The sequence below is a fragment of the Chaetodon trifascialis genome, chromosome 22, assembly GCF_039877785.1.
Source record: "Chaetodon trifascialis isolate fChaTrf1 chromosome 22, fChaTrf1.hap1, whole genome shotgun sequence".
NCBI lineage: Eukaryota > Metazoa > Chordata > Actinopteri > Chaetodontiformes > Chaetodontidae > Chaetodon > Chaetodon trifascialis.
In genome coordinates, this window is record NC_092077.1 from 16,306,356 (window position 1) to 16,450,534 (window position 144,179).

At 43.6% G+C, this 144,179-nt stretch overlaps 2 protein-coding genes across 4 annotated transcripts; one reads left to right on the forward strand and one right to left on the reverse strand.

Annotated features, from left to right (window-relative positions):
• Positions 1-25,244: 25,244 nt before the first annotated feature.
• chrm2a (cholinergic receptor, muscarinic 2a) lies at positions 25,245-96,397 on the forward strand. 3 transcript variants are annotated; one of them, XM_070991741.1, is made up of 3 exons: positions 25,245-25,357; positions 52,470-52,619; positions 89,847-96,397. In XM_070991741.1, exon 3 carries the CDS (start codon positions 89,888-89,890, stop codon positions 91,394-91,396), a length of 1,509 nt encoding a protein of 502 aa, XP_070847842.1. In that variant the 5' UTR covers positions 25,245-25,357; positions 52,470-52,619; positions 89,847-89,887; the 3' UTR covers positions 91,397-96,397. The 3 variants fall into 3 exon arrangements, with proteins under 3 accessions (XP_070847842.1, XP_070847843.1, XP_070847844.1); XM_070991742.1 differs by lacking the exon at positions 25,245-25,357 and adding an exon at positions 26,630-26,771 and having other exon boundaries at positions 89,847-92,857; XM_070991743.1 differs by lacking the exon at positions 25,245-25,357 and adding an exon at positions 26,741-26,975 and having other exon boundaries at positions 89,847-92,857.
• Positions 96,398-99,191: 2,794 nt separating this feature from the next.
• On the reverse strand, positions 99,192-139,079 carry ptn (pleiotrophin). Its single transcript, XM_070991744.1, has 5 exons — positions 138,805-139,079; positions 112,330-112,424; positions 111,072-111,245; positions 107,785-107,946; positions 99,192-100,036 (listed from the first exon to the last, which is right to left on the reverse strand). Exons 1-5 carry the CDS (start codon positions 138,972-138,974, stop codon positions 99,981-99,983), a joined length of 657 nt encoding a protein of 218 aa, XP_070847845.1. The 5' UTR covers positions 138,975-139,079; the 3' UTR covers positions 99,192-99,980.
• Positions 139,080-144,179: the final 5,100 nt, after the last annotated feature.

The window sequence follows — 144,179 nt, forward strand, 5'->3', positions numbered from 1 at the left end:
GACAGATCTGCCTCATACAGTGTAGACAGACAAGACTCCAAGCAAAGGTCTGATGGCATCAGTCACCAGGACCTGAAAAAAAACCTAAACCTCCTCCCTGGAATTTTCACCTGACCAAGGTCATCATCAGGACTGCAGCCACTCGAGGGCTTTGCCACTTCAATGTAAACATGTCATTTTGGCTGCTGAAGTGACTGATGCTCTCGGTCTTCTTGGGAGGACAGACTCCATGGTGATATTCATCCAGGACGAGTCCAGAGATGAATGCACCGCTGCCAGCTTGATGTGAAGGAAATGAACATCTGTTTGCCACAAATAGCCACAGGACTGACCGATAAAACACTTCAAAATAAAGAATAGGCCATTTCTCAGGACGTAAAAAGAATAAGTGTAAACAGTATTTGAGTCCCCGAAATGCCGGAATATACATCCACAAAAATATTGGAATGTGTGCAGAGAAACAGCGAGAGAGGGTGACATGACCTTGTGTCCAGTAATAACAGGAAAACAAGAAAACGACCATGCTTTCAGACGAAAACCTCACAGCCCTTTTTTTTGCTCAATGTGGGAGCAGACAGAAAACCATGGATGTATGCTGAGAGAATTGGATCGCATCCTCAAAAGCCCTTTGAACCTCTCCGCTTGCGCATACACACAGTTTTAAAAGAAAACAAAACAGAGCCCGGGGCATTGCAGAGAAATACTTCTGAATTGGCAGGGAGTGGAGATGAGACTGGCAAGAAGGGGAAAACACACAGCTATTCGGTTTGTCATTGCTCTTCACTGTTCCACTCAGAGACCATTGATCTCAGGAACACATGGCGCTCTGGCCGAAGCACCAGCGACTGGAAACTCGTTCCTTGGGGAGCTGAATAAGATATGCGGTTGCTGCTTTCGCGGTCCAGTGTTGTTCAGATCAGCCATATTGCTGCATGACACAACAAGCGATGGCATATATATAACAGGAGTTTTAACCAATGCTGGTCAAGTCTGCACAATCCAACCTTTCTTGGAATAGATGTGCAGAAATCAAGAGTTAACACCAACAGGGCCAGAACGGTGTCAGTTTTATGGTCTGTTCGCCTAATAAATGGCCCTCGGCGCCTGTTCCCTTTGTGCTGCTGTTGTTTTCACAGCTGATACAGTCCTAAAGAACAGTCAAAGCTCCAATGAGTGCAGCTTGACAGGATACTTGCCAGGCTCGTCTCCACTTCCTGCCAAGAGTTGCTCAACTTCTCTTACCATCTTATCACTTTCATTATGCAATTGTCTTTCTGTCTGTTACTATTTTTGATTATACAGTACTTTGGTCAACTGTTTTTTAAGTGTACTTTCTTAATACATTCGGACAACTTCCAGTATAGTAGAACGTAGAGGTTGGGGGTGATTAAAACGTACAAGAATGAGGACAAAATGGCATTTGAAAAATATGTCCAATGAGGAACCAATGGGCTACAGTTTGGAAAAAGGAAATCAGAAATGTGTGCTGCAACATCGGTAAGACACATGCAGTACAATGTGCTTGGGGGTGGACTACGCCCTCTCACCTCCATCCAATGGGCCAGCACGTCGTTGTTCCTGTCACCTCTCTGTCCTCTTGGTATTTAGTCACAACGGGGCCTTTAATTCATTGCCTATTACCTTTCGATGCGGCGAATGAAAATGCATGCATTAAGTCAATGATGTGAGCCCCTGACAATTACACCAGAACCGTTCTCCCTTTCTTTGCCGTAGCCATAATTTCCCAAAGCGCCTGGTGCGCCTTGTGCTTTGTTTGTCATTATTTCTGACATTTCTCTTCCATCGCATTCATTTGTCAAAGGCAAGTGGCGACATCTTTCAGAGCTCTGCTTCAATCCCATTGTTTTTGTCATCTTTATCTGCGCTAGACAGCTTCCTTAATGAACCCATTGTCATATATTTGTGCTGCGTAAACAAATCGTCCCGTTTACCGCCATGATTTTACAACAAATGAGGCTCTCAGCTAAACTTCAAGCAGGAAGACACTCCCCTTGGCTGCTTCTGCCACCGCTCTGCCGTATATACTCGACAACATCTGTCACGTCTTTGCTGTTACAGCAGTTTTTTGCAGCACATAGGCCCTCAAATGTTGCTGCACCGCCCCCATGTAAGTGCCAGGAGACGGGCAAAAGCTTCCTCAAGAAGCTCCCTGTTATGCCTGTTAAATACCTTTTCACGTTCCTGTCACTTCAAATCTTGGGCGTCTTTTCTGACTCAACTCTTTCTCATGAATAATACAAACATCAGTTGTGAGTCATGAATATATCCTTTAAGGTTGTAGTCGCTCAGGTTCACACAAACAAGCTAGCAAATTTAATTATGCCTTATTATGAGCTAGCTTTATTAGCTTTCATGAATATTTTATTGCCGTTTTCTATTAATGAACACCGGAGACATCTAAGTAATTTGAAACAGCTGGTTGAAAGAAAAGCTAAGGTGTTTAACACTCATGAGGGTCCCCAGCATCCTGTGCGACTGTGTCTGTTATAATAAATCAATTAAATTAACGTCGAGCGAGGCTGCTGGCTGTCAGCTGAAACTCACACGTTTCCCATGGAGAACAGCCCTGACAACAGGAACACAACTTGTTTGCGTGCACTGAAACTCGTCTTTGAAGAAGCCAAAGAGAGGATGTGGATGCCCAGACAAACTGACGTCCATTATATCAAGTTTAAAGACTCTCAGCAGCACAGCCACTAAACCTGCTAGCATGGTTAAGAAAACAAATCAAATGGAACGCCTCAAAGGGAAGTTTGCTGTGATATGAAGCAATTTTGTGTGAGAGTGAACATGGAACCAGACTTGACAAACTTCAACTGCAGACAAACACAAACAAGCTTTTGGGGAAAGCCAATCTTCACACAGCTGCCACTTACCAGGTTCAAAGCATTATAGCATTCGAACTGTTTTTGTGAACACTGTAAATGACAACACTGTACACTGTACTGCAAACAAACTCTATTATTGTACAGCTAGACTTGTGCAGCCATAGATCAGGGTTGCATCATCTGCTATTCCTACTCAACTTCTATGATATGTATGTAGAGCTCAATTCTGCAGCCACATAGCGAATAGTCTTGTAAATATTCAATTAGTACAGCAACAACAAAGTCCTCTCAGTGCTCGGTCTTCTTGAATCATCTCACCACTATCTGAGTGGCCCATGTTTATAGACAGTGAGGTTCAATAAATATGCAAAAAGCATAATGAAGACATTTCTTTAGACAAATAATCTTAAAAAATGCAATATTTGAAATGCCCCTCTGCACAAACACATTAAAAACGAAGTGAGATAGCGCTTCCTCCTCGTTCAAACCCTTAGGATGCTTAGTTTTTAAGTGATGTGTCCAATAAGCTTTGCACAAGCCTTTTTATTCCCGTCTCCTCTCTTCCTCAGCAGTGCAGCTCAGTAACCATAAAACACAGTGTACACACTTCATGGCCATTAGCCATTATAATGTCGAGCTACAGTATGGGAGACTTCTCATCCCCTAATGTCGCTTTTATGTTGAACATTTTTCAGTTTTCTGCAAAACAAAACCGCAGAAATACCTGCAGCAGATGCAAATATTTCTATGTATGATTCTACCTTCCATTTGGACTTTTTACTTATTTTATATGTGGGTGTAAGAAGTGATTACTCTTAATCATTGCACTGCAGTCCCACTACATTGCCCATTCCCCTCAGAGACTAATCATGCATGATTAGCTGATGGGTTTTGAGACTGGCGTCACAATGAATACATTTCTAAATTTAACTCCAAAAGCGCAGTTTGAAATGTCACTGTACACTGTGCTCGCATCATTGTCGCTTGGATTAAACACGACGCAACAAGGACATTCAAGTCTCTTAGTTTTAACACCCATTGTAAGGAATATCTTGCCTGTTTGTTTAATCTTTCCATATATTGCGTACAAGAGAGCTGGGAATTCCCTGAAGGTGCTGTAAAGCTGAATGCTTTGGTCATTTACTGTGTGCAGGACGCAGGCTGCGGACAGACAGGATTTTATAGGATATGGTCACATTTTATGGTTCGTATCTGTTTGCAATATAATGAAATGAAGGTCAGTTTGATTTAAAAGCTCAAACAATCATTTTATTAGCGTGCAGGGTCATTCAGCCCCAATGGAAGAGCTGCTAATTTTGTCCCTTGGTGCTAATTAGATGCTGTTTGCTTGGACTATTTCAGGTGGAGACATCCCCCCGTTTAACCTTGACGCGCTCCTTGTGGTCCACATCTGCACTGTGCTCCAGTACTGATCCCACTGAGGCAGCATCTGTATAATCTGACTGCTCAGCCTGCACTCCCTATTCAGCAGGTCTAGGTGCTGTTGGTGGGTAGGTTACAAGTGACCCCAGGGCATGGCTTCACAGATCAATGTAAGCCGCCTCTGATTCTCGTGTCTTCGTAATTTGCCGACCAGGTGAGCAGGAGAAGTGATCCAAAAGATTATCAAGTTTTTACACGATTCGATATCGATTGTCTGCACGGGGCCGTCTGGTATGGACATGTGTGCACGAGGGTCCTTACATTCCCCAGCTGTGCACTTCAGAGGAACATCAGTCTTTTAACTGGAGCTCTGCAGCATGAATTGACATTCAGAGACCATAAAAAGGAACATCTACTTCATCACAGATTGGCCTTTAATTCAGCTCAATTTATTAAAACAGCAAATATATGAACACAGTTTTACTCTCTCTGCCTCTCTCACACATGTTCACATCTGCAACATATTAATGGCTGGTTGTAGAGAAATGCACAGCTTGTCAGAGGTTCAGCACTTCAATCGATAAAAGACATCCAGACTTAAGGCACAGCAGACATCGTTTGTGGTCATTTTTTTGTCTTTTTGCACCTCTTTATAGTCATGTTGCTTTTATTTGTGAGAATTTTATGTTTCTTTTTGTTTTTTTTTTTGCATCTCTTTGTGGTCATTTGTGTCCCTTTTTGGTCATTTTGCATCTCAGAGGCCCCTGTGACCAGCAGGTCTGTTCAATAACTCATCCATGACTAGTAGCAATCACGAGACAGTATTTCTTAAGTGGACCAGAATGTTTTCTGCCTTCTTCTGCACGTTTTTTGTGATGAAAACATGTTGCAGTCTCTGTGTGAAATCACATTGTATTAGCAACGCTCAGACTAATTACCATTTTGAAAGAACTATGATTGATTACTCTCGAATTTGCGATGTGTCAAAAACCTGAATGAGTTTATGCTTTTTTTGCTCGTTACCATTGTAACAAATGTCGTAGAGAAATTGAATTTTGATTAATAACGTGTATCTGCACTTTCAATACCTCAGCTGCCTTAAGCTTTGTGGCACATCTTTTCAGCTTTAAGAAGCAGCCAGTCAAGTGCAATCAATAAAACACGTTGCTCATACTGAACAACAAATGAATTTCATGTATCTCCTTTAACTGGACACAATAAATCTAGAATTTTATTGTGTCTTTTGCTCTTCTGTTGTCCTTATTCTCTAATAATAAAAGATTTCTTTTCATGCACGGAACACAAATTACACACCATTAATCATCAGCTCAATCCTCGCACCTTAATCGCTGCCTCTGCTGTTTGCCTGCGTCAGTGATAGCAGCTGTCGCAACATGACAATATGCATGACTGGATTCCCATCAGTCCTCCCTGTACATCCATGCTGCTGGAGAGGAACGACAATGCACACCCCCAACTCTGTTTAAAGAAAACACAGGAGGTGGAGTGGCACCGCCAATCAGAGCAACACGTCCTCATACCTGCGACTGAACAGATTGATTGCCAGTGAATCCCAAAATGACATATATGAACGTTGGCGAGAACCAGCGGTACTGCACCTTCGGCCTCACGTGCTTAATGATGTCTGCTTTGGTTTAGGTCGAATCAGACCTTTGTTGTACAGAATTTCCATCGGCACGAGTTGCAGGTTTTAGCAACAGAACTGCTTTAGGAAAAGATCAGGGTTTGAGTTAAAAAATTACTACAACTATGACGTACATTACGTGACTTAAATACGTCACATAAGTTGAAAAGCCATGATCTTCTCAGTTTCACACGGGGTATGAACCTACAACGTTACCTACCTTCTTTCTTTGCTCCTGTCAGAATAACTGCAGCCACTAGAGGCCGCCACCTAACACTAAAGGTGAACGTGGGTCATAACCTACTTGCGAAGCTAACTTATGCAGCTGTTCCTCTGGTTTCCCTGGCTAAATCAAGTAGGTGGTTCAATCCCCGGACTCTCCAGCCTGCATGCTGAAGTGTCTTTCGGCAAGAAACCAAACCACAAGTTGCTCCCAATGGCTGCGAGTGTGAATGGGCGAGCATGTAATGACCGTCGGTTGTTTTTGGATAGAAAGAGCTGTATCGCTCCCGATCAGCAGGTAGCACGTTGCACGGCAGCGTCAGCCGTCAGTGTATTAATGTGAGTCGTTGCTAGACTAGAAAAGTGCTGTATAAATTGCAGCCCGTTTGGCAAAAGTTACTCGCAATTACCCGCTGCGATGTACAGACTCCAGGAGAAAGCATAATGAAGCATGTAGTGTTAAAACCATTAAAATACATGGATGTAAAAATTCAGCGTCAAACACTGAGGAGAACAACTCATATGGCATTTAATTTAATAACAGATACTCATTTAGTCTTTTATGAAATTCATTTACTGTATATGTGCTGAGGCGGTGTTCCGCTGTCGACCTCGGAGAGAAACACTGGCAGGTGGAAATATAAATTATAAACATTGACTGGGATCAGTTTTTTTCCCTCAGCTCGGTGAGAAAAAATGTGAGTTAAAACACTAAAATCGACTCCTCTTCTGGATTTATTCCCCGCCGCAGAAGTTTTGCTGTTGGGGATTCAGTGATAGCTGCTTGATATGCACATGTGTGTTTCCTCTGATTTTTTTTTCTTTTCCTTTCATTGTCCTTCACGCTCAATGGCTGCAGGACAATGAGGCCATCATGGCAAATGCTGAAATGCATTAATGTGATATTATCCACCCTTATGACGGACGGTGACCCGCAGGGAAACTCCGGCCTGATATGAAAATATTGCCCAGCACGCAATGTCTCCAAGTAATTGAATCATGTCTTGCATTGTGTACTCAGCCTTTGTACTGTGCTGTGTGAAAATTCGTTTAATGGTTTGGAACAATGTTAATGCATTTAGAGCATTGGGTACGAGACGGCTGGTGACCCGGAGGATGCTTCTGTTGGCGGAGGCGAGCGTTTCAGGGACTGTGATGGTCCCAGGCCAGTGAGAGCGGTTAAACAGCATTTACTAAATGCCAGTGTGTGCATGTGCATACAGTATGTGTGGATAAACAAACTGCTATAAGAGAATGGAAGCACAGGTGATGCATGCAGAGTAGATTCACTGTGTTTATGTGTTCTGAGTTGTTATTATTTACTGAAAGACAGGGACTGGGAAAAAACCTCAAATATACAGGGGTTAACTCTGTACACTGCAACACTAATGAGAAATATTGCGTATTTCAGGTATTTCTGTGCAACAAACATCAACCTGATTCCAGCTGGGCAACTCAAAGCAGAAGCTCTTTCAGTATTTCAGTATTTTATCCTCAAAATGTCTTCAGAAACACTGAATGTGTATGCTCTCTCCACGTCAGTAGCGCGGTCTGTAAGGACTCGGCTTGGGAAGGAGGTCGGCCAGTTCAAGTCCAGCACAAACCACAGTTCAGAGCTGCTGAGCACAGCGCTGAACCCCTAACGGCTTGTCTGCCACTCTGACTCCAACTAATGCATGTATACGCAGCAGACCTGCATCCTGTGTGTGTGCATGTACAGATATAGTTGTTTTTATTGTCTCTTTGTTCTTTTTTCTACACCTCATTTTCATTCTTGCAATTATTGCTGTCTGCAACTGCTTCATTTCCCCGGTGCGGGATCAATAAAGTGGAATCTGATCTTATTACTGCAGAAGTGAACAGCTGTGCACGTTCTCTATGTGAGGTTTGCGTTTTTCCAGGGTGAGATTTCCCTGGCTTGTATTAATAAAGTACTACTACAGCTAAAGAGCTACTACTAATACCTCATGGGGTAATGTTCACACACAAATTGAACTTCAGACTATAACAATTTGTTCACCAGCCACTGTAAACACTTTCCCTCCACATCTATAACAGAATTTTTCATTTTCCTACAAGCGCACATACCATTCACTACAGTAATGATATATTTTAGTGCAGTGTACTTGGGTGGCTGCCCTGTTCTGTTTTTGCATAAGAAGCAGTAATCTCTGGAACTGATGCATGAGAAGTCTGGAAAGTGAGGACCAAAGGAATTTTAATCAGGCAGAAAACATGCTGCTGTTTAGCTTTTATACAACCCAGCAGAACTATTGATGTAAGAACTCTGAATCTTGCTCGTAATTACTCCCTGCACTCTTATCGCCACAAACTACAAGAGAGAATAAGGGAGGAAAAGTGCGAGTGGAGAAGGAGAACAGATTCAGCAGACCGTGTTCATTCCCTCGGTCGGCAGCACTACAGTCGACTGCGGCTCAGACGTGGGGCGCTCAGAAATATTGAGGTCGCAGGCCGTGCAATTTTTGATAAGCAGGGCTATGAAAATGTGTCGCTGATGAATTAACAGCGACGACGCCACTTCCCCTCTTTGCTATGGCTGTTTGAACCTGCACAAGCTAGCATGTAGCTTCCCCGTTAGCCAACATAGCTTTCACAAGCAACGATCTACAACGTTGTGCCAAGCACATTTCGTCTAAGTTTTTTCAATTTTCCAACCCTCCCTTCATTATTTTTGTGCTGCCAGTCAGACCCAGGCCAGGCTGCAATCCCACAATGCTTAGGGAGGTGATGTGCTAGTGTCCCATACAAAGTAAATAGGGGTGAACTTCAGTAGGTGTTTACCCTGACATGGTTTTCACACATTCACACTCAGTACTCTCTGATGAAAAAATTAAAATAATGAAACTATAATGACCCCTTAATGTTAAAAAATAATACATTCACTAAAAAATTCAAGCATGTAGCTCGGCTTTGCAGCATTGCAACCATTTTTTATTTGGTAGAATAACTCTGACAGATTTTTACTTTTGTGCTTTAACTTTTCAATTAAGAAATTCTGCTGTTGAACCATCACTTTACACTCTTTCATGCCAGCCATGGCCAAGGTCAAGCACCTGATTTTGGTCTGTCACCAGCGGCGTCATCCTATCAACGCTGACACATAATCCTTTTTTTTAGATACTGAATGAACACAGACTGTGATGAAGCAAATCAAATTCCAGTTGAAGTCAATTAGAATTCAGGCAGAATTAAGCGAGTGAACTCGAGCTCATCCTTGGCTGGGTTCAAGGGAGATTAAGTTTAACACATCTTGATGCAAACCGTGTCCGGATTTGGACCACCAGCTTGAAAGCCCCTGAAGGAAAACCTGTGTTGTTTAATGTAAGAGCATCAACCTCAGCTGGTGAAGGCACAGTGTTCCAGAAACTGCCTTTGATAGGTATGTTTCAGTACAATTTTAATTGGTGTGTAGGATTGTGCTCTTTAAAGCAAGGTATGTCTAAGTATAGAGACGCATGATTGCAGATGGGACCGCAGCATTGCCAAAGGCTCTGTGGAGAACCTAATAGTCTCTGTGGATCACAACAATTTTCCTTCCTAACTTGTTAAATGAGACCTGAGAGGTATGATGAGTGGGTGCGTGCAGGAGAAAGTGAGAGTTCCACACGTTGAAATTAGATAAGACTGAGTGTTGACTCCTTTTGTCAAGCAAGGCTTTGCATTAACTCCACAAAATGACCGCTTCTCTTTGGTTTTCATTGGTTTGGCAGCAGAAATAACGAAACAAACACACCAAAGACGGAAAGTGTGAAAAGCAGAAAAATGGTATCTGGACACTTGTTAGTGGAAATCAGTGCTTATTGAAGAAATATGGAGCAAGATGAGCGTTTTCACGCCTTAGCACCTTATCTCACAGAGGGATGTAAAATCCACTGGTTGGACCAAATGTGTTGAATTATCTTACAATATAATTTCTTTTAACAAAAATAGTGAAAATAGTGATGTTAATGATAATAATGCTTCTTTCAGGGTTAGGAGAAAGAATATGAGATTAAAAAAAAAACATGCAGTGGGATGATGGTAAAGCTTTGTGTAAAAGAGAGAAAGACAGTCATCAGGCATATTAGTTTTTGACCAAGAGACAGGCTTTCCTTTTTAAGCCGATTGACTCGAGCAGCATGCAAAGGACATGCTAATAACACTCAGGTGGAAACACTGCAGGCTCCCTGGACTGAATTCAAGTGTAATTTCACACATTGTGAGGAATAACATGCTGCTCAATGAGTCAGCTGGAGGGTGGAATACGAACGGTGCCGGGTCTGTGCATTGACATGCTGCTTTACAAAGCACGAAATAAATCAGCGAACGCCTTATAATTGTCTCAGACCGAGAATTTTCCCTTTAAAATATGCGTTTCCTTCGACAAAGGAGAGGCTATTTTTGAAAACGCCAGTAAAGCTGGCATTTTACCAAGTGTTGAGAGGCTGAGTGGCTCATTTGAAATTTGTTGATCTACAGTAAACAAACATGGGCACACACACACGCATAGAGTGGCACAGCATGCAAACAGACCCAGCATGCAAACAGACACAACAATGACCCTGTTACCCTTTTTTGACATGGTTAGCTGAAAACCGTTTGGCAGCACTGGCATGCAAATAAAGCACAGACAAAAATACTTTAAACGGTATTAATAATCAATCAAATAATTCCTCTTATTTTCACCATGGACCCTGTATTCCTAGTTTTGCCATCTTGGCCGCAGATTATAATCGCATTATTTACTTCACTTAACTGTAGACTCCAGTACGCACACAAACAGCAAGGAATCTGAAAAATGATTAGTCAACATCCTGATTCTTATCATTTCCTTCAACTGTGTCTTTTCTGATGCTAAAACAATAGCCGCAGTGCTCTGATGCCGCAGATGTTCAGCAAATACGAACCACCAACTGGGACCTCCTAAATGTCACAATTATCTGTTGAACTCCATTCCAACATAATTAGCTATTCCTAAGAAAAGAAGGGGCACATTGTTTCTGCTGCAGCTCGTTTGTGGTGTAAATCAGTCTTTTTCTCGTGGTTAAACCTGCACTAATCAATATTTTTATATTAGCGAGGAGATAAATGAGTATGTGTAATATGAAAGGGATCACACGTAGTGACAACCACACAAATTAACTTAATTGACCTCTGCAGTTTTTCTCAGCTCAGCTTAGCGTGTTAGCATCTTTTAGCTCGTTGCATTGATTTTGCGACCTGCAGCTTGACTGTTTTCATTCAGTCTCACGGCTCTCGTTAATCTCGTTTCTAACCACAGCAGGCAGCTGGTTTTAGCACTGATAAACCCACTCTGTACGACCTGCAAAGCACCAAATGGCTAACAGAAGAGATTAGCAATAAGCTAGTGGAGCATTTAGCAGCTAAAGAGTCAAATAATTCCCTCGGGAGTTGTTGGGCACCTAACAGAAGAGTGAATATTGGACGTAAATTCACCAGATGGCTACAGGCAGGAACCCAAACGATTGCTAATGTTGCTATGCGTCCAGTGGATGTGTAAACACGCTACTGTTTGCTAACACGCTAGCCACAACAACTTTATAATGTGATAATATGTCAGAGTTGTTTACAGTTTGGCCCAAAGTGGCCAAAAAATACAAGTACCAGCAAAATAACACAAAGTCATGATGGTAGAAAGTAAGAAAACAAGGCCTAAGTAATAATAATAATAATAAAAATAATAAATAAACTTCTGGACGCGAAAAAGACGCCTTGGACAAACTAAGCTTTAAGCATGAACAATTTAATTAAAAGAAGTGCTTTACTAGCCGAGCGCAGAGGGTTTATTTCTCAGCTCAACCATGACTGCAAGTATTTTTTATTTTTTTTTGTAATTCAGTACAAAACAATAAACACTGGGAAAGAAGTTGAATTGAGAAATAATTAATGCTGATATGGGAATGCACCACAGCAAACAGCTGCAAACACTTCCCCCTTTTTAAATGAATTATATATGCTGATCAACATGGCAGAAAGCATGCGTTCAGGGGATGATATTGACTTGTTTGGCTCTTTCAGAAACGTCCACTCTTCTGTGGCGTGAACTTGATCGATCTGTGTTACCTGGTAAAGTGTCTCGAGCATCGACTGGCTTGACTTTTCTTTCTTTTTTTTTTACTGTGGGCAGTTTGCAGAGTAAGCACAAAGTCAGTGTGTCTCGTTATCGCTCTCACTGGTCCCAGAGCAAACAAAACTCTTGTATAAGTTTACAGCCATTTTAAACAGTGATATATGGGCTGCCTCCACTTCCCGCTTGAAGAGCCATCGCACAAGCTCATTAAGAGCCAGTGTTCCCGTTTTTATGACAACAAAACTTGTTACTGTTTCCCGCCTTGCATTGCTTGCATATGCTTCAATGTAAAGATGCTTGATGAAGGTGCGCTTGAGTGAAGTGGGGGAAGAAGAAAGAGGAAAAGTGGAAGAGGGCGCAACAAAGGAGGAGGAGGAGGAGGAAGAACAAGGAAAAGAAGACACTGATGACAGAAAGAGAAAAGGAAGCGAGGAAGCAAAAGTGGAGGAAACGTACCCAGAGACAACAGGCGCTACCAATTAACTTGCTACGAGAGTTACGACTTTCTCTTGAGCTCTCACATTGGCTTCAACCTTTTGACCGCTCATCTATAACTTAGAGACCATTAAGTGCCGCACAAAAGTAAGCCTCTCATTATAATTGCTTTAAATATTCATGGCTTCTTCACAATCAACACTAACTTTCTCAAAACGGTTGGTCGGACGTGCAGCTGCTCTCTATCGCACCAGATCTATTAACTAGGTAGCTTTTAGCACCTGGCCCGTTCGCTAAAGTGGAGTGCAGCCATTAGTGAGCTTAAAACTATAATCCACCCAAATGCTGCCGTTGTGGGCTTGAAAGGGAGCTCCTTCATACAGAGCAGCAGCTATAGTCAGCTTGAATCCATTATAATGCACTCCAGCAGAAGTTTTCTTTCTCAGAAGACAAAGAATAAATAAGTGATGGCCGAGTTCCATTTAGCTGCTTTGGCTTCACGGTCCAAGTTCTCTCTAAAGTAAGGATGCAAAGTCCACATTAAATGATGAGCTGAAACTCGTTAGTTTGATTTCAAAGCTCCCAAATTCCCATAAAACCAGGTGTTTTTAAAGTCTTGTTTGGTTCATCTCAAAGCTGTCTCTAGTCTCAACGCACCTCGAAGGCCTCGATGACTGAGAGTCTTCACAGACAAAAGTTTTTCGACAGTTTTGGCCATAATGCCAACAAAGAAGACTCAGAATTAATTACTTTTTCCTTTCCAGCATCTGTCATCCACAACAGCTTGCCCGCATGACGTCTTTCTCTTTGAGCTGATTAACTCCCTTTAGGGCTCTGTGAAGGCGGCAGGTATGTTTTCCATCTGCAGTGTCTAATTTAAGTGGCGCGCAAAGTGTGATTACTCACACCACATCCACCGCGGACGGACGATTAGGTCTTGGGCAATCAGCACCAGGCTGTCGACCACAAACTTTTGCACACTTTGGTTGTGTTACATCTCGGTATTCTTACTACACATCTTCTCAGTTTATAGGATGACGAGTGACAATCATCAGAGGTGTTTGTGCGTCTCACATGTCCCGAGGACATCATCACCTTGCAGTTCACTCATGAAGAGGACAGAGTAGTTTTTATGGTCCAGAAATGTCACCTCTCGTCAATCCTCTCTTCAGATGCATCGATTTCTTTCCATTTCCTCTGACATGTAAGGTATCGCATTTTAAGCTGCAGTAAAAGTTTTTTATTGAACACATAGTTCAGTCTTCCTGATTTGCATCCAGACAAGTGGAGTTCAGGGTGTCTGAAGGATCAGAAGAGAGTAAAAAAGGTGATTTCTTACTTAAGATTTCAATAATATAACCTAACATATTCAGATCATCACTACAGCACTTTTTCCAGCTCCCAGCCATCGCCGGTGTCATCCAACTCCTTTCTCCCTCCAATCTGCCAAAAATACAAGTTGATTTTTCTCTCGGAGCCACAGTCGGTGTTTTGGCTGTTCGCCAGGCAGCACTCCACGCTTCTGCCTCTCCTCTTTTCCTTTCCCAGGGACTTCTGATGAGCTGTGAAAGAGCATCGATGGACTCCGACAGTGCACCTTCCACGTCTCGGGGAGATTGTAATCATGGGCACGACGTGTCCCCCCCCCCAACACACACACACACACACACACACACACACACACAAACTCGTACATCCAAGGCAAACTTATTCATAGACATAACAAATAGGATTCAGTGTCTGTGGCCAAATGAGAAATCAGAAGTCATCTGTCTGAGCAAAACCCTCAGCAGTTTTGGGAAAAAACCAAAGATTAGAGCTGGCTGTTCAGGGCAGTCCATTCTCTTTCTGTTGTTACAGAATATGTATTTTCCGAGTTATTCTTAGCAGCCGATCCTGTGAGGTTTCGTGGTCTCCTCATTATGTGTAAACCCGCTCAGAGATCCAGGAGAGAAGATGGGACTGCTGACCCCGCTGACTATCAATCCCTCCTGGCAGTGACAATAAAACCCAGTTAAAATCCAACCATAAATATAAAACATAGAGCTCGACCATCTCCGAGATTCCTAATTAATTGTCCCTTTAGATTTGGTCAGTGATACTTAATGTTACTGCTCAAATTTACATTATAATTAGTCTAAAATAAAAGGCAATCGAATCTCTCGTTCATCCTCTGATGGTTTCTTATTACCCTCATCAACGGCAAGTGATTTAAACTCAATGCACCGGCACTTCGTAGCAGCCATTTTTTCCTATTACACTGTCCATATTGTTAAACTTCGCCCGTGGCCGTAAAGCCAGCACACTGAAGCAACACGTAACGAGGATGGCAATGAATGAGCAGATGAATACAGTGTTATGTTTTTCATAATCACCACCTGGAAAGATTATGAGCCACTGCTATAGGTACAGGATTGATTAGAGGATATGACAATGCAGCAAATTATCAAAATTATTAACAAAGGTGGCAACACCTGCTGCAACTAAGAATTATTTCGTTGCCTCGTTAAAATCAGTTAACTAGTTGCTTATCAGCATGCATATAAATAGCATATTGGATCATTATTAGTTATTATACAGCACTTCTTATACCCTTACTCTGCATGAGTTTCCCTCAAAAACCTCCAAATCACTGCTTTAATAAGAAGAAACTGGGTGTACATGGATTAGTAACCTTACACTTAATAACTCTGACCTCCAGATATGCTACTAACATCCACTCTAACTAGCTAACAGTGAATATGTGTGCCTTAATATAAAGTGTGGCCAAAACACTTTTCCCTGAATCTATGGTGCAGAGGTTAAGTGGTGCTTGTAGAGGTGTAAATGGCGTATACCCACCTCTGGGCCGGGGGGATTTGCTGTATACCTGCCTAAAAATAACCACAGATAAAGAGATCGGTGTACAGCTGCAGAGCAAAGCTGCAGCTTGGCCGACAAAGCTGAATGTGATTATGTTTCCATCTTTGGGAGCACCAATTAGTCGTATGTTGATGTGATTTTGGGTTTACAGAGACTGGGTGCATAAAGCTGTGGGGTCACACGTAGGTATCACTTCATTTTAACGGGTCACAAGTAAAGTGGTGGCCAAAAAGCTAGAGAAGGGTTGGCGGCTCAATCAACAAACTTTCATTCCCCTCCTGCAAAGAGCTGCTCAGTGTCCATCCGATGAGACTGCGCAGACGAACGTGAGCTGATTACCTGACGGATGCTTTCTTCAAAGCATCATCACGGATCCACCATCACCGCAGGCGTCCATGATCAGTGCTGGAAATCAGCGAAGGCTAAGTGCTTCCCTCCTTTTTCCACCGGGTTTCTACAACATTCACCAGCAACGCTTTCCAATTTCCTTTGCACTGTCTTGCTCCACTTGGCATAATCAATTTCAATTTCTTATTATTTAGAGACAAAGGGAGCCACGCTCAGCTGAGAATCTTTGATCTAGCACCAGTTTACTCCACAGTCCATAATTTGCACCACTGAAGTAGACCACCTTCTCATCCTCCTCCAACCTTCCTCACTCTGCACTTCATTTCGCGCGCTTACCTCAGCTGATGGAGCTCATCGAGGGTCAGATTTGATTACGGGAATGAGTGGACTTGTGCCAAGAGAAATCCTGTTTTGTGCACGCGGCTATACAGTCTGGCCATTTTCACGATATACTGCACACTTCCAATTTCCAGCTTGTTGTTGTCCACACAATATGAGGCCACAGTGTATGGAAGCAAATGAAAAAAAGCATTTGCATTTTTATGACTCGCGCTATCTGTCTGCCATTTCCCATGAAATTTCACTCTGAATTTTGCATTGTAACTTAATGACACACCAGGAGCAAATACAAGTGTTTATGCAGCCGCTCAGACAGAAATATAACAGGAGTTTTTATTTTGTCCAGAAAAGTTCCTAAGAGATCTTTATTCAGTTAATAATTCAGTGACAGAAACTTTTCCAAAATAGCTCCAGCTGCTGCTCGCACACAAAAGTTTTCAAGTCATTTTCCATTCTGATGGCTGTACAGCACTGTCACACAGCGTTTGCTTTTGCTCTAATCATCTCTTACTGATAATTAGACAATGTTCTTGGCACTAGCTCACATCACACACACACACACACACACACACACACACACACACACACACACACACACACACACACACACACACACACACACACACACACACACACACACACACACACACACACACACACACACACAGCTCCTTGTGGGCCTTGCTTCTTCTGCGAATTACACTTCTTGGGGGCAGTTGTTGTGTTTTTCAGTTGTCTGAAATAGCGCAGCCTTATCTGAGCAGGAGACAATTTAAAAGTTAAGGACAGAAGGCGACAGGAAAGAATAAAACTCAGAGAAGAAAACACACAGATTTAACTTTTAAATATCCCCCGTCTGCTTGCAAAGGCAGGGTTTCCATTATGGGCACAACAGCTGCCAGAATCAGACAGATTTTAAACATGTAATCTGAGTATTTGTCTCACAGCTCCGTGTAGCAAAAGGCCAAATTGCCTCTTACGGAGGATTTTTATATCAAAACAACTGTCTCGGTGAGTCATTGCAGCACAGAGCTTTTGCCGTAGGTGAGGCATTTAGAGGAAGATCCTGTGCACAAACACAAAAGCAGTGTCCTCTTATATTCCCTTCAATGCCGTCACAGGTGGAAGCAACATTTAAAAAGCAGCGGAGTATCTCCAACAGGGCAGAGCCGGAGTAAAGCCAAAACAACAGCCTGTGAAGCAAAGACAAGTGCTGCTTTTTCCTCTTTCCTTTATTGTCACGGTAAGGTGTGGGTTGGACAACCTCCAGGTAAAGGATGACTGGCCACATCCAATTGTATGACGCAGCCTTTGGAGCTCAAAGGTTACAAACAAAAGTACTGAATACTCTGATGATCAATGCCCATTTTTGTTGGTAATTTTTTCAGCAAAACCTGGCATCCAAAGATAGTCGGACAAAATATCGTTAGCGTTACAGTGCTGGTAATTTGACTATGGACCTTTACAGAGGTGTGCCTATTCAACAAACAATGCCAGTATTTTATTCTGGCTGAGTTTTGCTTGAAACGAACACATTGTTAAAGTGAAGGGACCCTGTCTGCAATAACAAACGCTTCCTTAAAGTTCAGGAATGATTGACGTCATCGTTCAAAGAAACCAACGCTGACTCTTGGTGGGAAACAGGAAGTGAACCGCCGTCTGACTTTGTCACTTTAGAATAACTTGACTTCCCTCTTTGCTCCCGTCATAATGTCTACAGCTGCTACAGGGCTTTGCTATTTGTACCTAAATGTGGTTTTGAAGCATTTGCTGAAATGGACGATTCTCTAGTTCCCCTCCTGTGGTACAACTCTTTCCCTGGGGAGGAAACAACTTGCATGCTTTAATATTAAGTTCACCAAATATAGAGATTTTTGGAACATTTCAGCACAGCAGCTTCTACATTTCTGTAGTCTTTGGAAAACTCTCTCACTCCAACACCTGCCTGAGGCTCAGTATGCAAGCCTCTGTCCAGCTTCCTCTGCTGTAACGTGTCCTCCTGTATGACACAATACTCTCGTCTCATGTCTCCATGACTGTCGTATCCCCACTTTGCTAACTTCATATCAAAATACAGAGATGTGGTTTAGGTAGAGTGACCGGAAGTCACAAAAAATGCAGCACAGTCCTGAATAACAAGCAGTTGTCCCAAAGCCCAAATTCTGCTCATTGTGAAACAGCGTCACATTGTTGGTTAGTAAAGATTCCCGTGGTTGGATTCATGCAAACCATTGCAATTGCAGGCACAATCAACGCCACCATCAAACAAACAAAGCATTTCAAAATTGAGGCGACTCACCGATGAAGTCTCAGGAATCGATCAGTCAGTTGCTGTATTGGCAAAGCTCCAGAGATCCACTCCGGTCAAATATTTAATCCAAAATGTGACAACAAAGAAAAATGTGCTAATCTTCCAGTCACAATGTGCAATGCAGGTGATATGTTTGTTTCAAAATGGCTGCTGCACTTTGACCTTTCAGGTGACGCAGTTCACCAATTAGGATCTTTCAGATCCTGCCCACAGCCAATGGCAGCCTGCATTGAAAAGAAACACCTCCTGCTCTTCTTTCATGTCAAGATTGAGCCAATTGCAGCCTATTGTGCAGATGATGGCACTTTGTTCGGCCAATTAAATTCCAAAAATGAGGATATGCTGCTCCGGTGGGTAATGAATAGCCAAATCAAGGATGTCAGTGCAAATAAGGGAAATACACAGGGCTTGTAATTACACAGTAAATGGTCTGAATATAAAGATAGACTATAAGTACAGATAATCTGAATGTAAACATAGATATTTATCCAGGTAAATAGAGTAAATGGCCTATTTTTTGGAGAATGCCATTGTGTTTTCCAGCTAATAAGGCCCAAGCACAGAAATAAAAACCTGCTATTTCAGTGTGTTCACACTTCTCTTACTCAATGCCAGTATATATATATATATATATATATATATATATATATATATATATATATATATATATATATATATATATATATATATATATATATATATATATATATATATATAAGAAAGCTCTGGGAGGGATATTTCAAAACCTGGATGAGTAAGACCAAAATCATTGCATTCACATGGGGCCATAACTCACAAATTCTCTTTTACTTTTGACTTTTTTATCACCTCATTAGCAACGGTCCAGCACACATATGGACACCAAGGGCTCTGCCTTGCTCAGTGTCTTTAGCTCCTGACTGGTGGACTCCTAAAGGCTTTCACAACTTTCCAGACTTAGAATAGAGATTTTAGGAAACTTAATGTAAAGGCAATGAGCTCCTTTTTCCCTATTTGTGTTATGTGGAAAAACGGGAAAAAACTGAGTGAATTGAATCCTTTAATTTAATATAATGATACTAAATAATAATAATGAAAATGCACATGGCAGATTTAATTTTTCCTCTGAGGGCTGCGCCACTTCACTGGAGGGAGATCTGGGTCCCTGAGGCATGACACAGAGCGCCAAATCCTGCTGGTCTGCACGATTTCAACAAAGCGCTACTGCACATCTGAACTCTGGCACAGCAATCATCTCTATTTCAATTATCCCACTTATCTAAATAACAAAAAAACATTTCAGGCAAATGAACACGTCGCTCATCTAAAGCTTTCACACAATAAGAGGTTGTGGGGTTTATTCTTGAGTGTCACCATTAATGACATATTCATGTATGCTACACCCCTAGCAGAGGTTTTGATGCTTTGTCCACCAAGCCACTAATGCCATCACTTCACTTAATTACCCTCAATTAAGACACTATAAAAGAATTGCAAAGAATTGCTAATGAACTCATTTGGAGACGTGGAAACATTCAAAAGGAGATCCTGGATTGAGGGCAATTAACCCCAGGCATTAGATAAGCCTCTTCACTCCCTTATCCCTTCTCTTTATATGGAGAGAAAATGTGAGCTCACAGCAAAAATCCACTCGAAAATACCAGACAGCTCAATCAATATTTGCAGATTAATATCTGCTCTGTTGACCATGAATAGGGGCACAACCTTGCGGATTAGGCATTCTCATGCTTTCACATGTTTCTACGTGAGATTGATGGGGGATGTCAACCGGAAACTGTGTCCATTTATAAAAAAAAATCTGCCTTGTTTTCTTCTTCGCATCTTCCATTAGGTACACGTGACATGACTCGGTTTGACTCAGCGAGTGGCCTCAGTCGAAGGGCTGTGCGTGGCTACACGTTTAAGCTAAACTGTTCAATATCAAACAAAACCAGAGGAGGCAAAGCTAAAGTGATCAAAGCTGCATTTGTCGATTTTAAACCACTCGAAGGCAGAAAAACTAAATGACGACCCAAAAAACGCTCAAACATATGCTCGCCTGGAAAACTTTGTTGTGGCTAACGTGTTAGCAGCCGTCGCTTGACACATCCAACAAACATTGATCAACATTAACATTAATTTTGCAAGTCAATACTCAACCTGCACCAAATATCTTGCTCTTTAGCTGCTTAGGTGCCAGATGTTTTACTTTCTTCACAAGCTACATGCTAATTTCATCACCCGGTGCTTGGCTGGCAGTTCACTTTGGGCTTATCAGATCTTTTTTTTTTGCTGGAATAACTGCCTGCTGTGGCCGTAAAATGAAATTTGTGGACGAGAAAACAGAAAGAAAACTATTAGCTGAAAGAAGCTAAAAAAGCTGTAGAGTCAGATGATGATTCTTGGTGGGTACGAGTGACACCTTTCACGTTATTTAGAGTCATTTCTTGCAGAAACGTCTGTTTGAAGGAAAGCTAAAGTTGGCAAAAAGGGGTTTGGGGAAAAAAAGGAAGCTCAGTAAGATGTAAAGCGTCACCACAGAGAACAGAACATGAGACAGATTAATGCAGAGGCAAACATGTCAGTTTCTCCATTCAGGGTGTGTCCGTCGGAGAGCTGGATAATGCTGAAGCTGTGGATTTGCCATGCTAATGCTACTGCCAAACACAAAGACTAATAGCTGAACAAAACATCGAGAGCAGCAGCAGGTCGCCAGACGAGTGAAACGTACTTCAAAGCGCTGATGCGCGCAGAACAGTGCCTTCACTCGTTACTGTGCCAAACTGTAAACAGGAGAACAAGGAAAATCAGCATGCAGGCAGGAATGACCGAGCAGCAGCGTCAAATCTTTTGAAAACAACACTCATGACAGGAAAGAGGAAGACATTATCATTCCTTACTGATTTGTGAGAGCAGCTCATTAGCCTGCATATGAAATTATTGTCTGTTTTGCCTGTTCCCTTGCAGGTAAATCGCCTTTTCCCCGTCCTCTTTATTGATTTGTGCATATTGTATTTCTTCTGCCGCCTCCTTTCTCTTCTGTGTCTGTCTTTTGTTCTGGTGGGCCCCCAGAGGATTGTGGGACCGGCTTGTCAGCAACTTGCCAAACCTGATTAAGATAAACTGGTCCTGCCTGAGATCATTTACTGTACCTGATATCACAACACATTCCAGATTTTGGGTCACGGACTCGCTGCTGGAATGGTTCGCTGATTCTGTCTCTTTGTGATAGAATAATGAAGAGATATATGTTACGCAGCTCCCTGCGACGCCAAATTGTTGTTTGAGGTTAAGTGTGAAGGCAGCTGTGGTGAACAGTACTTAATCAACGAGCAGGATGTTCTGAGACGTTGCTCGTGATCATTTGGGAATATCAGAAGCCTGTAACATAAAGAGGGATTTATGGTTAGTGAGGTAACTCCATGGCTCGGGTTTAACTTCTCCACATATTTTCAATTTTGACCTGCACCAGCCTTCAATCTCTCAAATTTTCCAGGACCATCCTCACCTTCTTGTTTCTTATATTTTATTAAGTGATTAAAGGATGAACCTTAATACATCTGCTCCTCCCCAGCTCGGAGAACTCCAGACTTTACGGTGGAGCGTTGCTTTACGACGCCGAGAGGATTATTTGACCCGTCTGTTTAATAATGTGGCTCATCAGCTTCTCTCAACAGCAAGTTAAAGTCTCTCGACAGCTGTTCACATTGATTGACACGCCAATGATCAATAAGCACTCTGTAAACTCAAACAGGTCCCCCTGACTGCAGAGAGCACTTGATAGTCCACAAACTTACGGTAGAAAGAGACACCACTTAGCCGCTAACACGAGCTGAATCAATGGATGCACTTAAGGTCTGCAAACCTGTTGTATGTTTACCTTTTTCAATAAATTGAGCTTTTTATTATAAATTGCAAACATTATTCACACAGTAAACCTGCAAAAAAGCGACAAATAAAGACATTTTGAGAAAAGAATTGCATGTTTTTTGTAAACCTGCCCTCTGAATTAAAGCGACGTTCAACAAGCAAACAAAAAGTCACAAGTGTCTGACATTAATTTTAGATATTAAAGCATTAAATAAAGTATTGAAGACAAGAGGGTAACCACAACTTCTACTGTTTTTAAGCTCTGTGTTTAATATGTCGTTCTGATGCATTTAAGGCGTCATGTTAAATACTTTAAATTGCCTCTTGCTTTTCCTCGCCATGGTGCACAGAAAACAGTCAAGTACGTATGCAGAGACTCTGGATCATACATGAAGAGATGAACTTACTCATCTACAGCGACAGATGAGCTTTTTCACCCTGAAATGAGACCAGAAACTAAATACACTCAAGAGCGCATCTGCTGCAGGTCGCAGCAGAACCAGTCTTGACAGCTTTTTGAAGCCATGAAAAAATACATTAACACTCAATTTTATATAATGCACTTTGATGTATTTGCCATTTACAGGATGGTGCATGAGATGACTCTTTGTTCAGCATCTCTCTCTTACTTTGGTCAAAGTGAATCCATTAAAAATCTGGGATCTTCCTCAACTAATTGCGACGCACTCAAGCCAGCCTTTGAGGCTCGTCTGTTTATCAGCATCACACAGGTGCACATGCAGCACATGATCCGCCCGTGGCCATTTAGGTGCCTGTTTACGGTGAAAAGACACGCACTCATACGAGCAACGAGCAGCATGTGTGCACACTGTGAGTCACGTGTTGCGAATAGGAACAACTGTAGCATGTGGTGGGTGTTTTCACTGTCACCCAACGTGTTTGTTGGCTCTGGCCGTCAGATGGGATTCAGCAATGAGAACAGACAATCCTCATTGTAGCACTAATGACACATCGCCCTACCTGGAGCATTTACACGGGTCATTAGTGGGTTCTCTCAAAGTTAAAATATGTAAAACTGTGTCTGACATTAGCTTCTGTAGCTTTAGATTTATTTTCTTCAGCAAATCTTCCCGCTTTGTATGCAACCTCGACGCATTTCAGCATACCAATTTATACTCCTCAGCTGCTACATGAGCCACACTGTTAAATAATTCAAGTACATTATGTATGTGTTTCCCAAACCACTGCCACTTGATACATTTTAATTGACAGCTAAGGTTCAGGATGGCACCGTTCAAACTGTGCCTAATGGCTTTTTTTTCCCAATTTGAAGACTAAAGTCTTTACAGTGATGGGATGAAATCTGGAGTGATGGCGTTGTGAGAGTGAGGAGAGGCGGAGGAGGAAGCTGCAGCAGCTGATTTTTTTTTTTTCTTCTTTCTTTAAGAGAGCATATTCATTAAAAAAAGCTGGTGTTACCTGTCCATCAGCGATGAGAGGACCTGGAGGAAGAGGGCTGATGGGGTCTGAAAGCAGCTTTAACTTCCTGTGGGCAGACAGCTGACCTGTGAAGAGGCACACACACACACACACACACACACACACACACACACACACACACACACACACACACACACACACACACACACACACACACTCACACACCTACACACTCACACAGAGAGAGAGAGAGCAGGTCTTCTGAGATAATTTCCCCAGTAGATGTCAGTAAAACATTCCCCTTCCTCTGTTTATTTTTCTGAACAATCTTGGCTCTGCATGCGGGTTTTAAAAAAGCAAATAGTAAATAATGTCAAATCACAGTAAGCTTTTAATACCAGCAGCCCTGTTCCCAAATGCAACGCTGCAATAAATCAGACAGGAATCCTCCTTTCAAACAGGATTTAAATCAATTCTCAATAAGTGCCAGTCAGTTATGATGAAAGGAGTCATTCGGCTTCAGCAGCTGTCTGCAGAGAGAGGAGGGAGAGCAGCCCGGGCCGCGCAATGTACACAACCTGACGAAGAGCAGGGCCGCTCGGCCATCAGACAGTCACCAGGCGCCCTGCGGCACCGAGTTCATGTGCAGCGCAACAAGGGGACAAAGCGAGCAGATGCAAGCTCTTCTGTCTACTTTTAACTGTTCCCATTTGGAGTCAGATTCTAGAAATGCATCCGACTGAGTAGAATAGTTCAGTCTTACTCAAAGATGTTCAGAAACTGATGAGTCTCCCTCCCGCTGGCGGGTTCCCCCTCTGACGAACTGGAAATGTTACGATTTAAGGTTTTGGTTTGGCGCGTTTGCAGCGCCAGGAGATGGTGTTGCAGAGTTTTGTCCCCTTCAAATAATAACACACATCCCATCTTTCAGAAGTGAAATCTGCAAACTCTGTAAGTATGCGCTCTCCTCGGTGCTGAAAGTCTGCGTAAAGCTGCGGTAATTTCTGCCATTTCTTTTTTTCTGAATGGAAGCTGTACCACCAGCCCGACTTTCCCAAATCCGTAGGCATAATCTTGTTCTGCTACCAACAAGTAAAAGAAACTGAATCTGGTCGCATTCAAGTTGCCTCCAAATACATTTAATAAATGTGAAAGAGTATCAGTGGCGAGTCCTACAAGGCTAAATGAGCTGATTTCCTTTGGAAATTGGTGGCATACGTCTGAGCTGCTGGCGTGAGCTTTAATTGGTGTATTGACGAATAATGCAATTTAAAGCTTTGGGCGATTTTTGTGTTTTTAAATCACGTGCTGCTGCACTTGTGGTAAACGCTCAGCCTGCTTTCCCCGAATCTAAAAGGCAAATAACGACTGTCATTATTGTCAAAGAAATGCCAGCCTACTTCTTCCAGCTCTCCCTCCCTCCCTCTACGCACACACACATACACACACACACACACACAAACACACGCCTCCCCCCCGCGTCCCACCTCTCCACTTTCCCCCGTGCAGCCGAGGCGCTTTTCGTCTCCAAAGCCTGTCTCCAGAAGCATGTCCTCAGACATGCAGCCGCGGTGCGATGAAGCGGACCAAAAGACGCCACCAGCATGACCGCGTAAAAGCAGGTAAGCTGGCATCTGAATAATCTTTGCACTGTACGAACTGGTTTTCTTTTCTGATAAAAACCAAAGGAATCGAGCAGGTTTACCTGACTCTCAGACCAGGAGGTACACCGCTCGTTCCTAGTGAGCGAGCGGGCGGCAGCTTTCCTTTCGCGGTCTTGCTCAAGGACACCCCGACAGCGGGGAATTGAACCTTTTCAGATACGGGACTGTCTCCTTTGTATCCGCCGCGTTGCTGCACACACGTCAACACCTGTGATCACGATCCATCAGCGCGTAAAAGACGCCGAAATGTGGAATCTCAGCCATTAGTGGTATTCTCAATGATTTTTCCTCAAAATTTCAGAGATTGTAAAGTTGCTTTTGTCAGCCAGAGTGACAAAGGTGTCTTACATTAGTATTTAACTCAACAGAGCGATGTAAAACATTCGAGGCCATGTAATCGGTTGAAAAATCGGGAATTAAATAGGCCTGCCAATATCTGCTGCTGGGGAAGCTTTGCATGAGGACACCGAAATGTTTGGCGCTTGATCCACAGCTGGCTGTGCCGTATGGCGCGTCGTGGACGGAGAGCAGAACTTTATTTGTGCTTTATTTCGTGCATCCACACCTGAAGCTGCTTCAGTATCGCATCGCGCTGTTGCATGGTTCAGTGGCATCAGTCTTATTTTTCAGCCAGACTCATCCAACCCTCCCAGCAGCTACAGCACATTGCGCGCTGTTCCATCAAATATCCGGTGCCGTTAACCCCCATTTTTCACGATTTTTTTTGCCACAGTTTTTCTTTAGTCGATTTTACTCACTATATTTTCATTGTTTATCCAAAGAAATACCAAACGGTTCTCCAGTAATGTGCGCTCATGGCACTCTAACGCGCTTTGGATAAACGCGTCCTTGTCGTTTCCTTCTTGTCTTCACGCAACAACTGGTTCCTCCACTATTGTCCCCCCTTTGATAATTCATACATGCTAAAAACCCTGATGTCTAATCATCGACACACGGCACAGATGCAGATCTGCGTGAGTGTCTTTGCCCAGGAGCAGCCTGCTCTCTTGTCTCCTCCATTCGATCAACCGTTTTTGATTTCAGCGAGTTTGACCACAACAGAGCGATGAAAACGATATTTTTTTCTGCTGCCATGTGATTCAAATGTCTTTATACCAACAAATAGCAAAGTGGTGCGATTATATATGCGCTGAGATCTGCAAACCTGCTTAAAGAACGAGAGGCGAGCACGCGTCGCAGCCACAGCCTACGTGCGTAAAAGCGCAACGCGAGAAACCGAACAGACTTGAGACGGCAGGTTTGTGTGACTCTGGCTCTCACAGTTGAGCTGCTTCACGCTCAGAGTGGATCTCCAAAATCATGCTTTGAATGACGTGCGGTGAGCTTGGACTCAGGACGCGGTATCCAAAAGGTAAAGCTGTGATTACTCACGCTGCGTTTCTGTTTTTTCCACCACTCGAATTTAGGCGGCACATGCTGGTTTTTTCGGAATCGGGATGACAGTTCGAGTAACAACAGCTTAGTCGCGTCAGTGTGAATGAAAAGGGGGAACCAAAAAAAAACGTGGATGGATAAACCAGAGCAGTGGGACGAGGTCTGCTTGTGATGGATGGAGGTAGGTTGTAGTTCTGGAGCATCTGACTTCACTCTGGCAGTAACGAGCGAGCGAAGTCTGCGTTAGAGGAGCTGGGAAAACTGAAAAATGAGAATTCCCTGCGAAGGAAAATGTGTTTACTCGTTATTTCGAGTCTCTGCTTCTGAACAAGGAGGGAAAAAACGATTCCTCGGCTATCGATTCGCTGCAACAGACAATTTGTGGTCTGTACGAGTCCCTCGTCACTGTGAATTCGAGGACTTAATAAAAAGACAGAGTACGTTTAGTTTGTGATTATTGTTACTGAATGTATTATTTAATCAGGTGCCATTATATTGACAGCAGGGTCCTTGATAACAGTGCAGATGCAGCTCACCTGTAGCACCAAGCTGCGCAGAGATTTGCTGCTCATTTGTCGCTTTGCTGTGCAGTGCGTGAGTGAGTGCTGTGGCTTGACCTTGATTAAGTCTCTGCTGGTGATTGGTTTTGTTTGAAGAGATGGCAGCTGAACAAAAAGTAGCAGTGTCGCCTTCAGTGTCTTGATTGCTTGTTCCTGGGCGTGCAGGACAATGCTGGTTTTGTTCTTGCCCATTCAGGCAGATCTCCAGTTCGGAATGTGATCTGGTGCCAGAAGGAGGAGTGATTTGCGTTCTGCCACAGTCTGGAATCCATTAGAAAGTTTCCATCACTTCCGCCATGCACTGTTTTTGAACTGCACTGGAACAGGTGATATTTCTATGTGCAGAATGCACTGAAAAATAATTTGGGCGCTTTTTCTGAAGATTTTTTGGTGGATACTTGATCACGACTGGGTGCCATCTGTTCCAACACTTGAACCAAAGGCATTAAAGAAACAGTTGTGACAACTTACTGTACTATGCTGACATAGAAAAGTTAGTCCAGTCAGTACAGCCACTAAAAACCCTTCAGGTTTCAGAATTCACATGGTGCAATCAGAGCCTCTGAAAGCACAGCCAGAAAGATGAGCCATTTGTTTGGATTTGATTAAATCCTTCACATGACTGAGAGCAAAATAATTTGACATTTTGTTCTTATTGCATTATAATCCTATTGTTTATTGTAGAAAATGTGATTATCATGAGCAGCTGGTGAAACAGTCCATTCTCCTTTAGTAATGCTGTTGTAACTACTTAAAGCTGTTTGCACATCTTCTCCAGCGTTCTCAGTATTATCATATAGTTTTAAACATCCTCAGTTTTCTTTGAATGATTTCAAGGACTGAGGCACATTTGAGTGCAAACTGTTTCCGTCCGCTGAAAACATCTTAAACAAGCTTGTAAAATTGGGCATTCTGCTGGTCTTACAATGTGTTTCGTCACTGCAGAAGTTGGCAGAAGTTCCTCAGACTTGTTGCGCCCCATTTCCACTTATCACCCAGTCTGACACCCTGATGCTGATGGATGAGGTTTGGATGCACCGTGACTGCACAGTTATTTGACGGGTTTTTCAATTTCTGCCAGCCCTCCGAGGTTTACCAAGGTCAGACGTGTGGCTTTTTTTGTTTTTTTTCTTCAACGTTCTTCCCAAAATCTATTGATGTTACATTAGAGATGCAGATATTATAGATTGTGCATATGTTTTACTTGAAGTGTCAGCAAATGATGGTGTGCATTGATTCCTACATCATGCTTGGCCAGCGATTCTGCATTCATGCCTGTTGGCATGTTGGTTAATGCAGAAGGGAGGAAAGTGACGCATGTAAGGAGCATATTCATCAAACTCTGTGATAGAATTTCCAGGATTTAAGAAGCAACTGTAAAAAAAATGGTGCTTGTTGTCTCTGGAACATATATGTGTTGGCTGTTTTCTTTCACAGTGACACATGAAAATATACCTCTGTCTCACTCACATGGAGGACAGAGAGAGGAGGAGAGACTGAAGGAGGAGGCTCATGCCAACGCTTCTACCTACCATGAATGCACATTGCACACATATTCTCAAATCTGTGTTTTTGGCAGCGGTGGAGACAGTGTTAGAGGCGAGGTTGCTTTTGTAAAAAGTTAAATTTAGCCGGTGGGGTGCCTCATTCCATGGACATAAGCTTCTCGGTTGTAGAGCGGCTGCACAGTGCACATTAGTGAATCTGTGTAGCTGGCGCCCACAGAAAGGAATGTCTAATTATCACGCTTTCAACCGCAGTAGGCTCCTCTATTTGCACTGAGCTCCTGCTCTAATCGCTTTCTTTTTCTGCCATTACACACTTATTTATTTTATTTTTACGCAATTAAAATGTTATTTTTGCTCCGTGCGGATGAGGAGGTCCACGCAGCGTCGGCCGGGTGTCGAAGGAAGCCCTCATTGAGCAGAAACAGAAGACTGGCTTCAGCTAACGCGTGGAAATTTTATGGAAGAGATGAAAAGAGATTCTGTGAAGGGGTTTTACATAACAGCGAACAAGCAGCGTACCAGTGTGTGTGTGGATGAAGGTTGTGTCAGTGAAAAGACTGACAGGATGAGGATGAATTTGACTCATACGTATGTCTAAATATGGCTTCATGAGCTTAAATATCCGTGTAGTAAGCTGTGTTCACATTCATGCAGATTCCCACACGCTGATGCTGTATCTCCAGCCAGGGACAAATGGCTAGTGTACCCTTTAACTGTGCTTCTTATCAGATGCTGAGTGATTGCAGAGCTGTACAATATGAAGTGCCACTAAACCACCGCACGAAGTGGCATTGATTGGAAAGGATGGGAGGAGGGAGATTCCTCCTTAAGGTCATTATCTAGCAGACAGAGAGAGTTAGACGAAACAAACCGGCGTAATTGCATTTGTAACAAAAGACTCGGAATCAATGGACTAAGCACTACTTACAGCATTGTGTCAGCATATTTCATCAACATACAAATGGATTCAGTGACCCTGTAATTGCTCATAAAGTCTCTTCTATGAAATCAGCTCAGCAGCTCCCTGAAGTGTGCAGCCTGCGTGGACCCACAATTTTTGTGTGACTCAGAATACATCTGACAACCCGAATGCTGATCCACACAGCACACGCTGCAAGACTTTGACGTGTATCAGACATGAGAGCGATGTGTTTGCAGACATTACGGCAGCGTGGAGCTATGATCTACTGTCAGTCTGCAGATCAAAATAAAATAAAAAAAACCTCAGGTAATATGCGAGTGAGGAAAACATGTTTTATTTTCAGCCCTAGTGAAGATGGTGGAAGCGGTGTGATGATACTGTCACTCATGGTTCAGGGTGCCTGATTACTTTAAACCTGCATTAATGGGTTTTTTTGGCCACTTGGGGGCAGCAGAAACAACACTGCTGCTGCTGTGACGTTAACAAGCAGTTGCTTGCACACACAGAACACATGGAGCGACATTATCATTCATTTGGAGTTTAATCCGCCAACTCCTGAGGACGCATATCTGTTATTTGATCAACAAACTGTCCACTTTGCTCACGAGCTAGTCGCTAACTTTAGCCTTGTTTGTGATAAGCTGGACCGACGCAGACCTGTGCACTTTGCTGAGTGCATTGCATGATGGTTAGTGATTTTGTCCGCCTTGCTCTGGATGCGTCTCGCTGGGCAAAGACGTGCGCAGTTGCGACACCTAGGCGGCGTATTAGCTCCTCACGCACTGCAGAAGCGAAATGTTTGATGGAAACGTCTCACAGATTTGTGAAATCAAGCAGTGACAAATGCATTTTATGAGTACGTTTCTTTGTGCATCCTCCATAAATGCAAACTGGTCAAAACCACTGACCGACACTGTTTGGATACCTAATAATTAGATATGCCTTTTACGTGCAGTATTCGACCTCCTGTATTGATTTATTTTAGAATGAACAGACACTTGAGTCACATTCATTTGTAGTGCAGCGTTATTTCCAGCAACTCTCATGCACCCTTGAGGTTAAACCAAATCATTACAATCAATCATTACAAATGGTCTGGGAATTGTAATTGCTGTTTGTACTACAATTGCTGGATATAATTATGTATACGTCCATGCTGTAGACATCATATAGCCTATAATAAAGTGCCGGCTGAAGAACTCCGTCCCACACCCATAGGAACAATCGCCTCCATCTAACAACACAGCAGGTCAGTGCTTAGATCATGCAGACACACAGAGGAAGATAATTAGCATAAATAATCGTTCAGCAGTGTGGGGTGTTCTGTCGTTGTTGCCATCTCTGCTGCTGCTGTATATTATCTCTACCCTTGGCTTTATTCTCATGCTTTCATTATTCACTGTATATCTGCGCTTCTATCTTTGCTTTCGATGTCTTGATTCATGTAGCTTTAGATGTTAGGAGAAAAGAGATCAAAACAGTGAAGATGTGGGCTGCAAAACCAAAACAGTGAGCTAAAAGATGCTAAATTGCCGTGTAGCACTGAGGGGAGCTGCAGAGTCAAGTGGTTACTATTTGTGGGTTCATCAGTTCGAGGCACACCATCCATGTTTGATCAATTTTTAATGTGAAAAACACTGATGGTAGCAGCTTTAAAGGGGAATAAAAACAACGAATGCACGTTTTGATCCATACTTCATACATTTTACAACATTCAAGTAGCCGAACCTCTTAAATGTACATCTTCTACAGGCAGATGGTTACATACGTGTAAACTGGAGAATAAAAATGTCTGGAGAGTCTTCGGGCCGAGTTCGGACTTTCTGAGGACATTCTTATCCAAACACCCCAGTCGGCCGTAAACCTTTGTTTAAACGTCTACACGCAAACTGTTTAGGTTTCTGGAGTAGGGCAGGGACAGTGTTTTAAAGGCGATCGTTGAGACTTCTGTTAACAGATGACAGTTAATTGTACTCCGTATGCAAACAAACAGCATCTTCTGAAAGGTGTTAAACTTAGTTGATACTGCACATCATTTTAGCTCTGTGATGCATTATTGTGTTGTGATGTTGAGCCCAGATATGCTGTATTACTTCACTTCTCGTGTATGTTTCAACAGGAACGACGCATAGTAATTAGAAATTGTTTGCATAATGAATACACCGGAGATCTGAATAAAATCAGGAAATAACTCTTTAGGTGGGCAAAGTGCGCCTGCTTTTAACTAAAGCAGGTCACCATGGTGATGCTCAACTGCAATCAGAAACAGGAAGATTAAGATTTGTTTATTTGATAAACGCAGTGAAAAGCAAAGAACATTGGCATTTAACCCAGGCTTTCAAAACACCGTAAAAAGCCGCTTCCTCTCCTTTGCCGTCCAGAAGGACACTTTGTTTTTAAACAGCCTGGCTGCAAATTGGCCTCGCTAATGCTAACTCTCACCCTCGCGTTGTTTGTCTCCGTTTCACGCCGGCGTGATGGAACCATACATTCCAGCCATTGTGAAACTCTGAACAATAGTTCGGTCGCGACGGCGGCAGCAGCAGTTGTAGCGCTACCCTCAAAATCTCTGGAGATCCCTCTGAATGTGCTCTGCCTCCAAAAGCCTCAGGTGTTCCTCAGTCTTGCCGCTCATCCAGCAATAATGTCGAGCGGCCTTTCCCTGCTCTTAATTACTCTAAGCCTCAGCACCAGATAATTCCAGCCGGCTACTTCAAGCTCTGGCTCTGCCATTATCGTTGGCTCCATAAAACATTCAGTGTGCCCGTCTGCTCTCATTGGACCTTGGCAGGGAGGGGTAATTGCAATTGCCAGCAGGCCTAATTCCTCTATGATGGGAGATTGTAAGACATGAGACCAAAACAAAAAAGTAGATCGAGCTCCTCCTCTGACCTGTGCGTAGTGGGGGCGCGTACACAGAAAAGCTAACATTTCACACAGAGTTTGGTGATGTGGAAAGAAAGGGAGCACGAATGACATTTTGGGGTGATTACTTTTCCTCTCTAATTGTTCTGCTGCAACTTTAGCAGCAGGGGGAAACAGCTCAGGCTGGTGACACAAGTTCTTGTAAACGGCGCCAGCATGACAGGGCGCCTTAATATCTCACTGTGCTGCTGCAGATGCTGCTGGTGTGGGCGTTTTTGAAGTAGCCCTGTGTGACTTTTTCTTCTCGTGCGCCAGGAGCACTAACAAGCAATTAGCCAACAGGAGGAGCAATTGGTATTTCAGCGGACAAAATCCAAGCTTACAAAGTCTAAGACTGCTCTTTTTTTTGTTTTTGACACGAGGCTTTGCTTGTTCCGGGAAGCAAGAGCCACAGCAGATATCAAAATGGCTTAAAATAGTTTAGACAGACAAACAAGGCCGAGGGGAACGTCTGACCATTTTTAAAAAGGAGGCAGAAAATGGACATGCATGCACAACCTTGAATATCCACTTGAGTGTTCTGCAGATTTAGCACAGATTACGCTACAGTATGGTTGATGCATTAGAAGTAGCAAAGCGTTAATCCGTCCACTTTTCAGTGCACATCAAGCTGCTGGCAGCTGACTTTTATTTGAAGAGGCAATAAAAGTCCAACTGTACTCCTGGAGGTATTGCTGTCCTAATTACAGGCCTGCCTGAAGCTGATGAACAGGAATAATGGCCAAATGGAGGCACCATGTACTTGACATCAATAATGAATCACTGCCTCCTTGTGACTGTGATTCTGTTGTTCTGCCTGGACACAGTTTATTGGTCTGTTCTACTGGTCTCTACACTACTTTGGTCCAGACTGAAATATCTCAACAAATACTTAATTGGTTGACATGAAATTTTCTCCAGACATTCATGGAGCCCAGACGATGGTTCCTAATGACCTTTATGATCCCTTGACTTCTCCTCTAGCGCCACCATGAGGTTGACATTCACAGTTTTTAATGACTTCGCGACTGTTCGGTGGTTTTCCACAAAATGATTAGCAAGTCTTAGCATGCTAACAAGGTAAACAAAGATGGTGAACGTGGTAAACATTATATTTGCTAAACAACTGCATGTTAGCATTGAAATTATGGTCAAGCTACCGTGCTAGCATTAGCATTTAGCTCAAAGGACCTGAGTACAGCCTGTGCATGGCTTCATGGAGCAGCTAGCATGACTGTAGACTCTAAACAAGACTGTTAGCCACTATGAGCAGCTACTTTTTCAGCTTGTAGTATGACAACTTCAAACTGAACCATATTCAGGATCCCATTATTCAGCATTAACGCCTGTCTTACTTAAAGCCTGAAGATATAATGGTTGCAGCAAAAAAAAAAAAGCAATTTCAGAAGCACATGGCAGGTTTTCTTAAGTTTGGATTTGGCTTAAGGGCTGCGCATGATGATCATCGACTCCCACAAACCAAAAACAAAGTACGAATGTGCATTTTGAATAACATTCATCCATCAGTTTACAGACGCTCGTACAAGAAGATAAATCTGAGCTTTATTGCTTTCTGTAATTACAGCTCTAATGATTATTCTCTGCTAGCCAGACGTGTCCCTGGGCTTTCCTAAGAATCTGAAAAATTTGCTCCCCCATGACCACCACGAGTCCACTCACCTGAAACTGCCAGTTAAAATGGAACAGCCGAATCACCCTCAGCTCATTTCACAATGAAAGCTATCTCTCCATGGGGCCAGTGGCAGCACATTCAGTTCCTTTCCATTCCAATAAAAGGAAGGCTATTTAAAACCACAAGAACTCTGACTTTCCTCTCTGCCAGAGTTTTGATCGCGATCATTAATTTAAGGAAACATTTTCTGAAACGGCTTAAGGGTTCAGACATTTCATCTACGCACGGGTGACAAGAGAAAAATGTGTCCAGGTAGTCTACAAACTGCGTCACATAATTACCATCTTCACTTCTCCGGCCAGAGAAGGAATTAGAGCTGCCTCCGAGACAGACGACTCGACGCGAGGCTGAACACTGTGTACACACTCGACAGATAAACGCAGGCTCTGACCCTGGATATTGTGGATCAGATCAAAAGGTAAACATTTTTCCTCTGCACACTGGAGAGACACTACAGCACTAGCAGAGGCGGCGAGGTGGTGGGAGAGTGGCTGCTGTATAACCCATTCTGAGCCACTACTATTAAGTCCAGTGACAATCATCGTATGTTATTGGATTGCGGTTTGCTCTCAGGTTATTTCTGCGCTTTTGCAAGTGACGACCTGTTTATTGCCTCAGGTATAAGTGAGTTCTGTGTTTTTTTCAATGCTCCGAGGGACTGTAAACCGTGGTTTTATTTTATGCGGTCAGCCGGTTGAATTTATTGACTCTGTCTACATTGTCTTTTAAAAGTAAACGTGAGACGAAACCCAGATATTGCTAGTAAATACCACTGTCTGGTTTGATGGCATTTGGGGGAACAAACTTCAGGGGAAATCGCTGGAGTATGCAGACGTACAGTATCACTCTAAGTTGCACAGGAAATAGGGTCATGAGATACTTTCACAGGATAAACATGACAGGGTTATTTAAGAGACAACACATAGCCTGAGATTACATGTACACTTGATAAGTGCACCATGACAGACTCTGAGACCTGTCTCGCTTCCTCCCTTCGGGCTTCAGTGTGGGAAGCCGGTGGACTTTATCCAAAGCTTTGTACAGATTCATGGTCCGGTCTGACATTCACCACAAAGATCCCTGAAGGTCTGTGTAACCTGTTCCAGGTGAATGATTTGACATTTGAAAGAAATGCCAGCAAGAACTGACGTGGGCATTTCCAGGTTATCTTCTTGGCATGCATGAGTGTTGTGGAACTCGCAGGGCTTCTTCTTCTACTTCTTTGCATTCTGCAGCAGATTCTGCAGTGGACACACGGTCGACTTCTGCGCATTTCCCAAACAGTATTTCGAACCTCTCCGGCCTCCCGTTGAGCCTGCTCGCCGTGTCAGCGCGAGGACCCATCTGAAATGCTGTTATTTGACTTGACAGGAACAGGACTGCCGACAGAGTCCAGAGACTCCACTGTGTCAGTGGAACACAAACAGACTGTGGGATAGATTCACTGTGTGAGGCGCTGGCTGCACCTATGTTCACACTCTCTGATGGCCCTTTTTGACAGCCCTCTCACAAACAAAGCAGACATAGCAGAGAACAGACATGTCTGATCATGTGAATAAACTTAAAGGCACAGTGAAAGAACTTTTCCAAGAGCACAAAAGCAGTATATTTGATGCTTGACCTCATCAGCTTCATTGATTTTTGTAAACATCTGCTTATTCTGAATTTGATGCAGCAACACATGTCACGAGTTGTGACAGGAGCAGCAAAAGACTGGGAAAGATGTGGAATGCTCCAAAAACTGTTTGGAACACTCCACAGGTGAACAGGCTCATTGGTAACAGGTGATAGTATCATGATTGGGTAAGACAGGGGCATCCTGGAGGCTCAGGCGTTCACAAGCGAGGATGGAGCGAGGTTTGTGAACATGGTTGTATGAAGGATATGAATACGTGGACTCAGGAACACTTCGTAAAACTGCTGTTGGCGCCGTCATCGTGGAATCTCAGCATCTTGATTGAATGACTCAGGAGAAATCAGGACTGTCGTGGTCCCCTTCAGCTTCAAATCCCTGTGATTCTCCAGAGACCGAGCGCGAGCTAAGTCGTGTCCATTTACGAGCCATTAAACCAAATCTCTGAGCAATCTGATCAAATCCCTCTTGAAATCAAAGCCCAGGCAGACGTCGCTTTACAAAAACAAAAGGTGCTCGAACTGCCATTAAAACACACTGTTCAACTGGGCAGCCTGACAGCTCAAGCCATTGCTATGCAGGTACATCTCCACAGCTGTCTGTACTTTGTCTGTCAGTCAGGAGACGAGCACAAGAGACAAGGTCATCCCACTTCTCTCGGATTTTACACAGTTTTCCAGTCCAATCAATACGGCCCTACATAGCTAAATCAGAGAGGTCTCATTCCCCAGTCGCCTGATAATTGGAAGCTGTTAGCATGGAGGACAGGACAGGAGTATCAATTGACTCCTCACTTTTTGTGGAGTGAGACTGATGCTGACTCACTTTGTGCTGAAAGCTAAAGCTCGAGTGTTGGATTTTGTGAGGGAAAACAGCACTTCCTCATTCTCCACTTTGGTTAGTCACAGATTTTAATATCCTTGAATTTTTAGCAGGGAAATCATCAGTCTTAAGCCTTCGGTGCCTCTAGAGTTGGCAACCTACTTTGCCAAGATGCATGATTTAAAAACACTTTACTCTTAAAGGAGGAGCAGCGAACAATTCATTTCACATCAGGCCAAATACATTAGTAGTCCAACGTCTTTGGGCATCGTACACCTTAGCATTCAGCAGCATTGAGACAAACTCTCAGGCTGTCTACTTGTAAAACATTGTAGACACCCTCAAGTTAAAAAGTCTAAGGAAAAGTGGCTCGTGCATGTGAACTGAGAAATGTCTGAGTTGTTGTTTTGCTGTGAGATCTAAATGGAAAGCGGGTCTTGATCACTTTAACTAGGCACCTGTAGCATCTGGCACTGCCTTTGACTTTTCGTCACACTCTGCAGGCCTGATTCGATCAGAAATGTTCCCCCTTTGCAGACGACTCTTCAAACCGTGAGCCTCGGTGATCAGAGCTACTTTGAAGATTCTTTTTTCTTTTGGTAATTTCTCTGGAAGACAACCTTTCACTCCTCAAAGTAATAATAACTGAACTTTTTAGGTCGTGAGTCAACACAGCCTCCAGCAATCAGTTGCCGGGGATCTTATTTTGTATTTAAATAGCCATTTATTGCCAATCTCTCGAATCCTAATGAGACTCTTACTGTAATTAGTGCTTTATTAGAGGAAGGTATGCTAGAAAGGTCAACCAGTTTGCTTCATACACACACAGTGACAACAATCAATGTGAGGAAAATACAAAGTGTGTTTGCTACAGCTGCCTAATTGGAGTGATTAAGGTGAAGTCCACTTTCTATTTGATCCAGGTAATTTCCAATAAGGGACAAGTTAAGGTCAAATAAAAGCAGAAATGTCAGAATTTTTAACATTTGGTTGGGATTACAGTCTGTTATCAGAAAGACTAAAATATGGGCTTTTTCAGTGGCTCAACACTAATGCATATAACCCTCTCTTTCCCTCTCCCTCTTCATGTTTCCTGTCATTTCCCGTCGGTAGCTTTTGCATTAAACAGCAGAAGTGCCATAAATTAAAGAAACATCATGAAAGACTACAATGTGACTTTGACACTTTGTTCCAGTGCGGCGCTTTAACACTTAAAGCTCCTCATGAGCTCTGCTTTGCATCTCAATTGAGTGAAACAAGAAAGTTCTTTGTCTTTGGATGGATTTTCTTATTAGAAAACACTTTTTTTGTAGATAAAGGAACACAAACCTCGTATCGGTGCGATCCTATCTTTAAATTACACTTCTGTCAGAGTGTGATTGCGTGTTCGGCGTAATTATGGCCACGTCGAACGACCTCTGAGCAGAAGACGCCGAGCCTGAATCATCTCGTCCTTGGGGTAACTTCACCTTCTCTATGGTACTACAAGACTGGCAAAGGAGAGCATTCACCTGATGAGAAGACCCCACGTATGGACACAGCCAGCACAGTACAGCCCATGATGGTCGTACTTGTTAATTGCTCTGGGTCATTAGGTGTCCAGGTCCACCTCCAGGTCTAGTTTCATATGTTTCTGCTTCTCAGATCGAGACATTCGCTCCCTGCAGAGAGGCGCCATCATACAAGTTAAATGACGATAATGATTCCTGCAGCCCAACAGATTCATTACGGCGACCATCTTGTCAGGTATCACATTCCTGGAATTAATCCAAAGGGAACTAAATCCTCGTTCCTCCTCTCGGAGATAATTGCAAATCACAGTGTCACTTTTCACGGTGCTGCAACAGTCCCTTGAGTGCAGCTCGTCCAATTATCTGTTGGCTGGTGATTTATTTGGTCACTTCTTTCCTCCTTCCTTCCCCATGCTAGCATCCTTCATTCACACTCCCTCATTCCCTCTCCCCACTTCATCATTGTGCTTATCCTATATCCTCGCTCCTCATCTTTCCATCTTTCCCCCTCTTCGCCCTGTGTTTGGTCTCTCTCTCTCCAGAGCGGTAATGGTCTGGTTCGCCATGCCGGGGCTCAATAATGAAGCTGCTGCCCTAGAAAAGCCATGTTAATGTTGACTCTGGGATCAGATTCTGCTCCGAGACGTGCAGCAGTGACAAATGAATGTGCAAGCCTGAGCCAGCCGTGCCCAATAAATGGCACATATAGATCCGTGGCTCTGACTGGGAACTGGGAGCGGAGATGCTTTGCAGACAGATTATGGATATGAGAAAATAGAATTTCAAATTCGCCCATCAGGGGATGTTCAGATGAGCTGTTAACATGTGCTCGTGGTAAATATCTAACCGGTTTAAACGTTTTGGGGCATGTCCAAGTGCAGTAGTACAGTGTGTTAATAAACAGGAAAGTAGAACTGTGGCTCCCCAACGTATTGGTTCATCCATCTGGTTGTCAACAGCATTGACAAGCTGTCTGGCTGCTCGCGCTCTGCCACGCTGACCTCCCTTAACCTCCTCGGTCCGATCTGACAGCCAGAGATGTGCTCTGTTCATGGAGAGGTGTGTGCATCTGTCTGTCTGCCACTGTGCTTAGCTGCATTTACATCTGAGGACCGCTGTGCCAGTGACCCCGGCTGACGTACATAGGCAAGGCGAGAGGAGTTTCCTCAGTCCGCCGTCCCCACGTATCTCCTGTCAGTCTCTGTCTGTCCAGAGCCTGTAGAGCAGCCATGCATGCCTCCGCTCCATCACAAAGATGGTCTCTGTCTGCTGTGCCCACTCACACTCCCATAGCTTGATGTGTAATCTATTTAAGTGCTGCAAACTATATGTCTGTTTGAAATATTTCTCTAGAGGCAAACCCAAATGTCTGGAAAACAATTCAAAATACAATTCAAAATACTGTCATCTCTCCAGTAAATTTCCGATTTGGGAATGTCCAAAGTTCATTTCCCATCCGAAAAACCGAATGCATTAATTTGCATTTGCTTTCTAGGATGCCCCTTTCATACCCAATCATGATATCATCACCTGTTACTATCACCTGTACTGTTTCCATTTGATTACATGTCAGAAAGGATTAGCAAGTTGTCACAGTCTGTACTGTGGATTTCTGAGAGGACATATGATAGATCTATAAAGATCTAGTATTAGTTTCCTTTGGGCTCAGTGGGTCAACGCCTGAGGCCCTGTATCACCCGGAGTTTGAGAACTTTTGCGTTAGAAGGAGGGAAAACAACCACTAGCCAAAAAACTCTCCAGGAGCCATTTCGTAAAAGCAATTTGTGAGAACTGCTAACATGCAGATTGTAAACGGTGGCCATTTCTGATCGCTCCTCACAAACTGCAGATGAATTTGTGTGTCCGACTGGGCTCTCGCACACTCGTGCTCAAAATGTTTGTTTTTTCATCCATGAAAATGTCAGAATGAGCAAGAGGAAATTATCTCATGTTGGAAATTTGGAGAAATGCATCCCAGATTAGTTGACACCATCTGGATTTCTCAATTGACTATACAGTTGGAGTATTTCGGAGGCAGCATCTAGCAGCCATTAATAACACTTTATCTGAAGGCTCCTCTGCAGTTGCTTCAATATTCAGCTATAGGGGTTTCTGCCTGGAGCTTTTTGCCTCTCTCAATGCTTTACTATCTGCCAAAGATGATAAAAGGCCGTGCTGTGTGTCGTTTACTAGCTTCTGGTTTGGGGGTTTTCTGCGCATTGAAGTTTAAAACCTTGAAATATTTCTGCCAGACAAACAACGGCCTTAAAAAGTGCTTCACTCCAGCTTCATGTGATTATCACAGCAGAGGAGGCTGCTGTAATTGATGTAATTCTTTGCATCTTTTATTCTGTGACAAAACGGCAAAACAGCTGATGAAAATTAGGTTAAACATCTGGAGCCTGTTTCACAAAAGAGCCCGTGTCCTTTGATACGTGCGCTCATGCTACACTTGGATGCGAGTGCATTTGCCTTGACACAGTATTACCAGATTCGTGCCCATCAAACGTGAGAAATTGCCAAGCTCGCTCAGCGCTGCGTTCAGCGGCTCCACAGAATGACACCAGGCATCCATCTTGGAAAAAGGAGGAGCTGATTTTCTCCGCTTTTTACGACACCAGTGTGGTTTTTGTTTGCAGCAGTTGCAGGGCAATGGCTCATGAAACTCAGAAATGAGGTGCAGCGCGTTCCCCGGCACTCACAGCTGGGAAAGCTGCATCCGTCATGCAAAGATCATCCCCACCCGCTCTCTTTGAAGTGATGGCTTGGATGTGTTGAGGCAACATGGCTTCATCCACACAACTTCGTCCACAGAGAGACACCAGTATGCTTCTGCTGTGGAGACGGCATATTGAAAAATGCATCAAACTCCCTGTGCATGAGGGATGTGAAATGTTATGAGACCAGGTGTAACGCGGCCAAGTCAATCAATTCCCAATTAAGCCCCGTCATCCATAATTCTTTTTAGCATGTAAGTGGCTTTTTAATCTTTTCATACAGGAGGTGTGCTTAACCCATGCACCCTCTGGAAAAAATGTCAATGAGTGCGTGAGGTATTAATTAAAAGACGCAACGTACCTGATGAATAAAGTTCTCCCTGTGAAAAATGTAGTTAATTTGTTTTAATTTAATTAAAGCGTTCAAATCAGGAGTTCAACCGACGTCCAACCCACTCATTTACAGTTCAGAAACTCCAGAGATTTATCGTGTCCTCTCGCTTGGCCACATGAATAATTTATCACTCAATTTCTCAAATAATACTCAACTCTTACTGGTATCACCCTCTGCTGTGTGGAGAGGGAGGGTCGTAAAACCAAAATGCTCTTCATAAATAATTTTATGTTGTCTTTATGGTCTCTGAATTGTTTGGCTTTGATTGTTTGGACTGGAGACTGCAGAGAGAGAGACAGTGAAGCATTACTCAACTCTAGGGAGATAAGGAGGCCTGGTTTTCCAAGTAAAGGCTGTCAGTTTGCTCAGGACAGAGAATGTGATTGAGCATGTCTGGTGGCTGCTTACACCACAGTCTTGCCACCTCACTCATGCGGCGATTGATTAAGCTGTCCCAACTGGATTTTCATTGGCCCAGTGCCCATCCTGGGGCAAAAATACACCTGCCTAGCCTGTCAGCTACTAAAGTTATGACATCATGAGGCCCCTCATAAGGCACCTCTATTGTTTTGAAATGAAGGCACATCAATTTCATGGGCTCCACTGCCCAGCGGATGATTTGTGAGTGCTATTATCCCTTGAAATCGCTCCGGAAAATGGCTGCAGTGTGAAGACAGGAATTGGTGTAGGGGAGTTCGGGGATGGGGGGGGGTGGTTGGTTGCATGGAAATAGTTGCATATGCATCCAGTAAGAGCAAGAACAAGGTCAGCGTGTGGAGAAAAACAAAAATGTCATGTTTCCATGAAGAAAATGAGTTTATTAATATAATTTTAGAGTTGCTTTTGGAAATGTCAAATCTCACCATAAACAACACTTAACAGACGGCGAAGAAGAAGAGGAAGAAGAGGAAATAGAAAGAGTGAGAGCAAGAACGGGGGGGAGTGACCAATAACCTAGTTACAAAATCAGCATGCAAGCACTTCATCTTTTTTTTTCTCGCAGCAGCAATGAGAACAGGACTGACTGCCACCCAGCTGACAGCCGAAGTTTTCATTTCCAAGCTTGACTAATTCATTATAAAGCCATTTGAGTGCCAGAACCCCGCGTTTGTTATAACCCGAATCTGAGAAATATAAACTGCTGACTGTCTGAAACTTCAAACTTGACCATAGTGGAGGCAAATGCAGAATCCATCTATTAGGAATTCACTTCACTACCCCCTTAGCACGAGCGGTTCAATTTGTCTGAAGCTTCCACCTACTTAGCAACGAAATAAGCAGATTGCTGATAAGAAATGCTCATTAATCTGGTCCGTGCAGCAACTGGACAAACGCGCCTTGTGGCTTTTCAAGAGTTCGCTCTCCTTTTTTAAGAACTCGAAGTCGTGCGAGAACAAAAACGTGGACGTGTTTGGAGGCAAGCAACGCGGTGTGCTTTCACCAGACCGGCCGCCTGAACACAATACGTGGTCAGATGTTAAAGTTATCAGCGGAGTGCAGAAGTGGAGGAGCCTCGTCACCGCTCTGCTTTCCACACCTGCACCGAAGGATTTCAATTCTCTGGCAAAACCCTCTATGACAGCACAGAGCCATTCTGCTGGGCCGAGATAAAACATAACACTAAAAAAAAAAAAAGTTAAATAATCAATTCCAATGAAAAACGCCTGGGTATTAATCTAGAGCAGACTGCAGATGGTACCTCCCACAGGATTGCAACATGATTTGCAGAGGGATTTGGGAGATGATTTGCACCCTGTGAAAAAGTTATATGCCAGTATTTTCTAAAGTGCAAACATTTTATCATGTTTGAATGAATATGTGCAGCCTCGAGGCTTTGTTCATAATTATAAAGTAAAATTGTGAGGAAATTGGAGAAATTATTCTTTTATTTCAGCTACCATCACTGTGCTGTTGCCATGTGTGGTCATCATCCTGCTTCAGCATCACGATTAAAGAAAGACTCTAGAGGGGAAGGAAAGGTGACATCAGATGGTTTGGATTTTTAGGCGATCACTAAATTCAGATTAGGCGATAAGAGTCATTCTCGACTGACCGGGAGACATGATGACATGATGTTGGAATGACATGTTGGTTTCATTTCCTTACACAACATGCTCATTAACAATAGCAATTCTGCCCTAAAAAGCAAAAGAAGTAGCACAAATGATGTAAAATCTGAGCTGAGGCTGTGGTATGACTATTTGACATTTGCTTTATCGTATCAAAAGTCTAAAAGTTTTGACAACGAGGCAGCTAAAGCAGGAGAGCTACATCCTGTCAAAGCTAGCTTGTGAAATAGCCATAGCTAGCCTTAGCAAAAGCTAAATGTACTTTCCCAGCTGTTATTTGTGCTTGAAAAATATACAATTTTGATGAGCTGACATCCTGGCAATTCAGTTTATTACCTGATATGAGCACATGTGGTTAAATCCAATCAAGATGGCGGGAAAAGAAACAGCTAAACTCATGCTAAAGCTAATTGGCTTCATAGTGCCATCTTAGCTTTTGACTCAAGAGGAATTCATGTAATCTTGGGTGGTTAAACTACTGACAAAGCTCATATTTAAAAGTATTAAATGGTAGATTTTTCTCATTGATTTAACTGTAAATACTAACAGAATAACAGACACGGAGATGCATTTAATCCCTGTGAAATAAATACTTCAGCTTCTTTCACTGCTTCTGTAGTTACTGCTGTTTGCCTTGACAGGGCAGATTAATGTCAACTGTAATTTTCAGTCCCGGCACCCTTTATCTGTCAGGTCGGGCCATTATTTGGCTCACATTGTGCAGCCTGAATTTGACAAAACGTGGATTTTCCTTTATTCCCAGCACTTTCGGTGGACATGAAGCTGTTCTTACTGTACACTTGTAAACACCAAGTGTTTTACCCCATGGGAGGACGCAGTAAACTGTGGACAAGAAACTAGACAACATGTGGTCTGTGATGGCTCCCCGTGCTTCGTTTCATTTGAATGAGCAAAATAACAGATATTATCGTTTACACCAGCCTAATGGTACATGCAAATTTTGAAAATACAAGATTATTTCCAGTACTAACACTGACACAATACACTGCCATCTGATGAGGGATTTATAAGCTTGATTTGAAAAGCTGCTGAAATCCTGTCAAGTTCCTGCTTCCTCAAAAATGTTACTCCTAATCCTCCAATAGGATTATAGTGATCAAGAGTAGTGTAAATGTACCTTTCAGCAGTCCTGAAGCCCATGCAATGTCCCACAGAGTGAAAGCCAGTATGTGCGAGAAGGACGTCAACTTTGCAAAAGAAATGACGCTGAAAGACGTTTGAGAGGGAGAGAGAGCAAATAATTTCCACTAATGTCTGCTTAACCTGAATTTCTGTGAATGTTCTTTTCAGAAATATTCGCTGCTGTTTGACTTCTTGAAAAAGGAATAAATAATTCATGTCTGCAAAACACCATCCATTGTGAATTTAATTACAATCCAAGCAGAGAGTGTTGTGCTACTTCAGCTCTATCCTTTACATTCCTGTGAGAGGGAGCCAGTGAAGTCTCTAACAAAGCTGCCGTGTGATTCTGTCAATCCCACCTCTTGACTTGAACTTTCGGCGCAGTCCCAGACATGATTAAAAGCCCCGGTGGCATTGTATGAAAGCTCCAGTCCATTGCCATCAAGATTACTGTTAAATCAAAGCTCGGTGGAATTTCATCTAATCTCCTTGTGAGGGATTCTTTGGAGCATCTCATTGACCATAATGTGCAAAGCTAACCTTTATACTGTATGATCCGATGATTGTTTACTCCAGTCTCATCCTCTCTCTGAAGCCTAGCCCTGAACTTTTAGCCCAGATCTTTTTCATCTTTGCATTATGTTCTGAGCTCAGCAAAGAAATGGATTTTCAATGAGGAGATCAGTGTAAAGGCACACTTTAAAAATGCGTTCGTTTTAAGAGCTAATAGAATTAATTTCTATAAATATGGAAGTGGTGCTTTTGTCAAAGGGGTCATACAGCTTATCATTTATGCTTGGCAATAAGTTAAAGAGACAGATGTCTGAAGTTTGAACATTTTAAATCTTTTTTCCATTAATTTTTAATTTCCAATCATTTTTCCGTCTGCAGACTTTGATTTCATCTCGCACGTTAAGGTATAACAAACAAAGTCACGTTATATTTGTTCTTCCTTTTCTGAATGAACAATTTGTTCAACTCAGAAAACGGAGCAACATTTAGAGAAGAAAAACAAAACGTGATGCTGTTGGCAGCAACATCAGAGAGGCTCTTCAGTGATTCCCTTGTCGGGGTAAAAGTCTGGTTTGCAGCCTGGTGAAAAAGATCAGCAGCTCCACCTGCAGTGAAGCCTGAAACTCATTAAAATATCATTATGTCCTGACGATATCTGGACAGAGATCATGCTGTGCCATTCAGTGAAATTAATAAACACGGCAGAGATGAACTGTACAATTGAATTCATGAGAACATTGCATTCAGTGGAAGATGTATTTGCACCCCTTACTAAAAGTAAATGCTGATGTGTATACATAGCGATAAAGTGCATCTTATCTGTCTCGACTTTGAGTCATCATGACAACAGGTGTAGTTTCTGAGGAAAGCTGAGTTTGTCCATTCTGTGTTATAATGTCCCAGAATGTGACATCACTGGCTGATTTATTGGTCCAGCCGAATGATCACTCCGGCCCCAGTAGAGCAGAAGCACAGAGTAGAAAAAACACAAGGTTAAATGCTTCAAAATTATACTTAAGTGCAGTAGTTGAGTAAATGCACTACAGATTACAGCATGACTGGCACAGATGACTTGTCACTGAATCAAGATCGACATTGTGATGATAAAATCCTTTGTGCACTCGCTGCCAAAAAGCATCCTTTGGTGGTTCCCCTAATTAATGCAGTTAGCTCTGAGTGGTGCTGTGCTGGGATGCACTGCAGAGAGAGAGAGAGGGCTGGAGGAAGGCGGGCGGCCGTGCAAACAGCTAAGTAAACTCTCCGGTCTAATAACTGGATCCTTTTTGCCCTGAGGTTAAACAGATCCACTAATCACTCTCTTTGTTTGGCCTGGGTTTTGCATTCATCTAGGCAGCACCTGGAGCAACGGACGTCTGTGCATTAGCGGTTCGGCTGTTTCCGCGTACCTTAAGCTTAAACAGCTACAGGTGCAGAAACATCCGCCCACTGACAATATGAGCGATGTCTGCATTAGTCAACGCACAGATTTAATACATGCTGGCAGTTGTCCACGTATATTTAGTGACTTGTTATTTGGATTTGTTGATCGATCAGAGCAGTCAGTTAAATGGAAAACGTTTACCAGGCGACCGTGCGCATAGATCCATCATGAACATTAGAAGCATATTTCCCAGATATTCTGAGGAGATGCAGTCAGTGGAAGATTGATGAATTGGCTCGTAAGTAGGCTGACAGCCAGCATTTCAGACAGTTACATAATCAAGGCTTTTTATCCAGACACATGCCCCCCTGCTGGGATGCTGGATGAGAGTAGATAATGAAGAGCCGGTGTAGATGTCCACTGAGATCTATGACCAGGTTCAGACATGGAGAAGCAACTCCTCCCTCCTCCCCGTAATAATGCTGATGTTGCAATAAAGCAGCAGCCCACACTTGAAGGAGGGCCCTGGCAGCTGCAGTCCAGGGACACCGAGTACTAGGAAATTGCATTACAGACGTTCCCTTTGGAGTATTTAAAAATGGAAACACTGGAAGGCTTGTTTTATTGCTTTTGCTTTCGATGAGGTCTCTCCAAAGCGCTTCCGACAGTTCATAGCAGTGTGAACATGTTTTTGTAATAAGATGGTTAAAACAGCACTCTTAGGGGGATCTCGGCCAGATGCAGAAGTCATCAGACATAAAACAACAGGGGTATTCTGAGGTGAAGTTGTGATAAGTTCAAATGTGATTTGGACGGTTTCATCTCTGTGGATATCAAATCAAGCGCAGTGAGCACCTTGTCTCATTTTCCATAACCCCCATGTCACATCTTTCTTCTCTCTACACTTCTCTACTTAATGGAATTTGACTCTGTTGCTATGCAGAGGTAACCCCCCGTGAACCACAGTCTTAATAAAAGCGAGACCATTCACAGAACCTTAAAATGGCTGAAACTACTTCTGTAAGTCTGCAGTATCAATGTGCCATATGCTCGGTGACTACTACTGAAGGTCCTCTGTGACATCACGCAGATACTTTTGCATTAGGACTGCACAAATAATTTTCATTATCAGCTGATAGAAAATCTTGTAAAACGCATCTATCAAAGTAGTATAAACTAAGCTCTAAAAAAATGTAGCTCTATGTATTTACAGCGCAGTGATAAATCACTTCAAGCTTAATACATGAAATAAACATTATTCACACCAAACTTACAAACTACAGAGTTTACCTGGGTAATATATCTGCGACCAAATCAAAATTGTCAAACTCAAATTGTTTTTTTCTCTCGAGATTTTTTACGCATCAAGACTTAAAAGAACTCTGTGGAGGTTTTGACCACCAGTAGTGCAATACAACATGTTTTGCTACTGGCCCAGTCGGCAAGTAAGTCAAGAATAAACTGGCCTGGCTAGTGAGCAAGCAATGGAGTCAACCAGCCCAAGTTCAACTAGCGGCGGATCAGCAGAGCCAACTTCTTGGTTGAGCTCTCCAACTACCACATGGTTGCAGTCGGACATCATTTTCCGCACTCTCTTCTCCTTCGGGTTTGATCAGGATGGCAGCCTGCTCGATACCTGCAGCCAGTACTTCAACCGAGGCTCCGACAAGAAGAAAGCTGGACTGAAACTGGACCTCATATACTTCCAGCGACACATCTGGTGGAATAAGAGCATTGATGTTTGGTCCAAGGACCAAAATTCAGGCTGGACATCAATGAGAGACTGAAGCAGGAGGACTACCAGGGGATGATGCAGGTGGGCTGGTTAGTTTGTTTGTTGTTTGCCCTGCTCACTGAAACCCTCTGAGTGAACCAGGCTAAGCTAGTGAGTTCAAGTGAACAGGACTGTTCAACCCTTAATTAGCATTCAGGGTTGAACAGTGAACATGGCCAACTGTGGGAGAGCTCAGCTGAAGTAAAGCTGTTTGACTTGCACTTTACTCAGAAATTCATTTATTGATGGCGAACCAATTGAGACGAGATCTCTAGATCCCTGGACTGAAGAGCTCAGAGTCGAGAACTGCCGACCTTACCCCTCTCCTGCTGTGTTAATAGGGTGAAAACATCATAAACTGCACAAGGCCAACACCACTCTTATGTTCACTCCCAGCACCACTTGCACAACCCCAAATCCCAGACTCTGACTTTACCTTTTTTGGCTTGAGAAAGACGCTTTCTTCATTCCTCTTCAAATGCATTCCCTGCGCCTACGGAAGGACTGAGTCATAACCATTGCTTGTCCAAGTGAATGGACTCACGATGGGGCTCATTATCTTGTTATGCACGGACTCCAACTCATTGGTCGACATAAACGACATAAAAAATGCAAGAAATGAAAGGCAGAAGAAGTGAGACGGAGGACAAGCAGGCGAAGGGTTAAAGACGTCGACATGGTATTGACGCTTCAGCCAAGTTTGACTTCTGTCAGTATTTTCCCGGCCTTTGCCTGAACCCTGTTTAATCCTGTGTTTTCCTGTGCCTCAGGTTCATCGTCCCTCTGAGCTCTGCTTGCCTGCTTTGCCCAGCATTTGCCTCGCAGCCAACTACTCAGCTCACACTGCTTGTTCCACAGCTCCACCATATTCCTGGCTCAGCGCACCAAACCTCGATCTCGACCAGTTGTCAATAAATCTGCATTTGTGCTTTTGCAAGCTGTGTGTCAGAGCCTGCTTTTGGGTTCAAGATTACTTTAAACACCACAAGAATAGCTGTGTATCCAAGACCCATTGAGGACTTTAATCAAACATCACGAAGATCAAGCTCCTCTACATTTCAGAGGCAAATATTATACTTCCTACTCTCCGACATGAATCTGACAGCTTTTCATAAATAACCTTCCTGCCACACATTGTTTTCAAGCAACTGTTTCCAGTAATTATTATTGGTAATTACGATGCAATGAATGCTCCTTTTAAACTCTATGTTGTTTGAGGATTCACCTCCATTTCAAGCCCACCTGGTACTCGCCTGACTTTTTGCTGACCCCAGGCCATCAGGCCGTCCTTATTGTTGGACCCTGGTGTGGGTCCTCGGCTTGTTTATTTGTCCTCAGAATGCATATATTTATATATCTGCATATATATATTTACAGGTATGTTCCACTGATGTGTTAGTGTGTTGGTGGTGTAATGTGCAAAAACTGCAGCAATAAACACAATGACGATGCAAACAATGGACAATTGAGTATATGAAGGAAGAAAGGTAGAAAAACTTTGGTAACAAGAGGCAAAAGTATGTTTTGTTGTGCGCTTGCTGCTGATTGTTCCTGCAAACTCCTCTCCACCTATCCAGAAGCATATTGATTTCACACATGCTACGTCCATATTTCAGGCTTGTTATTACTCACTGATGCTAATGAACAATCAATTTAAAGATCCTTTACCAAATGCATCTTACAGCCTCCGTCCCCCACAGGTTGCCAGTCTTCTGAACATTAACTGAAATTGACTGTCAGCAGCTGCCATCAAAAGAACTTTTACAAGCAGCATCATCAATGAGAGCTGGAACAACAACCACTATTTCACCATTTCGGCTGAACGCTGCATAAATCAGGGAGATAAGTCTCAAGATCAGACAGCCCATCCTGGTGTGCACTAACACATATCTCACAAATGTGTTTTCAGTAGTGTAATCAGATGTAAATGTGATTTAGTTGGCAGCCCGGCCAGCTCTAAGGCATCAAATTTAATATGTATCTTGAAGGTACCTGATTATGGGTGTGAAAACAGAGGGATGAAGAACAAAATGCAATTGTTCACACAATAATGGGGATAAATTAGTCCAGTTTGGAGATCCCACTGGAGATACAGTGAAGTACCCACTAAGAGCTAAAACACTAACCAGGAAGTGACAGATCATTCCTATATCTTGACGGGGCTGAGACACATTTCAGGTTTTTTTGAGTCCACATGAGCAGTTCAACAGGCGTTTACTGCTCCTCAGTGGTGGCAGTCTTCTGTGCAGGTCGGTCACCTTATTGAATAGGAGTCCCCCCTCCCCAGAGGTAATTCTTAGAAGATTTAGGTGATAAAAACAGTGTGGATAGAAACCGCCGCCTGGCGCAGGCTGAGCACGGGGAAGACATACTGTTCTTTATGACCTTGATGGACGTTTTCACCCTCAAGCCTGCTGCCTGGAGCGGCAGAGAAACTCATCTTAGGTTATGTCACTGTACAGCCAATCAGCGTGCGGCATACTGTATCTGATCTCTATTACTGCCCATTTATTCAGAATACTCAGATTTACTCATGGGGGAATTAACTGCCTGTCGGCGAAGGAGATTGCAATCCACATCCAAGGCTGCCTATTAGATATTTTAAAGTCTTATCGTCATCTGACAATTTTATGAATAATTTTCATCACCTCATAATGCAGCAGAATTGCTAGGAGCCTTCAAATCCTCTTCCAACATGATTACAGAACATTGAAGTACACTTATGTTTATGCAGTGTCTGATCAGACTAACGGCTTTTCCTATTAGCATAATAAATGAATTAGAGCACCAGAGACAAAGATCATTAGGCAGATTTTCACCACAGGGAAATCATTTGGACAATGTATTGTCTAACAATGTGAGACAACAGCGATGCATCACGAGGCCTCAACATGTTTCACCCTGCAGCTTTGCCCAAATCCTTCACTCATTAAAGCCCTGCTGGTGTTTGCATTCAGCCCAAACAACCTTCACTTCTTCAAGGCAGCTGTTTTGTTTCAGACGCGTAAGCTCTGCCATTTCTCCGCTGGCTCGTGTGATTAGTCATAACAGTGAATGGCATGGCCGCGGTGGCTAATGTGTCCATGCCGTGACATGCTGTAAACACAAGTTGTTATCATGACACGGCATCTCTTCAGCAGCTTTAGTGTACTAAACACTGCAGCCTCAGGGTTTATCCCTGTATCAGCTGCTCCTGTCTTTCCCTCAACTCCTTCAGCTCAAGTTATTCCTCTGCCTGCAGTTCAAAAGCAGGTGTGACATTATTTCCTTCTTGCTCTTCATATGCTAAAGACATAAACAGCAGCTTGTTAAGAGTTGCCTTTAATAAGTGTGAAAAGCTTAGGTAAAGACATTTCTAAACCGCTGCGGTTCCTGCAAGGGGCTCGGCCTGGATTTTACATTTAAACATGAGGTGTTCCTGTTAGCGGCTCATCTGGAAATATGAGTGATAGTGTTGCAGCACTCTGGGATAATGGTCTCAGAGGGCTGTGGCTTCCATGCAGGGTGCGTACATTCAGTGAACTCAGGCCACAGTTATTTACATTGGAGGCGGTCAGAGGCACCATCATTTTCTTTGATTGTCATGCAGGACGTGTACATTATGTATATTGGGAGTTACAGGTCCGTGGGGAACAAGGACTGTATAATTTATGTAGTGAGGGCTGAAGCTTAAACCCCAGTCCAGCTCCATGATGTTGTTCTACCCTTTAAACGGCATCACAGGCGGTGCAGATTCACAAAGGAAACACACTGGTATTGGGTGATTCCATCATGCATCATTTAAACTACAATCTAAATCCATGTATGTCCTGTTATTGCTTTATATGTATCAAAAAAGTATGATTTTTGAGTATTTTTGCATCAGAATCCATGTCTTTTCTCTGAAAACAAAGACGTAAGCATGGTTTTATACATTCATTCAATTAAAAATACTTGTACTCTAAATATACCTCTTCCTTAACCACAATATAATTAGATATTTTGGAAATCATTTTAAGCCGTCGGCGTTCAACCAGTAATAGCGTTGCCACTGGATGCAATAAGAAATTGTGAAGAACATGCAGTGAATGTTGTGTCGGCAAAGGGTAACACTGTTTTCCCATCGCTCATCCCTATTTTCTCTTTCAACAGTGGCCATGGCTGTTCACCATGAAGCTGGAGCCAGACGCACCCATCGCTCCCTTCTGTCTAAAAAAGCCTCTGTGGTGCTACATTGAACACAAACACTCTGAATATGCCATCCAAGTGCGAGAAAGCCCAACGGACTGCGTAACGCCCGCTGTAAGTACTAACGCACTCTGACTCTGTAGTGATAACTTTTGAGTGTTTACTCACACCGAGTCAAACCCCAGAAGTGAAAAACTCATCCTGCAGCTCTGATTTATGAATGAGTCATTTTCTCCAAATTACTGCCCCTCTGCTCAAATACTGTAGGGAGGTATCACACCCACAGTCTGTACACATGGATTTCACTTATTTTTTTCATGCTATCTGAGGAGTTAGGTCTGTCTTGATATGTGATTTGACTTTACTGTGGGTCAGCGCTCTCTATGCATTTGAGTCAAATTTATGCACACAGAAATGACATATTTACATATTGCATACCTCCCCTGAAGCCAAATCACTTCACCAAACCGCAGGTAGCATTAACGATTCCAAATGTATTCATCATGCATATGAAATACAGCAGTCATTATGCATACAGGTAACGAGATACCTGTAATTCTGTGCACTGAAGTCCTAAGATTTATGGTAATGGTTGCATCCCTGCATCATTATTACAGTCTGCGTTTGTGACATTTTGCTACCTTCAGTAGTGCTACAAGAGCTTGTCCTACATCGATAGACACAAAAGACCATCAAATAAAGAGCAGAGTTGTGAATCCTCACCTCCTGAATGTTCACACTGCGCTGCAGACCTTGAACACAGAAACAATGTAGTTCTCAGACCTAGGAGACTGTAGAGGACCAGGCGCGTGGGGTTAACCACATAAGGAAGGTTCAGATACCTCAGGTAAGTAGTCATTCGTGCTAAAGCATTCTAAACAGAGGGAAGATTTTTGAGCTCTGACAGCAGACTGAAACGGCTGTTAAATGGACTGCCATGAAATTTGGTGAAAATAACCGTCTCAGAGAATGAATCCTAAAGACTTTCATTCAGCACCATCATCAGGTCAAAGCAGTTTGTCCAGTTCACCTGCTTAGCATCATAATGTTAGCATTGTCATTGCGAGCGTGTTAGCATTTAGCTCAAAGCTCCACTGTGCTTTAGTACAGCTTTAATTATATAATCTATTACAACTTTAATATAACCAACTAAACTTTATAGCGCTGCAATTACAATATAGTTTATTGCATTGTTTTCAAGCCAAGCCGTTGAGAAGTACATCAGTATGCACTTCAGCAAGTTGTCGCATATCTTGTCTTATTGCTGTTCATTTTAGAAGTTAGGTAGCGCAGATATCATGATTTGCAACAGTGGCACTGCACAGCGGTTGCCTCTTTGCTGAGCTGATAACGACACTTCGGGTCACCAGAGAATCAGATTCCAGAGCAAAAAGGTGGCGATTCAGTTGGTGTCACTGTTGATTTTGCACGCTGCGCTTGAAGATCGGGTGGTGGCAGGACTCACTCCATCGGCCTCCCAGTTCAAACATCTTTACAGATTTGGAGTTTGTCTTCTGAAGCTTCAAACAGCATCAGATCAGGTGTCTCTGTCATGCCAGACAACCCCTGCTCTCAAAAGGGACGTCATGTATAGCAATGTGCCAGCACTTGATATCAACAACCTCACTTCTCTCTGAGTGTGAGGGTGTGTGGGCATTATCAGCAGACATGGCATCCACGCACGCACACACACTGTTTGATGCTGTTCCACCAACAACGCAGTCAAGAGCTCTCCCTCTTCATCATAGCGATGCTGTCCAGAACCATATCTCAAATGGAGCCGCAGCTCTTTCATTTCACTGAGATTGAGACTGTGTGTAGATGAGTGTGTGTATGTGTGTGCGTGTGTGTGTGTGCATTTGTCTCTCTAACTGCATATCTGTGTCTCTCATTTGCATGAGTTTGTGTCTCTTTATGTGCGTGTCTTGTGTCTAACTGACTGTATATTCATCTTTCTACTTTTTTCCGAGTGTGTGTTTGTACGTAGAACACCCCCAAAGGGCTGCCAGGTCACTTCCATGTCATCCCAGCCAAATCCCTGGCACAGATTAACAGGAGAGGGCAGCCCCAGCCTTTGAGGGCAAGAGTAGTGGGAGCAGTCGCACCAATTAGAAACCGGCAACCCGACCACCCAGCCCTGCGCTCACCCCGGCTGGCTCGAGTTAACAGAGCCGGCACACATGCTCAGACAGATAGGCGTGCACGGGGATGCGCTCGACACATACCCACTCACAACTTGGTAGCTAATACATATGCAACACCCCACCAAACATCATCCATTAGCTGCAACAGGGGCCTGAGCGTGCTGCTGGAAGTGTCAAATATGCATGAGGGAGAGGAGGTCTCTGTCTCATAATCCTCCAGGCAATTAATACAATCGTTTCCAGGACCAAGCACCCAGATGCACATATCAAACCACTCTCTGGGCTTGTTGAATTTTTTTGTTGACTAATTTACAGGTACATTGACCAGAGGCTTGCTTTTATGGATTGGAGCCGTCTAGAAGCCGACAGCAGGCCATACATTGAGAATTGTCCAAAGTGATGTATGGGGCTGTGGGGGCGACCTGCTCTCAGTGGAAAACACCGCTGGAAAAACTGCTTAAAGATAAAGAAAAAGGCTTTCTGTTCTAATTACATCACGGCACTAATTGAGCAGCGATGTGGCGTTTGATTTAACACAGATTCACAGATTGAACATTTACACCACGCGAGCATGTGTTGACTTGACCGTCATGGAGAATTGCATTTTTTCTTGATATATCTGTGTTTTCACTGCATTTCTGCTCCCGCGGAGTGTCGTCTTCAGTATACTATAAAGCATTTAATTCAGCCTCGCTTTTTGTTGTTGCTTCTGCAGATGTTTTTAGCCTCCAGTCAGATATTGATTGAAATGTTCAGCCCAGTGTGAGGAGAGGGGGGCTGGTATTCAGAGGCATCGGGGTTTGGTGGTGGAAGCAGTATTGATTGCACTTAAAGTGACAAGATTGAGGAGGCCCACTTTGACACGTTATCCCCACTGCCGCCAACAGACAAAGTGCGGGCCAGAGGAGCAGCATGGATTGATTTCTGTGATCATGAATGGCCTGAGACCTGTGAATCAGTCGTGCAAGCCATGCTGCTTGAAAATAAGTCAACAATTTTTCATAGGGCTGTGGTAATGTATGGACTGACAGCCTGTTTGATTTAGGAGGACAAGCAAATACTATGATAATGAATAGGCTCGTGCACATTCTGACAAGCTGAAAAGTCCTCACAGCTCTGGCAATAATAACCCAGCGTGTAAAGCAGACTGGTAGTATATTTGAGGAGGCAGGTATTGCGGTGCAGCCGGTTTGGGCATCTATGGGATTTTGTTGTGCATAATTCACTGGTGAGGCATGAAGCTGATATAGCCTCTCCCCCTCTTATGACCATCCATCAGGTGAAATTGCTTTCTTCTAACATTAGGCTGTCAACGAGAAATAACAAATGTAGCCATGCAGAGCAACACATGATTACAGGGTAATAATGCCCCGAGGTCAGAGCAATGTGACCTCATTCAGAGCCGTTTGTTGAAGAGAGCAAGTGAAGTGCTCGTCGTGCTGGAAGATGAGTCACCGGGGAGCGGCTCGAGCTCATCCGAGGCGGCTGCTGTCGGGTGGCCCGCGTGTCTGTGATGTCTGCTGTTTAATCATCGCAACTACACGTTTCGTATAATTGAAATCGTATCATTTTGACTGTGACGCTCTTCAAGAAAGATTCACTGGGAGGCTCGGAGGAAGACCCAAAAGCATGCGGGGAGCGTGATGGAAAGCGTTTACATCACCTGTGTTTCTGGTGGGCTCTTTGATCACTGCCTCAGAACATCTCTCGCCACTGGTGGAGAGCTTCGGAGCCCCACACTTGCTCTGATTGATATTGTGTAAATCCATCACGATAATCTTCCAGGAAATTGCACAGGCGTTTCCAGAGGTCTAATCGAGACTCGGGCGTGCTCACAGACTTGAGTGGGAGTGAGGATGAGGACGAAAATAAAGGACAGGCAAAGACAGATGGAGAAAGACCTGCACGGCTCAAGATGGATATTTTTGAAAAGTCTGAAAATGTTGGTGGACACGGTCGGCTGGAGCATGGTGTGTTTGAGGAAAGCACAAAATTAATAAGTGAAGAAGAAGACAGTGGCTGAATGGAGAGGAAAAAAATGTTTGACATGCTCCAGTGATCTCCGTTTCTTCCATCCCAGTGTTCCCCTTCCTCCGTGTCGCCTGCAGGTCTCTGGTTCCATGTGCTGCATAACCAATTACCCATGAAAATGAGAGAGAGAAAGCCGGGCGCAAGTGATTAACAGACACTACACACCGAGCACCTCCTGGATGCAGAAGCAGAAACGTGGATGCACGCGGAAAGACAAATGTTCTTTAATATATCGTGAAAGAATTTCCCTGATGAAACTCAGTGCTGCATCTGTATTAGCGCCGTATTAGAGCATTTAATCAAAATGCCGCATTTTTGCCCTCATGTTGTGCCAAGGGAGAGGATACCAGAGCAAACTGGGTGACTAGTTCATTGGATTTTTCTTTTTTCCTTCTTTACTCAACGTACAGAGTGCCGTAACAGGAGGCTCCACACAAGCAAACGCTGCATATCACCACAGCCAGCGTTAGCGCATGTGGTTGTTGGGGTTTCTGTAGCTGAATTCTGCGGTGTAGAAGGTATTGTTCATCGCAGGGAAGGACTCAAAGGATGTTTTAATGAATGGCGCTTGGGGAATGCATTGTCATAGCAGAGGGAGGGATGCAGGCTTTGTTTCTGATGTAGAGATCTGTGTGCTGACAGCATGGCTAACGCTATTTCAGTGCGGTGAAGTGTAGTTATTTCACACCTGATGTAGAGTTTTTTTATGCGTTTCATGCTCTTTGCACAAAAAGAAAGTCCTTCATCCTGACGACCAGAGCTCAGCTTATTGCCACCGTTGCCTGCGAGACTGAAACAAGCGGCTGAGAGGCATGTTCCTTATATGATAAGTTAGATGTGACAGCGACTCTGCTCAGCCTTGGGAAGCTTAGTGTGCACGTGCCTGTGAACAAATAATGCAAAGATCAAATTCCATCTCGGCTACATTTATTTGTTATCTGTGTTTTTCTCTAAGCTCCTAATCAAAACGCAGGAGGGGAAATTACGTGCATATATGCATCTTTAATATCGGGAGTATGAATTTCTCTGACATGGTAACATATTTTAATCATCTGAGGATTTCAGTGGTTCAAATGAGTGGGTTTTCCAGCCGGGTGGGATTAGCGACGCTCGGCTAAATGTGTGTAGAGTCGCTAAACTGTGTGTAGGACTGCAAATGTGCAAATGCTCCTATGCTTGTTTGAAGCCACCTGTGTGTGATGAGCATCTTTCCTTTCTTGGGTTTAATTAGGTTGGAAATGTCAACGTATGAACCCTTCTCTTCCGCCTTGTGAAGCGTGCGTCCAGTGTTCGCTTCGGCAGATGAGAGATCGCTGTTCGTCTTTTGTCACATGTTGACTCGTGGACAATTGGAGAATGTGAATGATTCAGAGGCAGGGCCAAGAATAGCTGCCGGAGGCGCCTTTCCCTTCCTGACCTCCATTCTTCCCAATCTGCATCATGACAGAAGAGGGAGATATGGGTCCTGGCAACCACCAATTAAGGCCACATATCCTTCACATGAGGGGTACTGCTTAATCAAAGCTCTGAGAATAATGAGCTAAAGTAAACAGTAATTACTGGAGCAGGTCATTGATTACGGTTCTGTCTCTGACTGGCCCTGTGGGATTTCCAGGCAAGGGAACGTCAACAAATATCCAGCAGATAGCAACATGCGACCTTATGGCTACCAATAAAACCCATTCATCTCGCTGAATTTGCATCAAGTATAATTCATCCGCACATTACCGAATCCAACTGTATGATGACGACTCCTCCCAACTAAACACACACTCACATGTTATTATTCAGCGTGTGATGATAAATCCAGCCATTGTGCCCCTACCTGCAGCGTGAATTATGCATGTCATATAGATTTGCCCTCTCTATGAAAAGGTGGAGAAAGGCCTGAGCGTGCAAGCTGCCATCACATTAGGGAGAGATGAGCATGGATTTGAGGATAGCTGATTCGTGGAAATTACTTCAATCTAGGACTTAGTTTCAGTATAATCCAAGAGTGAGAGGTCAATAACAGTGGGTTAATGATACGGGTCAGCAGCACAGACAATAATTGTCTTCTTTTGAATGTTATTAGGTTGTATGAGACTCTCCACAACAGAAAAATGCAGCATTTGATGCATCAAGAGTAACCTCCTGGGTTGTGGGAATGGATGTCCTGTCTAACCTGTTTACAGACGACATGTATAAGAAGTGTGGACTGGACTACTTGTGGTAATAAATACCATCTGCACATGCTAGTTTTAGCAAGCTAGCGATACATACACTGACCACTCTAAGGAGGGAGCGTACTTTGTGTTATAGTTTTGTATTTGTTTCTGTCAGAAGTCAGACTCTTTTTTAGCAGAAACTGCAGTTAATACAGTAATTTCCCATCAAATCCTTGTCTGTGTGTGTTCATGAAGTTGAGTCATACAGACCTGCACTGTAGCCAGACAAGAGCATCCACATGGGCTGATTTTGGAAAACCCAGAATTACACAACATTGTTTTGCTCCGAGTGCCAACATTTTTCAATGTTTTTGTTTTCTACAATATCTGGGCACAGTAACGACATCATTGTTAATGTTAGGGACAGATTGTGATTGTGTTCAATAAACTAAGGCGAGGGTGTTTCTGCATACTAATACAAAGTAAGGGAAAAGTCATGGTTACATTTAATAAAAAAGCAAATTGCAGACATGCTACGCTCTCATCCATCATCCTGACCTCCACACAGGGCTCGCTAATTCCTCCTTAATGTCAGCACTGGATGTAAATCAAGAACAAAATTCCTACCACTGGATACTGGGTGGCTTCAGGACACACTATTTTTTGTTTGTGTAGTTGAGTCACACAGCCTCCAGATGAGTGTAAAGTGTTCGCTTTGCCTCAATCCACTCACGTCTTTCCATTAACTCTGTGTGTAATCAGACCACCTTTTAAAATTCGCTCTGTGTTCAGTCTGAACACGCCCTCAGGGAGAAGGTCAAGCCCGTATTGGAAGTTTTAGATGCCCAAACTTAACCATCTCTCAGCCACAGCTGTGCCAGGTCCAAAGAGGCTCATGTCAGCCATTTTTTAAACTCTGGCAAAAAACAATATTTTCTGCCTTTTAGCTGTATGTATTGTTGGTTATATCCATTTCCTCAGAGAGTCACGACAACACCTGAGATACAACCGCATGAATCCTCCTGCGCTCAGAGAAAGGGACTCTAACAGGGCTTCACCTCAGAGCTGCTAATTTAACTGCTCATAGGAGATGCCGCAGTCCCTTGATTGTCTCTGGGGGGAGAAGCGTGATGTTAAAGCAACCACTGATGGACATTAGCAGTATGTCAATCCAAACAGCGTTCTGGTCGTACTGTAATGACAAAAGGTATTGAATTATCTATGCACACTGTTTGTCTGCAGGGCCGGGGGAGGGGGGGTTAAGGGCCATCGTACAGGGTGGCAGGTTGTCTGTGCATTAGCAGCGGGAACACAAGAAGGCTGGTGTCTCAGATCATTACCATTCATCATGGCTATTATCATCAGAATAGATACTCATAAAACCCACATATTACCTCTCACTGCAGACACATTATATACTGTACGTAATCCTCCATTACAAGCCATATTGCATTCCCACTAAATCAGTGATGGAGAGATTCTCGGGCGCCGAAATTTGCATACATGTTACAGTCTGCATGTGGGTAACATGAAAAATGCAATTTTCTGGGTGACTTCTCACTCTTCGAGATGGCGGCTGTGCGAGAGAGAGAGAGAGCGCTGCCACCTGTAATTACACTGCTGCTGACATTTCTCATGATTTTGACTGCCGGTGCAAAAGGCTGAAAGTGTGTTATTGAAAGGGATCTTCCCTCCGTGGAAGATATACTTCACCATAAAGTTTCGGTATCAGTCATCCCTCATAGCCTGGAGTGCTGGACAATAAAGTGCTCGCATCGATTGTGAAACAAACAAAAAAACCAACATGGCTTTCAAAAGGGGCGGGTTCAGAGAGGATGAAGTTAGCTGGAGACAGCAAAGTAACATCAAAATGTTCATAAAAATGACATTATTTTGGATGTTTTCTCAAGGTTATTGGCTGCTCCTGCGGTGACGCATGTCCCAGTATTCTCCACATCAGGATTACATCCAGTGCAAATGTTCAACTCAGAAATCAGTGCGCCGTATATGTACCGAGGTGGGAGTATTGACATCTGCATGGTGGATGAGTGTGTAGCATATATATTTCTTATTAATAACCGCCATCTTTCCCAGCCTTGATGCGTTTTATTTGCCTACACTGCACCGCAAAAAGCAAAGTCAGCTTAAGAAAAAACACCTTAAATCGAGGCAATATATGCTTATTTTTTGTCTGACAAGATATATCTTCTTATGAGGCATGTTTTATGGTGGAGCATTTCACTTCTTTCAAGCTTTTTGAAAGAAGCTTAGATATGCTGTATGGCTGCAGAGATACAGAATCACCTGGAGACCGCGAGAACTGCAGTTTGGCCTACTTGTGTTCCCTCCTTCAGGATTCTGATGCAGATCATGAAACTGTAATAAATACAATATCAAGCAAGGCTCCTGCTAGCTGTAAAAGCCGCTCTCCATCACAGTAGATGCCCACAGTAAGTAAATGAGTGAATGTACACACAGTTACTGTGGGGAACACAGCTGAAGCACCTCAAGGCCTGATCATGTGCGATAAATCCGCTTAGCGTTGTGTTGTAGCCATCAACGGATGGAATCTAATGCTGAGCTATGAATCTAAATTTACAGGTATGACTGCTGCCATTCCTGTGTTTCCTGTTGGCTACCAGGTTTGCGAGCTCTGTTCTTTGCTGAATTAATTGGAACTTGGAAATTCCAGCACTCATCTGGTGACGCACTCATCCAAAGAAACAACAATTTAAAAAAATTTCCTCTAAGAGGAACCAAACATCTTGAAGATTTCGGATCCCCTTGAGGTGATTCCAGCTTAAATATTCTGCAGTGACTTCTCCCACAAAGTGACAGAGGCAAGAATCAACCAATATTATGCGTAACATCTTTTTCTCTGACAGTAGAGGGGAAATAAAGGGATGTGTTCGAGGGTCACATCTGGCTCCCTTGCAATTTTGTATTTAGATATTCATCCATCTGAAAAATGCAAGTCCTCCAAAGGGTCCCTCGATCAACCACATGAGTTAGAGTACTCTCTGAGGCTGAGGCAAACACATCAGTCCTTTTCTTCAGTTTTTGCTCTACATTGGCAAACCTTTGACTTCCCACGTTAGATTAGTGTTTTGACATGAATGTAGCTCCGTGGAGAGTATCAGCCCGCCACACAGTGTCCAAGATGTTCGATTTATGACAACCCGCTCGCTCTGGCGAGGGCTTCGATTCAGCGCATCAATAGCTCTCAGTAATTTCTAAACAGAATGAATGAGCGGTCAGCGGGGAGTCCAGAAGGAGAGACAACCAACTCCGCCACAAGAAGCTCTTTCTCCCTGTCCTGCTGAATTTACAGTGACAGGATTATTCCCAGCACAGTGGCACACAGTAAATGTAGCAGCCTCTTCGTCTTTGCTCTCTGCGAGGGGGCAGCCTCTAAGAGCACTTCTGCAACACATTTGTGAGAATAAAACTGTAATGATGTGGCTGAGGTACAAGAGTTTTAACATGGTGCTTTTTGGATTTTCAGCGGATGCTCTCTGCTCTCGCCACGCGGCGTTCTTTCGACGTGGCTCCGGCACAATCCTCCAGCTGTCTGATATTGGCGCACAGCACCAAAAGGGTTTAAATCTGCTGCCAGAGAGCCTCAGCAAGACAATAAACAGATTTGGGCACGGAGAAAAGGCTACATGTCTCAGTCCTGCATGTGAGGTGTCAGCATTTGATTAATGCCTGACATCATTGTGCATTTCGACTTGAGCAGGCTGATAAACTGAGAGAAATTGCTGATGGATGGCCACCTTCCTGCGAGATAAGGCTCATTTCTCTCCTTGGGATATAGGCAATACAGAAACTAGAGGTTCCTGTCCTGACATTAAAGACCTTCTATGTATCACATTGGCGATCTTATTACCTGTTGGATCATTGCAACAAGATGGCCTTGACTTTGTGCACTCTTTCATGAAATGGCTTGGGCACAGGACGAGGGATGGTCACGTGCAGCGTTCGAGACGCAGGCTGGATTTTTTTTTGCAAGTGCGCCAAATGATGAGAAGCCAGATAGAGAAACACACGTGACAACTCGTCTCAGCAGCAACCTAGTGTGCAGTGAGATCTCACAGATGCCACATGGGCACATTAATGATTAATTAGTTTGTTTGTGTCACATTAAACATTGGTTCATTTAACATTTAGGTGTCAAGATTAATTTCCTCTCATCATAGCGCGCCTTCAGGGTAAACTCAGGTTTCTGAACAAGCAAAAATAAGCATGAGACATGAACAAAAGCATGAAATTTCACAACAGTCTCAGCAGTGTGGATTCCAAGTATGAAATATTCATTGTGTGACATGAGATGGGAGAAAAACAACTCTAACAAATCTTCTTATAATAATGTCTACCCTGGAGAACTACTTCCTTAAGACTCCTCGATACACGTTAACTGAATCTAAGTTTTTGATTGTATCCTATTCATATAACCTAATCAATACTTTAGATGGATGATGATTAGGACAGCCTTAGCAAGGGGACTGCTGATCAATTACAAATGCATCAGGTTCAAAAAGATCCAGAAATTAGATGTCTAAATGACTTCTCATGTCCTGATTCACTGGCTTTGCAGTCATGAACATCATGCTTCATGGAGAGAATCGTCTTTTCAGACCATCAGAACAAATAAACATCTTCCGGGTCGTACTTTCATTTACCCTGAGGGCAGCCCTGTTAGGAAGATTTACCACATCTTCAGCCGCCTGCAATTGATTTGAGGTGAATCCCAGTGGAGTCGAGTAAATGAAATGTCAACATCTGCGTGACATGTGATGAAAATTAATGGCATCCCACATGGGAGAAGAGACGGCGAGGAGGTAAAAGTCAGTAGTCGACTGTCATGTTTGGTGAGCGAAGACGTTTTGATTCACGTGTTCATCTTCAGACTCTCTTTACTTTCACCCAGCGGAGTGAAATGTTTTGAGTGAAATGTCTCAACCATTGGTTCGGTTGCCATGAAATTTGGTCCTCATCCATATCCTGGTCAGGAGGAATTGCAATCTGATTGGTGATCCTGCAACATTTAATTTAGCGCCTTTACAAGGTCAAAGTTGTTATTTATTTATTTAGTGCTTTGGTTTATGACCAAATGCTGGCAAAATGATTCCCATCAGCCTCAGCTGCACTTTATGTTTAGTGCTGATTAGTACGTTAGTATGTAAGTTACATGCTAACTCAGATGATTAACAATGGTAAACGTACTTACAAACGTAGAATCAGCATGTTAGCATCGTCATAGAGAGCATATTAAAGTGCTGACATTAGCATTTAGCTAGTAGTGAGCATGGCTGTAAACCCTTTGTCTTGTTTATGGCGCTAAAAGTACATTTCATAAACTCTCTCCAGGACATTGTACTTGAAATAATCCCTAAACCTCAGTTGCCCTTGGTTCCAACGGTAACTGATTTGGGTGAACTGGCCCTTTAACTGAAAGCACTTTTAAAGAAATCCAAGAGGGACAGAGGATACAGTGCGCAAGGCCTGTTCCTACTCTGTGAAACACACAGTCTGCATTGTGAAAACTCACCTATCAAATTAAGCAACACAGTCGTAAACCCAGTGAGGGTGTTTTGAGGAGGGCGGGGGCATATTTTGTATGGCTCACTGGAGTTCACCTTTTCTAATCTCTGTCATACACCTTCCTCATCTTCTCACTGTAATTATGGGCTACATTCACCACGGTTGATTTGGCGGCCCTGGTAATCGTATTAAGTAATCCCACTACTGAATGGTAGCGACAGGACATTGTTCAAGAACTTTTTCTAAGATGCTTAGGCTGGCGACGTGCCAGACATGACTCTATTCCACCGTTCTAATTTTCTCTTTCTTGCTGCTGAATGTCAGTTCACCTTGATCTGGTCTGTTGTTGTCAGCTTGAGTTACAAGTTGTAGCTGTTTTAGGAGCCGAGCACAGGGCAGTAAGAAGGACAAATCCACACAAAAATACTATTGATAGCTTTTTTTCCATGTTTGTCTGGGCCTAGTTTTATTGTTTGGTTGTCTTTTAGTCATACTATTCATTGCCAAATGTCATCTACATCATGGCAAGTACATTTGCAGTGCAGCTGCTGCAGAGCTGATAGCAGCAGTGGCTAAATTGAAAAAGAGAGAGACATTTAATGTTGCCGAATACGACAATGCCTCATATTGCATTTGGATATTGAGTGATCAATTGTATATGTATAACAATAGAGATAGCCGCAGAGAAAGACTTGGGACTCCATCAAAGTGAAGCGTCCTCATTATATGCGGCGGTTCGCAAAGGCTGAGCCATGTTTGTCTTCTCTGGTGTGGCAGTCGGGGAGAAAGTTATAGCGCAGCGAGGGAGGACTCGCACACAGAGAACAAAAACAGACTAGAGGATTTGACAAGTGTTTGATCCAAAGTGCAAAAATTTCAGTCCATTTTGGACATGAAGCACGCGTAATGAGTCAGCCTAAATGTGGGGTTACTCTTCAGGTGCATCTCGTCAGTCATTTAAGGCTTGATCGGACACACATGAAGCCAACTACCAGCAGTTCATGTCATTACAAAACACAGCAGAACAATACAACTGTAGCATGAACAAGCTCATCATGCTGATATATACACAGAAATGTTAGTCTGATCACTGAGGTTTGGACCTGGTACAGAAAGACAATAAACTAGGGTGTAGCTTGCACCCATAGTTATGTCAAATAACATCTGGTGTATCAGTCAGTTGGGGAATCTTCTCTGGCCTGGCATCAAGAACAAATCCTTGGGGTGACATTCTGGAAACCCTTCGGTAGGCTTATGTACTTCATGTAGGCCATAAATTGCTGGTTTAACGGGAAAATCATTAGTGAAGGATTTGTATTCGGACTGAGTCACATTGCCAGGGGACAAGGTTTGCTGTAGAAAATATTCAATTTCCCCTTCACTTTATGCAGGCACATGGAGATATGAGATGGGACAGTAGATGCTGGTGGTGGAGGAGGAAAACTAATATTGGTGGAAAACTGTCTCAGAGTTGAATCTCCTGGAACAATCTGTAGATCATGAGAGCAATGGGAGGTGGAGGTTCTACGTAGACTGGACCTGGAAAAGAAATAGCAGGAATTCACCAGTAGTAATAAATGCAAAACACGGATAGAGATTTTTTATTGAGCTTTTGACAAAACTTGAAAGGAAATCTTAACTCTGTGGTTCCCAGCTCGCAGATCAGAATGGATCACGCCGTCGCTGCAGTTGATTGGACCACTCTGTACTCCAATCAACTCAGGAATATCTATGCTGTGGTTTCAAGCTAAAATGGTGCACTTCTTGTCTCCAGTGAATGAGGTCCAGTAGGTCCGAGGTATACAGTTCATAGTTCACCTGTTCTGCAGAGTTGGATTATTCTTCAGGTCCATTCTCAACTCCGTAAATCCTCCATCAGACTCCCAGGCGGTCCATTCCCTGCAGCCCACTGCAGCACACTGACCGGGAGATAACGGTGGTGTTTCCAGAGAATCACGAAGCTTGTTCATGAGTCACTTGGCTCTGTTTTCGTTGGCCAACTTTCTTTAAAGTATTTTTGTTTGCTTGCTGGGATTCTGAAGAGGAGTTTTTTATGGATACTCTTGCTGATATTTGAACTGATATAAGGACTCATTCATTGCGGTTGAACTGTGGGTTTTATATTGAGCACTGATTGTATAATACACTGAGGTGAACTTCAGATTCTTGTCTGCTGGTGCCTTTGAGATTTCTGCTGTTGGTGATTGTTATTGCAAGGGTACTGAAAGACATGGTTGTTGTGTAGGGCTGGCTGGTACCTAAGTGATGGGCACCAGAGCTCCTGGTCAAACCGATGCAATGTGAATAAACTTCCCGCAACAGCATTTCTATTTTGAAGTAATGCCTCCTGGTGTAGAGTGCATGGGGTGCTCCAACGTGCGAGCTTACAGTACAAGTAACCTATCAATGCCAGCACAGAAGCAGCTGTGTTTTTAAGCCCCACGTTGCACTCTCTCGTTGCAGAGAACCATGACCAAAAGAAAAGGCTGAGCTGAACTGGGTACACCAAAAAATGGTATTTAAACCCAGTGTAAGTTCTGGGAATCACACAATGCAACAGGATCAGGTTTGAGGATGAGAGCTGTCGGCGTTGTTCTTGTGCCTTGGCTGCTGGGGGTAGTTTCTTTGGAGGGGGTTGTTCAATGCATTGCCCACTCTGTTTCACCCCACAGCCCCATCAGAGAGGAAAATCTTCTATTTGATCAATATTCCAAGAAGCATATAAATCATGATCAAATACACAATTTAGATACTTTTCATTTAGCGTTATCAATAGCCATTCCTTTTTAGATCAGAATGTAAATCATTACACATTTCTCTGGAAGTTGTAGTGGGATTTATAACACACACTGTAAATACAAGCTAATAGATTGGCAGTAATCTAGGCCTGTTGGCAAGAGTGCGGCATATTTTTCATGTATTTGTGTCACCAATAGCTCGGATACTGTGTATTTCACTGTCAGCCACCTGGGATGTTTGGACATAGAGGCAAACCTTTAAGGCTTCCCCTTTTTTGGAAGTAATGGAGCTGTCCCTGTGGTGAATAATTCAAGCGACACGCTGACGGGTGACTTTAATCACTCTTTGGCTGTCAAATGAGAATCAGAGGCCACAGACAGAATCATAACATCATAACCACCACATAATTACGAATTATAGTTCTGAATGGGACTGTAAAATTGCCTTCTGCCTTTGACAAAATGGTGCCAAAGGGAGTAAAGTATTATTAGAAGTAATAAATCATTTCCATTTTTCTTTTTTTTGGATCTTGACAGAGCAGTAGTGAGGGAATAATCCCTATAGCGGGGCCATATACTCACATGTTTAATTTACAGCTCTGTAAGATTTGAAAAACAATAAATCTTCAAATGTGACCAAGTAAAGATTTTGCAAAGATATTTAAATGCCTGTGAGCTTTGAAATCGTGAAAAGGGAACTGAATATAAAACCGAGGCTTTCCCAATACCTTAATAACACACTGTTTACAGTATTCAAATACACTGCAATGCACAGATTCCAGTCCTGCACTCACACATTTCATTATCAGTTTGGATGAAATGTCCATTCAGCTTTTTAAGAAACATTTTACGGCTGTCTCGAAGAATTTCAACACTTTCAACAAATTAATTTCCCACAAACTTTGTTTCAAACCATCAGCAGAAACTTCAGATGCCACACTGCCACACCAATTTGTCTCCATACTTAGCAACTTACAAAATATGCACTTCTGAACTTCTGGCAATTACATCTGTAGTGAGAAAAACCATCCTCGAATGACGGAAGCTGGCGCAGGAAAAGGCTCTGAGGAGCGCTCTGCTAAGAGTGTGCAGTCACCCATTACTCAAGTCTGGCCTCTCTGGCTGTTCCTGCAGCCTCCCCAGTCCAACATGTGCAAAGCCACTGCTTTTATTACTGCAGGGGTCATTGATGGTCGGCCTTTCATGACTGTTTCTGATAGCAGAGAGCTCTCAGTGCTCATGGACCATGTGGTTGTTCATTTCCATACACATACTGACACACAGGAGGGATTTGACATGCACAGTGCTGCCTCTGCACACATGCGGGCTCTTAGTTGAAATTTAACGTGCAAGTTTGCTCAAGACCTTCCTCATTCCCTAAGAGCATCTCTCCATATGCACAAGAGGATGACAACCTCCAGCCTCCGATGCAGCTGCTAATCTGGGGCTATAAATCAAATTGGCAAAGCCACTCCCTCTCAGCCTCAGCCATATAAAGGCGGCGGAGCTGAGTGTAGCATGCTGATGCCAGTCCCTGGAGTCTAGCTGCGGCCGTCCAGCTGGACTGACGCCTGGCAGTGCTTCTGCTCGTTTCCTGCCATCACAGGCACACAGCGCTTAGCAGTGGTTTATCGAACCCACTGTGCCATGAAAATATGACAGCGTGAGGCCTGCAGATTAAAACCACTCTGTGCTCCGTCATCACGAGATGAAACGCACAGCACTCTGTGACAAAAGATTTGACAAAAGTCACAGCTCTGGGTCACAGCCAGATGGAGTTATCGTTTCCTTTCCATTTGCCTCTGCTGAAAAAAATTGATACCAAAAAAACAATATTTGCTCCCCAAACACTGACGGCGCATTCAAATTTGCCAAGTTTGGTCCCAGCTGTTTGATCTCGCTGTCCCTGTTTCAACAATGACACTCTGCCACTCATGACATACTAAAGCAGTGCAAATCCAGATGGTCTCAGTATGATAGCAATAGTAATAATTAGGATTATAACTAAGATTTTTTGCAATGACACATCCTCAACCTCTGTTTTCTTTGCATTAAAATGTACCGAGTGAGCATTTCTAACCAGAGCATTCCTACAGCAGCACAATATTACTTTTCCAAACCAGAAGGCAGCAGAAGAAATGAAGCCGTTACACAACAGCTGCTCTTTTAGCTCCTGTGTGTTGGCTAACTCCTACGAGCCCTGCCGGCTCATGAGGGAGTAAACAGATCAATAGGCCCACCTGAGAGATGGATGCTCACCTCCTCCGAGCAGCGGTGATCAAGCATATTCCACAAATCCCTCCTTTCAGCTGCAGCCTAATGACGCTAATGGGCAGCAATGCTCTCAGAGACCCTTTATTACACTGATTAGGCCAACAACCTCAAATATAATGTCCTAATCTGATTAAGAGATGGACACAGCTGAGCATGGCGGGGACAGAATAGACAGAGAGCAGACTCAGAGATGGGTTTTTGTTATTTATGTTATCTAAATTGCAAAGAACTGGCAGAGCATTCGTGCTGATGTATGGTAAAATGTCATCTGTAAGAGGTTTATGGTCATGTGAAGTGTTGTCGAAAATTAAGCCATTTTCCAAGTGCACTGCTGACACTGACAGGCAACTGTCTGCAAGTGATAGGAGCCGTCGCTGCTGCAGCCGCAGACATCCTCTACTGGATCTGCAGTCGTACTGTAGAGCCTCATGGATTAAATTGTTCTCAAATTTAGGTCACAATACATTCCCTTGTCTGCAGCCCAAGTTAGCTCAGACCTTAAACGATACCCCGAGGGGATGTTTACCTTCAGTTTCCCACCAAAATGCATTGTGTGCACATCCTTGAGGTATAACAAATGTGCTGAATGCATTTCCTTCCTCATGACACATTTGCATATTTTAAACTGTGCATTGTTTACATCCGCGTTTGCTAGCTTCTTCTACTTCACTGCCTTTGCATTGCTATGCTTCTTTGCATGTTGTTGCTGCCATTGGTCAGTAAAAATATGTGGAAACCAGCAGCAGGAATGTATATCGCGTCACCCATGCATGCACAATACAAACAAAGCAGTGAGCCACTCATAAAAACATGCCTTATAGCACTACTGGTGGCCAAAATCAGCTCTTAAAAGTGGGCCTCTACCTACAGATTGATATTCATGCAGAGTATGATTCAGCCTGTGGAAACGATTAAGGAAATAACCCGAGTGATGTCATTGGGGTCATCTCAGATTGAGACTGGAGAAAGCTTGCTCTCATTTGCTACGCAGTGAGAGTCTAATGTGAAGACAGGGAAGTGTGGGATGCAGCGTTTTTGGAGCCACACTGGGGATTAAAAATGAGCCTATCCCACCTTCTATTAACCATTTTTATGTCTCTTGTGTGAAATACAAAAGATCACTTCCATTACCTTTTTATTTTTGGCTTTGCTGAAGCAACTGTCCATCAGATTAATTAGCAAACACAGGCTAGCTGCTAGTTGTTGGCCTACAGTGGCTCATTAGCAAATCACAGTCAAAAAGCTGACCATTAAGATGCTAAATTTAGCCATCCAAGCACTAAATCAAGCAGCAGAGTACAATCAGTTCTGTTTAGCTCTAAATTCAGTTGAGGCCTTGCCCAGGTTCGATGGTGTCAACAGAGCCCTGTTTAGATAATAGTTTGCTCCATTTTTCAAAAAGATGTCAGGGCTTCAGACTCTTTAAAATCCAAAAGACACAATAACGCTCCTCAGCTTTGAAATTCATCATGTGATCCTGCCAACCCAAAATCAATCATTTCCTCTGGGATGAAACCTGCAGTGATGGATACCACCTCCCGGCTCGCTGTGAGACAAGAGTGCCACTTTAGGTGTGTGTCTGTGTGTGTGTTTGTCGACTACACTTCATTTAGCACTGCTCCGCGGGGGAGCCAGGGGAAATCACACAGAGACGCGAAGAGAGAATAAACAAACAAATCAAAAGCATTAAACCAAGCAAACACAACGTAGGAGGCTTTTTTAAGGACCGTTAAACCTCCATTATCCACCTCAAATTAAATGTCTTCTTTGCTAGACTCCTCTCATTCTGTAGGGAGGTATGAACATGGTAAGCACAGGTTGCAGGAGAGAGTAAACAAACTGGCTGCCAGTAGCGGCGGCTTAAAACAGATAAAATGGATATTGACCATAATCTTATCACACTTCTCCTCATTTTTATCGCGAGTGGAGAAAATGTGCTGTTTCCCCAAAATAGAATTTCCTCGACATTCGCTCCAAAACTCAATTGTTCACCGGCAAGAAAGGAATTAAAAGAGCGCAAATGCTTCCACTTTGAGCTTTCTTCAGTGTGCAGATACATCTGAGTGTGTCTCACCTCCTCCAGTCTATATTTATGTGACCCCACCCACCATCTTCCAGCTGCAGGCACTCAGTCGTTGGATGATCCAATTAGATGATATAAGCTATCTGCAGAGCTCAGAGAAGGTACAAATCTACTAGATCTACTAGTACTACAAGTGACATATTTCTTTCAGTAAAGGGACACACACAGACAATATTACACAAGCGCCAATACATACAGATGCGTAGCCATACGTAGCAAGCTGACCTACATTTTGCTTGGAAATTTGTAGACTTTTAAAGAAATAAAGGGAGGCTCTTGATTTAAAGGAATACTTTAACATTTTGGGAAACATGCTTTTTCACTTTCTTGTAGAGGGTTAGATAAGAAGATGAACATGATTCTCATGTCAGTACAGCAAATATGAAGTTAATAAAATCTGCCTATAACTCTGAGGTATGTGCAAACACAATGTGTACATCGTGCTGGTCGTTACTCAAATTTAGAGAGAGAGCAGCATGCAAGAAAGACAATAATTACTGATTGTATGTCTATTCTGTGCCATGAAGGCGCCTGAGTGGAAATAAAAGCAATTGTGGTTGGAAATGAACCATGTAAAGTGAGAAATAACTGCAGCTGATCTGCTGTTAACAAGGCTCATCATTTTCCTCGTCACAGAGTAGCTTACACTGCGGCACACTGACAAACAAACACAATATTTTTTTTTTTACAAAGGTGTAATTTATTGCATTTTCTGACTTTAGAAAGTAGAAATAATTAAGAATTTGTCATCGACAGCGTTTCATAAAGTTTGCTCTAACGGAACAACCACAGAACTTTCTCTTTAAGTGACTCTGGGGCTGATTTGCTGTCATACCAGGTGTGAACAAAGACAAGATGAGCTGGTTTATTAAAAAGATGGCACACTCAGATACAGATCCCACTTTAATACCAGGTGTAAATGGGGTGTCAGAGCCAGGATGAATCGGCCTCAGCTGCATTGATTTTCAGCAGGTTTTATACTTGGTTTTTCTTTCCCAACATTACATCAAACTGTCTTTCTGTCTGTAGTTATTTATACGTAAGAAGAATACCGAGAAGCTAAATTGAGAGTCCATAATGTGTCCGTAGGTTATGAGTAATGGATTGGAAAGTTTTGTTCCTTTCATCAAAGGCCACACAGTAATGTACAGAGTGTTTCTTTTCTCTATAATTATTCACAGCTAAGAGCTTTTTCTCCCATTATATCTGAATGTATTCAGTACTTAAATCAGCCATGTAGGAAAACGTCCACCTCTAAATCACTGCGAGTGTGATTCAGCTCTTAGACTGACTGAACTGTATTAGACCTGTCAGTAAGTTTATAAAAGACTCTTTTAATGAGGTGTATTCATGCATTGTGAGGACAGTAAACTCGCCTAAATATTGTTCTGAATCTCGTCAGCTCATTAAAAAAACTAAATCGCACTTAGTGTTATGACTTTGCTAATGAGTGTATGTGCTGTGTGCTGATTGGCTTTGTTTAAACAGCCCTATGATTGAGGAGATCTGCTGCATCTCCGAAACCTGCACAATCTAACTGGATCCCCTGATGATTGAGCGTCTTCAGCCAGGAGATGGTGGATGGGATCAGACAGCGTGTTGACACAGAGCGGCATTAAACCCAACAGCTTTGAAAACACCTGACACAAGGAGTTTCTCGAGCTTGGTAGTCCCCTTCAGTCCTGTGATTCTCCTATATTGCCTCACTGGAGAGCCATATCCATCTGTAATAAGCTCCTCTGAAACTCGGAGTTTATGTTGGCTTGTGCATTTGGCGCTCAATCGGGAAATCTCTCCGAGTGCGGGTAGATACAATGCTCCAGGTTGACATTTCAATTGAATGGATAGAAAATGACTATAGAGACTGTGAAGGTTACGGTCTAAAAATAGACAAGAAAAGTCCTCAATGCTTCAGGGTGGTGAAGAGAAACCAAGGATAGGATGTAGAAAAGAGATAATAGAGATCATAAAAGCAACAGGTAAGTATTTAGTAAATAAAACCTTCTTTGGATGATGCATTTTATTGCATTAAGCTTAACTTTAAACCCTTAAAGTGTAAGTGGTAATATTCATATTGATAAAGGGGTCTATGCAAAAGCAAGACAGAGACCACACCATAACGGGGCCAAATATTACTAACGCTACACTACTTTCTATATTATTTTCATCAAACCCAGCACAGCGCAAATCCTCACTTTCCCAGAATTTCATCATTTCTTTTGCTGCAAACGACTTCTTTCTCTTTAAACCAAACAAAGGAATGACTGCTGATAGCCTTTAGCATGCAACACCCACACAATTACAGAGCAGTGCGCCGTCTGGAGCCCTCACCCTCCTGTTGCTTATTGGTATAGTCAATATGCAGATCATGCAATTTGCTGACATGACGTGTGGGTGAACAAGCCGCAAATGAAAATTAAACAAGATTAAAAGAGGTGATGTTTTCCTTCTGATGGGCGCAGAAAGGAGATTCTTCAGTGACGCTGGCGTCCTCCTCCGTACATGACAGACTGGTTTACTGTGGCTCTCATCTGCACTCGACTTTCACCTTCTCTGTTTGACTGACGCTGTGATTGCAGCATAATGATGAGCTGAGACAGATTTGAATCTATTCTTCGCAGGCGAGGATGTCCTCGCCCTTTCGCGCCGGTCAATTATCCTTTTTGTGTAATCGGTCGTCATCTCAATCAAATTACAACAAAGGGGATCAAAATCAGCCTTTTTCCCTGCAAATTATAGACCGTGACAAAGTTTGAGCAGAGATGTCGGAAGAATTCACTGGAATTAATCTGATTTTGTCGCTGTCACATGTGCGTAGGCGCTCAAAAGCTCCGCTCGAGCTTCGTTAGAAGTTTGAAGAGGCTCCCTTTGGGTTCTTTTATAGGTCAGATTTACCCAATTGGGCCGGGAACAGGAAAAAGCTTTATCCCATTTGTAAAACAGAATCACTTGGAGCCAAAACACTTTTTAGTGTCGATTATTAATGCAGAGGTTTCTGATCCCGATTTGCCATGCAGCCATCCCTCCTCTTCCTCAGAGCTTCGTCCGTCCGTTGAGGAACAGCTTTAAATAACTAATCAGTGCAGTGTAGTTACTTAAAAACACAGACAATAGCAGCTGAATAACTGCAAATAAACTCCCATGAGTTGAGGTGATTGTTGACACTATTGAATGCTTGTGCACAACAAAAATCTTTAAAAATCTCTTCGTCTTAATGACCTAAAACGCAGGGAAAAGTTTGCTTTAGAAAACATCCTGCGAGGCGAAAAGCAGCTGCAGCGCATGGCGTGATTTGTGCGTCACGGATCGGCTGCGAGTCACTGTGGCGTGCACAGATAAGTGTCCTCGTTGATCTGTTGCAAAGCCTCATTTACTGTGTGTTTGTGTGTGTGTGTGTGTGTGTGTGTGTGTGTGTGTGTGTGTGTGTGTGTGTGTGATCATTGTGTATTTACTTGGATTGTCTTGCTCTGTATAACTTAATGATTGTTACCTGTTGGTGATTACAGAAATGTTTATTTCCCTGCTTGTTGGCAATAATCCCTTCAGTATATCCTCACCAGCTTCATTAACTTCCACATTTCCAATCAAGATAAGGGAAATTACACTGAGGGAACAAAACAATGCAAACAAACATAGGAGCACTGCAAACAAAGCGCACACTCCCGCCATTCGGTTATCAGTGTGTAAACTTATCATATACCAATTAAGTTTTTATGACCATGAGCAGCTTTGTGAACTCTCCAAACAAGACAAACTAAAGCAGGAATGATATTTTTATTCACCTAAATAAACAAACCGCTGTTGTATTAAAGGAATAGGAGAATCTGGAGACCTTTGATCCTTATTTTTACCTTTTTTAATATAATTGTTATCAAGTAGTTTTTATTCTGCGTCTTCATTTTCTATTCCTGTTTTTATGTCTTTCTTATGTGAGGCACTTTGAGCTGCTATTCTCGGCTGAAAGGTGCCATACAATTAAAGCTTATTATTACTATTATTATTATTATTATATAGTATTATCAGCCTCTCTGTGACGCTGTACAAATGCTCAAACTCCCCAACGTGCAGGCAAAAGGAAAGCGAGGGGTGATTGCCATTTGTTGTGACTGCGTTGGATGGGTGTGGGCGTAACAGCAACGTTGGAAATCCAGTAAGAAAAGAGCAGTAAATCTAAATCTGGCAGCACAGACTCTGAACATCAACCCTGCGTTTTTTTAATTCCGCATTGGCTGAATTCTCAGTGCGCCTCTTCGCCGCCTGTGGTGCAGATGACGTCACGCCAGCCACAGCCTGAATAATGTGTGAATGCCGTGCGCACGTTAGACAGCTCATCAAGATGAGTGACAAGTGCTGGGGCAGGAGCTTGATTAACAGAGGGGGAGACGTGGATGCTGCTCTCTTTGCCGTGCTGTAACTGTAATGCCGCTCAGCAAGCTGAAACTTGGCCTCCAGCTGCGTTGAACCTCGGTTTGTCTGGGATGCAGAAAAGGAGCGTCGACCTCACGGGAGTCCTGGTTTTGCTGCATGTGCTGCAAGTTGTTGGGTCGTCGCTGTGTATCGTGTCATGAGTAATGTGCCATAATCTTGTTGGGAACACAAGTGCCAAAGAATTAATTCACTGAGAGCTGAAAGGTCCTGAAATACTCAGTGACTGATGCTATTAGCATAATTTGGGTGAATATGGGCATAATTCTCTAAATTACTATGGTAGCACTGGTGTGTGTGTGTGCCACCACAGTGTTAGCATAAATGCCTTGAGTTGGTTCCTCTGGTGTCACAGTTATCCTGGTGTCTGACCCGATCCAATAAAACTAAGCAGAACTTAGTCCAAAAGTCAAATATTCTGAGTGTCTGTAGGTTTTCATGTTGACAAATTAAGCACACTAAAGAAAGTTGATGTGTTAGAATTTAATCTGATGAATCGCTTCATTTAAATTGAGGATTTTTTCAAGGATTGTTTTTTTTTAGGGTGATAACGTCACAAAATGTGACCACAGATGTTAGAAGCCTCATTTGAAAGCCTCGATAGAAGCTTTGACTGTAAAACATGCCGTTCAGCACAGCCCTGATTTGAACTTGAACCAATTGCTTTATTTTTTTAACAGGCAATAAATGTCTGAATTTAGTGTCTGATGCGCTTTATAAAGTGCAGCGATCAGCTCGTGCAGACACTCCTGACGTGTGAGTGACAATAGTCAAGGACCCTGCCTTGGTCCTTGAAGGTACTCCACGCTTTAAGTGTTTTTTTTGTTTTTTTGTCTGAGAACTCCTTTTCAATTCCTTTTCACTGGAAAATGGTCTTCTTAGGACCATTTAATACCACAGAGCACGTTTGGACTGAAGGTGTAAACGTCTTTGCAGCAGTAAACTACGATCTATCCTGTTGAAGATGTGTTCAAATCCATCACACAGCTCCTGCTGCCATTCAGCCAGCTGACGTTCGTTCACGTGTGCGGACAAACGGACGCACGTTCCTGCTGACAAGCACAGCACTCTGCAAACAAGTGTTGTTTTATTAAATACAACGTTTACAGCCGGGTTCAGAGCAGACAGCTGTTCGAGCCACACCGTAGCCACAGAATAGCATGTATGCAATTCTCAGTGGGAAATGACCAAGCACAGGAAAACAACAGGTAATCATCACACTAATGGAGGCGTATATATTTACAGAGAGGTTGCTGCGAGGATGCCTCAAGGCAAGATGCAAATTACAAAATGGAACTTGGAAAAAGGAAAAGCCTGAACACAACGTCAGGGCTTGTTAAAGGATTATGCGTTGCAGGAGAGGTTTGGCCAAACGTGCTGTGTATTCGTCTTAACTGCGATTTCTTATACAGTACATTTAGCCTATAAATGTATTAAATATAGCATATCCCTCAGTCAATGAAAGATGTTTTAATCTTTGAAAATGGGTCAAAGATTGGCCTTTCAATGGTTTTTGCCTACAGGCGACGCAACATCACAATCAACCAATTAACAGAATCCAAAATGACAGCAAGTTTCCTTGGGCTGATTTCCTTTGCGTGCTCTAATGTCAACAGAAAAGCCGTCATCGGTGTCAGGTCTGCTAATGAGTGTTTAGTTGGAAGCATTTGATTGGCTCTGGGCACAATGTTTTGATGAGATGTGAGGTGTGGTGCGCCGCTTTTGCTCCCGCAAATGTGAAACACCAATTAGCCATGTCTGAATGGCGGAGAGTGGTTTCTGAGCACAGAAGTCCAGTGGCATGCTCCCCCCGAAATCTAAAGCTGTCAGTCAGAGCACAAGGGGATGAGATGCTGAAAGCAAGGGGAGGACAGACGAAGAAGGGCTAATTACATAGCTGACACCTCTAGCCTTCAGATATCCTTCTGCAGTGCATTTTTTTCACATTTCCCACAGTAATTTCCCAACAACCGCTTTGTTTGGGTGCGCATCGCTGTGCCAGCATGTGTTTTTCTCCATTATTTTTAGGACGTGGCTTGATGAGATGGACAGAAATGATGTGACATATGCAGTGAGCAAACCACAATGTTGGCAGTTTGTGTTATTCCTGTTGCAACACTGAGAACAGTGCTTGTCGGCGCTATCAATCCCGCGTGTCAAGACCCACTGGAAAGACAGATGGCTTAAATAAATCAAACATGATGCAGGAGCATGCCTCTTGTCTTTCACAATGCTTCACGCATCCACCAGCAGCAGAATTAGAATGCCTCTCGCAGCGCAGCTCTTCCTGTGTGGTCCACTTTTCAGAAAATTAAACCCTGTGATCGTTATTTATCTTTTTAAACTTCACAAACAGCATTTAACTAAGCAGTCACCATTATGGAAGGTTATTCCAGGCGGGACAGCCTCTCGAGGCAATGCAAATAAGTGGAGGGCAGATAGTGAAGCTGCAGTATTTAATATACAACATCTATAATTGATGACAACGGCTGTGAAATATAGTGTGGATTCAAAGGGTGGGAGCTTATTATAATTTTACTCTTTGAAAGAAGCCGAGACCTGGCCTCCAATAATCTTTCATTTGGAGCTTTTGCACAAATTCAGCTCTGTGAAAACTGTAAAAAGGGCGGAAAGGGCACTGGCAAAAACTGCCAGTCAGTTATCACATTAATCCACTTCTAATCTCTTTTCATCAGAGAATAAATGAGGGGCAGTGACAAGGTAATCAATTTGGGAAAGCCACATAAATGGGTGCTGTCAAACCCCCCTGTCTGCGTGACAACATCGCTCGACAGGCCGTCAGGTTTGAGTTTGAGCTTCGGTCATGGCGCATCTGTTATTTGGATCAAGGTGGACTTCCGTGGATTAGCATCTGCCAGCTGCATTAAAAGCGTCACCACTCGGCTTCAGAGCACAGATTACTGCCAAGGATGCTGATGGCCACTTGTGACTGGCTGTGGCACATCGTGTTCCTGTCTTATCAGACTTAGCTGAAGTTTCCTCTCTACAAGTGTTGAGACAGATCCCTCTGCAAGTGAGCAACCACAGAGAGGCTTCATGCATCAGTGGGTCCTGGACTGCGAGTCCCATAACGCTCCACTGAAACAGACAGTTTGTTAGTCTCCCTTGGCTTTTGGTTCGGCTGTTGCATTTAAAGAACGCAGGAAAGTAGAGTTTGGAGATGAGACATCGCTCTAAACCTCTAAAAAAAACACTTTTAAAGAGCGCATGCAGTGCTTCACTCTCTTCAAAACCTCACTTTATCCTCCCTGAATGCCGCTCTAGGTGAATGTATATTGTGATGGAAATCATATGAGAGACTAGAGCAGGTACTGTAAATACAGCAGCCTGTCCAAGGGCAACATAGCTCTGCTTTTTATCACTAAACTCTGAATCACAGGAGAAAGACAGTGTACGGGGGGGGGAAGGGCAGTGAAATACAGAAACAATGAAGTGGAACAAATCCAACAGGCACACGCTTTATCTCGTTCCCTTCGCCTCCCCTGCCTTTTTTCCATTTTTGCTATCTTTCTCTATCTTAATGAGCACCACAGCTTTCTATCGAGGGACGGTGCCAGTGTGATGCATCACAGGCAGGACACATGCAGGGGAACGAGGACAGGACAGTGGCAGGGTGACAGCGATGCCGGCAGAGCGATTAAGAGTGCTTAGACAGGCCTGCTGATTCAGAGTGCGGGCGAAAGAGCAGCATCATGCCCATGGGAACGGCACCCATCGTCTCTACAGGAGGAAAATGTCAGAAGCTCCGAGTCCAGTACCTGTAATAGTTCTTATTGATCCCCTAAGGGAAACCGCAGTGTTGCAGCAGCAATTCACAAATCACAAAACACACATAACTCACACTAAGATGACCTGAGGTAAGTAAGTAAAACACAGATTTAACAATATACAAATAGATAGAGCCCCAAAGTGCAAATTAAAGTTCAGTGTGCACAGTCCTTCAGGAGATAAGTCGTCCCTCGTTGCACAGAGGGCAGTCATTGCACAGCATTATTGCAGTGGGGAGGAATACTAATCGGTGCATTAAAGTTTTGAGTTCATATTTTAGTACAAATATTATGCGTGAAATTTTAAAATTTCCTTTTTTGGCATCCTGCAGCGGTCGTATGTAAAGTGACACCTCAATGCATGCTGCAACCCACAAATCCTACCCAGGGAAAGTGAGATGAACGGGCTGAAAGCAGCAAATAGACAGTGCCACAGTCGCAAATTGCATTTTTAAAAAAAAACACAAAATGTGTATGTAGTGGCTTTGAATGGGTTTCTACTAAGTGAAATTACTGTAATGCTTGCAAAACAAGGTGAGGTCGACTTCGAAAACGTACCCCTCGAAACCATAATGAGACTGGAGTTCTCGAGTGTGTGTAATATCTCATGACTTTTCTTGACTGATCCCCGGCTGCTGAATACCAGCTGTGTGCTGGACACCTTTTGGGAAGCAGTTAAACCTTTAAGAGTGTCACATTGAGAGTGACATTAACAGGCTTATGCTCTTCTCACTGAGCTCACTCTAGTCAAAGGCTAACTTATAATTGCTCGTCGGCCTGAGTTAAAATGTCTGGTCGTAGAGTCAGTCTGCGCTGAGCGCCGGTGGCACGATCACAGCCACTCACTGTACAAAGTCTGAGAGCTCACTTGTATAACACGATCTCATTATTCAAAGGCAACGTTGATAGAAGGTGACCTTTCCATTTGTTTGCAGCAGACGCTGCCTCATATTTTATTTTTACTCCTCTTAGCCGTGCTGTCTCAAACTCTTCAGCAAATCAAAATTGAAGTGCGTATCCCTGTAACACTTATGCGTTCTTCTCCTCTGAATTTCCATACTCTGTACTGTGACACCATACACTTGTTCTGTGGTGGCAGCTAAGGGCAGGGTTTAATTGAACAAAGCCAGCGAGTGGAAGCCCCAGAGCGGCACCCGCAGGGCTCTGCTTCACCTGCGTGAGACGATTTACTAAGCCGCTACATAAATGCAGTGGCTCGGAGAGTGCATGCATGTCTGCGCTCCATGTGAAATCAGTAATGAGCGAGCAACTGCCAGGAGAGACTAGCAGGCCAGCTCATTGCCATGCATTGTATGAAGAAGCAGGGACAGCAGGGGAGTCCCAGAGGCAATATGGAAAAGGAAACAGACTATATTGTCATCCTAATGGCAGTGTTCATTACTTGGGAGATGCTCTTAGCTGATAGCAACGATAGCGTAAGACTCCATATTTGCACATATAATGTGATACATGATGGCGTCCCAGTCCGAGCAAAGCTGAGCTCCGTTTCTTGGATTTATGTGAATCGGAGCCTGAAAAAGCAGCAGGTCTGTTGGTAGATGAGCCGTGGAGAAAGGCATGCACTGTATCGCGCAGGAACTATCATCGACCTTCTATTTTTTCCCACATGAGACATAGATTAGATAATCAAAAATGGGCATATTTTTACAGGAGAAGAAATGGAAATGTCAATACACTTATTCAAGCTCAGAGGACTTCTCCATGCACAGCGTTAGATCACTGCACACAATTTGCATTATTCCATCCATAGTGAAAACTGTGCAAGCTGCCTGTTGCTGGCAGTGTCCTGCAGCATTTCACCGGAGAGATGACTTGCCTGCCAGATGTTGCTTAATATGTCTGTCTGTTGATTATAGCTTGTTTCGGGGCTGCTGCAAATGTCCTTGGTGCTCAGTGAAAATTGTTTGCCATGTACCAGCTAACGGACACCTGGGACCATTTCCACGAGGAAGGCAGTGACTATGTTTACCTGCTCATGAACATCCCACTGTTATCCCGAATATGACAATATTCCGAATTTGGAATGGGTCATGTGTATTTCTAATTAGGTTTATTCCAAATGCAGCATTTTACAATTCAGACGTGGGATGTGCCAATATTATTCAGGCTTTACAAGCATTCTTTGGACATTTGGTATAAGCTCTGTGCGTCAGCTAGCCAGCAGTTTGCAAGGCTGCAGCACAGATGCATGCACTGAGGAAAAGCCCACATGTGTGACCAGAAGGAGAAACAAACCTTCTTTAAAACATTATGAAAGACTTGAATATCAACAGGTTTTCCAATCGGCGCAAATATCACAACACCGATCTCTCAAGAAGGTTTCTGAATTAAAGCGGGAGGCTGTGTTCGTTAAGTATGCACGGCTGCATGTAAACAGGATATTAGTTAGTAGTAGTATTGTTTTGTTTTCAGAATATGTGCAAAAAACTGCATATTTGTGCATGTAAACACAGTCAGTGCCTTAAGAGCTCTCATGCGTTTCCTGATCTGTATGATGGTTTTAGCTAAGGTGGATTTTGTTTGTAGGTCAGATGGCTTTAATGGTATTTTTAGATCAAGGTTCCTGATAATAGTGGATATTTGTGCTGATACTGGAAACACAGCTGATGTTACTTAAACTATAATAAGACACTAAAACTCTCCACTGAGATTCAGACTGATGAAATTGTACTGGGCTCGGAGAGCAGCTCATACCACTGCTTTCACTCCTGAGAAGCAATTATGATTAGAAATATGGAAATCTGCTAATTAAAGCCAAATCAACAGAGGATACACGGCACAGGGTTTTTCAGTCACGGGTAAAGTATTTGTATGAAATCAAACGTTTAATGTGAAGTGAGAGGCGAGATAGCGAGCGTTGGAGTAAGTAGCGTGACCGTGTTTGGGAAGTCGTCGCCGCCGCCGCAGGGTCTCTCTGTGTGACAGGTGAAAATTGACTCGTCTCTCTTACCTTCCCAGCTTGCTTGAGAACTTTTTTGTCATTCGTTACTGGCTGAGCTCCAGTGTTTCTGCGTCCCAGAAGGATTGTGATATTTTCCAGACTGTGTGGCTTCTGAGCTGACAACTACGGTTAGAGCTAGAAAAGATCTTTCCATTGACCCGCATCTGTTCACAATGCACTGACTTGGCTCTTACAGGCTGTTTTACTCTTTGCTCAGCAGAAGGCTAAAACATGCTTCCAGGACTTTTATCTTCAAAATGTGGATCTAACAGATTTTAGGGTTGAATATGGCAGTGAGATCCAGGCTGGGCCGCCTGGCAGAGCAGCAGAGGTCGTATGTGACACTGTCATTTTTCACAGATGGTGTGGAGGCTGCCATAGCAAAGTAGCTGGAATATCAATAGGCTGATCTCAAAGCATCCTCTGACAAGGTAAGCAGGGGGTGTCGCCGGATAGAGGGCACCTTAAAATGACATTCCTGCAATGCTGAAGATAACTTGCTGTAAATCAGTATGAATATAATTTCTGTGAAGTGGCATCTAAAGGTCACAGTGAAAGAGTTATGAGGCTCTTGCTGTCAAGTCTCAAGACAATTCATCAACAGAAATAAAGAGGGAGTGGAGCAGTCACTCGCTCTTGATTTGCTTGGCCGCGTTACGACTGGAAGATGGAGAGAAGTCTGGCCAAGAGCTTTATTCATGCACTCCCTCACTGTATTCTTAAGCAAAATATGTGCACAGGCGAAGACATGCGAAGTCTCCAGTGTACATTTTGATCTCGTTCCCCTCTCTCGGTGCACAGCGACACTCGGCCACCTACAGGTTCTCTGGGGAATCTCCGGGTAGTTGACTGTTTGCAGATTATCACAGCTTGTTTTTCCACCCGCCTGGATGCCATTTCCTGCTCGTTAACTCTCCATTACCAACTCCTGCTTCATGTCCACTTAACACAAGCACTGCTAGAAAGGTCTGGGTTTGAAAGGCTCTGTCTCACCTGCAAAGATGAGGTTTTCCCTGTAATTACAGCCTCTCGTGCATAATGCCATTGTCTAACTTGTAATGAGAGGCCAGTGTCAAGTTATTCCATAAGGGTTTTGATACTCCTCCAATTAATCGTATAGTTATCTTACTGGAGAGGTTGCTTGCCCCGTGACCCTGTGAGTTGTCAGAGGGCAGAGGCGCCTGGTGGGATCTCCCAAGATAAATTATCTCCAAATGATGGGAAATATTAGAAGCAACTGCAAGACCCCCTTGAATCAGCTTTAATGGGAAAGCATGACCTCCACAGAAAAGGGAGACCTCCTCCGAGGAGTAGATGGGAATTAGATGCAGTTGGGCTCATCTCTACGCACAGCACATGCTCTGGAAACAGTGCAAGGATTGGGCTGGACTTCATCAGCGCTGCCAACGGGGAAAGGCGGCAGCCAAGCGTTTAGATGCTCATGAGAACCCAACTGGGATCTACTGTGTTGGAGGAGAGAATAGTGCATGCACGCCATTGATATGAGCCTTCTGCTCCTTAGAGTGGGACCCATGTATCCTGGCAATAAATAAGTGGCACATGGTCAGTGGAAACATGAGGCTTTCCTAGTCGCACAGAAAGTATGAACACTTCTCATTTCCAACATGTACAAACCAGTTCTTTTCTGGCATGACCTGGCTCTGAGGTAAGAGCCTGAGACTGACTGGCAGATGCAGGCATTGTAATGGACTGTTGTGCTCTCATTTTACCTGATGATCAGTTTTCCTGGCATCTGGGTAATGGCTGAGTTGTGGATGGAAACTGGGCTCACACCTACAGGTACGGGGTTAAAAGCTCAGACATCCAGGGGCAGATTCAACTAGAGCCCTTGCTCCTTTAAGTTGAAAGGAGTCAGTTTGACCGAAATGTCTCTCAGTGGGGTATTCCTCGTGGTGGTATCCCCCTGGGCCTCCTCCCATGCGGAGATCCAGGAGGATATTTTCACAGAATTTGCTGGTGGAATTGTGTTATCTTTTCTGGGAAGGGAACACCCCAAGATTACCCAGGTAGAGCTGGAGGTTATGGTTCGGGAAGAAGACCTCTGGTCTGCTTATTTTAGCCCACTGCCGCTGTGAACCAGCACCCAAATGAATGGCTGGAAATTGATGGATAAATGGCTTTGATCATCCCCTGTGTAAATATTCACACCAAATCTCTCCAGGCATCTGTCAGACTCTATCCCCTGAGATTGTGGAAAGAGCTTGAGGAAATGAATGCAAATTTGTAAGTATGCCTCACCAGCTCAACGTTGGAATTGGTTTGTAGCCCTGTTTCGTCAGGACAAGGGGATGGTGCGTTGGTTTGATGGTTATCGTGACCTTTTTCATTTCCTGCTACACATTTCTTCAAATATTTGTATGCATTTGTGTGTCTCAGTGCTTTGTCAGTTTCCCTGTCTCAATGACAGCCCAGCTGGAGAGCAGTTTCCACTCACTTGGGATGAAATGAGTCAATATTTACCTAAGCAGGAACTTAACCTCACAGTAGAGTCCAAAAAGATGGAGGAAATTGTCTCAGTGGAAAAAAAGACTTCCACTTTATGTTTACCAGTCCCCATTGATGTGAAGCAGTTCAAACTTTCCCACACTGTCATATTTCACCTCTTTTAACAACAGAAACTGTCGTCTATGCTCTTCTACTGTATTGAAGCCTTGAGCTTTGGGTGAGCAAGTGAAGTGCTGATTTTAAAAAAAAAACTTGCTTATATCCATTAACTGTAACACCATTGGGAGGAGTGCTGAATGGATCTACACCCCCTGTGGAGCCGCTATACTGCAGCAATGATGGCTTTTGCATTCCAGTCATGCTTCTCTGCAAACAGAAAGTAAACGAAGGCCTAACCCTGCACGCTCCATGGAGAGGGCCAGCAATGAAAATGCATGTAATCATTGGAATCAGGGGGCAAGTGCCCTGGGTTTTACCTTGGATCAGTGCTCAAAGATGGGGAATGGGAATCTGGACACCAGGGAGGCAGCCAAATGCATCGGTTTAAGAGCAGCTATGCAGCTGCCACATTTGGAAATAATGTTTCTTGTATTTATGCTTGAAGCTACATCAACACAAAGCTCGAAACTGTTGCCTGTCCCTGACAGAACCAGTGACCTGCGTAAGTGGTTATTTAGCTTCAAAAACAAGGCAAAGCGGATATTGTCTAAAAAACAAAACAAAGCAACGACTGTTTCTTACTTCAGTTCGGTAACTTGAGTTTACTCGTGATCTGTCCTGAAGTCCACTGCAAAAGACAGCGAGGACGGAAGTTGTGGAGAAAGGTTGAGGTTGGCCCTTTCTGCTTCCCGGAGGGCATAAGCAATTTTCAGCTCTAGTGAGCCAGCTCCAGGAATACCTAAGTCCTGACCACAGAACAATACTCAAGCTCATTTATTCATGTCCCCCCATGGCAGCAACTGACTTGTCTCGCTTTTTTCTAATCCACTAAAGAAAAATTTAGGATAGTGGAGTCCACTGAACCTCATTTAACTGCAAAAGTTTAAACATGATGAGGATAAACAATGATGCCAAGCTCATCTCATACTTTACTTCAAGCCTAGTGAGTGTGTTAATCTGTTAAAAAGTGTGATGAGATAAAGCAGAAATATCTGAATATTCATCTCCTTCAGGATAATAATGGATGTGTCACTCATGCTCTGATTGGGCTCTGTCAGATGCACTAGCACTGACTGCAGTGGTACTGAGACTTGCAGGTAAGCTCTATGATTGATAGCTATGCTCAGAGTGCCACTGCTGCTCTCCCCAGGCGATGGCAACTGCACTCATGCTCAGCAGGCTGGGATGCCAGCATCTCTACCAGTCAACACGAAAGCAAAGATGTCTCCCGTCTGTTCAGTGCAGCTTCTCTGCTATTGTTCGCTGTTTTCTTGGGGAGACGAGATGTATGCGAGCGTGAATCCTGCAGGCAAAAACTGCAAACAGATGGCTGGAATAAAGCACTGCACCTTGGAAGCAGAAGCATCTCGCAGGAGGTTGATGAATCATGACTCACAATATGTGGATGGGAGCTTTAAAACAAAGTCTAAGCTCCTGTGAGACCTTTTTCAGAAAACCATAGCTGTCCACACTGAGCTGAGAGGGATTTGTGCATCTTTAGCTGGCCTGGCTGGAGTCAGAGATTTCAGGTGTGGGACGAGGCTTACGGCAGCTGGAGGTGGACAAAGAGCAGCTCGGGGAGTTGACTGCCTCCACTGCGCTATGACCATCTATACTGATCCACTTTACTCCTCTAATCCACTTGTCTCAAGCAAGCCACAAGTGTGCCCCATTTGTATTGTTGGTGTTTTTGAATATAAATCGGCGGACTTAAACATTTTATGGGGATTAGGCCAGCTTAGCTCCATGGCTAATGCAATGATTAGGGATTTCTGGCACAGCAGATAAGTGAATGTTCACTAGTTACTCAGCAACTGCGCTCAAGACCTTAAGCCAAAGTCTTGGACAAGCTTTCCGGCTGTGGCAGCGCGTCACCCCTAACACTTCATTAACTCTGGCCGCAGGGCGATACGTCAGTTTCAGGTTGTTTTGCTCCATCAGATCATCACACAGACATCAAGCTCAAATCGAGTGACTGAAGCACAGCATGTTGAGGCAGGTGTTTACCAGAATTACAAAGAAAAGCAGGAAAAGCAAAGAAAAAAAGAAGCGTTGCATAAAGGAAAATATCTTCAAAGTTGTGTGTTCGCAGGCAAATGAGTCAGATTTATTAGCAGCACATCTACACTCTTCACATTTAGCATTTATCTCTCTTTACCGAACAGGCACTTTGATTCTATCCTGCATCTTGATTAAACTCCAGATGTTGTCTGAACAATGATAAATGTGTGTGGTTGTCCTCGTGGGTTTATCAGTCAAAATTACCCGAGATTTGTATTCACTGCAATGTCAAGAAACTCATTGGGCGCCATATTGATCTTTCTTTTAAGTCACAACAGAATGGCGCTTGCAAAAAGCGTTTGATTCACAGACTGAACACCACAGGCTGAACAAAGTTTGATTAGTTCTTTCAAGAAAAAAAGGAAAAAGTTGAACCACTTCTCCGGCCTGATGATATTTATGTCAAACTAAGGAGTGATAAGCCACCAAGTGTGCCATAAAATCTGACCCGTAGCGGCCAAAACAGCTCTGAGAGTTGTGGTCCAGCTCCAGACGCAGACCAGACAAACCACATAACTCCTCATATCAAAGGTCTGTGAAACGCAGGAGTGAGCAGTGTATAAATCAAAGCAAGGTCTCCAGCACAGGCAAATGTTTAAGGTTAAAAGCGAGAACTGGTGGGTCACTTGAGGATCAAAAGAATTTTATAGTGCCGTATGAAGAGAATTTTTAAGTGAAAGTTGGAAATGGACCTTTGAAGATAAAATGTCAGCGCCAATTTTGTCAATAATTCCTTTTAAAGTTTTTATTGAACTCCCGGTAATACAGACTGTGTGTGTGCGGTGTATAATTACACTTTTCCCCCTCTCCCTTTAAAGCATGTGCATGCTCACATTGCATAGTTTAAAAAGCTATTACGTCCACCGCAAATATAGGGGTTTGGGAACACATTCGGAAGAAAGAAGAAACGAAAAGACAGTAATTGAAGCCATTAGTAATTCGGAGTCATTAGGCATTGTGTGGTCGAAAATGTATCCATCAAAGCGGGTAGGCAGACAAAAGCCTGGAAAAAAAACAGCTTTGAGTATTCTGCATGAAACAATAAATATGAAGCTGATAACAGTATAGATGTACACGCTTTGAAAAGACAGCAGAAGCATTTTTCATGCAGCATCACGCGGACTTTGAATAAACTCAGTGGTCCAGTAAGTAAACAACCTCTTCCTGAAATGAACTGGGTTTGCAGTGTTCACATCCTTTATTGAAGCAAAGGCATGAATACCACACTGTAAAAATACTTTACAAAAATACAAGTTGAAGTGTTCAACGCAGAGAAATGTCATCAGTGGCTGTTATACTGTGATAAATTATACATTAGCATTATTAGCTCTGCATCAGCATAAAAGCAGGAGCTCATTTATAACCTGCAGCTGATAGTCATGTTATTTTCTCCATTAATCGATTGATTTTATTTTATGGGCTCGATTAAACAGTGAAAAATGATTCGGTTTACTGTCATTGAAGACATGAAAACAGCCGAAACTGTGAAAGGTTTCAGAGATTTTTGCACGATTGATTCGTTATCAAAACTGATGAATTGATGAATCAGATGTTGATTAATGGACTGATGGTTTCAGCTCAATTTTAACAATATGTTCTGTGTGTAAAACTAGTATCTAAAGCTGTCAGACAAATGTAGTGCAGTAAATACTCCAATATTTCCCTTTTAACTGTAGCGGAGTACAAGTATAAAGTACTGTAAAAATGGAAATATCGCTTTGAGGTACTTGTACTTAAGTATACAGCAGTACATGAGTGAATGTACTCAGTGACTTTCCACCACTGTGGGCTCGATACTAAACGTTGCACCACCATGCTGAGGACATCATGATATCCTCATTTGACTCGTTGCCTCATTTCCACCCATCTCATTCTTCATCAGCTGCTCATGTGCAGCCCCTCTTTAGTGTTTTTGTCTTTTCTCAATAATGAAGCAGGTGTCTAATGGCGAGATGTTATTTACGCAGTGATTATGAAAAATATCTGTGCCAAATATCCATGCTTCTAATTACCAATTTAATTGGCTTACAGCCAAAATTGTCACTGTTACTTGATGAATTGCTATTAGACGAGCTAAAAGCTGCAGCACAGAAAAGGTCGCAGCGCTCATAGGGATGTTTGCAGAGACATATTGATTTCTATTTGTTTATCTACCTCTGGATCACCATTAATCTCCCCTCACACCATGACACATTAAAGGATGAAACAGCTTCTTTTGTAGCATATTTACACTGAATGTGACTGCAAATAACTGCATGTGAAGTGTTAATGTGGTGCTAACGTTTCACAGTATTTTTATATTATCTATATTTTCATAAGATTAATTCTCTTAGACATGTTTAAGATACATAACTACTAAGAAAAGGTTGAGAGTATTCCTGAATGACTAAATCTTCGCATGATATAACCTGTGACCCTGTGGTCTGCATATGCCATTCAAAAGACTTCAAATGACTAAAACGCAGTCATCACTTGTAGCTCACTGCAAATCTTCTTTTCTCATTTGCTCTCTATTGTAGGTTCCATCTGAGTAGGAGGTGGCAACAAAAGACCAAATGCCATGGATGTATTCAATTTCACCTACTGGAATGCCTCTGAAGGCAATGACACAGAACCCGTGGAAGAGAGCGACAGCGCCTACAAGACTGTGGAGGTGGTGTTCATCGTGTTGGTGGCCGGTTCCCTCAGTTTGGTTACAGTTATTGGAAATATCCTGGTCATGCTTTCCATCAAAGTTAATAGGAACTTACAGACTGTCAACAACTACTTTTTATTCAGCCTTGCATGTGCTGACCTAATCATTGGACTGTGCTCTATGAACTTGTACACGGTCTACATAGTGATCGGGTATTGGCCGCTGGGGCCGGTGGTGTGCGACCTGTGGTTAGCCTTGGACTATGTTGTCAGCAATGCATCTGTCATGAATCTTCTCATCATAAGCTTTGACAGATATTTCTGTGTCACCAAGCCCCTCAGCTACCCTGTCAAAAGAACCACCAAGATGGCAGGAATGATGATTGCTGCAGCCTGGGTCCTGTCTTTCATCCTCTGGGCGCCAGCCATTCTCTTCTGGCAGTTCATTGTCGGTGGGCGGACAGTGCCTGAGAAGGAGTGCTACATCCAGTTCTTCTCTAATGCCGCAGTCACCTTTGGCACCGCCATTGCCGCCTTTTACCTGCCTGTCATCATCATGATTCAGCTGTACTGGCAGATCTCCAGAGCGAGCAAGAGCCGCGTGAAGAAGGACAACCGCAAGCCGTCAGGAGCCAATCCTGAGGCGCTGTCGCCTGGCCAGAGGAGGAACAACATGCCAAAACCCAACAATAACAACGTACCAGGGGAGGACACAGGACGCTCCCCGAGCCAGAACGCCGACGATGGAGCGAACCAACACGATGGAAAACTGCAAAACGGCAAAGGACCTTCCTCGACCACCGCTGAGGGAGAAACCGAAGGTGACGACGTGGCGAGGGAGAACTGCGCTCCTGCAGAGGAGAAGGAGAGCTCCAACGATTCGACATCCGGCAGCGTGGCTGCGTCCAACCAGAAGGACGAGGAGGCGGCGCCCTCCACCGCTAACTCCAGCGCAGAGACGAGCCAGCCACTCCCGCGTCAGCGAGCCAAGGCAGGGGGCTCCAAGCTGACCTGCATCAAGATCAAGACTAAATCGCCCAAGGGGGACTGCTACACACCGTCCAACGCCACCGTCGAGATCGTCCCGGCCACGGAGCGGCAGAATCACGTGGCGCGGAAGATTGTGAAGATGACAAAGCAACCTCCCAACAAGAAGAAGAAAGCGGCGCCATCACGGGAGAAAAAAGTGACCCGCACCATAATGGCCATCCTGGTAGCTTTTGTAGCCACCTGGACTCCTTACAATGTGATGGTGCTTATTAACACCTTCTGCTCCAGCTGCATCCCCAACACAGTGTGGACTATTGGCTACTGGCTGTGCTACATCAACAGCACCATCAACCCGGCCTGCTACGCTCTGTGCAATGTCACGTTCAAAAAGACATTCAAACATCTTCTCCTCTGCCAGTATAAAAATAGTAGGTCAGCCAGATAAATATGGGCCACTTTGGAGAAAGAGATGAAGAATGAGTTGCCTGTGTGAGAGTGTGCCATCCATGTGTGTGCATGCGTGTGTGTGTGTGTGTGTGTGTGTGTGTGTGTGTGTGTGTGTGTGTGTGTGAAAGAGGTTTGCGAGATAAAGACTGCAAGAGCACATCTGAAATTACTTTAATTCATTAAATCTTTTTTTCTTTTTCTTTTTTTCAAATTTCTCTCTCAATAACCGGTTGTAGCACTTTACACAAATTCAACTGATGCCAGTTGCGTTGAGATGTGTCGTGCAGAAGCAGCACAGATAAGGAGGGTTGTGAAAAATTCAGATTCATTCAGTGTTGTGAGCTCAAGAAAGAAAAAAAAAAAAATGAGGGCGCGTGAAGCAGGGAGCACTTGGGAGTGACACTGAGCTGATGAAAAATGAAAAAAGATGAAGAGCGGAGGAAGATCTGCGCTGTACGAAAACACAAGAAAACTTCAAAATGGGAAAATAGGGCTGACTGAATTTACAAACCTCAGAAGTTTGAAGTTCAGTGAAGATACCTGTAGATAACTGTACATATCAGTGTATACTCAATATTTATGTGAGTGCACATGTGGGTGTGTGCTGGCTTGGAGTATGTGTGTACACCCATGCGTGCCCCTCTGCTTGCCTTCTTTCTATCCGTCTGTGATGCTCATCATGGCACTTCCAACCAGCAACATGTAGAATAAAGTGGGGCAGCTTGTGTAGATTGCCTCTGACATGGCCACATCAGGGCTGGAAGCTATCCCATCTACCAGTGAACCCCTGTGGGAATGAGTTGCCATTAATACATAATAGATGTATAAATATATTAACACTGCACTTGTCATCTTTCCAACCGTTGGCTATAAATAATTTCAAACTTAAAGAGTCGTTTCAGCCAAATTACAGAAAGGCATTTTCTCGCTTACCTCTGCAGGTGGTGTTTGCAGCTGCCGGTTAGGTTGCTTTTATTGGGCCGGCTAATGAAATAAACAGTGTTGCAAAACAATGGATATCATTTTGCATATGCTCAAACAGCACTCAACAGTAATCTTTTCATCAGAACTGCTTTCTAATCAACAATTAGTCTTCATAAGTGAGAAAATGTGTTTTCGTAATTTCTGCAAGCCGATTCTTTACAGGACGTTGACTCATTTTGTGCCATAAAATATTAAAATAAGTATCTTACTAATCTGAAGAATCCGTAGAAAATTAACTTCCAATTTGATTTCAAGGAACAGTTTTGGGATATATGCTTATTTGCTGTCTCGCCGAAGCAAAGGCACAGTTAGCTTAGCATAACTGGGAGCATCTAATACGTTATGTCTCCTTTGTTTTATGCGTACAAAAAACACAAAAAAGTTGTGGTGTCACAAGGTTCATGTGTGGGATTGTTCACAGGGGACATTTTCGTAACTCTCACTAGCCGCGAAATTTAAGCAAAAATTTGAAATGTCGCAGAAAAGAAAAAAGAAAATGCAAATTAGGCGCATTTCCATAAACTGGTTTGGAGCAAATAAACCAGGTGACGTAAAGTGTAGTTTTTGTCAGATGATGGCGGTATAAGCTACGTTAGCATGGCTATAATAAACAGAGTAGTAGAAAAAGAATGCTGAAAACTGGAAACAGCACCAGTCTTACTGGTCAGTGCTAGCTTTCATTTTAGATAGTATTGACCATGCTATTGTTGGTGCTAGCAGCCATGTTTTAGCGTGTTATGGGAATATCCTGGAAGACGACGACGGCGGAAACAGCTTCTTCTTCTTCTTTGGCTTTTGTAGCGGAAACACTCATGTGAGTTACCTTCGCTATGTCAGGTGTTTCCATCTACCATTTATTGCTTTAACACTTTTGACTTTCTGATCTTTACGTTTCCATCAAGCTTTTCAAATGCGATATTTCAAAATGCATATAAAAACAGTGGCCACTGTGCCAAGAAATAGTCCCTCACATAACGCTGTAAAACCATGACTCGTCGTTTTCAAAGAAAACTCACCAAACAGAACCTGCCATGTGTCGTAATACAGAATAATCAAATAGCTTAAAGAGCAACAAGTCTGACTGGGGAAAAAAAATGGCATGAGATTGTTCAGTCGCACTCTTTGATTTGCCAGTCGTTCATGTCACATCACGTCAGCTTTGACACCCGCTGACGGGACGTTTGATGTGCATTCTGTGGTGGTTATTAAGATGTCTATGTTTGCTATTTCACCACCGCGAGGAGCCTTCCTACTCCGAGTGAAACAGGTGGCTGGAGCTCAGAGCTGAGGCTTATTAGCGTCTGTGGGAAGGCATTGTGTGCAGTGTTTGTGTGTGTGTGCGTGTGTGTGTGTGGGAGATGTCATTTGATCCTGCTGATTGTGGATTGATGTCACAGCCTGTACTGTACCACACTGTACTGATGATGATTGTGAAGACCTGTGTGTGTGTGTGTGTGTGTGTGTGTGTGTGTGTGTGTGTGTGTGTGTGTGTGTGTGTGCGTGTGTGTACATGCTGACATGTGCGTTTGCTCCAGGAGTGGAGTTTATTTCTGATCACAGGTCGCGACCTTGTGGTTTAAATAAGGGCTAATTCCACGTCTTTCCTGCACATTCCTCCTTTTCTCCGTCTCCTTTTTTTGATTAACAGTTAATCAATTCTATGTAAATCATTATATTCTTAAATTAAAAGTAATAAATTCTTACTTTAATTACAAAAGAAATCAGAAAATATCAATTTTCTGTTAGATATGTTCTGTGTATTCATGCGTGTCATCCATCATTTCAGCCTATTAGACAAACCTCAGTTACATTAATGTATGCTCACCGGTAGGATTGATGAATATGCATGAACATTTGCCGTCAGGAGGCTGCCGCGGCGGCTGGCAGGGGGGCTTTGCGCAGGATTCTGCCTGCGCCGAATAGCTCCTCAAGGCTGTCTCCTTAAAGAGAGATCTGGGACAGATCCTATAATGAAAACTCACCATGAGGCTGATCAGATTACGGGACGATGTGGAACACCTACATTTGAGATTAAAGATTGCCCATTACACGCTCAGCTTGTGCTTGAATGCTACGCGCCCATGCCCCACTTAGTGCTCCACACAGCCCTGATCCTGTTATAGTCTCTGCCTCATATATGAGGTCATGAATGTAATGTAAATATGTACATTCATTAGCTTGCCCTATCATTTATTCCCTTTTACTCATTCAAACTTTCCTTCCTGCTAGATTACATTGCATATGCTGCTCCTGTATTTACAGAGTCAGTGTAGGATTAATATTCTTGCAGTTGCATTAAAATTTCAATATTGTAGTAATAAATCACAATTTTTGCATTTCTTTGCTGGCAACTTACAGCAAAATGGTAAATGCTATGTTAAAATACCAGAAGCAAGTATTCAGTATTTAATTACATCAAATCATAATGTAGAAATACTACAAACTAAAACATTTCATCATGTCCGTGTGGACGTGCTTTGATCAGATTTGATTGGCCTCACCTGGCAAAATGTGCAAACAACCCAACGACCCACCAGCAATCATCAGATTTGGCTCACATGTTGCTCAGCTGTGATTGGTTACAGCTGAGCCCTGCAGGCCTCAACAGAAACAGAGAAGAAGAACAATCTCGCATGAAATCTTTCATGTGAAACAACCAAAGCTGTGGTAACTTTGGCTTATTTGACCCCATGAGTCCCACATAAAGACGAGCAGCTGATTGAGACAAGGCCATTGTGTTAACAAATGCCCAAACACATACATGTTTGCACTTATGCACACTCTATCATCAGGATGGGGGACTTTGCGAGGGAAGCCTCCTGCAGCTGTTTAGAAGAGACCGACCTTCTCTCCGGCATGACAGCTAACTGTTAGCATACTGACAGCTTCGATCAGATGAGCTGAAAGCATAATAGCTTATGATGCTCGCCTGTGACTCACAGGCCAGCCACAGCCTTGACAGTGACACAATGATTGATTGACACACATGCAGACAAATCAGTGCTGCAGTCAGACGCGTGGTGCGTTGTTGAATTAGGTAACAAAGAGTGGGATAGAACATGATAAATGTCTGTAAGCACTGACAAGTACAATATTATAATTGTTAGTTTAACTGTGATGAAAACTGGGACAGTTTTTATAGATATTTGTCAGGACCCAGGATGCCAAGACAGTCTGGGATGTCTGGCGATTGCACGCTTGCATTTGGTGTTTACAAATTTAAGTGATTTCCTTCCTTTGCATATAGAATGGGGAAGTGAGATCACATGTGGAGGTTAGTTTGAAAAATAATTTCTTTAAGCAAACATGCTGGAAATTCATTGGTTCCACCTCCTCAAATGAGAATTTTTGTTCCTTTTCTCTGTTTCATGTAATTTAAACATACAGTTTATCTACTCTTCATGGAGGACATTCAGCCTTATATCACTGGATTATTACTGATGCATAACATGGAAGCAGCACTTAATGTTGCATAGATGATATTGTGTCATTTTCTAAGATGATCACGTTTTATATAAATGTACTCACTATTTTACAGCTGTCAAATTAAGTAAAACGTACTTCATGCATGAAACGTGGCACTGAGGAAGTATAAATTAGTAGGAAATGACTAATTTAAGCTCCAGTAGCTTAAAATTTTACTTTATAGTATTTAATTGCCGTTTACACCACTGCTGCACAAACACTGATGGCCCTCCGTGTTGATCTATCTGAGCAGTTTCAGCAGGAACTGAGGCATCCATCCAAGTTCAACATCCGACCATCCGTCACGGTGATAAATGGAGCCACGTCTGTCTGACATCTGTCACACATCTCAGCAGTGGGTAAAGAGCCTTCCAGAATATCTGATTAATCTTCGCTAAGCTGTCGTTTGAGTGATACCAGCAGGAGAGTAAGTGGCTCACAGCTCGAGCGGAGGTCCGGGGGTCCCACTTTGAGCAGCTGCTTGGGTGTTTGATGGAAGGTGATGGCAGTTTATCACCTCCTGGAGCGCGAGGAGGCCAAGATGCAACTTAAAAAAAAAACAAAAACCCATGCACTCCAAACATCAGGAGCAAAGTTCTCTAAAGCATTACCCCCCTCCTCCTGCTCCTGTTGCCAAGCTGTTGAGCAGATGAGAACAAAACAGGGTTCCTGTATCTGGCGTTGTCTTGTGCTGGCAACTGAAGCGGGGGGAGTGGATGATGATGGGAGAACGTGGAGAACGTGAAAGCGCTGTTGGATGACAGCGGCTGTCATAGCTCCCAAGGTGAACATTCTGTACGTGTGAAACAGATAAGCTTGCCTTTTGCAGGGGGGGGGGGGATGCAGGAGAGGGGGGGTTGTCAGTGACAGAATCCACAGCTAGAGGATCACACTGCATGTGGACCATGTTTGGAGAAGCCACAGCCGTTCTGGGCAGGTCAGCCAAGGGTTTTGCTGCAGGAATTTGAGCGTCCCAGACGAAACCTGCCGCCTGGTGTAAACACAGTGTGACACGCCGCTGTTTACCATCCCTCCCGCGCTTTTATTGCACCTCATTCTGACGTTAAGTTAACAAACAGAATCCACAAGCAAACAGTTCTTGCTTTGTGGATTTTGTGAGCCATTATGTCCATGAATCCATTGTGATGCATATATTCTGTCTAATATGACCAGAGCAAACATTGTCTCTATTGTAAACAACAGATCATGATGTGCCGTCAGAGCTAGCTGGGCTCCTCTTCATACGGCTTATGTCAAAGGGCTAAACTCCTCTTACGGGGTACATACGACATGTGACGACTTTAAGGTTTCTCTGGTTTCACTCTTTGGGCTGCTGCTGACAACAATCTCGTGCAGCCGTGCACGAGTGAAAACGCAGCAGCGCCGGCGTGCTGCGAGAGTTTTATCGAGAAAAAGTATATCGCCAGATTGTACAGAGCAATTTGAAGTGCCTTATCCAGAGTGACGTAACCAAATTGCTCTTTTATCCCAAAATCCCTGTTGTGTGCTGAAAGTTGTGGATGGTGCTGCAGCGTGGTGCGCGTTAACAAGCTTCTTATTCGGCCTTCATAAATGAACTTTTTTTGGGGTGAAGATATTGTGTTTGTCAGCTCTGAGCTCCCATTACGGTAATTTCCATCTTAACAGCCGCCGCCTGATTGCAGAAGCAATGAAAGTTTGGACTGAACAAACTGAAATCATCATGCCGTCTGAAATAATCTATAAAAACTGTAGAGCACGCAGTCGCAGCAGTGACATATTTCAATACCATCCTGGAGGCACAGCGGACCATTTTGGTTGACTTTCCATCCAATTTGTCTGCTGTGTGTGTGTGTGTGCATTTGTCATATGTGCTTTTCCTGTGCAAACCACATCATTACACCAGGATCAGTGCTGTCATTTGGGTGAGTGTGTGTGTGTGCGTGCAGCTTGCTGTGTGGTGTTTTATTTTTTCTGAACGGCATCCTCAGCATGAAGACATCAGATTGGACAAAATATCATGGCACACATCAGGGAAGATGCACACAGCGTGATTGTGTTTCTCTCTCATCACTCCTTCCTCCTTAAACAGTCTTTCAATAGCAACAGGCTTCCAAAGACTCATTTAGACACAGCTTTGCGTGGTACTGGAATACATATAAATACATTATATTGTACATTTTCTATCACATTTTATAAATCTGGTTATCATTGTACAAAGTCCCAATGTAGTATTGCAGATTAGAATATGATCAGTGTACAGTATCTTTTTTTTTTTTTGGTTTGAAATTAAAAATGTTATTTAAAATCTATAAAGATATGAATATTACGGTTATGGAGGTGTGAAGTGGAAGGTATAAATGTATTTCTAGGGGGCATGATTTCCCAAGAAATGGATTCCTGTCCCGCAGAATGAACGACTGGATCCAAGCTTTTAAACTTCGGTGCAGCGTTTCAGGGGATTTCAAGAGTGACTTTTGCAGCCAGAAAGGAAAAAAAAAAAAGAGAGAGCAAACCTGGAAACCCAGAGGAGGACAAAAGCTAAAACTAGTTTCAATGTGACCCAAAAGCCCAGAGGCAAGGGCTTCATTTTGACTCCACCTGTAAATTTGCAAGGCTTTGCTCTCACCTTGGGACGAAGCCGCTCGTCTGCTATATCACCGGAAACACTTTCTAACTTTTGCAGTTTTAACGCTCTGGGGAAAAAGGTGTTTTTCGTGGAGCGGCCAAAGTGTTGAGGGTTGACCCCATCCAAACTTCAAGGGTCACGGTCAACATGTGGATTTAAAACGAAATCAGCAAACGGGAAAAAAAAGAAAAAAAAAAAAGAAAACTCAGTAGCCTGCTGCAAGTGTTAAATGTACATACAAGTGTTCATTTTTCATTTGCTTCTGTACGTAGATGTTCATTGTGTACTCACTCACTGTGGCTTGTGGCTTCTCTTGCAATAGGAACATTTAAGAGTCTATTGTTTGCATTGTATATATCTATATGATAATACATTATATGTAATTCAGATGTGGTACATTTGAAATGTACAAACACGTCTTTAATAGCTTCAATCTGAATGTTCCCCTCCCCCCCGAAGAATCCCCCATTTATTCTCCTCCCCCACTATGATACTTCCTGTATAGTAAAAATGGTATTGATTTCCTTTTTGATGCATTCTTGATTGATTATCTGTTCTGGACAATGAAGTGTTGCTCTCACTGGCCACCTCCGACACTGTAAGATGAACTGCATCAAGTGCTTACATTGTGCCATATTCTCTCAGAATGAAATTCAAATAAAAATATATCAAAATGTGTTAGAAACTCTGGCGTTTTTGAGTTTTCAGGAGGGAGAAGAGAGGAATCGTTTCCGCCTTTTACTTTTAATTTGTTTTTATTTTTGGAAGTGTAACAGGAAACAAAGGGGGGTGTTAACTCCAACTGAGGACTACAATAGTCAAGACTTTAATTTTTTACAGCCGAGAGCTGGAGAGTAAAAATCAATGGGTATAAATTGAGGTACAACAGAGCAGCAGAAGGAAAACAAACTAAAAACAGTTTGCACACTTGTACAGTAGCTATTTCATGCAGCGTCCAGAAAGAACAAGCTCATGTTTATTCTTACTGGAAATAAAAGAAAAATATCATAAAGCACAGAGTAATGGGGGGAAATGTTACCGTTAACTTGAAAAATTGCAAATGCACAACTTTTTTTTTTTTTTTTTTTTGGCTCAAATTAATTAAGTGAAGATGTTTACAGCTTCACTTTGAGCAAACTGCTTCATTAAGTCGGGGCAGTTCTCCAAATTAGAGTTAGGCTATGCAACTGTAAGACAAATCCTATCCAATTTGTTCTTAAGAAAATAATCCTAGAAATAACATCATTAGGTAAGAGAAGCGCTAGAAAACAAATCTCGTCCAAATTCATTATTCATCCCTACCGCTGAGTATTATATCTCCTATCGCAACATACAAGGTGTTTCTTATCAGGTGCTACAAAGAAGAAAAAGTAAAACATCTTGTCGCTAAAAGTCATATCTCCACTGGTTTTGTCAAAACTCCTACTGTCAACCTACAGGACACATGAAGAGGAACCGTGCTGGAACAGGGCAGTGAACGTCTTTCCACCCTCTTCTTCCTCCCTCACCGTGACAAACAACCTCATCAGTCCATTTGGGTGCGCTCTCGCTTCTTGCCTTCCTTCTTTTGCTTCTTTGCATCTGCAAGCACAGAGGAGACAAAGTTAAGGGTGTTTACTCGAGACAGTGTCGCTGCCAGAGGTGATGTGTTTCAAAATAAACAAATCCCATTGCGTCCATGAAGAGCACAGATGCTCCGCTTCAGATTGTAATAAGGTTTTTTTTTTTTTAATCTTTATTTATCTATTTGTTTATGCCAAAGTGCAGGTTTAATGCATGCCGCCCCTCCTCCCGCTCTCTCCAGGGGACTGATTTGGTGGCTCTGTGTGCGCCCTGTGAAACCCCCCTTTATCAACTTCCCGCAACAGTGGATTGGTAGCTGGCAGCCATGACAGAAGCCACAGTCCACGGCTTCCTTTTCTGCTTTGCGGGTTCTTCGCTCTGGTGAACCGGAAGAGAGCACAACCTGCAGCGGTTTGGCTAGCTAGCTCCTGGCTAGCTGTTTGTTGGACTGTCAATCAGCTGTGCTGTTTGTGTGTCTCTGCTGGTCTGTGTGCATGTGCGTCTCCCTCCCAGTTTGCCTTTTTATTCTCTGAACACGTGCCTGTTATAGATTGGAGATTTACATACTGTGCATAAATTGACTTTTCGGCGTAAAGTGAGCTGAGTCCCTGCAAAATAGGACAATTTTATAGAATGAATTTCATGTCACAGCAGGAACAACAGCTCTTGTAGATAACAAAAGCAAAACAATAAGGACATCTCAGGTGTTTTGTCTTTTAATTTCCTGTCTACACAGGAAGTGCAATGTGTTGTGTAAGTTCACATCTGCACCGGTGATCTGACCATATATATGTAAATAAATATATCAAAAACATATATTATACACCACAAAATTAGATGAAATGTCATATTTTCACTCATGTTCCTAAATCAGCCTCCAGCCAACCGAACAATGTTTTGCTGGTTTTGTGATTGTTTCATGATTAATGGAAGTAATGTTAATAACTTAATAATATGCATCATCTGATTAGTGGAGGATCAGTGCTCTTAATTTTTTACACTATGAAACCGTCATACACAAAGAAAGCTAGTTATAGCTAGTTATAAGCTAGCTAACGCTGTCTGTACTTCGCTAGCTATCAGCTTGCTAATGTTGTAGCCAACTATGCTAGTTGTGAGCTAGCTAATGCTCCTGGTAACTTTGCGAATTGTGAGTTAGCTAGCTCTGTCTGTGATTTTGCTAATTGTTAGAGAGCTAAAGCTGTAGGTGATTCTGTGTTTACTACAGCTAGTGATAGCAACCAAAGGAAAGCTTATGACTGTAACATTCCTCTAAATATGAAGCTACCACAAGAGCTAACTGGCACAAATACTGGAAACAGCCCAACAAACAAGATAGTCACAAATGGTGAACTTTAAAGGGGCTGGCAGGGGGAAACAGCTATTTTTTCAGTCTTTGCGCTAAGCTAAGTTGGCTGGCTGCTGAAGGTGGCTTCATATAAGGGTACAGACAAAGCGGAGGCATCAATGGCATCATGTAACTATCAGCAAGAAGGCAAATAATCATGTCAACATGGCTGTTGTTGTCTGCAACCTCTGTACATCTCAGCTGCTCTTTCAAAACACATGCATCTGTTTATACTTCTTCGATGCTTGGCGCCACTAATCTTCCTACTCGTTCCCAGTAAGCAGTGTTTTCTAGGCAGCTTTTCAGATTATGACAAGTCGAACAGAGATATCAGCCTGTGTAATCCACACCCTTTTGTTTTTCGGCCGCATACCAAATCCAAAGCAAGTTCCTAATGCAGCACTTAACACTAAATTTAGATCCTCCCACATCGCTTTTGTTTAGATCACAACTCAACAGGCTCGGTGCTATAAATGGAAGACGTGTCAAATGTGACATAAAAATCAGCGCGTATTTTCATAATGGAGCCGTTTCGGAGGCAAAACTAGCAGAAGTCGCATAAAAAAAGCAGATTTGATTAACATGCATGGAAATCCAACAAAGGGATGGTGATATATGAAATAATGCATCTTGGTGTGTGTCAAAAGAGATAAAGTGTGATAATATATGAAAAGACTGTCAATACCTAAACCCTGAATTAATTTTTGCATGAATGGATTATCCTGAAAAGGACACCTCCACAACTCACAAATCCCCGATAATGACATGCCGGCAAGCGGTTCAGAACAACGACAAGGTGTGATTAGTCAATGAGATTTCAATTGAGTTTCAACCTTTTAACATTCTGAATGTGCGCGATGAGGAAATCTTCTTAGAAATCTGTTCTTGTCACCCGGCTGCAAACTTCCACGGGCATTAAGATTTTGATGTGCAGAGCGTTCTCACCCATGCAAATACGGAAATTGCTCTTCCATCCCTTTTGTTTGCTTGTTTTCATTTGTTTGAAGATTTCCTCTCTCTCTCTTTTCTCTCCCCGCCTGCTGTTTTTGTCAGCATATTCCGCTCTCTGGGGACGGAGATGGAGAAAAGGATTCACTCTATCTGCTCCATATACGAGACGGGGACTCTCATATTAGACTGGAGCACTTTCTGCTGTATTTGAACATGACGCCGCTCGCTCTCCTCGCTGCCTCTGACACAGACTCATAATCAGGTCTGTTTCTGCCTTTTTTAGCTCAAGAACAGAATCTGACTTTTTGACATCTGTTGCTTTTCACCCATAGTAACTTTGCATATTGAGATTTTAAGTGCAAAACACATTATAAAAATGATGCACCGTCTTAGATAAAAGTGCATGATGCACTTGAAATTCGCTCCTTCTTGACTAGCTGCAACATCAATTTTGCTGCCAAGCGCATGGTTGCATTAATAATACATGATAATACTGCAATGAAAAGGGCCTTTAACACATAAAATACTTTTCTGTTTGATATTTTAAGTGCATTTTAATGCCGTAATGCCACCACTGCATTTGTTTAACCTTTAAAAAAATAATATTATTCCACAGAGATGTCTTTTCCCAGGGACCCTGGCGGCCCAAGGGTTAAGCTATGGACCGTGAACCACAACATCCCTGCTTTGCATTCTGCTTGAGGCCTTTGTTGCATGTTTTTTTCCTCCCTTCATTTCAGTCATTTTTCTACTGTTATCTGTCTAAGTTAGGAATTAATGCATGAAAAATCTCTGTTTTTTTATTATTATTTGGAAGAAAACATCAGCAAACTGCACCAACTGCAATGCAGTGAGACAGCTAATGCAAGAGAGATTAATTTATTATATTAATAAATGAGTTCAAATTGACAAAAATTAGCTTTCTTTCCACTTTGCCATGAGATCCAGAGGCAGAGTGTGATGGCTGCCTTTGGACAAATTCACAGAGGTCATCGTCACATGACTGATGGTCTGTCAGTTATATTTTAGGCAGAAAAATCTGCCTAAAAAGGCAGAAAATTGAGCTATTATAAGTTAAGTATCTGTTACATAGTTTAACATACTTTTCTGAACTTCAGAGTTTCTAAAGTTTCTCTCGGCCTCGGCCTGACAGAATCATTGAGTGAGCGTGATAATTATGTTGTGCGTGGCTCTGGATTTTAAACCTGAGCACCACCTGTCTGTCCAGGAAGAGTGACACAAACAAAATGGCTCCAAACAAACGCAGACGTGCCAGAAATATCCCGACAAAGCCTTTTGTTTAACCTGAAAGCAACTCTGGCGCCCAAAGCCTCCCTCACCGCGACTCGCTCCTGCTCTTTGGAAAGCGAAGGCGGGGACCTTGAGGTTTCTACAGGCATTCATAATGTTTCATTTCTGTCACTCTTTGTTCTCTCTTTCGCTCCGCAGGGTCTGTGTTTCACCTGGGCGAGACAGCGAAGACACGCAACTCTGAATCTCAGATCGCTCCCAAGGCGCCTCTTAGCATTGTCTCCTCCAGAATCTGCAAATGACAGATGCTACCTCCATCGCGGCGACCCGCTGCAGTCGGGGGAAACCTATCTCACAAACCCACGGTGGCTGTTCAGAATTGCAGATTTGGCAGGGCAGATCTCTGCACCCACCCGGGGGGTTAGATAGCCTCTCCTCCCTCCATCTAAGTCACTCCGAAGCCAAACATTTATGGTTTTTTTTCCCATGAGCCCTCTGATCCCGCTGCTGTGGACTGTATCTCTGCCATCCCCTGACACACACAGAGAAGCAGACATAATTCCCCTTCCTGTACACACCTCATTGTGCACAGCACCGCCTCTTTCTTTCTCCCAGTAACCTCTCTGCTTCCCAGGGCTTATCTTCCAACTGGCAGACATGGGAAATCGCACTGCACATCACGCAATCCCACTGCTCAGATAGCGAGGTCTCTCCTCCCAACCGCCTCCCTTCATCTCGGCCACTGTCATCCTCGCTCTGCTTCTCTGTTGCCCACAGCTCTCACACCTCTTGGGCTGTCACTCCACATCCACACATCTGGCCTTCGTTAGAATTGATGCGAGCAGGTACGCCGCGCCGCACACACGGCTGCACAGATTTCCGCTCGAATGCGCGCACACATGCATCGCCACGTGAACGTCTACAAATTCATTTGCATTTTTTAGCATGAAAAGTTCATGGCCTACATTGATATTCCTGCATAATGAAACATGAGGAATTAAATTTGAAAAGCAGAATAATCAAAGTCGAATGTAGACGCATTCATGCGCACTGGAAAGGTATTGAAATTTGGACTTCACACCTTCCTTTGGATTTTCTTGCCGTATACTATTAGCAGCTAAAAGGGTGTGATGATTAAATTCATTGACGTTGGCATGAGGTTTTTTATTTCACCAATTTCAGTCAGACACATTGTCAGTGGTTTTCCTGTTTGTGATACCCATGAACAGCATCTCGACCTGCAGCCGGCGTGAGGAGAGCGTCCGGATCGAAAACCTCAAAATTGCCTCTCTGCTCTTTGCAGATGATGTGGTTCTGTCGGCGACAGCAGACCATGACCTTCAGCACGTACTGTGGCGGTTTGCAGCCGAGTGTGAAGCAGCCAGAATGAGAGTCAGCACCTCGATGTCTGAGGCTGTGGTTCTCTGCCGGACAACGGTGGATTGCTCCCTCTGGGTTCGGGATGAGTTGCTGCCCCTAGCAAAGGAGTTTAAGTATTCTGGGATCTTGTTCACAAGTGACCGTCACCTGGAGCATCATCAGCAATAACGTGCGCATTGTACCAGACTGTTGTGGTGAAGAGAAGCTGTGCCATCAGGTGATTTTCCAGTCGATCTACGTTTAAACCCTCACCTGTGGTCATGAGCTGCGGGTCGTGACCGAGAGAATGAAATTGCAGGTACAAGCAGCCTCCATGTGGTGGCTTAGAGAGGTGGTGAGTCGAGGGGGAGCTCTGATTAGAACCACTGAAACGTGCAAACTCCACGTCCACAGCAAAAGAGATGAATGCTGATAGATTAGAGATCTGTGATCTGATAGGTTCATTCCTCTACAGCTCTGGACAGCATGAATCAAGTAGAAAATGGATGGACATTACCTCACTGCCATATTATGTCTCAATATGCGAATATTACATGTAACATGCAACATCTCAAACACTTTTATACACATTCCTACTGTAAATCCATACATCTCTGTAGGTTTTAACAGTGCCGCCCTGCAGTATGTATATTAGATGGAAAGCATGGAAAGAACGCAGATGGCAAGTACAGTACAGCTCCTCCAGAAACTTCCTGTCACAATGCATTAATGATGCGCTACCGAGTGAAAAATTTAAGCGATTCCTCCTTTGAAAGTCAAATGGAGCTTGATATAAAAATCTTAAGACAAACAGCAGAGCAGGCAGGCATGTTACAGTTGGCAGAACTGCAGCTGCAGACATCCAGTAGACAAAAACTGCCTCAGAAGTGCTCACGCTGTTTTATGGTAATCTGGGGCTTCACCTGACTGTGGCTGTTCCACGAAGTGACAGTAGGGTTAAGCAAACTCCACGTGCAGCCCCTGTGTGCACACATGTCATCTGCCGGGCGTGATAAGGGCGCAGTTTATGACCATTGGCAGCGATTCTGCACTCATTATAATCCTGTTTGGACAATGGGACGTCCACAGTGGGTCACTTACATCCTTGTTTGCAAAATTAGCAAAGAGCATGGGCTCACTTGGATTGAGTGAGTGAGTGCTTTCTTATCACCGGCTTCAGACCCATCTCTCCAAGCACACTGCAATGTATTCTACACGCATCCATGTGGTTATTTAATATTCTGCCATTCGTTCTGTTCTCGTGTCAACTCCGGTTTTCCAATAACTGTCCATTTCTGCAGAACATGAGAGGTAGTAGCTAAAGAACTCCCTGACTTCAGTGTCTTTGTCAGGACTGAAGAAAGCTAAAAGCATGTAATTACAGCTGAATAGTGAGTTAACCTTTTCACCCCTGCTTTAACACTGTCACTCAACGCTTCAGCTTAGCACTTGAGTAGATGGATTTCCATCACGCTGATGACGGCTTGAATACGAATGTGAATAAGAGATTAAAATCATTTGCGAGGGTTTGTTGGATTTAGCAAAGATGCAATCAGCGTGAGATGTACCTGGAGACAAGATAAATGCCTGTCGAACTTCCACGGTGATTATCACAAAAAGGATAGAGGAAGTTCACTCTCACACACCTTGATAGGTGTACTGTTGCTAATTTATCATCATTAAAATGAGGTTCAGATTGTTTGATTTCGCTTTGACCCGTGAGTTAGAGCTAAAACACACTGAACTCCCTAAACGGCGCAAAATATATGAGCTTGTCAGGAGGAATATCAGCAGTTCAGCTGAAGAAACAGAGACGCCCAAGTGGCAAACATCCCTTCAGCTATAATTAATTAAGCAAACCAACTAATCTAACATTCCCTGTAACTGTTTACAATGATTTGACAGTGCAATAAAGTACTGGAACGATCCTCCTCATAAATCATCAGTTTGTTTCTGCGTGGGCCTTCCTTTTGATCCAAAGCGACCTAATGATGTGGTTTCTCTGGAGGGTAAATAATATTTCCAGCTTTCAAACTAGTCAAAACAGGCTGCTGTGCTGCATTCAGGATGGTCTGTTTTTAACAGATCTGTCTATTTTACATTACAGAGTCAATGAACAAGTCTCATGAAGACCAGGCTTTATCTTAGGTGAACACAGTTTAACTGTAGGTTTTATTTAAGGTTGATATCAGTTTGGTGCCTCTGCTTATTGGCTTATTGATTCGTGCCCGCCTGATGCAGAGCTTGGAGGTGTACGAGGGCAGTTAGCGACTACCAAAAGAGAAGCAATGTGACTCCATTAACTCCAGTGTTGTCTTAGCTGTACATTACTAGCTGGCTTGCTAATGTTAGCCGATGCTAAGGCTACACTCACTTGAATTAACCAGTAGCAGAGCGATATTATCATTTATTTGGAGTCGTATTTTTTAAATCTGTCAGCTCCTGAAGGAAATAGCTAACTCTTTAGCTGCTTAAATCACCACATCTGCTGTTTGGTACAGTGGGTTTTCAGAGCCTTTTCACTAAAAACAGCTGCTTGTTTCAACTGAAAACAACGCTACAAGAACGTTGAGACTGAATGAAACCAATAAAGTGACAGGATGGACAGCTAAATACCCCTGGCTAATATTAGCTAGTCAATAAGTTTCTGTTAGGAATACATGTGTTAAATACAGAATATGCAACATGAGGCCATGTAATGTAAGTGACTGTTGTTGCAGGATGACAGAGGGATGGATAGACAGCAGTCAGATGGAGATATTTCTGCCAGCATCTGTTTAAAATTCATTCCAGGGTCAGGCTCAGTGTGTCCAGTGAGAGTTACATCTTATCTGGTGATTTATTCCTCTCAGCTTACCTTGCAGCTTGGTCTTGGGGATTTTCCCGCAGGGCTTGGTGGCTGTGACAGTGGCAGCGCAGGTCGCATCCATAAGCGCTCGCTTCAGCACGCCCGTCCTGTTCTTCTTGCCCGTCGCCAGGTCGCATTCCCCCCAAGCCTGGAAGTCATACTTGCATTCCCCTACAGCACACAAAGAAACCAGATGCTTAATTAGATGCTTTTGTTAAGTGAAGGAGCTCTGAGGAGACGAAGTAAGGAGCCATCAAGCACACAACCTGGTACAACGACACAATGCAGCCTCCATGTTTATTTTAAAAAACAGTCAATTGCAATCAGTAGCTGGAACAAGCCCCTTGAGCCAGAGGAGTTGTTTTTCACACACTCTGAATGGCTGTTTGATGAGCAGCTTTAATTTACTTGGCTATTATCTCCTCTCTATCAATAGAAACCGTCCGAGATTCACAGAGCGAGCTCTGCTAAAGCCTCATCGCCAGACTCTCCTATTAACAGCGAAAGAAAAGGTGCCTGCGTGCACACGAACAGATGGCCCTTCGCAGTTTTGATCTTATATTTCCTATAGGATGAAAGCTGCTGACAGATGAACGCAATCAAGAACAGCCTGTTCATGCTGGAAATAATGGACAGACATGGCTTCAGAGAAGCGAAAGTACTTTCAGCAGCACCTAAAATAAATTTCACATATGTGCTTTCATTTGATAACCCACCTTCAACTCAACAACACAGGACGCAAGATTGCTCTGGAAAATAGCTGCGTGTCTCTTACAGACATGTGCTTGAAGAGGAGAGAGTGTGTGTTTGTGCACAGCACATCCACGTCACTCGATTCTCCCTCCATTATTTTGTTGCCACTCCAGCCGGGCCCCCTCCAGGCTGTGACACTCATTCCTCGGCTCCCTCGCACATGAAAGTGTCGGACCCCCCCTGCCACTGCCTCTGAGATCCCAGGGTGCTCATCAGAGGAGGCGAGAGGGGAGACAAGGGGTGAGGAGGGGAGGAGAGGGGGAGTGACAGGGCCATTGCTTCAAGAATCCTACAGGGATTTGCTGAGCATCCAACTTTAAAACCCTGCGCCTCTGTAATTTGTCTCCAGGAGAGAGTACTTCCTTGTGGGCTCCTGGGAATTTGTCAGGGAGTCCTTGTCCTCCTTCAGGTGACACATACATGTAGGGAAAAAAATGGTTGTGCACGCCCACTCATCAGCAACCCTATGACCCCAAACAGTCTGACACGTGTGAATCTTTTTCAGAATGATTGGAAATCATCTGATCATTAGTAAAAAAAAGTGAAGTAAAAAAAGTAAAAAAATGAAAAGTAGTTAAAGCTGAGCATCAGGGATTGATCGAGATCATTATATCAGTATTTTTAGGATGGAAAGGGTCTCCACAAGACTGACTCAGTATATACTGTAACAGGTATATTTAGGACCCAATTGTACTACAACCAGAAGACGAGTAGAACTTTAATTTCAGGCTTTGAAGAAACAGAAAACTAACAACAAAGTCTCTTTTGATGGACTCTGAGTCTCTTGAAGTGTTTGGTGAAGCAAACACCAAACAGTCACAGGAAGTGCAAAAGCAACAATTCTGACACAGTTTGGTGAAGCACACAACGAAGAAGCACAGGCAGACAAAAAACTGGGAGCGCAGGGACAGAAGACTGATCTATTCACGGGTCTTGCATGGGAGCAAAGAACAGCCTGGCCCTGAGTGAGTGTGTGACAGCAGCTTACTGAGTGGGAATGAATCTCAGGTGTGTGAGCAGGTGAGTGGGCGGGTGGGCGTGGCTGGCAGGGGAGTGAGAGTGGAAAAGCACTGGCTGAGCATGTGATAATGGAAGTTCTTCACATGTTCAAATACTTCTCCAGACTCCTCCAAACCCTCAACCTGCGTAGCATTCATCATGATGAGTAAACTGACTCTGATGTGTGTAACTGATTTAAATCTTGTTCCCTTTCTGTTATCACTTTTCAACATTACTCCTCATCTGTTTTAGGCTTTTTTATGCATTCACTGAACAAGTATCTCTGCGGTCTATTGTATAGGAACCCATTAGCTGTACTGCTGGTTACCCACGTCACCTTCTCCACACAGTTGTCCTCTTTTTCGGGGTCATGCTGCGGGCAAACCTGGCTCTACAGTATTGTGCACATCCTCTCATATCAAGCACAGCATTTACACCCTTCCTGGATTGTTCTGTCGCACTCCTGTGAATTGCAAAAAAAATCTATTTAGGCCATGTGCTGCAAGCTTAAAACCACTGTTAACCTAGTTTTCACTTGTTTGTTTTTAAGGATCTTTTGGAGTTTATTATTGTAATCAGATGTAGCAGATTTGCCAAATGGGATGTTTCATGCTCCAGATCGAGTCTGGAACAAGTCCCATAATTCAGAGGTTACACTTTTTTATACAAAGTTCATGCATTAGTGCAGAAAGCCACATGTTGTTCCCTAAAGCAATATGTTTGGTACCAGAACTTAGCCTGCGACTCAAAACGCTCTTTACATCAATGATTTTTAATGAGCAGCACCATATCTGAGTCCAGGTTTGGCTGCCAGGGTTGAATTACAGGGTCTTTTCACACCATTTCTGACGCATTTTGTGTAGGCACCAAATGTTACAGTATTCATTTATCTTTTTGACTGCAAAAATACCCAAAATAAAAAAAGACACAGGCTCAGGTTGCGAGGATTTTCAGCCCCTACAACACAAGGAGGGCCAGTTAGCCTCTTCTTTACTTTTCTTTTCCCAAGCAACTTCGACAATTTAAAGGCCAGAGGCATGTAACTTATTGCCACTTCTCAAAAACTTTGGCTGTTGTAATCTATGGAGCCAGTTAGCAGGACCATTATTTCCTGCAGTGTGTTCATCACTCGTGACAGGCTCATTGCAGAGCAGCAGGCTCCTGCCTGACAGGCCTTACTGGGGGAACAAAAGTCCCTGAGGCTTGTCACTGTAAGACATTTGTGCTGTGAAGGCTGCACAGTCTCAAGCCCAAAAAAGCAAATGACAAAGCAGGATGATTATTCCTGTGTTTTCCATGACGATGTACCACATCCTCAGCAGACATTTCTGGTGTACCTCTAATTAGCTAGCTTACTCATTCCTATTGTGAAATTGGGACCATTGTTCGTGTGAATGACAGGCCGGCATGCATCATGGGGAGGGTGCGGGGTGAGGGGGATGGCGAGCCTTGCAGTTGCACAGAAGAAGGGAAGCTCTCTGGATCTTTCAGTGGCCTTTGATTATTGAAATAGCCTTTAAAAGCAGCTCAGGGTAAAGTCTCACCTCCGAACTTCTTCTTCCAGTTGCAGGGGATCTTGCAGCGCTGGGTCTTGATGGTCTGCTTGCAGTCGGTGCCGGTGCGCGTTCCCTCCCTGGTGCCGAGTCCACAGTCCCCTTCGTTGGCTACACAAACGCTCCACTGCCACTCCCCACAGTCTGACTTGCGCTCCTTCTTTCCTGTAGGACCAGACAAACACCAGTTCTGTGTAACCTCCTAACGTTATCACCACTGATGAAGTTGGAGAGTCGGGGAAGTTCACTAGTGCAACGTGTCTGAAGTGGCAGCTTGTCAAAGCGAGCGTCAGGACATGCATCAAGTTTTTGAGGGCACGATGCCGTTGGTGTGACCGCAAGTCCTTTGATATCAGTCCTTTCTCTTCTTTAAGTCCTTTCTCTGAATGCTCACCATTTTTCTTTAAAACCATGTGTTTACAGTTTCACATAGCTGAGAACAAGCCCTTTCATCGTATAAGCTTAATCTTTTTCAGCATTAAATACAAATATTCAGGGTTTGTGGACCTGCAAGGATTTTATCAGGTCCAACAGACTTCAAGGTTTTAGCCTTCAAACGTCAAAATCGTGAATCTAAGGGGTCAATTTTTAGGTCCAACTAGACACAAATGTCTCACATCCACATCTCTGATTTAAGAAAGTGTGTTAGAATCTTAGTTTTTATTAAAGTAAGAAAAGAAACCTGCTGTTTGCAGCGTTTATAAAGAAAAAAAATATTTACCCCCTCATGGGCTTTTGCAAATTATTTCAAGGTAGATGTAATGGGTTTAGGTGCTTGTGCTAATTTCCAATGCAAATGAACTTTTTTTCCCCCCTTGAATTTAAATTAAGCTAAATCCTGTTTTCTTTACCCCAGTGAGAGTTATCTAACTTATTTTGCCTTTCTTGCAAGATATTGCTATTTGTCTCTGCTAAATTCTCAAAGGAGACAAACTGCTTTACTCCCAAAGGCTATTTTTTCATTTTCATAATTTTTTAAGAGTTGTGTCCAACTAAAGAAGTTGTTAACAGGGACATTGCTCACAGTGCAGACTTTTTTTCCATTGAGAACAGGTCAATTTTATGTTGAGGTTAACTGGCAAACATTGCGTCCATCATCACAAGCTGAGACTTTTGATTTGGTTTCGAGCTGAACAGCGCGGTGCTCCTGTTTCATATGAATCTACAGGATAAAGTCTAAACCTGCAGAGATGGATTAATTCTATAGATTTTTCTAAGGCTGAAGAGTCCTGAGCTCTGCAGGATTCACCTTGTTTCTCTGCTTTGCCTCCTTCAGCTGCCATCACCGTTAAGACCAGGAGCGCCATTACAGCCACCCGTGTCCACTGCTTCTGTCCATTCATTCTGAAAGAGAGACAAGATGTTAGAGGAGAACCAAATCATGAGGAGTTATTTCGGAAAGTGTCCCCTGTTGTTTGAGAACTTGTGACTTTTGAGAACCTAAAAATGTGCCTGAACTTGACACATTCAGGTGTTTGGTGGAACAGGAGGAGGAGAGAGAGGAGAAAAAAAAAGGCAATAGTTGTCCCAAGTCTCAGGAGACAGAGGAATCGCCTGGGGAATTTCCATCTCTCATCTCATGTCATTTCCACTGTGCTGGATTCCAATATCAACATTTTGATTGTCTGCACTGCCTCTACACTGTCAGTCACGGCTGCATTTGCTGTCAGTCTCTGTGAAACCTTGTCACGAGGAGATAAAGCGTACCAAGTTTGATTTGATTTGTCAAAACTCTTGTTTCTCTGCGGCACCAAGTTTGAAGCAAGAAGAGAAGTTTAACTGATTCTAAGGGAGTCTATTAATAATGGTAATAGTGAAGTGAAGTCAACCGTCGCTCACAACATAAGATTGAGGCTGTGTTGTCTATTAACAGCCCATCCAATATCACTACTGATCACTGCTGGTGAGTGTTTTCATGAGTGGCTCCTTGCATGAGGATGCACATTATTCAACTGACTGACGCGATGCAACAACATGTGCAGTAAAGAAGAGCAATAATGCAGGTTTCAAAATGAACAAAAATGTCTTTTCCACGGTTATACAAGGAAGGAAATGCATGAAACATGTTTGTTACTCAATGAAAGGCTCTGTGTGTATCCTGTAACAGAGGATACAAACAGAAACTCCACAGGGCACCTTGAAAGGTTTTGGGTATTGGCCATATTTTCTCCATCAATGTCATTATAAGATTAAATGTTTCCTCTCTCTCACTCAAACACCCGCATGCCACAGCAGTCCCTGGCCTCCTGTTACCTCAGACAGAAATTACAGAGAGTTTCTCACAGTGACTTATACATATTTTAATCTGGAAGAAGAGAATCTGGTATCGGATTGGTGCTCTGAGTGGAGGTATGGGAATGTGTACAGGGAAGGAATAAGTAGGGTCATGGCATCCAACAACAGTATTCACATTTTTGACTTGTGTCGAGTCCAAACAGGCTTAGTGAATTCTACAATAACTGCCCAAGAAAAGATGAAATTTGCTGCAAGAAAGTGAGAAAAGCACAATGAGAAAAATGTCTCTTTAGTGTCTCTGTTTGCACCAAGCTGCTGACATTTTTTTTTAGCATTTAAATTTTAACGCTTTAATAAAAGCATTCCATATTACCAGAATCAGAATTTCCTTTATTGTCTGATCCTCCGGCAGGAAGCTGTTGCTGTCACTACCACCAGACTAATGCGCTGTGATGAAATTAGAGCAGAAAACCCACTCTTTCCCACTTCGCCTGCCCTTTTTTTCTTTTGTGGAGACATCCTCTTGTAGACGGCGCTCTCTGAGGGCCGAGGCAGCTTGAGACTGAAGCAATTAGGGAAATCACATACATTTATCATTTTTAATGAATCGCGAGCTGCGAGCCCCCTGCCCCATTGTGGAATGAACTTAGATTCCAAACTTTTCATTTCACTCAACTCATTTTTGTTTCATCCTGCACACGGCTGCAAACCTCACCGGGCGTATTTCAGAAGCAGGGCGTTTTGCACGTCTGATTTTGCTCAGATTTGGCTGATTTGGTCAGTTAACCTTCATATTTTTCCTTCTCTCATGCAAAAGCAAGTTTTGCAGCATCTGTTTTAATTGTGTTTATTGTTGATGTACAACTGGGAGTCTGCCCAGGGTGTTTTATTTTGAAAATTTACCGGATTCTCAGCACCGTTCCTGTGTCTGACGACAGAATGCGCCCAGTAAATTGCAGGCGTTGTCTAGAATGGCAGCGTTCAACTCGCCAAGTTACAGGAAAAACGTCAACTTACATAACATACGTGAAAGTAACACAGTTATTTTAACCCAAACCATGAATTTTGTCCTGCTTTGCAACATTAACCACGTGACAGCAAAGGTCCGGTACGCCTGTCTCTGGTACCGTCCAGCAGTCACATATGCTGTCGTTTAAGTGTGAGGACGTGCAGTCAGTCTCTGAAATTCAAATGAGGTATTCAAACCATAGGCTATATTTAATTATTGGATGTTATCGTAGTGTGTTTTACACAGGATTTAGCGTCTCCCAGCACTCATTATGAGCCTCGTGGTAGCGGCTGTAGTCAGCTGAGAAAAGTCGTCTGAATCCTTCACATGATTCTTTGGCCGTGACAGCGCAGAGAAAAACAGGTTTTGATGGAATACTTCAGACTCCCATCTCCCTTTTTTGTTTTTTAATGTTGACTCTTTTTAAGAGATTCCAAACTATTCATCTCCATAACCCAAAAAAGGGAAAAAAAATCACTGAATGCCAACTGTAAGAAGTGCATACAATGAGTTCTGAGAGAAAACCCAATGAAAGCTCCCCGATAAAGATCATTTTCCAACAGAAAGGCATTGTGGCCTTTCAAAAGATAAGAAAGCCTTTTCCTCCGCTCGTCACATGCGGAATGACGGGTTCTTGGTGCAGTGCAGACATAAAAGGAGCCCGGGTTGACGGCTTTGAATGAGCGCTCCATACAGTAGGTTAAAGAATTAAACTGAATTAACCAGCTCCCGCGGAGCCGGAGACTCCTCGGAGACGACAGGTTTCTCCTCCTCTCAGCGTCAATAAATTAAATTGAAGTCTCTCCCAACCATGTAGCTCCTATTTCCAGAGCATGACAGCACCTATAATGGATGACTGCGTGGATCGGAGCATTTGACTATCATTCAGCAGGCATGTGTGCTGCCGGTGTAAGGCTTTGATAAGAAGCGCTGGGGATTGCCAACTTAAAGGACGTCGCCTTGCGCTCCCCCATAAACGCTCTGCCCCTCTTTTACTCCAGTGCACACACAGTCAGATAGCTCGACACTTCGTGACGGGGAGAAGAGGAGCTTGAAAAAAAGAACTGACGTTTCTTCCTTTCAAGTCGTGGCCCACGGTTCCTCACTTCGCCGCTCAGACCCCCATCATTTGACTTGGAGCGGTGTTTTTCTGATTTCGGCTCAGTTCACCACGTCGACCTTCAGGGAGCTGCTGTTTTGCTTTGCGGGTTGTTTCGTCCTGTTTCTCTAACAGGGAATCAGACTTATTTCAGGGTCGATGCCAGACACGAGAGAAAAAGAGTCATCGATCATCGCTCAACTCGTCCCCAGATTCTAAGCCAGATATTTGATACAGGATATTGCCGTACCTGAGAGTTCAGTGAAGTGAAGCTCAAACAAACGTCTCAGTGTGTGAATATGCTGTAGCTGGCTCTAAAAGAGACGGCTCTCGTTGTGAAAATAAAGATGACATCAATTACAGAAGACATAACTTCAAAACTAGGAACGACTAGGAACGTGAAACCATGATCGTGTGTTCACATGTTGTTTTCTGGCCAGGTGTGTGAGAAATGTGTGTAATTGCAGATTTCCCAATTAGTTCTCAATTAATTATTTAGCCTGGAAAACAATGGTCATCAGGGTTTCTTACTTTATCCTCAAATTGCTTGTTTTGTTCAGCCGGCAGTCGAAAATGCAAAGATATGCAGCAAATTCTCACATCTGAGAAGCTGGAACTACAGGATGTTTGTGGGGTTTTGCTCGATAGATGACTGGAACAGTTCTAGTTAAATATAGAAATCCAGTCGAGTTCGAGCTTCGACGGGAACGGGAGAACTGAATGTTTGAAAACCTCACACCGTGGACGTCTCATGAGCCGGAACATCAGAAGCATCCAATGGCCAGTGAGGCTCATGAGCCGGTGAGAATTAGTCCTATCAAACCCTCAATTTGCCCCATTGATCCAGACCTGGCTGTGGGTTCCTGGCGAAAGGGATGGAGGAGGAAAGCCAATACTGGCCGCAAATCGATGGAGCATCAGTGATTCCTTGTGTGCTCCAGCGAATAAACACAAGACGCTCCACCGCTCTGGAACGCTCTCTCTCCTCTGTCTCATTAGGGCTGACGTAATCCCTGCCGCGGACACGAAGGAGATTCTGTTTGTACATCAGGTCCTTCCTCCTGATGGCAGGAGGCAGTGGAGTCGACAGCGCAGGAATAAAGGAGAGCGCAGTTAAATGAATCAGCTGTAAGGCCAAAGAAAAGGTGAATTACTTCGGTTATTATGTGCACTGGCTGGACAAAAAAGATTTCCGTCATTGTCGTCGTGTGAAGAATGGATTTTGGTTTCTTCCATTTCAACCATTAACCTCTCAGAATCCAGTTCTTCATCAGAGGACTTGTCTACATGAATAAGAGGAGCATGTAATTATGCAACAGCCCTCTGTGGTGTGTTAATGATGAACACAAATATTATCATAACACACGTATGCTTTTAATATCACTTAGCTGCGCATGAATTATACATGTTTTTTTTTAATAACTCTTTGCCCCCGGAGGTAACAAATCAAGGAAGGGAGTTTCCGACGGCAGCTCGCTCTGACTCTCACACAATACTTACAGTTGTGTCTTTATACAAGCGTTGAAATTAGTCCAGATGTGCCAATATTAAGACACACTTTAAGTTCATGTTCGAAAGCTGCAAACATTATTTAGAATGCACAAACATACATAACTAGTTTTAGTGGACACTTTAAAGTGTTTATACTCCTACATTTTAATAATAACAATAAAATGTGACTGTGAAAGAGCTCGTAGTGATGAACCTGCAGAGAATTATCAAGCAAATCCGCAGCCCGCCTCGGTTTTATGGAGGTTTATATCAAGTTTTAGCTCATTATTGAGCTGTCCGGCCTGCAGCTTTTACTCTTTTAGTTCACTCTCATCGCTCTCATTTATGGCCACAGCAGGCAGAGAGCACCAAACGTGCACAGTTAGCAACTAGCTGGTGAACAAAGTGGAGCGCTTAGCAGCCAGAGAGCCAGATGTTTCCCTCAGGAGCCGGTAGAGACCAAAAACAGAGCTACAAGAGACTCAAATTTGCCTGGAAAACAGCTACAAATGAAAGATAATGTTCTGTATGCTGATATGAACTTATGCACAGCCAATCATAAAGAGCCCTTGAATTGATTGCATCTCTGGTGATTAAAGTAAACATGTTAACACGCTGTTCTGCTTCACACGGCCTGTAACTGCCGCCGCACTCCAGCCAAACATGCTCCACGACGTGAGGCTGATCGACTGTACGCTGAACAACAGGCCGGCGAGCAGAAGACAACCCCGTGTGCACTTCATGCAGGGGAGAAAGTTGTGGATGGCAAAGACAAAACATGCTGCGATAAGCATGTTCTGTCTTTTGTCCCAGTTCTCCCCCCCAGCTTTTCCGTCTTTTCACAGCCACTTTCAGTTTTGGAGATAGAGTTCACACGAACGTGCAATCGGAAGGAAAGCCACAAGTCTTCCACCCACACTTCTCTTTCAAGTGCTAAACACTGGTCTCATGTGGAAAAAAACCACTCGGGTCACACAGGTCTATTATAAGTGCAAAAATGGACCTGAGCAAAGGGCTCTTCGCCTTTTCTTTGGTAAGCGTCTGACTCACAGGTCTTTGTCCCAGCATTAAGCACCAGCCCGGAGGAAAACGCAAGACACACACAGCCGAGGTAAGGACATAACAGTAACAGAAAATGAACCTCTGCTGAGGCAGGAGTTCATCAAACAGCAGCCACAGTCCATAAAACAGGCGAGAAGAAGCAACCTTTCCTGCTTCCTGACAGGCTTCAGCTCTCTCTGCCCCTGAGGTCAGATATGACATCACATGAGTCTGCTGTGCCTCAGCCCTTCAGCGCTTTAGCATCTTTTAGCTCATTGTTTTAGTTTTATGGCCCAAATTTTTACTATTTTGATGGACTTTAAACACTGTCATCAACTTTATGTCCAGCAGCAGGAGGCAGCTATTTTCACCAAAATAAAGCTCTGATAAACCCATTTTACACCATCTGCCCAGCACCACACTGCAAAAAGACAGAGTTAGCATCTAGCGGTGAGAGCTACTATAGAGGAATCCAAAAGGCAACTACAAGAGGAGTGAATATTGGTCTTTAGATCGATCTGCTGGCCAGACATCAAACTCAAATGAAAGCTTACATTTGCTTGACGTTTGAAGGGGCAATTCCTCGCTAACAGACCTTAACAGTTGGCCCCCAAGTGGCCAGAAGAATCCTTAATGCTGCTTTGGGAGTGCTCATTGATTGGAAGATTAACTAAACAGCAGCTCGAGGTCTCTGTTCTGCTGTTGGTCTGTTTAAAAAGAGGCTCAACTGAAGGTGTTTGGTGTGGTTTTAACAGAACACAAAGCTGGAGCAGGTGTAACATCAGCTGACAGGCCGTTCCATCCCTTAGGTGCATAAACGCTGAATGCCATCTCACCAGCCTCTGAAAATGCCCTCGGCACAAGGAGGAGATTTCCAGCTTGTGACCGGAGAGATCTGCTGGGATTGTAAACTGACAGCATGTCTAAATGTATTGTGGAGCCACACAGTGCATTGCTGCATCGTACTGCTTGTGCTTTATGTCGCAGCGACTCGCTTTTTTACTTTGAGGAAAGCCGTCACACAAAAACATCTCAGCTGGGCCGACGCCTGTCCTCTCTCTTGCGAAGCTGATGACACTTTCCTGGTAAATAAAGGCCAAATTACTGCAGAGACTCAATTTAAAAGCATCTCAGAAAAATGTCTTTGCTTGGAGGATCATTTCTGTTGCCGCTAAGATATTTAGAAAAACAGAAACAAAAGACTTTTTTTCTGTATGGTTCGGTTTGTTTATCTTTAGTTACAGAGAGAGAGAATACAGCACAACGTCCTTGGGAAAAGTCAGGCAGAAAAATTCACTTCTGAGCGGCTTTCCCATCTCAGGAGTTGTGATTCAGAAAAGCAGCGAACGCCTCACCTAGACACAGGGCATATTGAAAGGATTTATTTCGGAGTTTCTCGGCCCGTGTGTTCCTTGAGCGGAGCTTTTGAGAGATTCGAGCACAGATGAAATGAGAAGTGTATTGACTACAGGACAAAGGAGGGTCTTTGAAAGAGACAGACAAGCTGACGAGCATGTGAAGTCATACAACTCCAAGGCACAGCCACAAAAAACAGCAGGCGCGCAGCAGGAATGTGGATAAATAAATGTAAATCATGGAAGAGGAAGCTGCTCGCTGCAGTAACACCTCCGGGTTTGATGACGTCGGCCATTGAAGAAAAAGGAGTCATCTCTCACGGGGGGGCGTCGGACGCCTTAATTGAACTACGCCGCCATTTCTCATGTGTTCAGGTGCAGGTGATTAGAGGGAAATACGGCACATTTTCTGACTTGTGTTTTGTAAAGGTCAGACGGTGGGGGGGTGTGGAGAGGGTCCCTGCTATCTCTCAGAACAGCCCTGGAGGAGGCCCCAGGGAGTCGTGCTCCGGAACAAAAACAGCATGTGTGGCGCTGTGTGTGTGTGTGTGTGTGTGTGTGTGTGTGTGTGTGTGTGTGGTGTGTGTTTGAGGCCAAGCGCAGAAAACAGAGCTGGGTTTGAACAGAATGACGGCCTTGTTTAATGATAAAAACACAATATTAGGGACAAACAAAGGCTCAGTGAGAGCAACTGAGCTGAAACGGCTGAAATTGAAGACTTCAGTTTATGCATGAATGCCTCCATTACGCTGATCATATTATATCTACGCCTCCAAACACCCACGCCGTCACTTATCCTCCCACTCATCGCTGTGCGCCCTTTTACTTTATTACTAGCACTCACATGAGGACATTATGAGCCCCGTACTGTCACTGGTACATCAAACCCTATCAGTTACCCTCCTTTTTTAGGATTATAAGACTGCATTTCCACAAATGGCAGAAGTATTCTACTTTCTCCAAATCCACTCCCTGCCTGTCATTATGTCGCAGCCCATTCAGCTGCGTAATATTTTAGCCATCTTTTCACATGGAAAAAGGCTGCACAAAGAGAGCCAAGGGGGCCACACAAGTGGATTAAACTTTCAATAAGGGCTTCTTTTCAGTGGATACAGGTTAGTAAAATACCAAAAAAAAATGCGTTTATAGCACCGGCTCAAGGGCTAAACATTTCAAAGAGATGAGAGAGCGTTCAACTTCAGGACGCCGTGAATGACGGCAGGCGGGTTTAAAAGATGGCCACTGTTTGCAGCCATTTTGAAGGTTTTGTCTCAGGGTTAACAAGTGGACCTGTCTTCAGTTTGGACACGGCACATTATGTTTATGTTTTGACTGATTCCTTTGACAAAATCTGTCACAGAAGTTTAAAAAGGCTGAAATCTGACACTCAGGGCCCTGGAGGGTCCCGAGTCGCCCTTGCTGGACTTTACTTTCATTAGATTCATTACACATTCGTTTAAATACCTTTAACATTAACGCTTAGATGGAGCAAATCCCCAAACCTACGATACCTGATTTATTTGGCCACTTGGGGGCAGCGGACACAATACAGTGTTAACAGTTACACATCCAGCTGTTATGGAGCGTCATTCATCTGGAGTCTAAGTCTAATATTCACTGCCTTTCATCTCTGTTTTTGGTCTCTACTAGCTCCCAAGGGAAATATCTGACACTTCAGCTGCTAAATGCTCCACTAGGTTCACCAGCTAGGCGCTAACTGTGTCTGTCTGCAGTGTGGTGCTGAGCAGGCCGTTTTTTGCTGGCCTGCTGTGGCTGGAAATGACGCCACTGGAGCGGCGAGAGTGGATCCAAACAGTCAATTTGCTGGCGGACAGCTAAACAATGAGCTCTGAGATTCAGGGGATGATTCTCTGGTTGTCATTTGATGTGATTTTTAATATAAAAATACTGATTAAAGCTTCTTTTAACATATTTGTTTGAGCACAACAGGGGCCTGAAGCTCATTTTTGGCCCTGTGTAGCAGGATAATGCTGCTGCTTTCCCACCTTATTGGCCATTTTTGTGTTAAAATGCAATAAATGATGCTAATATTTAAAAGTTGTAAGTTACATACAGTAGGAACTGTCGTGTAGTCCCACAGGCTGACATTAGGTTGGAGCTGCGACAGTCTTCTTAAGCGTATGGTTTCTCGTGTGCTAAATGTCAGAACGAGCAGGTTCACGGACTAAACGCTGCGGGACGCAGGCCTCGTGCATTTCAAGAATCGGCTGAAAAAAGGCGACGCAGCGTGAAGTTTGTGAGTCAGCAGGTTTGACCGCTTCAGCTCATGCTGATCCCGACGTGCTGTATTCATACAGCCGCCTAGTTTCATCTCGTCCATCCCTCTCAGTGCAGGGGGCCGAATCACCTGCGGACCTGCCCGGCCGCAGAGGACGCCTGTCCGCTGGCTCTCGTCCCTGCTCTTCCCTCAGTCTGGGAGCCCTGTGATTGCTAGAAATAGCTGTTCCGATTAAACCTGCTCTGTCTGGCTGCTGGACCTGTGCACCCCCCCGCCATCAGCCGCTGACCGCCCACAAACAGAGCCCCGTCCCTCAAGCCCTGCGCTGTTAGCATCAGCAGTCGCCGCCTACCCTCTCTCCTCTCCTGCCTGCTCTCCAAAGGCGCCAATTTGGAGGTGTCTGTCTAATTGAATAGGCAACGTTTATCTTTATGTGTGTGTGTTCCTCGCAGGAACCGGCTGAAAGCACCTTGAGTCACTTGTTCATTAAAGTATGCTGGATGAGAAAGCCTCTGCACACCGCGTGGGCAGCTTTGTCTGCCTTTTGATTAAGCCATCCTCCCTCCTTTTCCCTCCTCCATCATGTCTGCATCTCGCTCTCCCTTCCCGTCTCCACTCCTTATTCAAAGTATTTCGCCGCGGCATTCACGGGGAATTTGTATTTCTGTCCACTTCTGTCCGTTCGTATCTCTGCGTATTTAATTTTGCTTGTAAACAGGCTGTGGATTTTCATATTTGGAGTGGAACTGCAGTGGCAGCATATTAAAGAGCCCAAAAATCACAGCTTCCTTGAGAGTGGGAATGTGCTTAATGTGCTGTGGATTAAGGTAAATAATGCTGTAGCAGATATGCCTGCCAGTCATGACTCACTCATGAATAATACAGCAAAAATGTGAAATATGAATCGTTCTGATGTATGAAGTTCAACATAGTCACATGTTTGTTTGAAGGTTCATTTATACTATACAGATTCCCTCATCAATGCATGCACGCTGACGGAGCATTCACTAAGTTCCATACGTACATAATTAAGAAGAGTCAATTAGAAAGACATTAATTACTTGCTCCCTGCTGTTAAAGTGGTCCACAATCTGTCCTCGGAAATCAAGCGTTCGTCCCCAGTCGGGTTAATAATGGCTGTAAAAACTTTTCCAGGACAAAACTAGGCCTAATATGAGCGCTAACCACCCTTCCACAGCAGTCTTATTTCATAATGACTGTTTCTGTGGCTTTCACGCTTTTAACCACGAGGTAAAAAAAATAAATCACGACTGGCTCCTGCACTTTCAGTGGATCAGCCGCTTGAGGATTCTGTGCTTCGAGATTTGTCCATTCGTAAATTGAACACCTCTAATGCGCGGGAAATGGAAGCCGAGGTCCATTTGCATCTGCAGTTACAATAAATTTCAATGGTTTTTATGGCTTAAACAAGACAATGAACGTCCACAGAATCCATTCAAAGCAGAATCTACATCTGTGCCGTCCCTCTACGCGCTCAGTGTGCTTCAGACACTCACAGCTCTGCTAACTGCTTCTGTCTCGGTCCTAACGGGCAGCTCTCTGAGCTTACCAAGCTGACCGCCATGCAATAAACACAGTTCAAGACAGCGACATGTGGAAAGGTTTCTGACACACACTCAGCGCTCATAGACTCTGATGATGATCATCAGTGACATTTTAACTGCTGCTTTGTAAGATGCTGAGAGACTGTGTTTATTCACATGTGCATGGACAAAAGTACATGTAAACAACAGCTTTTAAAGACACATGCACTGGTTTTCATGTTGAATCCCCAAATTTGGTGCAGCTAAACACAAAATTTTGTGTTAAAATCACAAATTTTATTCTCATGGTTAAAATATTTAAATAGCAGCTCAAATCTTTTGTAGTAAATGCAACTAAACTCCAATTTTTGGAACGCTTTTAATTTGGTATGACTTTGCAATAAGCTTAACTTTTCTTTTTGTGTCCCAAAATGTGCCTCAGAATTTGTTTTAACACCCCAAATTGTTGTTTTTAACACTCAGTTTTGTAAATGTGCAGCAAAATTCCAAATTATATTGGTACAAAAACCCCCAATTTATCAGTAAAATTCACCACGTCACTCACACACACCACAAACTTCTACATAACATGCATAAAACATCTTTTTTGGTGTTTCTACCGTGTGCACCCTAAGAGATTTGTAACGTGTTATTATCTCACATTTTGTTAAAAAATAATTTGAGGCATTTGGGGGAATCCTGAAATCATGACTGAACTGAACACAGGAATAATCGGATTTGGGAGGCCCCCGGTTGTGAGTGTGGGACAATAAGAAGCCACATGTTTTCCTCGTGGAGGCTCATTTGAATAATAATGACAGCAAGCTGAAAGCTCGATACACTCGATCCGGCTCCGGACTCCATATCGTGTACCACACGCCGGAGACGGCATATTGCTCATCCTCTGGATTGAAACATGATTCCAGTCTGAGATAACCTACATCCACCGCCTACGCGCACGCCAACATTTCCCCACAGAGGTTTACCACCCACCTCCCCCAAACCAGGCGTCACACTGCGAGGCCGAGCAGGAGCACAGCTACAGCTGCAGGTGGAGAGATAAAGCCTTCGGTTACCTGTAATCCCACACCAGCTTCTCACACACGGCGTTATGGCCACAGCGGCGCGAAGCCCAGACTGAGAACATGCGCTGTAAGAGCCGCGTGCACTACTATGACAAGCAGTCTGTGATATGCTGCACTTCACTTCCCACTTCTTTTTTTTCTCACATTTACTCCTGAAGTTCGAGCTTTTTTCTCCCCCAAGAAAATCCAAAGAACTACGGCAGCAGACGGCTGCTGTCTGGAGCTGGAAATCTATGCTTTTATGAGCCGAGAGTGGGCCGAAGAGAAAAATTTATTTATACGCAAATGTCACTGATTATTACTTAGCAGGCACGCAGACTGCAAGGAGTTCTGTTTATCTCACCCACTGAGTTATTAGACTTACATTAGAGTACAAATTTGCATATGTTCTCATTCAGAAGTGAGGCTGAGCAGTACAAATATCTTTAAAATGACAACAGTCACGACTTTGTGCGCAAGTTGATGAGGCAAATATGAAATCCATATGAGGGCTTGACCTTGAAAATGTGGCACGTGATAGAATTTAGAGTGACACTGGAAATGTGCTCAGCTTCAATAGAAGAAGGAAAAAATAAGCAGCCACACAAGCCAGATGTTTCTGTCAGTGTGACATCTGCAGGCTGAAGGAAAGGCTGCTCTGCAGTGTCACGCCCACGTGCGCTACAGATCTCTGTCAATTAAAACCAGCCACCACTCTGCACTTATTAAAGTACAATGGAGCCTCAAGGTCAGCGGCTGGAAATGCACAAGTGTCAAGGAGCCGTGGACGGAGAGACATGCGCTGCTCTCTGCACTCAGAGCACAACATAACCTGCGTCATTTGGTGGATATTTTTATCCAAAACGCATTACAGCACAGTGCCAGCGAGACTGTGCCAGACAGAGCGATTAAACAGGTTTATGCATCATGTTTGTGCACGGAAACGTTAGAAGAATGTGAGGCAGGGGCTCGTTTCGTTACCTACGATGTGCTGCCGTTTGTGTCAAATTCACAGACGTTGTAATCAACTTTTCCGCGTTTATTTTCATTAGTTTTGCTCTGTTTTATCATCCAGAGAGTATTGCTAGCACGTTGCGCAGCGCTGCATGCGAGCTGAGAGAGAAGATGTGAGTGAGGCTGTCAAAGGATTCATTAATGCTCCCCTCCCGCCTCCCCTCGCTCTCTGCCTGCAGATCTCATCCTGCATCTTGAAGGGAAGCCGTGGTGACAGTGGCGCCAACATTAGCTTGCAAGGCATGCTAAGCCGCGCTGTCACCGAGACGTGCTCGAGACGAGAAGTTCTGACTGTCTGACATCGACGCAAGACAATAACCGAGAAAGTGTGGGCAGATCGTGTTTACTCACTTTGGCAAAACAAATTGTGCTGGACAGTTTGACAGCTGTTCCCACCATTTCACGGAGATGTAATATTGTGTTTACAGTATTAGTGTCACATACGTAGGTACTGCAGAATGCATACAGTACATGCTGTTCATATTTACCTTCACATTTAAAGTAGTGCTCTCCTGAGCCCACAGACTGTGAATCACAGGCGCTTTCATGCCCTTCTTTATGTCTTCTTGAAATAGATCTTAAAGGTGCACTTGTATATGGTCTCTAATGTGGAATAACAAAGATCCAGCATGGTTTCTTTGTCTCCTGAAGCACCGCGGCCCTGTTGGTTCCCCTGTAGCCTGCGTGGCAGTGGAACAAAGCTTGACTGCAGATTACGAGAGCCTCACAAAGGCAAACAGTTGTACATTTCCCTCCAGGCTGAGGCTCACCTCAGATCACACAGCAGCACCGGAGAGAAATACAGTTCAGCATCTACGAGACGCATGTCACACACCCCTCGACCAGTCGAGCCCCCCCCCCTTCCCGGCTAAAAAAAGCCTATTGATTTTAAAATAATAATAATCGTCGGTCCCCACAGCCCTTTGAGTCGCAGCATTACCTCGATATCCGTCCAATTTCAGGGATGACTGCCACCGAGCGAGTTTCGGCCTTTGAATCACCAACCTGTGCGATTCGGTAGGTGGGAGGCAATCATCAGTGGTCGTTTTCAACTGTTTTCTCCCAAGGACACCAGTTGGCATATGCAGATTCCCTGTCAGCTCGTGCACACACATCCAAACCTCCTGTTCGATTCCATCTCCAGTTGGCTGAAATGTTTGGCTGATTAATATTCGCTCGCACGCTGCTCCCAGGTGGACGACCCGCAGAGAGACGGGAGCTTTAGGTGCGCCGCTCAATAACGGTGTTTCTCTGCTGCTTTGGTTGGGGATTTGTTTCTCTCTGCAGTTTTTCTCCTCAAATGCCCCCAGCAGCCTGTCTGAAACTCAAAGATAGCTGGACAGAGTTGAGGTGAAGTTGTTTTTTTTGTCCTTCCCAATATTATTCGCACAATTTGTGGCTGAATACGGAACATGCCAAATGGATTTTACTTCCTCATGAGATGAAATAATGAATAATTTTCCAGCTCTTTCACCTTTTTCTATGAATGAAATGGCTCGGGATGTGAAAGCGAGGAGGAAAAACTTTGAATAACTAACTTACATCGTTAATTTAAAGGTCTGAATCTCATTGGTCTGTAATTAACCGAAAGAAATCTGTCAATATGGTGAAAAAAGTTCACTTTTAAAGTTACTCATTTCAAGTATTCTCCTCTGGCTTGACAAAAAAATAGCTAGCTGGTGAACACAGTGGAGCCTTTAGCAGCTAAAGAGCCAGATGTTTCCTTCACAAGCTGGTGGAGACCAAAGCGGAGCTAAAAGAGCGTGGACACTGGACTTCAATGCGGCTCTGTCTGCTGAGTGCAAACACATATTAAATTTACAGCTCTTTCACCTTTTTCTATGAATCAAATGAACTTAAATCGTTCATTTAAACGCCTGAATCTTATTGGTCTGTAATTAACTGAAGGAAATCTGTCAAAGGAAAGTTCACCTTTAAAGTTACTCATTTGAAGTGTCCTACTTTGGCTTGTTTTGACACATTTCCCTCCAGAAGCAGGTGAATGGGCACCAGAAATGAGTGTTTTGACTCCATTCTCGCTGCGAAACCTGTCACAGTTTGAGTAAGAATGAATCTGAAAGCCACGTGTTAGACTGTGAGTAAAGACCGCCATTTGTTCCTTTCTGCAGGTTCACGCCTGTGAAAAAAGAGGCTGTAAAGTTGCACAGCTCCACCGGCGAAGGGTCAAACCTGACAAATAAATCAGCGGTCACTCAGTTTGAGCATATTCACACTGTTGTCTTTATCTCCTCCACACCTCCCCTTTGATCACTAAATCATTTCTTCATTTCTTTTACAGCAGTAGGTGGGTGTCTGAAATAAGATTTTAGTGCTAAATGATGATTAGAATTTCCCACTTCAATTCTCCACATGAAGGGGAAAAAAAGCAGCTTATTTCTGATGACTCAACCACGGAAAATAATCACACCTATTCAGTGAAGTCTATTTTTCTTCTTAATGTGGGGCAGGAATTGGAAGCAGGAGACTTTGTTTTGATGGTGAGATTGGTTTCTTTTGATTTAACTGTCAGCAGAGGGCTCTCATGATCTATCCACAATGGCCCTGACCTCTCATCTGCACTCTGTTGGAGTAACTGTATTTAATGACACCCACCATCAATGTCCTTTCATGGCAATATTGAGCAGAGCTTTTCTCTGCCGCTCGCTCTGTTTTTCTACCTCAAATAATGGCGGAGATGGCTTTAGCGTTTACCTTACTTCACTGTCAAACACTGTGTGCCTCTTTGTGTCCTGCTGCTCGATGTCCCATTGATCCCCTCGCAGCGATTCTCCTGTTTGTACTGGACGAAATGATATCCATGCCCCTCACACCTTCTTCGCTCTGACATCTGGTGAAGGTGTTCAAAAGCCTTTTCTTTTTCCCGTGTGGCTGTCATATCGAGAGGATGACCTCATCAGCTACACACTGGCCTCTACTGGGTGAAATAAGTTACAGCCTGAAGAAAGGGAGGCAGGGAAAGGCTGGAGGTGGTTTTGGGGGAGATAATTTCAAACGGTTTTTGTAGATGGAAGATGTCAGCCGCATTAGGGGTTCATGTTCATGTTGATGTGTAGTTTTGGAGCATGCAGCAGCGCTGAAATGAGAGTTTCTCCACTATTCCTTGTGAACCCGCGTGTCTTCTCATCTCCCCAAAACACTCTTTTGGCAGGCTTTGAATTACCTGCTCTCATCCCTGCCTAAATTGTTCAAATATGTTAGAAGTTGATCAAACAGAAAGGCTTTCGGAGCGCACGGCCGACAGAGCTTCCCCTGTGGGCTGTTGGGGATCAGACATGAAAACAGGGAAAGAACAAAGGCTTGTCGGGACTGTTAAAGACGCCTGGACCATAGCAGCCCATCAAAATTCATTCAGTGAAACCAGCATGAAATACCCGCCAACTGCAAGAACCTCTCAAACATGTCAAAGCTCCACTTCTGTCTCTCAGAAAATATGGTGTCAAAGCAGAGAGATACTTGCATTTAAGACACACAGCCTTCGCTTCTCTTGCTCTTTGTCGCAAAAACATAAACCACTAAATACATTCTCATGGTAAACCATTTCCTTATTAAAGACATTTAACTGATTTGTGTGTTTTGAATTAGCTAAAGCTGCAATAAGCAATATTTGTCATTTTAAGAACAGGTCAAACGAGAACATGTAAGATGAAAGGGGTTGCTTGGAGTGACAAACCAAGCTGGGGCTGAAAAATGTGGAGCAGTGTCAAAAACTGCAGTTCCTCAAATGGCCACTAGAGGCTGGCTCCGTAAATTAATCCCTGTAGACCCCCATATTAAAAATATGGGCCAAAGTCAGGGCAGAAATAAACATGTTTACAGCTAATTTCCCTGTTCATGACGACTGTATGAGGGTGACTTATTATATAACTCACTCGTTTAAATCATATTAAAGCTTAAATGTATGCATGATTATGGGTATGGCTGCTCGGAGTGACAGCTAGCCGCTAGGCTAGCAGCCAGGCTTCATTGGGGCCACCTCAGCTCCACCTCTTTGACCATTTTATGGATTACTGGGAGTTTGGCAGAGTCAGGCGTCAATGGCTTTTCATCATCAGTGATGTCACAGAGATGAGGTCCATGTTTTATACAGTTTATGTGACAAACGACTTATCACCACACTCTGCTGTTGCCTTCTTTAAGCTAGTTTTGGTTTTACAGCCCGTTACTCCACTGTTTTAATGCAACATTCTTGCATTAATCAGCGTCATTTCCAGCTACATTCAGGCCAAAAATTTGATCAGTCCACTGTACACCACATGCCCAGCATCAAGCAGCACACAGACAAAGTTAGCAACTAGCTGGTGAACATAGTGTAGCATTTAGCAGCTAAAGAGCCAGATGTGTCTGGTCACTGTTTGCTAACACGTTAGCCAGCTTGTTTTGCTACGGTCTTAAACTCAACTTCCTGCTCTTGAATTCTCGCATGCGATCATTTACATATGTATTTTGTATTATTTATGTTTTTCTTTTCTTCTTTGTTACATGGAATACGCGGATCAGGTAAAACCATCCATCAAAAGAGAAGCTGTAAAGAAGCAGAGGAGAAATAAGATGGAAGGGCTACAACTCGTTATCTGGATATATCCTCATATTGTGTACAGTCTCTGTGCTTAGGGTATAATAACCTGTTCCTCTTGTTTCTCAGTGAAAAATGTGAAGAACATTTCTGGTTGAAACCCTCCAACGACAAAGAAAGACTGCTATTTTTAACTTGTTTACTCCAGTTTGCAATGATAGTGTCACTCAGCTCCTACTCTGCCAGGGCCTGTGCAACCCTCAATGAATCAAACATAGCTTGCGACGCACTATATTCCAGGAGCCAGTGACAGTCTTATTTCCAGCCATCGAGGAAGCAGGGGAAAGTTATTTACTGAGAATGGTGGACAGAGGGAGATTGGACATCCCAGATCTGTCAAGGACACGACTTTTGGCCGAAGCAAATCCTTCACTTTTATTGCATTGTCTTTGGGGCCATTTGGCACGAGGAGATGGAATTGGGAGGCTAACATGGCGCATTGCTTTCATCTAGCACTGTCTTCTACTGCTAAGTTTCCTGGACGGAGACAAAGTCCAGTCTATAACCTGTGGAGTCCAATTCCTCATAGCGTGTGGCCTTGCTCTCTGGAGCGAAATGCTGATCTGAGACTAACATTCATTAGAACAATGGGTATCACAACATTGGAAAAAAAAAAGAAAAGAAAAAAAGAGCAAACAATTTAAGCAATCAGCTATAAAACATCTCTGATGCCACCTGGCTGAATGCTAATTGAACACCTGTTTTCCTCCTCACAAATCTTGCCTTCACACCAGACTTAATAAGCATATAAATAACTTTTTTATATGAAATGTTCTTGACTGGAGAAGAGAAAACTAAAAAAAGAAATGGCAGTAATTGGCATGTAACCTGGAGGTAACCAAACAGTGCGTGTGTGTGTTGTTCTGTCTGCGTGTTTGACAGAGAGTTGGAGTTTTAAGTGGAGAGCAGTCACCGAGGACGGCACGTGCATCACCACAGAGATCCACCGCCTGAGGTCCTCTGACGTCAGCTGCAGAGGCTGATGGGAATTCAATACACAGGATCAGCACTGCCTAATTTATTCCACGACAAAATGGGCTGCAGCTTGTTCCTCAGCAGCTCCACGGACGGCTGGGCCCCACGAACGTCGCCGAAATTCAGCTCAGGAGGTTTCTGCGCGTCACTTTGAATCTCCACTCGCTTATTTGTTAAGCAGCTGTAACAGGTGCAGAATAACAAAACAGCCTCTGAAGGCAACAGTGAGGCCAGTTCAACTGCCGCCTGCTGCAGTGGTGTTACAACACAGGACACTGAACAATCCAATATTCCAATAAGCCACATTCACTAAAGAGTGCTGAAACGTCTATTTTGACTGGAAAGGAAGCCACTGCGTGACGTTTCAAAATATGGCCCATTGTCCAACCTAGTCTCATTCCTCATGCACACATACACACACACACACACACACATGCAGTGCTTGCTGATGTCCACCTCACAGATCCGTCCCATTCACCACCGGCCTGCCTCTGCAGTGAGCCGTTTCCATCCATCAGCAGGACACACCCACCAGATTTCCTGTGTGCCCACTGCTGTCATTGTCTACATTCATCTGCACAAAACACTATTTGCTCCGGCTTTATTTACCAAACCATAAAATGTGGCAATGCTATATGTGGCACGATTTACAAATAAATAAGGGAGCCCATCTCGCTGCGTGGACACATCCAATCATTCCCGTCCAAAATGAAAACACAACTCAGAGCTGCGGCGTGAATGCCAGGAGCCCCTCGATGACACGGGCTGTGCTCAGCTGTGGGGTGGGTGCAGGGTTAAGGGGTAGAGGGGGGGTGTAAGGTGGGGGGGGTGGACAGCTCATGCCCACAGTCAGAGCTCACGGCATTAAACACGACCTTCCAGCTTGCCACTGAGCATTAGGACAGTCAGAGGAGACATGGAGTCCTCGTACAAACACTGCAGAGTGTGGCTGACACCAACTCTTTGACTTGCTTGCTAATGCGTGTCACACAAGCCAGCGCAGTCAAGGCCGCCTCACCCTGGGTGAAAAGAGCATCCAGGTGCCCCAAACTGACACACAGTCGATCCGATAACTCAGGCATGGAGTCGGTTCTCTCTGCAGCGTGCACGCAGCCGAAAGAGCTGCACGAGAAGCTCAAATTTGTAAACTAAAAGGTCGAAATGCAGCATTGCTTGCACGTAACTAATTAGTAAGGTTATTGACAAATAATATATCATGAAGACGGTTGATGAATTACGGGAAAAACCTGAATAAATTGGTGGAGAAATGCCCGTAACAAATTAATGCATACCAGAAAATAAGGATTATGCAATAAAGTTGACAAAAAGCCAATGTAGGAATAAAAAATCTGATCTAAGATATTAGATTTTGAACTTGAATACGCCGTCAAGATGGCCCACCGTGAAGGTACAAAGTAGTGGAAATTTGAAATGAAAGGTGATAGGTTATTAAATATCATATTATTAAAGTCAGTTAAAGCAGAAGTCTGACGGGGAACCTGCAGGGGTTCACTTCCTGGCAGCAGTGCTCGACCCCAGTTGGCAGTGTTGGTGAGGGATGAGGAAGCTGGTGAGGGATCGAGTCCTTGTCACAACGCTGATTTGTTCCTCTTGTTCACTCTCCAGCCTCCCCAAGCCGAGAGATAGAGCCATCAAGGATGGCGGTGCAGAGGGGACTGGGTGTTCAAATCAAGGCAGCCCTCTGATTTTCTCTATGTTCCTTGCTTGTTCCAGGTGGAGCCCCCGGGACAAGCTTTTGTGCTTTAAGACACTGTATGTTCTTCTGAGAGCACAGAGGTGGCCAGCTGCTGTCCAAGGACATCTGAAGGGGTGTTTCCACCTGTTTCTGTGCCCTTTTTCAGAGAGGAAATGGCAGAAATTGAGGTGGAATAGCTGGAAGGTGAAAGACACTTCGACGTGTGGCACTTGCTTCTTCTACTGCATTAACGCCATGCTGCCGCTCACTGTTCTACTGTATGCCTCCAGTCTGTCAACAAGAGCGCAGTGTTGGGAGGAGGCACAGAACTGCAACATCCCTGGTTCGAGTCCAGAGGGGGCCCTTGTCTCACGTCACCTCCCTCTCTGTTAACCATAAAGGCTGATTAGTGGGTACATTTGTCCCAAGAGACAAATCTGTTCATTAAAAAACACCAACATCTTCTGAGGTGGGACGCAGCGGTGAAATGCCTTCATGTATCACAGTTACTCATGCTCCATTAATCATATAATCTCGTCATGTCTTCATGAATATTTTCACGTTAATGTAGTCAAAGCGTATGTGCGGCCATTTACATTTTTGCAGAGTTTTAATGAAAACGTGGCTCCTTCTGGGAACGCTGGGATCGTTCGGTGATAAACTGTTGGGAGGGGACGGTGGCGGGCGTGTGAAGAGCGAATGTCTCAAGGGTAGAGAGACGCCCCTAACGCCCACAATGCATCAGGCTGAAGAGGGCGTCAACCGAGAACCACTCAGAGTACTAAACAGAGCGAGTTCACATTGTGTTTTTGCCTTCCCTCTCCCAGGACGCTGCCTTGTACTGTACTGTCCTCGTCGTGTACCGAACAGCATGTGAACTGTTGCTTTACTAGCCCCGCTAACAACTCTAAACCCCAGCCGAGACAGAGGGCAAGGCCGCAGCCCTGGCCTGGTGTTTGTGGTCAGATGGAATGTGAACTCCGGGTGAGAAAAAAGAGGGGAAGTAATAATGAGGCATCCCCCCTCTGCTGGTTGTTTGTTTGGACAGACCGGCTGTCTCACAGCACAAGCTGTGGATGGAATACTAATGGATATGACTAATGATTCTCTCTCGCCTCTCTCCCGATTCCCTCCTACTCGACTCTCCTCTCTCGCTCCTCCTTCTCCCCTCCCCGCCATGTGAATGAAAGTTTTAGCTCGCGTGTTACGGATTCAAAATGCATGATTCAGTCACAACTGCAGGGACAGCTGTGACACGCACGTGCATTTCAAGGTATTTAGGACAAATAAATAATGCCTGACACGTTTTCTCCCTCGGGGCTTTGTTGAACACACCCCCACCCTTGGTGATCTGGGGTTCTAATCACATATTGGTGGGTGGACATAACACCATCCTTGGTTTTTGCAGCCATAGAGTGGGCCTGTCTAATCCTCTGCACATCCATCTGAGGTGTTTAGCTTTCCAAATCATACCTTCTCCAGAAAGTGGTGCCTTGGGGGAGGAACAGGAAGACATCCCAGAGTTGCAGAAACTCTCAACTGGGCCAGATTAAAACCTGCTGAGATTCAAACAAGGATTAGACACCCCCTTTGGCATTAGGAGGCTGTATAAACTGTTTAAAATTATTTTGGTATTAAGTGTTGAAGATTCGGCCTTTAAGCAGCCTGGTAACCACTGTTTGGCCTAATAAAAAGAGCTGCAAGAGCGAAAAGGAAGAGATTTTCTGTCCTAAACGTATCGTTTCACTGAATTAGTTGGAGGGAGTCAGGTTAAAGAAATTGGATGTCCCTTTCATGTGATCACTGCATTTAAAATAGAATTGAATTTCATGATAAACTGTGCAAAGCCTTCGGATAAGAGAAGTTTGTCACCGCAGCACAACATTACCATTAGCAATCCAATTAGCAGTGGGATTGGAATGGAGACACTAAGTGGGAGACGGTGTTCCACAGTACGGCTCACGATCAATTTAACTTTCCATTCGACACCAGTGGCCACATCACAACAAATCCCAGCATCCCTGTGAGTATGAGCAGTCTGCCGCCGTGCATCTGAGCGCCGTCGGCCTCCGTTTACAACCTACACACTCTTTACATCTCGCAAGAATCAAGCTCTCTCTGTAGAACTGATTATTATATTGCTAATAACTCTGGCGGCCAGGTCGAATCCACTCCTGGCTACGGAGCAGCCGAAGAGCGGCTCTAAATAAAACGAGATTGCATTGATTGAGACAATAGATTACAGCATTTAGGCGAAGCTTTGGCAGCATATTGGCTGCATGTTATTTAATAGTCCCCTCAGGTTTTACCTCTGGGCCATTTAGCAAGGTTCTGCATTGGGGAGAAAGTTTTCCGAGTCGATAATGTGCCTTACTTTTATTTCTGCTGCACCTGTTATCAGAGAGAAAAGGACTAAAGGAAGGATGATCAATTAAAAAACATTTCCATGAGCAATTACCACTGCATTCACATAACGCTAATATCCAAATGTCTCCAATAGGCTCTTGTTTTTCTTTTTAATTTCAATACAACTGAAGTAGCCCCGTTGGCCCAACTCTCCTCTTTGTCTCCAGCTTTCTCCTTTTTCCTCTGATGACATGGTGCGTGAGAGAGACAAGATCATGCCTCAGTTCATTAGAGGAATACAAACACTACCCACTCCCCTGTGCTTCACACTCTGAAGCCTGTACACACACAAACTAGGGCTGAGGGAGCGCCCTCGGGACCTGTATTCCCTGTATGACATTTGTTAAAGATACTGAACTACTGCTCCTACTTCACCGCTGCCATCAACCTCATTTTCAGCAGCAAAAGTAACATCTCTGTGCAGCTCAACGGGAAACCAAACTGCACCATCAGGAAGTTAGTGACTATCTGGAGAACGTAGTGCAGCATCTCGCAGCTAAATAGCTGGATATTTCCCTCAGGAGTTGTTGAGATGTTGTCTTTCAGAGAACTAAAGGAGAATGAATATTGGACTTGCATGCATCAGTTGGACAGCGCCAAACGAATGCTAATGCTCTCCCTGTCTTCTTCTTGTGTGGATAAACTGTTTGCTAGCATTATAGGCTGATAATGTGACATTGACTACGTCTGCATGTACAAAACACTCCGTGCATACACAAGCGGCCAAAAATCAATCAGTCCTGGTTTAACGTCTTTGCTGACTATTTTTGAATCAGTGCAATGCGGCTGGATAACGTTTGATGAAACAGGCAGCCGCTGATTCATACTAATTCCAATACAGTCACGTTACATGAAGCATTTCATTAAATTAGATTAATCACAGAGCTGCCTTTGCAATACTCTCATAATGGATGCCTCCAACATGGCCTTGCCAAATGATTAATGATGATGATGATTTGCAGCAAAGGGGATAAAACTTGCAAAAGCACTGATTTGGTCTTTTAAATCTTAATGTGCCACAAATCAACAGTGAAATCAAATCAAAAACATACAGTTAAATGTTGTCCAGCCTTCCGCTGCTGTATGTATCCTGCCTGCAGCCCGGCGGCCTTTGCCCTTTCTTCTTTCAGTCACCTACTGGCAGGCCTGGGGACAGTTTGTGTGCGGTTGTGCATATGTCTGTGAGTTTGTGTGGGCGGCCGTGTGACTGGGCAGGACACTAATGAGCGGATTGATTACAGTGGAAAGCCTCGGGTTATCATTAGCTCTCCGAGGATCAAACACCAGATCAAGCCGACAGCAGGGTGGGGAGACGCAGGCCGCGATTAGATATTTGTTTTTCCACAGGAAAAGTAGAAAATCCTCATACATTTACGGAAGGAAAGAAATGAGCGCCTTCTCAAAGCCGCAAAGCTCTGATCAAAACGCGTCTGAGGGTTTCACAGTGTGCCTCGGCACTTACACATTAATACAAACCCTGACTCGTGTGTAGAAATTCATCCACAGAAAGGCATTAGTAGCCCCATCAGTGGACTCCCTCAGACAATGGGGACCAACACCACACAAGAGGAACACTCTCTCATCGCCGGCTTAGAGGTTCTGCAGACGGCTTTGATTGTCTCGTCCTTGCCTGTAATGAGATAGCTGCTCACTTGACGTCTCCATGAGAACGTCTGCGTTTCCACATGACAATTAACCCAACAGCCTCGGGTGCCGGTCCCCTCGCGGTCCCCACTCGTCTCCACAGCTGAATAAAAGATTAGGTGAGATTTCAGTGGCAAGCTCAGGTGCTTTAATTGTGAGCGCCTCTGTGTAGCCTGAGGAACTGTAGTTAAAGGGTAATTCCACTTAAACGCAGCTATTTTTACAGTATTGGACATTATTTTTCATCGATTATTGAACGCTATACTCTGTCCTGACCTTGGGACACAACATCTTTGTAAAAAATAAATGCGAGAGGGAAAGAACGGGTGATCACTGACATTGTGTTGCATTATGGGACCTGTAGGATCCAGTGTTTTTGGAGCTTGATCAGGATATTGGAGCTTCTGCTGCTCAAAATGTGCCACCTGTGAGTTAAAACCTGTGTGACTGTTTCTGCCTGACTTCTTTTAGCCCTTTTGGACAAATAGGAACGGTGGCCAGACAAAAAAAACAAAGCAAGTCGCGATACACCAGAATCCATCTGACTGCATCTTCTGCGCTATGACGTCTATAGCTGGATGCAATGAAGGATAGCTCCTTGACAGGCCTCTCTTCTGGCACCCCTCCCCTCCTTTTTTTCTTCTATTCCTCTCTTTATCCTGTCCTCCCTTTCTTTGGAGGCCCTCCGGACCCCATCAAGGCTCATTCTGTTCATCCCACATGTGAGGGGTCAGCGCGTACCCCACAAGAATAAACCAGCCACTCAATGTGAGGATCTTTGTGTATGTCCTCATCCCCCTACCCCTCTTTCTCCCTCTCTCTCACTTACTTGTGCCCTATAGACGAGAATTGGCTCCATTCACAGCCCTTCCCTCCCCCCTGGAGCGGGCTTCTCAGGGCCCTAACAGCGCAATTCTATGCCTTATTGCTCCAGCTCCTCCATGGAGAACAGTCTCGTCAAAGCATTTGTGAAGACACAGACGGAAATGAACTGGCTTTGTGCTGCTTAGTCTTGACATATAGGCCAGATCACGTGGTGAAGTCTGTGGGGCAAGCGTTTAACAAGAGAAAAGGGCAGAATGTGTAAAATGTCTCTTAAAGGGCCTCCAAGTGGCCATCTTGGAAGGAAAATGCCAGGATCTATTTAGAAATGAAGCAGTTTTATGAGTTTGGCCCTGCTGGCCGTCCTCCAGCTTAATCCACATTGTGTTCTGACTTCCTACGGACCAAAGCTGGTTTCTCAAGCTCATCTCCACCTCATGTTTAATCTCCCCCGGCTCTTTCATTAGGACCACACCATGTGTTGATTCTAAAGAAATGAAGCGGACACCTCATTTCGAGCAAGAATGAGCCGGGGAAGGCTTTTGTCTGCTGCAGGAATGCCCATAAGACAGAGAGGAGCACTGTTTGGTCTGACTCGGGTTGCTATACCAGTGCTGGAGAAAGCCATGGCAACGCAAGCAGAAGGTCTGCCGGACCACATAGCGCTGATACAATTCAGCTGCTCCGGGTTTGTCATTCCAGTCAGGCCTGACCCAAATTACGACATCCTGGGCAAAAGTGGCCCACTTCAACCAGCACGCATGCACAGACATACTTAATTGGGCTTGCGTATATTTGGCTGGTAGCGATAATAAACAAAACATATGGATGTTTGAAGTCTAATCACTGAGGAAACGGCCCTGTTAATGATTTAACACCACAGTCCGTAGCCCATGGCTGCTGGATTATTGGGACTTTTCGATTGTTTACCCAACATGTCTAAAAGCCACTTTCCCATCTGCGCTTATAATTCTCAGCATTTTAAGCTTAATAGTCTTTTATGTTTTCATATGTTTATTATCTGCTATCAACAGCCTCAGGGAAAAATCTGCTTAGAATGGGAAGAGCAACAAAGAAGCGATTAGGAGCATGTCTACAGAAACACTTTGGTAAAAAAAAAAAAAAAAGGAAAAATGCACAAATGCAAAACATTGTTTTGATCAACAGCGAAACTTCAGCTGAGTTTCTTTTGCAACTTTCCCCGAAGTTTTCCCATCGTGACATTTAAAAAACAGCGTGAGCACAGCGGGGGTTGGTACTGACAGCTCTGGAATCGCATAAATCCCACTCCCGACATTCACACACCACAAAGGAGAGAGAAAAAAGCATCAAAAGTGGACTTCCTATCGTCCACCACCGAGTCTGTCTGCACTGCTCAGCTCCAAACTTTTCTGCCTGCCCGGCTGCTCGAGTCACCGCCTCACCGTCACCTCACACCTGTCCCACAAAGGCCGTGTATCATGTGTGCACACAGGGTTTAAAGAAAATCCACTTACGTTGTTTTGGAGGTCTGGTAGTTGTATATCAGAGCTTGAAGAAGTTTCTCTAGACTCTTTTCATCTGCACCTCTGCCCCGCTGCCCTGCCTCTCCAATACTATTTCTCTTTGTGGGCTGAGCATACGATAGCTGTGTAGTTTTTTTTTTCTTTTTTTGTGTGTGTTGCATGGGGTGAGGGGAGGGTGATGGGGTGGGTGTTGAATGCTGGGTTTCCTGACTCGTGATCAGGAGCTCATTACCCGCAAGGTCACTCCAGGGACGCCCTGCCTGGCACTCACTGAGACACCGGAGAGAAGATGTGAGATGGACGATGAGAGTGTGAGAGAGAGAAAAGAGAGAGAGCAGTTAAGAGCCAAAGTGCCTGGGAGACCCGTGGGGACGAGGGGAAAGAGGCGAGACAGAGGAGAGAGGCGCAAATACACGTAAACAGAAAGAGAAGGGAGACGGTGAGAGACACTGATCCAAAAGGCAACAGAGAGGCAGATATTCACAACAAGAAAATGTGGCTGCAGGAGCCCACGGAGGGAGGAAGGTGGGAACAGCAGCCCAGTCAAACCACACAGAGTTACATAAAATATCTGGTTGATCCATGGAAAAGTGAGTCCGACCGCAGCAATCAATGGAATATTGATACGCACCAGCTGGGCACTGGATTGGTTTTTCAGCATTTTATATGGGCTGGAAAAAACATGCTGTCATGTGAATGACATCTGATCATGCCATGTTGTTGTACTGTCTTTGTGGTTGTCTAATGTTTTACAGTAGCTATATGTGTTGAGTTTTTTTAACTCTGCGTGATGACAGTGGATGGAGTTAAAGAAATCACTGCCCTTTCATGACAACAGAGATGAATATTTAGCCTGAAATTAGCAATTATTTCCACTGTTGATTCATCTGATCAATTCACAGATTAAACAATTTACTGTAGTTTAAAAATGTTTCAAAATGGAGAAAATTTTGCATCACAGTTTCCCAGCGCTCAAGCAAACACCTTTGCTCATTGCGTTCAACCACGCTGTGTGACAGCCGGCTCACAGCGTTAGCCTCTAGTAAGCCTACATTCAGGCTTGTTTGTCAGGAGTCTAAAGCAGTGATGGTGCGCTTTAGCCTTTAGTCCTTTATATCTACAGAGGGAGCAGGTCCTCTTCTACAAAACCTGCCAGGTTTCTACAGTCACCCAGAATGGACAAACCAATCTCTGACTCTAAACGAAGGATATTCAGTTGGTTTCAAGGTGCAACTTCACCACTAGATGTCACTAAATCTTACACACTGGACCATTATGGAATTTGAAATAGATCAATGCTGACTTTCAGTTTCAGACAGGACATGAACAGTGGTCTCTTGACCCATCCACCCGACCCTCACCTCTTTTATAAGACATCACCTGACTCTCTCCCTCGCTCCTAAACACAAATATGGATCGTAATAACTTGCTTGCACAGCTGAGCTATATGGGTGTTTTTCTGGTTTTCTGGTGTTTTTCATCCACCAGAAAACAGAAGCACCTTTGCTGAAACTGACTATAGTGGTGTAATCAGTAATGTAACTGATTACTTTTGCTGATGATAAATCAATAAAGCCATCACACTGTCAATAAATACTTACTTAGTGATTGATTACATTGATGGATTACATTTTTTGCTTCAGCTCCAAACATAGATGTGATTGGCTAATTTATCGCCAGAAAAAAGGGCAGCAAACAGTAAACAAACAGCAACAGCTAACTGTTAAATTCAGGCTCCTTTAATTTGGCAGACTTGAATTTAGATCATTAAACCTGAGAGCAGTTTTTACAGCTATCTGGAAGTTAGTCCGCAGTCCCTCTCTTCCACCTTAGCTGCCATTTGTGGGCAGATATCCTTTCAGAGGGAGTGTGGTAATAAGCTGTAGATACTCTCGGGGTGTTTGGAATGGCAGATGGCTGGAGATGACCCTTTAGAGCATCCCCGGCACCCAGCCGCAGCTGGACAAGCCTGGACTGACAGATTACAGCACACACAATCAATAAAGTGTACCATTAGATCTGTCCACAAAGCCCTGTGTACAATACTGATGTCAGACTGCCTCTGTAAACTCTCCGTTGTCCTCACACAGAGAAATGGCCTTATATCTCACCTTATAAGGCTGTCTTTCCTGGCTCGGGTTCGTGATCGAGTGTCTGGCTCGAATTCATGCTGTACTAGAAAAAAAAAACCTCACAGTGCCAAAAAAGCAGCTCTTTAGCTCATAATTATTAGATAAGCCATTTAGTGCCAGAGTCTATTGTTGAGGTGCTATTCGAAGCCATTCACAATGTGATTAGAATGCGCCATTTCAACACTTTAATGGTCATTTTTAGGTGGAAGCACATTTAAAAACCATTAGAGAGTGTGATGGAGACCCAGCATTATTAATTCAAAGAGAGGGACAAACATTAGCATTAATGGTCCCCAATGGTCAACTTTGTTCTTAAAACTAAAAATAGTAAATAGTTAAAACTACCAAAATAGTCTCATCAGAGCTGTTTAAAGTCAAGTTTCAATTGTGAGATGAGGTAGAGTCTCAGCTCCTTTGTAACGAGTTTCAAATCCATGAGGGCAAAGTTACATCTTTGTAAGCAAGGAAGTCTCTGAATGATGACCATTAAAACGACACCGAGTTTTCCTTTCGAGACTGGATTCAGAGTTGAGAAAAGGTGCTTTTGTTCATACCACGTTATTTTCAGAAGCTGTACTCTTGACTTCTTGACAATCTCACTATTAGGCTGCGACCTCTGGTGGACGTGGTAATTATGGACAGGAACAAAGGAGGAAGTCAGGTGACATAGTGTAAAGAGCAAGATAGTCAGGTGTGGTGGATGGACCCAGGAGAACACAGCTTGTGTCCCATGTGAAAGTCAACTTCCTCTTAGTTTTACTTACATAACATCCTTAAGTTACATAACAAATAAAACAGTAATTTATAACTAAGAAAATGACCTAATCACATAGTTTTAGTCCCTAAACTGCTCCACCATGATAACCACATGGCAATTAAGCAAGCTGTTGGAGACATGGGAGACTTCAAGTCCAAGTCTCAAGCCTAAAAATCTGCTTCTCATTATCACACTGTGCAACTTCTTCCAGGTTGATATCAAAAAGGATGACAAAGAGGTGAAGAAGTGAAGGGTGAGATGTGAAACAGGTATTCAAGCTTCACGTTCAAAAACCTGCCAACTGAAAGTTTGTTTTAGAGGTCATCAAAGATGTGCTAAGTTGAAAAAAATTGGTGAGCAGTAGGCCAGCCGTAAAATAATGGTTCATTAATACGGAGCCTACAGGCTGTTCGGTCCATCTGCCCAAAAAGATATATCCTCATCTGAAGTCTAAATTAACGCAGAAAGTAGAAATAAAGGCATTGATTTTTGGACAAGAACAAGCAGTTGAACAACAGTTGAGAAAATTTAAGGAACACCTCAGTGCACACGCGGCCAAAGGGCATCAAAAAGCAATATGTTTCCAGGACCTCAACAAATAAGGAATGAAAGTCCTCCCCACCTCCATTTTCTAATCACAGAGCGCACAACTGTGTTCTGTTTGTTAATATTAACCCGGCCATTGTTCACGGATGCTTCCCAAGCCTTGGATGTTGTGGGAGAGCTGCCTCTGTGACCGAGCTAACGCTGCAGTTAAGCGTGTTCAGCATCATGTTGCACTGGTGGGGATTTCAGCTTCAGCCCCAGCGATGGTCAATAATTAGTATGACTCATACCCCATGCTGATAACGATATAGGCTACCATTCCACTGCTGCCGTCTCATATTCAATCATTAATAATACATTTCATCCATTTGCGCCCCCCCTTCAGCCCTCCCATAAGTGTGCAATATGTTTTAGTGCCATCCACAAGGAGCTTCTCCAGTGATATCATTTCCCTCATTTGATTAAATGAGATATGACAAACGATGAAAAAATGATGCGAAATGATCCTCGCCGGCCTGTTCTGAGAGCTGATTTTCTGTTGCGCTGAGGGCACGCGAGGAGCCTCGGAAAACAGTTTACTCAGATATAAAGGGCTCTGAGTGAAATATGATCTTTATATTAAATCAAACAGCTCGCTCGTTATTTTTGCTCACTTCAAACGGGCTGCTGTCATTGTGAGCCTGAACAGAGCCTGGGATGAAGTCGCCGTTAAGCCCCGCTAACCCTGTTCGTTGAGTGCATGTCCACCGGCAGCCCAATGAGAAGACGGCAGTGACTGGGCCCGTCTGCGGTGAGAGGCTGATGAAACCAAATGAAATCAGCCTGTCGAAGTCAGCCACAGCATTTCTTTCAGTCCACGGCTCTGGCGGCTGTGCCCCTCCACCCCATCGTTCCCCGACAAAAAACACCACAAAGTATGCGCGCAGATGAGAGCGGCGGGAAATGGCAGAGAAGTCATTTTCCACACCTTTCTCTTTTAAAGCAAGCGTTCAATTTGTGCAACATGTCTGGGAGGAAATGGAGATTGAATTTATGGCTGTGCGAGAAGGGGGGAAAATAGCCGTGTCTCAGAACATCCTCTCGAATCACTCGAAAGTTGTTTAGAGATCAGATAATCGCACATGGCACGCACAACACGCCAAATACCATATTCCCAGGTGAAGGGCAGATACGTGCTTTCCTCACTGTTATCGTCCGTGTGCATTTCATTCATCATGCGAAGGCAGCGCATGAGGACAAAATCACATGACAGCGTGTTTCACAGTATGTTCCCTGCTAGGCCACAAGTCATATCTGACACGGGACAAAACACACATGCATGCACACACACACACACAAACACCAAACATCTGTGGGGCCACGACCGCCATTTAAATCTGTATCCGACTAAATACTGTATCCAGCTGTCAACGGTACACCTAATGAAACAAGTCAAGTTTATTTATATCGACCTTAATCACAAGTTTGTCTCAGAGGGCTCTGTGAGCTGCACAGCACACAACACCCTCAATCCTAACACCCTCATTCAGACACAGAAGAAGTTCTCAAAAAAATAAAAACCTTAACAGCAGAAGGGGAGCGACAGACCAGGATGTAGGTCCGCTATACTGAGTGCTGCATGTACTGACATGTAGGTAGATGTAGTAAGTGCAATGCAGAAATCTATATACAACCAATAAAACAGCTACAAAATATGAGGAATTCAAAACACAGAATTTCAATATAAAACCAAGAATTGCAAAGTTGCAGAGACAGTGAGTTAAAGAGTTTCAAGTAAAGTGTACATGTCCAACAGAGTGTTTGTAACATAGAGAATTCAGGAAAAGAAACGACTCCAAAATCAATTCATTTTGATAAATCTGAGTGATCGTCAGATGTAAATCTACGAATGTAGAGTCCAATATTCAGCCCGTCCTCACCAGAAAAACAGC

Excerpts from the sequence above, each read along its gene's own strand:
- chrm2a (XM_070991741.1), top strand. The coding sequence starts at position 89,888 with ATGGATGTATTCAATTTCACCTACTGGAATGCCTCTGAAGGCAATGAC.
- ptn (XM_070991744.1), bottom strand. The coding sequence starts at position 138,974 with ATGCAACACACACAAAAAAAGAAAAAAAAAACTACACAGCTATCGTAT. Across the intron at positions 112,425-138,804 it reads TACCAGACCTCCAAAACAAC|AATGAATGGACAGAAGCAGT; the intron begins GTAAGTGGATTT and ends TCTCTCTTTCAG. Across the intron at positions 100,037-107,784 it reads CCCCAAGACCAAGCTGCAAG|ATGCAAAGAAGCAAAAGAAG; the intron begins GTAAGCTGAGAG and ends CTGTGCTTGCAG.